This window comes from Dicentrarchus labrax, unplaced genomic scaffold (assembly GCF_905237075.1).
Source record: "Dicentrarchus labrax unplaced genomic scaffold, dlabrax2021, whole genome shotgun sequence".
Classification (NCBI taxonomy): domain Eukaryota; kingdom Metazoa; phylum Chordata; class Actinopteri; family Moronidae; genus Dicentrarchus; species Dicentrarchus labrax.
This window is the reverse complement of record NW_026136711.1, coordinates 7,391,955-7,517,921: the sequence shown is the minus strand read 5'-3', so window position 1 is coordinate 7,517,921 and position 125,967 is coordinate 7,391,955. Positions and strand designations below refer to the sequence as shown.

The 125,967-nt window shown below is 40.4% G+C and overlaps 2 protein-coding genes across 5 annotated transcripts; both read right to left on the bottom strand.

Moving 5' to 3' along the window:
- Positions 1-53,731: 53,731 nt before the first annotated feature.
- On the bottom strand, positions 53,732-89,514 carry phf2 (PHD finger protein 2). 3 transcript variants are annotated; one of them, XM_051414970.1, is made up of 22 exons: positions 89,104-89,511; positions 76,866-76,951; positions 76,467-76,581; positions 75,906-76,066; positions 74,682-74,823; positions 74,348-74,534; positions 74,016-74,178; positions 72,922-73,009; positions 72,450-72,556; positions 68,046-68,137; positions 67,868-67,957; positions 66,076-66,429; positions 65,469-65,585; positions 62,919-63,034; positions 62,523-62,701; positions 61,077-61,144; positions 59,536-59,702; positions 58,358-58,662; positions 57,439-57,534; positions 57,246-57,355; positions 56,850-57,165; positions 53,732-56,161 (listed from the first exon to the last, which is right to left on the bottom strand). In XM_051414970.1, the coding sequence occupies exons 1-22, from the start codon at positions 89,199-89,201 to the stop codon at positions 56,073-56,075; spliced, it is 3,246 nt and encodes a 1,081-aa protein (XP_051270930.1). In that variant the 5' UTR covers positions 89,202-89,511; the 3' UTR covers positions 53,732-56,072. The 3 variants fall into 3 exon arrangements, with proteins under 3 accessions (XP_051270930.1, XP_051270932.1, XP_051270933.1); XM_051414972.1 differs by having other exon boundaries at positions 58,358-58,641; XM_051414973.1 differs by lacking the exon at positions 65,469-65,585 and having other exon boundaries at positions 89,104-89,514.
- Positions 89,515-92,590: 3,076 nt separating this feature from the next.
- LOC127371824 (constitutive coactivator of PPAR-gamma-like protein 1 homolog) lies at positions 92,591-124,057 on the bottom strand. 2 transcript variants are annotated; one of them, XM_051414979.1, is made up of 17 exons: positions 123,091-124,057; positions 121,126-121,372; positions 120,951-121,033; positions 115,983-116,111; positions 113,119-113,209; positions 111,722-111,810; positions 111,377-111,627; positions 109,765-109,858; positions 109,455-109,676; positions 109,131-109,302; positions 106,479-106,728; positions 106,190-106,304; positions 105,307-105,516; positions 96,878-97,076; positions 96,287-96,416; positions 96,092-96,188; positions 92,591-94,165 (listed from the first exon to the last, which is right to left on the bottom strand). In XM_051414979.1, the coding sequence occupies exons 1-17, from the start codon at positions 123,562-123,564 to the stop codon at positions 93,842-93,844; spliced, it is 3,177 nt and encodes a 1,058-aa protein (XP_051270939.1). In that variant the 5' UTR covers positions 123,565-124,057; the 3' UTR covers positions 92,591-93,841. The 2 variants fall into 2 exon arrangements, with proteins under 2 accessions (XP_051270939.1, XP_051270938.1); XM_051414978.1 differs by having other exon boundaries at positions 96,287-96,425; positions 123,091-124,056.
- Between the last annotated feature and the right edge of the window lie 1,910 nt (positions 124,058-125,967).

Sequence of the window (125,967 nt, the reverse complement as noted above, 5' to 3'; positions counted from 1 at the left end):
CAAAATACAAACGTCAAGGCAGTTTGTCATGCCCATTTCCTGAGAGCTGTTTGGACAGATCCTCTCACTGCAGGCATCTTATCACTGCACCGCTGTGTGGAAACAGCTTCATTTCTCATTAAAGCCATCCGTAATTCATTATGGATGTGTTCTGTGTTCGTATTTTGCTTCTTGTTTAGATGTAGCTGATAGTCTCAAGCGTTTCTGTACCGGCTAAATGGTGGAAAGCAGCGGCCGTGCAAAAGCACTCTGTGTCTTAAGTGATGCAGATTATGAAAACAGATGAAACCCAAGAAAGCGGAAACTTGAGTTTGAACAGCAAAGAAACACTGTGAGAAAACATTAGAGCCGTTAGAGCTACTGCACTTTTGACTCCTGATTCTTATCATTCATGGCGACTTGCAGAGCTAAACAGAACATGTTTGGTTCAGAGGTTATTATCTGAAGTTACATTATTATCTTAAGTATTAGCAGTTGAGGTTGGTGTGCTCAGTACAAACAGGTGGATCTGCAGAGGCTCCTTAAAGAAGCTGCTTTAAAGCACCACTTGATCCTCTGAAGGGTGGTTTTCTAGTTATGGAATCAGTCATGGTTCCACAAGGCCCTAACGATTTAATGCAGTTTGAGTTTAGGCCGGGACTTTAATTGAATGTTCAATTAAATAATTATCTATGAGATGCAAGAAAAGTCTGCAACAAGTTCCCAGAGAAGGTGTTACCTTCAAATTGGACCTTGCTTTGTTCCAAAACTCAGAGATATTCCACTTATAATGATATCAAATGGATATCAAAAAGCTCACATTTGGGAAGCTAGAACGATTTGTATATTCAGGTGATTATATCCTAATGAAAAGATACCTATGAATATTTTATTCCATTTCTGACAATAGATCCTATACTATACCCACTGAAGTCACTCCTTGTTTACGATACAGCGTACTATATTTCATGTCTTTATTTCACGATTTTATTTGGGTGTCCAAATTCTGAGCATGAAAATGTATCCGCTACACAGTGACAGTGCCTGCAAAGATTCCATAATGGAACAAAAAAAGTAGTGCCCATTGCATGTACACTACTTTCTCATAACAATCCCACAATGCAATGCTTCACATGCTATATATGATCTCAATGTACTACTCACTGCAGAATAAACTGCACAACAGTTGATCACACCCGAGCATGATCACTAAATACAGAGACAACTCTTTGCACTGAAGTCATTCATTTTCCACCACAACAAAAAAACAACTAACAAAACATGATTTTTAAATTTAAGTTGATTAGTCAATCAAGATTTATGAACCAACACCAATGCACAACATGTTGTCTCTGGACTGCACAGTACTGTTTCTGTGGAAACAGTCTTAACATGTGGCTACACATGACAAAATCATAATTATTGATTCCACATGTTTATCATGCCTTAATTGGTGAATAAAGTTGAAAATGCAAAAGATTTCAAGAATAAGTTAATTTTACATGTTAAATATCAGAATTACAATGAATCAATATTGAAACTGCAGCTGGTTTCAATCCAGTGGTAGCAGACAAATTATATAACTCCTTTTAGTTTTTGACATGTAGCCATTTCTGTATCAGACTATATTTACAATGTATCTTGTGCAGATCGTAGAGACATACCGCACCAAGAAAAAGCAACAGATTACCATTTTTCTTTCTGAATCTATATTGTCACAGTCCAGAATATGTGTGTATCAAAAAATATGAAGAACTGAAATTACTAACCAATTGTTCTGAGGATGTTTTCCCAGAAAACCAAAAAGCAACTCCTACTGATGACTAAAACAAGTATGTTAAGAAAAACTGACTGTAGTCTCATACTTTGACTGATTTGTGCTCAGTTTAGCTTGTATTTTAAGTGATGTAAAGGAAATTATACGATTCCACTCTGGCCATTAGAAAAATCTGAATTGTTATATTTTTTCTGTCTATGTTTTTAACATTATACGACTGTCCAGTGAAATATTATCTATTGTCAGTAATCCACACTGATCCTCTAACAGTGAAATACCGTGAGGATTAATACACTGTTAGAGTACTGTGTGTGAAAGGACAAATGATTCCCCTTACACCTATTACAAACAAGTACATGGAATGTTTTCACCATTTATGATATTATGACAGCTTGACTGCAGCTGCATTGTATTACTGCAATTGAGAGTAATTTGAAATCGATTAAAATATCAAAGACAGAACATAAGGACGAAAGCACAAAATTGGTGTGGCTGCTTCAAAAGCCACAGGCACGGTTTATCAGTGTTTGATCTGTAGTGTTACAATATGTCACAACAACTAGTTTCTGAACTATAAATGGATAAGGAAGAAACATCTTTGAAGAATGTGTATCGCTGCAGTTCCAGGATATATGTTGTCTGGATTTATTTATTTAAACAAGACGTGCACAAAACAATCATACTCCACAATTTCCGGCAATTGCTTTTAATTTTACAGCCTTCTGTTGTATGTCCAATCCTCTCTCATTTAGTTTGATTGCAAGCTGCTGGAATATTCAGTGTGGATTAAAATAGCAGAAGGCCTTCGGTGCTTGTCGACTGGAAGACACAGCCGTAGTAATCTCCCAGATGTGTCTCACATGGCTCTGGAATCACTGGAGAAGTCTACTCGCAGGCCTTATGTGGATTTCAGTAAAAACAATCAGAAACTCCTGGCACAGGAACTGTAAGTAATTCTATGATGGCCTTGGAGACAGTAACAAGAGGTGACAGTTATAATCACCGTTGTATAGCCATGACTAGTGGTAAGATATGTGGAAGAGATTCCTTAACATGGATGTAAAAGATGTGCATGGAAAACATGTTGGACATGACTTGGCCCAAACTGGAGGACCTAACCTCCTTTCCATCCTCCTATCTGTCCAAGCTTTAGGATCTATTCTTCAGTACATCTCTTTTAGTGTCCTTCCAAGAAAAGCAGTAGAATCAGTCATTTCGGCAAATGTACAATGTGTTCAAGTGACAAAGCCCTGTAGCAGCAGTGGGATATTAAGACAATAGTGTGTGTTATAGAGCCACAAAATCAGCAGTGGGTGGAGGTCAGGGTGGTTGGTGGGTCAACAACAACACCGGAGACTTCTGTTCATTGCCCATTTCCTACCGATCAGCATCGACCAAGACTACGATCCTAATCAAGTCTCTATTATTGACTTTATTGACTATTATTAACCATAAAAACATGGGTTGTCCAACCTCAATACCAGTATCGGAAATGCCTCTGATACAGTCCAAAATGCTGGATTGGGTATTGGCAAATACACAAGTCTGTGCACCAATCCAATATTACGTAATCTGTTACCCCTGCAACGGAACCCTGCTAGTTCCCAGCAGTATCCGTTGTTTGCCATTTTCCCCAGGATGCTGAAGTCATGACCCATCCTATTCTGACTCTGATTGGCTTACCCTGATATTATTACCCTAACACTAACCAGTCCCACTCCTCATGCCTACACCTAACCAACTAAACCATCGAAGACAACAAGTACTAGCCAGTCACAGTAGGGCGGGTCATGTGCCCTGTGCTTCCACTGGGCACTGGAAACTACTGTTTTAGAGCCCCGATGAAGAGTTGATCTCTGGTAGTGTAATGTTAGCCAGAGCTAGCTAAATGTCAGCAATTTTGACTGACTGTTACACTAGATAATAAAAGCAGGTTCTGTCTGTATTCACATTTTACAACCTGAGTCAGGCCATATAACAATAATATATATATTATATATATATATATATATATATATAAATTCAATTCAATTCAATTTTATTTGTATAGCGCCAATTCATTACAGAAGTTATATCAGGACACTTTTCAAATAGAGCAGGTCTAGACCGAACTCTTTATAACATTATTTACAGAGACCCAACAGTACCACCATGAGCAAGACCTTGGCTCGTTATTTGTATCAGCTGCTACACAAATTTAGGCATCAGAATTGGTATCAGGAACAAAAAAATGGTATATCTCTGATGATAACACAGGACCCCTAACATTAACAATCCAAGCCACGATCTTTCCCTAACAAAGCTTTTTTTGAGCCCAAACCTAACTTCCCACAGCGTTGTGTGTTGTAGAAAATTGTTTAATTATTTTTGAAAGTGTCATTGATTAAAGCCTAAGATGTGTTATTCTACAGGACCTGGACCAATTATATATATTTTTTTTGTTTGTTTGTTAAATTTGGAGGACATTTTAAGCTGTTTTGTGCCATAAATAATTGCTGTATTTCTTTTGGGTAGTTGTTGTAACAAACAAAAAGCAGGCACTACCAACCTAATTTCTGTATCAGTGTAGGGTCTGTTGTGCTTTACAGCACAAATGGTAATTACTTTATGGCAAAACAGAAAGAGGGTTTTGGTGTAATCAGAGCTAAAGCTTTTCGTTTCTGGGAATGGCAGCTGGTGGAAGCAATCATGATGCTGATTGAAAAATGATTTTCCAACATGTTTATCTGTTTAGTAAAGCTGGAAAAAATGCTTGGCAGCCGAGAAGCAACATTCCTTTTACAGCAGGAAACAACAGATTTGCTCTGTTTTAATAACCTTGGAGTGCCTATGTCCATTTCCTTTTCCATGGTTTTATGTATTTACAATGACTAGATCAATATGGCACTCGTCTAAAGGTCCAGTCACAGCTGAAAATGGTACAATGAAGTTCATCTTGATGTCCTTAACATAGGTGCTGCTCATAAGGGTGGTTGGTGAACTGCTGTAGCTGGCAAGCTAACTGCTAACACTCTAGTCAGTTACTAACGTTCTTGCTCTCTATCTCTTTAAACAGGTATCTGCATATGAATGCAGAATCTGTAAAGGACCAAGATCGGAATCTTCACATTAGAAGCATTCTGGTTTTCTGTTTGTATTTGTGTGGGCTTTGGTTGCGTGCCAGTCAACAGTTTGTGTGGACAGCACAGGAGGCAGAATATATTGGCCAAGATGCACTCTAGGAACCTACGGGCCATTGTCTGACAACAATTTAGCTAGTAATGGCGTTCATTTGAAGGTATCTGTTTAATGGGCTAATAAAGGTTGGAGTCAAACCCATGGCCGCTGCAGGAAGGACTCAGCCTTGGTAGATGAGGTGCCAGCTCTACCAGGTGAGCTATCAAGGAACCCCCTTAAAATGTATTTTGTGAGGATGTTAAAAACAGAAATAAAATTGAATTGTGGAGAAATAAAATTGAATGCTGCAACACATCTAATAAGCTAGCGTCCTCCATTTTGTTCCCATCACATCACAGGTCAGCAGTGCCAAGCTTGCTATAGGTCAATGACACAACACTGCTGTCAAAGTTGAACATGTGAAGGATTTGTTTGGCAGTGCTGTCTCCTAGAAATTCTGGTTATATACAACTAATTTGCAACGGCAAATATGTTTGGAATGAAACATACCACAAAACGAATTTTACATTAACAGAATAGGGAAATGTTGTAAATGAACGTACCTGGCAAAACGCAAAAATGCTGAACGTATAAATAAAATGTTCACTGACAACTGATTTCATTTGTTTTATGCCAAAATAGACAATCTTGCAATATTATTCACTCGTAGTGACTACAGCGTTATTCAAAAGTCAGCAGTGACTCGAGACATACGTATTTTTGAACATTTACCCAAAATCACAAAAGTTTCCCAACCTTAACAAACTTTTTTTTGCAGCAGTCTGGACTCAAACCCTGGACTGTTGTCTCTGAACGTAATCCTGGCAGGTATTTACGGTGGCCAACAAGGGCAAACACGCCGCAAACGGCAAAACGCTTCAAACACAGGAATGATGCAAATCCAAAAACACACAAACACATAAAACTAATGCAACAGAAAAACGCAGCAACAGAAAAATGCTGCAATCACAGAAACGAAGCAGAGGCAAAAACTTACAAACCCACAAAACAAATGCCAAAGAAAAATGCTGCAAATTCGCTCCACAAAACGGAAGTGCTCCAGGCCACTAGGGGGACCCGACCTGAGGGATGGACCAGTCCTGTGGGACCAGACCCAAAAGACATGAAGAAGAAGAAGAACGTTGGCTAAGTTTTGGAGAGGACAGTAAAAAGGTACGTTTTCCTTTATGTCTTTTTTAAACACTTGGCCGTAATCTTTTATAATATTATAATATTATATCATCCATCATATTCTAGAAGAATATTATAATTATTATAATATTATTATAATAGTCTTCTAGAATATTATAAGATTATATTATATTTTTATAATATATAATATTATAATATTTTAAAAGATTACGGCCAAGTGGCGCAAATTTGCAGCGTTTATATCTGGCAGTAGTTATGGGGTTTTGTGTGTTTTTGAAATTTGGAGCATTTTTCTTTGGCATTTGTTTTGTGGGTTTGTAAGTTTTTGCTTCTGCTTCATTTCTGTGATTGCAGCATTTTTCTGTTGGATTTGCATCATTCCCGTGCTTGAAGCATTTTGCCGTTTGTGGCGCATTTGCCCTTCTTGGCCACCGTAGGTATTACATTGTCACCACAACGTAATTATTTAGTAATATACAAACATCATTTCTATGAGACAGGGTTGTGTATGGAGTTACCTCCAAAATTTGCAGTGACTACATTTGAATGAATTGATTTTGCTGCTTAATTTGATACAATGATACAGTACTGTTGAAAAATTCTACATGTAGCATGTTTAGCTTAGAGGATTTGAGGACTATTTTTGTACTTTTGATCATAATTTCTATAGGTTATCATATTATTATAATTATCACATGTTAACAGAAACTTGAAGTTTTACCGTACAATAATTTGGTCTGAATAATCTGGCTGTTGGCCTCGTCTCACTGCTCGTGTTTCTCATCCTGTTGGACTTGCATGCTTGTTTTAACATGTTTCCAGATCTCAGCAATTAAGTGCAATGTTATCATAACTGATAGAAATGATGGACAACACAGCTAAAGTATAACCCACATTGTAATTATAAGGAATTCTGTACTACATCTGGCTCTGTTAGCAGCCAGCACTTATGATGGTTTGGTATTTTGGATTTATTTCATTGCTGCACTAAAGCTTGCATTGGTCTCAGATAATCAATTGCATTTAATGGCTACGTAAATATTTTTAACAGAAACACAAAGACATCAATGGCTAGGTTGGAAGGCTGAGATAGATGTCTGATACTGACTTTCTAGAAGTTTTCCTGCTACAGTGCAGCACGTGTTAATGCTAACTGCTCTTTAATTTGACTCCTGCAGAAGCGTAATGTTTTTCTTGCAGGAATGAATGAATGAAAGTTGAACATTCTGCTGCCAAACCACATTTCAAGAGGTTTAAACTTTCCTCGTGACAGTTAACATGGGGAAAAAAAGTGGTTCTGTTCCAAGGCCACCCAAGCCAAAATGACACATTTTTTGTATTATTCTAGTGTTACTTTGCTACAGTCAAATAAGATGGGTGTTCAATCAATAATGTCCCTCATCCCTCCCTTTCTACCCGCTGCCCTCCCACCTCCACCCGCAAAATTAACCAAATAACACTGCAGCCGCCAAGAATATCTCCCCGAGCCATACACGGACTCATGTCTCTACTGAGGGAAAAAAAAACCTGTCTAACACTATGGTGCTTAAATTGGCAAAAGATTCATGACCTGTTAACACACTGGGGGGCAAAGGCAGATATGCCAGTGCATCCCATTAAAGCCTAGGACAGTATGCATTAAGGAGCTGGCTCTCTTAAACATACCGATCAAAATATTAATGGTACGCTATAAACACTGTGCCTTTATCTGACAGTGATTTACTTTACAAAGACCTTAATCCAAGAGCGCGGAGCGGCTCTGCTCATTAGCAGTGGCCTTTAACTCACACTCCGGGGTGACACACACAGGTGGACGCTGAGCCCGGAGTGACTATTGTGTTTATGTTATCTTTTCATAAGCTCTGTTTGAAATTTGTCAAACTGCATCACTGTTTAACTATGTGCCAGTCACCATTCATGCTGCCAGATGGGTGCCTTTCTGCTAACCTTGCCCAAGGCTGCTCAGCCACACAAGCATGCCTCTCTTTCCCCCTTCAGCCTTTTCTGTTTCTTTCCCGCGTCCCCCAGCACTGCGAGCTCTGTCAAAATCTGACTACCATGACTCTAATTTCCCTTTAACTGAAAGCGTACGCCGGCTATGAATAAAAGTTCACAACCCTGATGGTAGCTGCAGACAAGCGGCAACGTAACACCATTAAAGTTTTGCAGCTCCGGGCAGCAGAATGGTGGAGCATACTATAAACCTAGTTAGGTAGGTGTTAATGTTTATGGAAACAGTGAGGGAAAACTTTGACAGAAAACAACCCGGTAATTAGCTGCAATTTAGATTTAGCGATGGGACCCACCACACACACACACACACACACACACACACACACACACACACACGTGAAACAGAGCAGCTCAGCCTCTGTATGCTCTCCTCACCTCCCCTACTTCTCTAACATCTCAAAGGCTTCACTGGAAATTGAAAGATGATCTGTTTTCTGTGACAAATATAAATAAAAAGATAAATAAAGTTTGGGAAATTTGGATGTATTTTTTCTACCACTCCAGGCTGCCATTGTTTACCATTAATTTCTATACAACATAAAAGTTAAAGTTATTTAATTGTTGTGTGGCAATTAAATCACTGATTATTTTAAAATGACCTGTTATTACAGATTTACATCTTCAGTAGAAGTATTAATAGATGAACTAACTCATTGGTCTATTATAAGAAAAATGTCGAACATGGCCCCTTTTATCCTTTAAGCACATTTTAAGAGTCTGCTATTTGAATCTCTTACCATAGCCTCAACAGTAGAAAAGGTATATAACTGTACAGCATGCATCTAAAACTACTCCATTCATTTCAATGTAAAGTCATGAGTTTTAGTTGCTAAAACATGCTAAACACACGTATGGTCCTTTAAAAAACTTGGTTTTGATAACCTTTGATTTCAGGACTGCATTGTTTGGTTAAACTCTTCAACCTTTCGTCATTGATAAATTACTTCAATATTGGATACCCTGCTCCATGATTTATTAATAAGCTGAAACATTAATATAAAGCTCTATGATTAGGTTCATCATTAGGATCACTCATCAGACTACTTTTGAGGATAAAGTCCCACAACGAAATTAATGTGTTAACAGGTCAAGTATGTTAGGAAATAAGAAAGAAAAATGTAGCTGTCACCTTCAGGAACCTCACTCAGATTTCACAAATAATTGATATTTTGACTTTGCAAATCTGCATTTATGGAAAAAGTTTATTCATATGACTTTCATAAACAAGCAAATGTACATAGGTAATCTCATGATGAAACTTTATATTTCACTGTGTGGAACATATTTGTTATTTCTATAACCATAAATTGAGGCAGTTTAACTGAAATTCCTCTTTGTTGCCCCGTACGGTCGTGCACATTTCGACAACTATGAAGGTTTGAACTGTTTGAACAGATGTAATGCAGAGTGAGTCAAGAATCTGTTTTGAACAATCATCCGAAGATTAAGGATGTTAAAAGCAATTGCGGGGCTTTGTTTTGACAAGCTAAAAATGTTCCTCAAAGCTAATATTTACAGCAGACAAGCATCTTCGCCCCGAGACACTACACTGCTGGATGGGCTCCGTAAGTGCTTTGCATCAATTTAGCCAGCTAATGTCCAAGTTGGATTGTGAGCCGTACTCTTGTCATCAAATGCCATAAATAAGGCGAAATCTAATGTGTTTCTGTGTTGCCTTCTTCTGTGTTATTGTAAGCGCTGTTGGATCTAATGATAGAGAGGCCCAGCTGGCCCTATCAGCCTCAGCTCCCAATCTAAACAGAATGACATAGTGCAGGTGTCCACCGCCTCTCCTGGCACCTCGATGGAAAACATTAGATTGGAGCAGGGCTTCCTTTATAGCTTTTAAATGGAGGCGCAGGTCAAGGGCTCCCATCCAAGGCCCCGATCAATACCACGACCCCCCTCCAGTCAGCCTACTCCGGCCTGGAACAGAGAGAGAGAGGTGTAAACCAGACGCTGACCGATGACCCCCCCTGCCAAACTACCTGCACCTACAAAGGAAGCCTCTGATGGATGGCGGCTGAAGATTGCTCTAGTTGCATGTTTGTATATAAGAGTCATCATTTCCCAGCTGCCTCTCCCCTCCTTAGTGCACAGCAACTCGCCTCTGAGGGTTATAAGGCTGTTTTAAGTTTAAAAATATATAGTTCAAACTAATTCAAAGCACAATTTGTTCAAATTAATTGGACCGCAACCTGCATCCAAAACCATGAACTAACAGACCTAACATTGTTTCATCCATTCACACACAGCGCCTCTGTTGCCTCACTGAGTGACAAGCTAACGTTGCATTAGCGTTTTACAATGTCACTTCCGCACATTACTTCTGCTTGTAGTTATTTCCATTTTGTGTTGGCTAAGAGAACAACAGCCTAGTGGGAAACAGATTTTAGGAATACTCCCCACAAGAGAAATTTTCATTTTGAACAAACCGTCACAGATCAGTTACATTTTTCCCTCATTTGAAAATTTGTTTCAAAGAAAAAGTGACAGCTGCAGGTGGTTTTATGGAGGACCTAAACTGCCAAAATCCAAAATATATAAATCAATGTATATGCCATTAACATGAATTGATTTCTGTTTTAATTTGCTTCTGTATTTATTTACATTTGTATTAGGATCCCATTTAATTTTCAATTTTATTTAGGAATTGATTCAGTTTTAAATCTATTTTTTTATAAATGTATTTATTATTTATTTATGATAATTTTCCCTTTCGATTCTGGATTCTTTGTCTTTTGTTATTGTTTTGATGAGACTCTTGGTGGCAGAACATTACTTACTGTACATTTTAATGATACCTTATGTAAAATATCAGATAGAGGCATATTATGTAGGAAAATAAATAAATTGGGGAATTAATACAAAGCTAAATAAATACAGAAGCTAATTAAAACATAAATATCAATTTATCTCATACTTAAGTATTAATTTTGAGTCTATCTTTTGGATTTTGGTAGTTTTGGTCCTCCATAGATATCAAGGTGATGTCAGAGCTCTTAAAGAAATTATAACCACTGATTTGTATGTAATAATACTCTGTTGCCACTCAATTACTGTAGACAGGGCATTTCAGGTTCACTTTCGTGAGTAACGGCCTGCTAACGGCAGTTGACGTTCACATTTTTGCCAAATGGCATGCAACAGTCTGCAAGTGTGACAGATTGCATCTTATTAAGGAAAATCACTGAAAGGTTTTGGAAAGGAAAACAGGAGACATCAGTGAGAAAATGACATTATTTTTTTCATTAAAAACTTTTCATTAACCCTCTAGTATTTCCACCACAGACACAAAGACAAAGCTGCTCTTGCCACAATGTTGAAAGTTGTTAATGTTCATTCAAGATGGCAAAGAGGCAGTCCCATATAAATCCAGTCAGATCTGGCTCTGCGTCAGCAAGTTTCACTGAATGGATCGTGGCGTAATTCATCAGAAATTCATACCTTTCAATAAGACATTCGTCGCCATCTGTCAAAGTCATAAACTGAGACAGTTTCCACGTCTTCAGGTCGAACACCAGAAGGATTGACATCACAGCTAGTGCGCTCAAATAAAGGAGGGTATTCAACAAAATGTCATTAAGTACAGTGATGGAATGTAACAGAGTACATTTACTCAAGTACTACTGAAGTACTATCTTTTTATGTCAATTTTTACTTTTACTTTTACTCCATTCTAGTGGGTAATATTGCACTTTTTAATCCACCGCATTTATCTGAAAGCTATGGAGGGTAAAAAAGTGTTGACATGGTTCAAATCAGCTCCTCCTTGACCAGCTACAACATTAAATTGCTGCTTACACATTTAGCACTTTTACTTGATAATCATACTACAAGGAGTTTTTAACTGCTTATGTCTCAATGTCATACCAATGCCTCTATATCACCAATAGACAAACAAGACTACCAGTAAAAAGGCTAGTTCTATAGTTATTCTTAATGCCTGCCACTGTCGGATGCTGTAGGATTCCCCTTGAAATCAATGACACGAGGCGTTGGAAACACTACCGCTTTTGTCCACAGAGGCCGCCAGAAAGTGAAAGTTTCTTGTTGCTGCATTAAGTAAAAGATCTGAATACTTTTTCCACCACTGATTAATTATAATTGGGGCACTGCCTTTTTAAACTGAAAATAATTGCACTGTGAAAAGACATATTTCCATGTGCATTAGGAGCCCCAGTTTAGTCAAATTTAATCATGGCGCTGTTCATGCTTCAGTATTTTCTGCAGAATGTCACTTTGTTAATCACAATGGCATTTAGGTAATGGAATAAATATCAGGCTACAGTTTATAAAACAAAATAACACCAGACCACACACAGATATGATGCATACTCTGTGTCTGAAACAATATGTTTTGTCTTCCATACTAATCACCACTGTGATCCCTTTGTAATTGTAATTCTGTGCTTTGCAGTCATCAGGAACGAAATGTAATATTTCACAGTGATGTTATGATAGCCTAATTCCTCTGGTCTGCCCTCGGCCTGTGAAACGCGGCATAAACTGACATACAAGTGCAAACAGCAGAGAAAACCGCAGGTGTTAAAACACTATCCCAACGCTGGGTAATTTTGACATGTTTTTGTTTCATTAACACTGTATTAATCCAACTGAGCGTCCAGTACACCTGTGCTGTGAACACGGATACGTTCTTCTATACTGCAGCATTCCTCAGTGACAGCTCGACCTGTCACGCCTCTCCTTCTCCGTGTCCCCACCTGTGCTAGTCACAACAATTTACCCCTCCAACCTCTCCATCCCAACACCCACCTCCGCCTGACTCAGCCATGTTGTTTTGACAGACAGTGTGGAAAAAACAGCTGCTGGAAGTGTACGGCAAAGCCTCAACTGTCATGTAAAAGGTCACTCGAGTGTTGGTTGACACAATCAAAATGCGATCCATTAAGAGCTCTGGGATAATAGCAGCAGCAGTTTGTAACTCATCAGCTTTGTTAATGGCCTGTCTTAATGTTCACTGTTAGCTGATGTCATGGCACGCCAGTTGAGCCTGAATACATAAGTTGGAATGTGTTCTGTCGTGACATGCAGCGATTATGGCAAACGCGATCATTTTATTAGCATGGCTCAATGACTCACTTGAATGTGTCTCATAAGGTTTGAAGTGAGAAGTGACAACTTGGATGAATAGACTGGCACCTCTAAGTGTTTCTACAGCGGCGGGAGCTCCCAAACAAATTCCTACTTGCAGTTTTTCTGATAGAAGAAAAATAATATGAAACTGTCAGTATTGGTCTGTGGCAATAGAAGTAACAAGAGTTAGAGCTGAAAACATCTTACTGAAAAAACTTCTGAAAAAGTAAAAAGAAACAAGGAAAGAGTAATTAAAAAAACATAAAGTTGTATCCTGTTCAAACAGACAAACCATGAGGTTGTGTAAGAATATAAAACCGCAAATGTTTTGACTACGTTGTTCATTATTCATTCTTTGACAGAACAAAACAGAAAATGCCTGCATGTCTTAAGCAAAGTTTCCATATTGACATTTCATTTGCTAGCAGCTAACAGCTAACAGGGCCAGAGACTTAGATACCAGTAGCTACCAAGCAGAAACCTCTGTGGTGGGCAAAATGAAGCTGACACGGAAATAAAAAACTGCACTTCCTTTAATGTCCACTTGAGGCTGGCTCCAGAAGTGAGTCAATCTCCATGAGGCCTAAAATTTACAGCAGAAATAAACACGTTTACAGTCTTTTATACAACTCAAATGTTCAAAGTCTTAAAGCTATTTACAATTAAGGGCGTGGATGCTTTGAGTGACAGATGGGTGCCATCACATCTGGCTGTTTTCAGTAACGAAGCTTCATTCAACCCACATCAGCTCCACCCATGCGCCATGTATTTGCCGATTTTTGGATTAGCAGGCAGCCGGTGGAGTCAGGACTGCCTAGATGTCGATGGCCCCACTGTGCTTCACCTACGGCTCTTCAGTAACCAATAGGTGACGCCCCAGAGACTACATCCATCTTTATTTATACAGTCTATAGAAGGCTACATATGAGAAAATAATACTGGATGCTAGCATTCTCTAGTACTATTATGAATTTACTGGAGCTTTTAATGTCACAGCTGACAGTTGTAGTAAAATTGCATAATTAAAAATGTGCAGTAGAGAACACATCCTGATCTCATAGTAAATTTATCCAAAAATATTGTATTAGTATTTGCCTGTGTAGACTCAACCAGGGTGGTTTCACCATGAAACAAATGAAACCATGACAAAAGCTTAAGTGAACCCTAACCTAAACAATCTACAATAACCAGTATTAAAACCCAAACAAAATATATATTTTATATGTTTAAAATTGACAAATTAAGAAGGGTGGTGGACCTAAATTTACTTAGCTACTTATTTCTATTTTATGCTACAATATCCATCTGCTCCACTACATTTATATATACACTAATGTTTATCTTCTTGAACATTACTCAGTTCAAGAAGATACCAAAAAAGGTATAAGGAGGTATAAGAATGAGGACGGGCTATGAAGCTGGTTAAGTTTTAGTTCACTGACACAGTGTGCTATACATGTTGTACATAGAATTTGGATAATTGTTTATAAACATTATATATGTATGGTTACGTGTGTGCATGTATTTGTATGCATGTTTATATATACATATGTATATATGTATGTATGTATATATTTGTGTATGTGTAATATAAATATAGGAGATTTAACTGATGAGTAGTGGAGAAGGGACAGGAATATTAACTGTATACGTCCTTCTTTTTGAGCATGTAAGATTTCATTTGTGTTGTTTATGAGGGCTTATTCATTGAACTTGTGTATAGGTTAATCATTCATTTCATTTTAATGTAAATGTTTGGGTTTTTTTTACCTGTTTTACATGTTGAAAATGTGAACAAACCTTTCAGAGGAAAGATGTACTTTTTGTTGATGTACATTTATTTCCCAACTATGCTTAACAGTTTTGCAATTTTCCATGTAAAACATATACATTTCTAAAAATTAAATCCTGCAGTATGTAAAGTTGTTAAAATTTGCTTTACCTTGACTAGCTACAAAATTGAAATGTGGCTAACCTGTTCATGCATCAATAAAAGGAATCAATAATATAATTACATTTTGAATTCACGGCTTTTACTTATAACACTAACAGTAGGAGGAGTTCTACTGGGTGGTATTACTACTTTTACTTAAGGATCTCAGTTCTGCAGTACATTTCATTCCAAGAAAACAGAAAAGTTATCTTCCAAAGGAGAGCCATCACTTTTCATAGTGGTTAGTGTGGCTCATAAAAAGTTAATGAGAATCAGTTGCACAAAAGCCTCTCAGTCACAGTAATGAAAGTGAATGCAGTCTAATTTGTTGCTTCCACCAGTGAAAAGAAAGATGCACATTTGCTGGAAATAAACTCTCCTCGTCCCTGCCCTCCTCCCTCTTGTGTGTTATTGTGTCAGTATCATAGCAATGAGGCTGTATTTGGCTTTGGGAGGTTGAGTTGTGGCGGCTGAGTGACGTGAACCCTTGCTGGCCCCCTCTCAGAGAGGACATGCTGATTAGGTAATCACCTGTGTACACAAAGCCCGTGCGCTCCTCTCTCTCCATATCCTCTTTGACAGACATGAGCGGACGACACAGTTCTGCTTTCACACCCCTTTTCATCACAGTGAGGATAACAGCTCTGCTGCAGCCTGTGAGATGGTAAAGCATATTTACCGTTTCAACAGAGAGTCACCAGGTGAGGTCTGGCCCGCTCTATTGTACAATCAGGGGGGGAAAAAAGCAAATGATGAAAAGTTAATCTTTTAATGCAAGCCAGCCAGAGGCTTATTACCGGCTCAGCTCTGGGTCCTGAACCTGAAGTGGCTTATGAGGTTTTACTCTGCTATATAAAAAGATATAGTTATAGTTAACTTTATATATAGGTTTACCTTTTCTTTTTCTTCTACCATATCAGGGGACTCAACATTCATTCAGCATCATTATCTGTGTGCTAGTTCATCATTATTCACTTTCTAATGAGAAAAATACACTTTCAGCCAGGGGCGGATCTGGAGGGGTGGGATTTCTATCCAAATGCCTGGCCACCCCAGCTCGGTGTCAAGTACTGTCAAATTCAACCCAATAACAATAATACATTTAAAAATAACATGCTAAAAAACTAAAATGTACACATATAATTTAATGATCTGCTATGGCCATATTTGACACAATGAAAAATGATTGTGTAAAAGACATGAAAAATGTTACTGGAGATTGTTTAGATTAACATTTACTTAAGATATTGTCATGGTCACATTTATTTCAGGATAAAACAGCTCTGGTTGAGTCTACACAGGCAGATACAAATACAATATTGTTGTACATATTTACCATTAAATCAAGAAATGTTCTATATAATAATAATGGCTTTATTTATTATCTATTATTTATTTTAATTATGTAATTATACTACACATTTCAAATTGTTGATTTTGTATTTAGAGCCAACAGAAACCTTTATTTGGAAATCAAAAAATTATTTCTAATGCCACTTTTAGATTTTCTAATCAACCCTTTTCTAATGTGCCACAATAATGTAATGTGTTTAAGTTCATATATCTTTTATATTTTGGGGATTGTTTGCGATTAAATCAGCATATATTTCTGCCACACATTAAAGACTTCATGCCACTTTATGAATATTTCTCTAGATCCACCCCTGCTTTCAACAGAAAGAAGCTTATTTAACACTCTTTGTACACAAATGTTATCTCAGGGCACACGCTGCCTGCGTCGCCATTCATGAAATGCTGTCCTAATTAGCTTAGCACCGCTAACAGATGAGTTGGCCCAGTAAGAAGAGAAGGGCCAGGGTGGACCGGCTGGCCTCGGAGGCCTGATGTGGCTCAGACCTGTCACTGCTCAGCAAATTGATTCAGTGGCACGCTCCGCGCTGAATAAAAGAGCGGTGGGTGGGGGTAGCGAGAGGCTAGCAGTCCATTCATTAATCACTGAGGTAAACAGGCCATCCAGTGACACCTGGTCGGGTTAATGCCTGGGACCCCAGAGTAATTACCACTCCCCTCCCCAGGCCGGCCCCGGCTAGCCACTCACATGAAAGCTTGTGATTATAAAGGAAATGGGAATTAGCAGAAACATTTGAGAAAGGCGGTCTTCAGCTCGCTGGTAGCGGAGAGAGGGCTTGCAACAGAAGAGGGAGGGGGAGGAAAAAAGTTGGTGGAGATGTGGGCTGATTGGAGTTTTCCCCACGGGGCATGAGGGGGAGAAGGAGAGGGGAGGGGGTGCAGGGGTCAGGCCCACACCAAATTAGTAGTGTCTGTTATTTGAAACCAAAATAAAGCAGGAGCAGCAGTAAATGATTTCCCCAATGCTGGAGTGCCTTTCTGGGCTCTCTGTTGAAATTACCGAGAGGCCACGTCGCAATTAGTGGTTTGTTTCTTTTAGACTGAAATATGGCCATAATTCATAGCTTTCAACCCATTTCATTGGGAAGATGTATTGGCTGGCCAAACTGAGGAGGTAATTGTAACACATGATATGGCAATTTGTTACCCAAGCAGCAAGTACACAAGGTATTTGCATGGACATGTATAGTGCTGCATTGGTATTCCAAGGAATAAAAGCCATTTGTTTCCAATAGGATGTAATTGAAAACTGCCTGTTGGAGTTATTACACATCTATTCATTAGAGAGGTATGAGGCATAACACTCCAGTGTGTTGCTCAGCTTGTAATGGTTCCAGTTAGTGTCTTTAATGTCAAAGTGAGCTAGGATGGAACATAGCTTACATTTCCTCTGAAGTGAATGTTCTCCAGAGCTTTGGCGCAGTCAAATCGAAGGCCTTCGCCTCGTCAACGCTTTGTTTTCTTCTAAAAAAAGAGGTATCGGTTACTGCGTGTTTACAAAAGCAAGCATGGAACATTATTTGATAATTCTGGATGTTTTCCTGCACGCTCGGTGTCCTCCAGGCCCTTTTGTTTCCTGGAGATTAACAAGCTAATCTTCTTGCAATGACTCATTACGCTCTGTATGTAATAATTACTGTGTGAAGTAATGATCTAAATACAAGTGTTTCCACTCATAATGACTCTTTCATTTTCCAGAATGTTGACCTGGCTCAGCAGCCAAAGTGGATGCAGAACATTAAACCCCTTTTTCCTCCTTTTTTTTTTCCCCCCGCCGTCACAACATTTACAGTAAAACTTCATACTTCCCCAGTGATTGTACAGAGTTCAGATTTTCACTCAGCGTTGGGCCACAATGGTAGTGAGTGTGTGGCTTTAATGCGGCTTCATATATAGATATTATGTTGTAATAACCCGCAGATTAACAAGTAAAGTATAGTATGGTTTGATATTTCCCGTCCGGTGCAGGCTGCAGCAGGCGCAGAGCTGGATTTCTCTCCAGTCCTCCACCAGCACCAGAGGGGCTATTACACAAGTCCCTTAATGACACTTAATGATTTAATTGTGTGGAAATCATGGAAACAAAGTGATACATGACTTACTCATGTTGACATTTAGCAGACCCAAATCCATGTGTTCTCTCACTGAAGGGAGGTACTACACACGGCCCCCGCCTCCCCCGCTCTGTCTGCCCCCCTCACCTATCTTCTGCCATTACAGGCATTGAAACCAAACTTATTTCTTTTTTCCATGGGTATTAAAGGCCTATGCTGTCTAGAATTCAGCATTCCCGCCTCTTTTTGCTCTGCGCTCCAATCACAAGCCTCGGTCAACTTTCTCATTTCCTGTACTTAGATATGCTACGTGCTAGGCTAATATTATATATATATATATATATATGTTGAAAAGACAACCACATTTTGAAGATGGATGGTTGAGATAAATGTGAACATATATTGTCACGTCTTGAGTTAGCTAATGTTAGCCAGCTAATCTACATAAATCTTTAGCTGGGTAGTTACATCTGATAGCTAATGTTAGCAAAAGCAGAAGCTAATGTCACTATATTTTAACCATCTTTAAAATGTGGTTGTCTTTTAAAGCATGTCTAAATGCAGGAAAGGAGAAAGTAGACTGAGATTCACCACACTGGAAACCTTTGGTCATTTCTCCTCAAACTGAAAGCCAAAGCTGTCTAATTAGAAGACTTTAACCATAATATGATATTTATGCCCACACTGCGTCCTCCTGCACGCTCCACTTCTTCCGGTGGTCAGCGTAAGACGTTAAAGAACTCCAGATTTGTTAGGCAAACCATCCCAAAGTAGAACTGGTTGAAATAGTAAGCAGATTAGCAATTAATCGCATCATTGAAATTCTTAAGGATAAGAGTGCTCTCTCACTGTGGCATGCTAATGTCTTCAGAGAAAGTCTGCTCTGGCAGGGCTCGATCCTGCGCACATCTGCCTGGCTGCTCCCCAGCCATTGATAAATGGAAAACTACACTTAACATCCTCAATAGACGCACATTTTCTTTCCTTCTTCTTCTTTTTGAAATGGGAAAGTTTACAAGTGCTGGGCAATAAATGAGGCCTCAAGTGCACTTAAAGTGACAGCAAGTGTGGATTTAAACGTCTGTACTACTTTGAGCCCGGGTAGCTGCTGAAGAACTACGCCATAGCAAGTGCAGCTTGTGCTCAGACTGAGCCTTAATGGTGGAGCTAAATCCTCGATCTGGACCAGTATCAACAGCCCACTATCAACAAATTACTTTTTAATTCAAACCTCGCTGAAAAGCTGGTATGGTGAATATGTTGTCAGGGTAAAGCTAAGGACAGGCTATTGAAGGTAAGTGTGATCACATACAAGGATAGACGCCAATATTTTTAACCATGGGCCACCAAGCCCATAAATGTACGTGAAAACAACTAAATATATGCAATACGCGATATATTTTTTTTCCTTTTTTTTTATAAAGTTATGTTTTTTGGCCTTTTCATGCCTTTATTAGATAGCGACAGCTGAAGATTAACAGGAAAAGGGGGTAGCGAGAGTGGATGACATGCAGCAAAGGGCCACAGGTCAGATTTGAACCCGGGCCGCTGCAGCAAATCCGTAGATGGGTCACCAGCTCTACTGATTGAGCTAACCAGCCACCCAATGGTATATTTCTTGATATACACATTTTCTCTAAAATAACATGCGGTAAATTTTGATATAGTGCAAACATATGTACATAATAAAACACTGACAGAAACCATTTTACTGCACTATGACTACTTTTACTTTTTATACTTTAGTAAGATTTAGTGGCATCTAGCAGTGTATTTGTAGATTGCGACGTCTTTGTCTCCCCTTCCAAGCTAGAAGGAGGAACTACGGTGGCTGTGAAACGTGCAAAGAAAAGCAAAGGCACTATTTAGATCCAGTGTTTGGTTTGTTCGTTCTGGGCTGTTATGTAGAACAATGGCAGCTCAACATGGTGGACTTTTAAAGGTAACATGTAGGAGGATCTATTGGCAGGAATGGAATATAATATTCATATGTTATGGCATGCTATGTTTTCATTAGTGTATAACCATCTGATTATAGGAAATGTTGTGTTTTTGTCACCTTAGAATGAGCTGTTTTTATCTACAGAGGGAGTGAGTCCACCATGTTGAACCGCCATGTTTCTACAGTAGCCTACAACGGACAAACCAAACACGGGCACTAGGGCCATTTGCGTTTTTCCATGTTTCGTGTCCACTGGTCTCTTTTGCACTTGGAAGGGGAGGGTGAAGTGAGGGAGTGTCAACGTGCAACTTCAGCGCTAGATGCTACTAAATCTCACACACTGCTCCTAACATGGTTTAAGGACACAAGGGTGGCCCACATAAAATAAACTGCAAGAAATTGCTGTTTGTTGACCACAATTGTGTTATTTGAAACAGAATTTAGACCTACATGTAATGAGATCTGATTTTTTAAAAGAAATGTAACCTAATGTAATGTTAAATAAATAAATAATAGAATGTGAGTTTTGTACAGGGTGGGTTTGCTCTGGGGGAATATTTACTCATGACCTTAGTGTTTCGAAAATCCTGGCTACAGCCCTGCTGCGCATGAATGGCTGTTTTGGACAAAATTAATCAAAGATGTACAAAAGCCTTTTCAGACGTTGCTTATTTTTCATTTTGCACACAATCAGAATATAAACCCCTGAAAGCTGTGAAGGAAAAACTCCCAACATTGATTTTCACCATACTGTAGACCTTGCAACACTTTTGCTCCGTGCACTCCCAGGGCTTCTTTAGCAGCGCAGTTGCTTTTGGCTAACTCGACCAGCAAAACAAACTTGGAATTCCCCCTGGTAGACGCAGAGGTAGGAGGGCAAAGGCCTCCGGTTGGTACACACTGTCAGGATGAAAGCATGCAGTGGTCATAGAGCTGCTTATAGACTGCAATCTCACACTATAATGTATAAAATCTCCAGTGTAGCTTGTCGTTTTCTTTCTTTTAAGTAGAAAGCTGAGGCTCAGTTTGCACTGTTTGGACCCACTTTTATAGGTTACTTATGCTCACATGGCTTCACAAGAACTGATGATTCTGCTTTTTTTAAGTGTTTTAACATGCAAAGTCACTTTGGCATCAGAAGGAAGTTTTGTCAGACTTCCATGACTACACAGCAAAAACAGGTAACTTTACTCCCCTGTCCCACGGCCTGCACGCTCCTCGGTGCCTCATCTCAGGCAATCTTTGACTACAATAATTCATAGTTTAATTGAAGGCATTTCAACGTGTCTGCTTGATTTCCTGCGCAGCATGACAGTCCTGCATTAAGACGAAAATGAGATTGTAGAGCAACAGTTTTCTCTTGAGAAAAGTTAAGCACAGAAGCGCAGTGTCTTTGCAGTTAAAATGTTTTGAAATCATCACACTTGGCTCTTCCAGCTCTATTTGAAGATGGATGAAATGGCTTTTAAAGAGTCGGAGTGAAGAAGTGCAGATACCTTGATGAAATATGTCTTGTATACAAAAGAGATTTTATTACTCCATCGTTCAGACAAAGCCATCAGCACAGTGCACTTTTCCACTGGGTGCCTAATGTAAATTCCTGCTCAGTGTTTATAATTTCCACAGCAGGTGATTCACTCAATCAAAGAGGGAGCTCCAGTTTCCACAGACCCTGGACTAAATCTGGAATTACATGCAGCATCAGAAAAATACAAGCTCAACACTGGTGGAGCATATAAAAAAAAATACCTCACAACGGTGATCATTATTTATTTTCACCCCAAAATAAACTTGATTTCATCAGATGAGGTTAAAGCAGTTATCCAGCTGCAAGAGAGCGCACAGCCATTCCTTGTGTGCTGAATTAACAAAGGTTTCTGCATCGATAATCGTCAATCTTCCATGTCAGGAGAGGGTCTTCGGTGCAGGTCAGAGGCTGCCACATGTAATCAGGGAAGATCAGAAAGTCTCCAGGGGAACTTCAGGGACTTACCAATCCCAGATGGGGATCGTACTCGCCCTCGCTGTGGCACGTGGACATCAGGCATTACCTCAGCCGCTCGCAGCAACATGCTAAAGACGGTTTTAGCAAACATGCTGCAACACTCTACATGGCCTTCAGCAGCCCAGATTACACAATCAGGCATTTCCTGCCTGATCTCAGAGTCCTGATGCTATGTAGAGACAATTTAAACTTTTTTTTGAATAACAGGTTTGATACACTACTCAGCATCACACAATCTAAAATTAAAATCTAACAATAACTGTGCATCAGAAGTTATTATATCATTAGTCAGGTGAGTAAATTATATTTTATGATTTTTTTAACATGTCTTTATACCTACACAATGTATCTGTTCTTTTAATCTGCAATCACATACATCCATAAATTAACATCTGTTTTCTTCACTTCACCACATCCAACTCATTTGTAATGCTGCATAATGAAACATTGTATCCTGTTACTGCTCCCACTGCAACAACAAGCCCTTTTCCTCATGGGGGCCATTAAAAATGAATCGAAATGCTGTCTTAGAATAGTTCTCTTATTTTTAGCAGCAATTAAAACTACAGACCGAAGTTATCATCATCTATTTTATTTTATTGATGTGATCTGTAGACGTAAACGGGTCCCGACAAAGAGCTGTTTCAAAATCCTCTCAAAGAAGAAAATAAGTAATAAAATGCATAAACTAATAAAACAGTGAGTGACTACTAATAATATCCTGTCTAACAGAGGTTTTATTATCTAAGTAAGAAATATCAATTTAGACATACTACTGCACATCGCAAGCCTTGCATTTAAAGCTTAAGATTAAGTGATTAAGCAAAATGCAAATTATAAGTATTAAACAAAAGTTCTAGATTAAAAAAATGTTTAATATTCTATTACTTTACATTGGGTAGTTTAATCTATAATAGCGCTGTAACAGTTGATTCATTGACAGAGAAAAACGAAAACTAAACTGATTTAGTTTAAATAATTGTAAATGAATGAGCTTTGAGCTTTAGAGAGTTAGTCAGATAAAAAAGATATCTGAAGATGTCACATGGACATTTTATACTATTTTTAAAATATTTTATTGACTAACGATTAATTGTTTATTTGGAATATAACCAACAGATTACATGACAGTGAAAATATTCTTTAGTTGCCCTAATATATAGCAATGCATCATACTTCTACTACTAAGATCATCATATGTTAATGTATATATAATGTAATCTGCAATGTAAGCTGTCGAGTAAATGTAGAGAAATGAAGTGCAGTAGAAGAAGGCTATAAAGCTGCAAAGATTTGGAAATACTCAAGTAAAGCAGTTACCTCAAAATGATCTGTATGTATTACAAGTATATTCACTTATTTCCACCATTGCTGTCTATAAATGTACAGTCATTTTCAAACAGGAACCATATGATAGTGACTGTGTTTACGTGCACTGGACATTAGTATCTACAGCACTCATTCCTAACCAGGGGTACTTGTACCCCAGGGGGTACATAAAATAATTGATGTGTTATTCAAATAAGAGTGTGTGAAAACTATATTGTAACATATTATAATATCCACTTGTATATGATATGAATAGTTAAATAACATCAAGTTTGAAATGCATTCAAATGAACACATTTAGAGCATTAATGGTCGAGCTGATAGAGGGCTATGAGTTCACTGGATGGGCCGCGAACAGCTGATCTACAAAGCCTAACAAAAAGTGTAAATGTAATCATAAATTGAATCATTTTTACAAAACTTAAAACAGCTCCTGTAAGCTATACCATATTAATGCACACAAACACATACAATATCAATCTTACCATTTGTATATGTGTGTATTTCCCAGCTGGACTGGACCTAAATGTAACTGTGTCCTCAGATTTACTGAAGGACGCTGTTAAAAGACTTGTTTGTGGGCATGTACTCATATTTCTTTTAGCAAAACACTCGATTATATTTTCCATTCACTGTCATTTAATGCCAAATCTTCACATACTGCATGAAAAGTACATCCACACATTTTCTCAGCGATTCATTACATTGTAGCCCTGGCTTGTTATCTAGAAACACATTCAATCAAAATCAATATACCGTAGTTTCCAGGCTGCGTGGCACACAGATTTATGACATGTTTTGGAATATTGTGTCTCGGTAAAATACTGAGCATTTACTCACATTCATCACTGCGTAGCCATTAATTCTTCTCCATTTGCCCTCAGAAATGAAAACAAATGTCTTCATGCCAACTACACTCTGAAACATGAGGGTTCCACGCAAGGTCCTTGTGATGTGGACCTAAACTCACAATCAAAGTCCACATTAAAGAAGTCGGGATGCAGACACACCACTGACAGACGTGGACGTTTCATGCACGCGTTCCTTGAGGATTTGTTGAACTGTAACTAATGTGGTGGTGTTACATGAGCTGTGGGGTTAGTTGGTGTACGTTGTACAAAAGTTATAGAATAAATTCACACAGGCTGAAAGAGCACATGGCATTGTGTGACAAAAATCCTAAATGTACATCCTTTTGATTTGGGATTATTGGAGAAATGTACTGGTTTCTCAGAGATCATGTTTTTCTTCAACTTAATTGTTTAGTCTTTAACACAACAGAAACTAATAAATAAAAAAAGTCTGACAAATATACGGTGTAACAATCCATTACACTGATCAATTATCAAGACAACTGGACTGAATTGTGAAAGAAAAGTAAAAATGAACCTAAACCTTGCACCTGTGTGTGACAGCTCAGCCTCTGACTGATCTCAGATCATCAGGAACTCCATTTCCTCCGGTTATTGTCCTCTGAGTCTGACTCCCTTTCTTCTCTCACTTGTTTCTTTATGAGGTTGATTAATAAAGCCTCAGGATGAGCATGAATTTTCCAAGTATGACATTTATTTTATTTCATACGATTTACATTACATTCTGTCTGAGCGCACCTTAAGAACATCACTCTACTTCCACTTTTGACAGAAGATGAAACAGTTTAGGTATTTGACCCTCGACAAATAGTGTGCTTTTTCCACGCAGTTGTAGTCAGGTAGAAAACATTGATGAGACATGAAAATAGCCAGAAGGAGTCCATGCTATAAAGGCTTGAATTTTGGATGAATACTGCTACATTACGGTAGTTCAGTAACCAAAAGCCAAAGTGGCCTTGCCCTAAAAACGACTTAATTCCCGGCCTGTCAACGTATGAACTTTTCTGAATGAACATTTATGAATATTTCTGTCCATCTGTTACGCAACCAAGCAGCTGAGGAAACAACATTTGTCATTTTAGGTTTCTAAATCATAATGTAACGCCATTAGCATGCTATAAGTTCAGTTTCATTTTCATCCACATCCAAAAATCTCTCAGCTTTCTTTATGGCTTATTTTTTAAGATTCAAACACAGTGAGTTTGAAAAGATCAGTAGTGAGAAGAGAGAAACTCCTGGTGTTTTGGGGGCGCAGTGCCAAACTAAATTAGGGAATGCACCTTTATGATTAATCTGACCTACTTGAAAAGTATGTTGGCAATTAACAAGGTTCAGTTTCAGTTGGCAAAATGTGCTTGCATGATTTTTCTTGCTGTCATCCCACAATCACAAATGAATTACCTTGTTACAGTTTGTTAATATTAAAATGTGACTTGCCTAAACCGCAGCTTTAATCCCAGCACCGCCGCCTTTCTGAAAGACAGGCGTAATAAGGCTGATAATGGAGCTGAAGGCTAAAAGTGACTCAAGTGGAACTGACAGCCAGTAGAAGAGATAATGAGGGATCAACAAATGAAGCAAACGTTGCACTTACAAATTAGATTTTGATCTTATGAAAAACATAAAAGTAATAAAAATGTAAGGAAGCTGTACTGGAGTATGTTACTTTAGTGAGCACATCTGTCTCATCTGTCCAACAGTCTAATCTGTTTGAGCTGATTATTAACATTCAGCAAACACTGGAGCCATGTCCATAGTTAAAGTGTACATCAACATACAGAACTTTCTCCTCTCCTGTATTCAGATATGCAATCCACCAGGCCCGTCTGTGCTGAAAACATCAACATATATAAAAATGGACGACCTGACAGCTCTCCTGGGTGGCTGACTGCAGTACAGGTCCTAAAGCGCGTAACTAGCTAGCTAATCTACAATATTTGTTAGCTAGCTAGTTACATCTTATAGATATTGTTAGCCAAACTTAGCTAACTAGCCAGCTAATTCCCCGGCTAACAATTGATGTAAGTTAGCTAGAGAAAACAATATTGTATATCCAGATAGTGTTTTGCTAACATTATCTAACTTAAGTTGTGGCTTTTATCTTTTAACCATCATCATAACGTGGTTGTCTTTTCAACATAGATTAGCCTAGCACATAGCATATCTCAGTACAGGAAAGAAGAGAGTTGACTGGGGTTCTGACTGAGGCTTGCTCAACTGTTATTGGAGCACAGAGCGAAGAGGGGCGGGACTTAGGAAGGGCCAAGTCAATAGCGTGTTCAATATGTGTGTTTAGAGAAACAATCCACAGAAGGCACTGTGGATGTGAAAGCCAAAGGACCTTCCGAGGCTCTCAACTGCACCTCTTGTATCAGAGTGTGAAGAGCAAACACTGCAATAGCTACAGAAACTCTCGTCACGCTAAATTACCTAACCTGACAATCACACAGCTTTATGTCTGACTCAAAGCATGGACCATGTGATTCTCTAGTTGACTTTTGGGCTGTAAGTTTAAAAAGGCAGAACGACTGATATTGATAAGCCAGCACATGTCAGATGGGCAGCAGCTTGCCTGGAATCGTACGTCCAAGAAGTGAAATCATTGTATGTGAGGGTTTGTTGAGTGGGGCTGGGTGGAGTTTGAGCCGGAGCATTGCACACCGCCAAGGCCTGATGAGACATTTGTTAGATTCAACATGTTTTCAAAGTGATATCATTCTTTAAGTTTCATATTGATCCTCAGTTTGAGTCCGTTTTGAAAATCAGCCCCATCAAGACAGGTTAAACGATGATGTCAGGTTATATGGACGCTCTTTCTTTGATTCAATCGTCACAGACCCGCTGGGTTGATGAAAAGGAGCCTGCTGCGTGCAGCGTACAGATGTTACCTTTAGATTAATGTCACTGACTGCTCATATGCTCCATTTATATTACATTATATTATACTATTTTTTTCTAGCCTGTGCCAGATGTGAATGTACCAGATGGTTTGTTATACAGAACCATCTGGGAAGTCGTTATTGGAAACTGTTTGGAAAAGGGCGGGGACTTTCTTGGCTGGTGATTGGATGAACAGTCTGTCTACCGCCGTCTATGATGGTGGAACAACCAATCAGATCAGGGCTGTCAAATATAATTGAACTCGAACATGAGCTAAAACGTCATTTCCATCAAGAAAACGTTCTTCCCGTAGCTCATACAGTAGCTCACAGTTGTTTCTCAAAGGATGCTGATTGGTCCAAACCACTGTGGTTGAAGCCTGGCCAGATGGAATCTCACCTGAGCTCGTGATCTGGTGATCTCTGAGTCTCTCTGAGCTGCCTCACAAGATTTTTCTTCATTTAAAGAAAGACTAACTTTTTCTGCCATTGTGGCCACAAGTGACAATTGCATCTGCAGTCCTCTTCATTTAGACATGTCATAGCTGCACAGGATTAAAAAATAAAATTAAAGACAGCTAAACATCTGGTTCCTATACATCTGGTTGGTAAAAGGTAAAACCCAAGTTGTCTAACACACTGTAACAATTGAAGTAATCAAGTTATCTACACAGTAAGATCTGCCTAAAGTTCGCTAACATTACTGAACATTAGTTACCATAAGCTACTGGTCAAACCAGAGCATGTAAGGCTGTAGCAGCAAAACTCCTGAGGGTATTGACTTGAACAAGGTTTCTTTTTTTTTGCTTATATATTACTTTTAATTTAAAAATAAAAAATGGATGAATGAAACATTAACGGCATAAAAGTATTTTTCTTTTGCATTACTTTTAAATATATTTTCTCTTACTTCGCAGTAGTTCTAATGCTGTGTAGCTTAAAGGTCCAGTGTGTAACATTTAAAAGGATCTATTGTCAGGAATGGAATATAATATTCATAGGTGTGTTCATTAGTGTATATATGGAATATAAGAATTATTGTAGTTTTGTTACCTTAGAATGAGCCGTTTATATCTGACAGAGGGAGCAGGTCCTCTTCTACTGAGTCCCCTATGTTGGACAAACCAAACACTGGCTCTAGATAGTGCCTTTCCTTTTTTGCAAGTTTCAAGGCGACCGTAGTTTCTGTTACATGGTTGGAAGACAAGCTGCATTCAGTCAGTTGTAATCTGCAACTTCACCGCTAGATGCTACTAGCCTAAATCCTACACACTGGCCCTTTAGGGATGCTAATATTAATAGATAGGAGCCGTGGAGAGCAGTCACATTACATCTACTGTAGCCATATTGATAGCACCATAGATTCAACCACAACTGCAGAGTAGTCTGAGCATTAACCACATCTACAGCTGCAGCTGTGCTTGTAGCCAGAGGCTGTATACTGAAAGGAGGAATGAGCAGTAAATGCATCATGTAAAGTGTCACATCATACCTCCTTTCTGTAGCACGTGCAGTGTGTTTCCCTAAACTGGCAGTGTATTACAACTGGACCGGACCAACAGGGGGAACATAAAAAGATTTGTGAGGAAACACAAAACTTAATTTGAGGGATGCCAGTTAAATTGGAATTCTTTTGATTTTACTGGGTGTTTAAAACTATCCACAAAATATCATCACCACACATAACACCACGTTTGTGTATGAAGAGTAAAAGTAGACTCCCTCACACTCCTCTGAAGCCTTTAAACAGTATCATAGCAGATGCTGTTACCTGATGTGTGTGAGATCAATGAATCTTTTACCCTCTGACCTCAATGACAAACACAATAAAGCATTTCAGTAAGAGATTTGTGATTGAAATGTGATTATATCTCCATTCATCACTGATGTGAAAGGTTTATGCAGGGGGAGGATACGTCTTTTGAACAAGTCCGATTCACTGGACGTGATTCATAAAGACAGACAATGCGCAGTCAGCTCAAGAATGATGGTGCTTGTGTGAAGCAAATGGCCCATGGCGAAGTTCAAACACTGACGCTGGAATTAAACTAGTTGGTAAATGTGTCATAAATCTCAGAAACACCGTACGTGGTGACACTGTATCCACATTTCACACTCAAGAGTTCATGCTGCTAAATAGCTGGTTATCATTCACCCTGTAAAGCAATTAACTCGTTATTGGCTGTGTTTACAGAAGCTCTGGTGTGAAGGAATTCCCCTGGAAATGGTGATTATTGCCCGATCTGGAAATCATTTGAAGAGGAACCAAAACTTCAGCCGGGAGGGTTAAGTTGTGTTATCATGAGATTTTTCTTGCCCAAGTTGGCTATTTGTGATTTTAGCAGCCCTGCGGTTCGCGAAACATTTCATAAGTGGCTTCAGCTCTCCACAGGGAGGGCAGTACAAACAGGACAATTAGAACTGTTCCAGAGAATCAACATTACAAAAAAGAGCAGACTGGAGTCCCCACCATGTGAGCAGTGCCAGAGGTTATTGTGTTCCCAGGCTTAATTACCCAAACCACTGCTAAACTGAGCTGTAAAACATTTTGTCAGAGATTTCAACTTAAAGAGAACCTACTATGCGGTGAAATATAAATCTGATGGTTGCCTTGGTCTTATTACGATAACTCCTGCAAAGCGGCGTGGTGTAATGTGAGAACAACGAAGCCCTGATTTGTCCCTGAACGTGCTCTATGGTCAAATTTTTTTGTAATTTCCTTAAACCATCAAATCGTATAACAAAAGGTGGGAACAGAAGTTTGGTGCTGAGCTTTTAAAAAGGATCGAAACATGCATGGCTGTGAATAACTGCATAAACATTATACCTGCAATGATTTTTTAAAAGAATAATCTGGGAGAGAAAAACGTTTCTTGACAAGGTTGCAGTCAAGTTTATGAATCAAGTCTGTCAAACATGAAGCTGAGTGGGGCTGTCATTGCAGGCCAATTATTAGCATGCAGCGAGCATCTTGTTGCATGTTATTTTCCTGGTGGGTGGTCCGGGCTCGGGTAGATGTGGAAACTGAATTAGCGCCCGGCTCAATTTTGCCTGCGATCTGGAAACATTCTTTACCTTCCAGAAATGAGCCCAATATAGAGCTGTAATAAAACACCTCCAGCCTCTGGCGTGTTGTTTTACCAAATAACATCTAACTGGCCATTACTCCCCATTAAGGCTAATGGTCACACTAATTAGGATAATTCCATAAAAGTCTCTGTGTTTAGACCAAACTGTGGACGAGCATTAACTTAATGACGAGACTGACCACTCTCAGACGCTGCCAGTGTGCACTTTTTTTCGAGCGGGCTATTAGTCCACAGCCTTTTGGATGTTGCAGTGTTAAGAAGTGCTCTCTTAGCGTTATCGCCTGCAGTTAAGCAGGTTATGAGGTCATGTTACACTTCATTTCTCTTCATAGTGTAACGGTAAATTAAACCGGTTTTAAACAGTAACGATGTTCGGGTAAACAGAGGGAATATTTAATGTCAGGATCCTACTGAAGTGATAGACACATGGGAGCTGTTGCTCCACTCAGACAGACCTCTTTAAAGCTGCATTCAGCAATATTTTCTATTTTATCAGTGGGTCTAATTTGTATGTGTGTAAAGTTTCGCTTGTAGTAATAAACCCACAGAGAATTGTCACCCATGTATGCAGGTCCTCTCAGTCTCACTTCTCATCAACTAGGCCGACTGCCACTAGGTCTGTGGCCCTCCGCTTCAAAATATGACACTGTAGGTGTCCCTTAGCGTCATTTGTTGACGTGCAGAGCTCCACCCTTAAGCATCATTTATGGACTGTGACCGCCAGATGTAGTATAAATAGCCACAAAGTCCACATGTGGAGGACAGAGGGCTCAAACAAACACAGGTCTTTTCTCCCAGGAGACCACTGTTTGTGTCCAAAAGTCAAAGTTGACTTCTTTTGAGTAACGTACATAAGTTAATCTATGTAATGTACCTAAGTTACACACCTTACAATCTTTTTCTAAAGCCTAACCAAGTAGTTTTTGTGCCTAAACTTGACCAAAGTGCAACTGTTTCACAACATTAACTACACAAACTTTATTTTGAAAGTCTAACCGGACGTAGAATGTTTGTTATTGCTAACATGACCGTGGAGCCCTGTGCGTCCAGAAATTACACTAAGACACCTACAGCGTCACATTTTGAGGGCCCACAGACTACGCGGCAGTATTGGATGGAGTAAAAACGTGTTGTTTTAGCATCTTTAGGCTCATTTCATTTCAGCTCGGTTTTACAACTTTTATCTTTTGGTTTATTCTCGCTGCTCTAGTAAACACTGTTTCCAGCAACAGCAAAAAGACACTGTGATAAACACACTGTACACTACCTGCAGCACCAAATAGCACAGGCAAAGTTAGCAGCTAGCTGTTGACATATATCCTTTAGCAAATAAAGAGCAGGATATGTTTCTCAGGAGACCAAAATAGAGCTAAAAGGGAGTGAATATTGTAATTACATTAGTCAGGAATGAATGCTAGTGTTTCCACAGGTCTGCTGGATAAATAGGCAACTGCTTGCTAGCATTTTGGCCATGACAACTTAATAAGTCATAATATGTCATAAATCTTCAGACATTGTATTTTCTTTTGTAGCTTTGTCCACTGTCCGACTACTTTCAAGTCAGTTTATTTGTATAGCCCCAAATCACTCATAGCCCTCGAAGGGGCACTGTTACCAGATCTCAGCAATTACTTTGGTAAATATTAGGAATGAGCAACATATATATAGCCCTTATATGTATCTGTACCTGCTAAATTATCTGTATTCACATCCATACTCAGAGTGGGTGGGGCTTAAACAAGAAGTGGGTGGGACTAACCATAATTTGTTCATTTCAGCCTGAAATTGATATGGGTTGATCAGAAGCTGCTGTATTTATTAGAAAACTATTCACAGCACAGCTTCAGAGCAATGTTACTGATCACAATAGTAAGAGATTATTTACAGAACTTTTTTTAAATAAAAGTTGTCACAGATATTGACACATTTTACGCTGATGATACTTGTTAAAGTACATTTTCTACAGAGGATACTCGTTTCAACTGAGTACTCGCTCAATAATGTGTTATCATGATTGAAAAATGATCCAAAACTATGAAAATAAGTTATAAGTTAACAAACCAGAACTAACCTGTAACCCGCTGCTAACATCTTCCTTGGCACCTAAAAGTGAAATTTATCTCATATTTTAGTTTGTGGGAAAGAGCGACTCTGAGAAGCTGTCATCTGTCTCATTACTGACGGTCATCATCAGTCAGGGATACCTCCGCCTGAAATCCTCTCAAACAATGTCGAGTGACACTGAACAAATTCCACAGGACATGTTTTGTCTGACTGAAACAGAAGAAAATAATTGACTGCAGTGGAGAGAAAGAATGCTTTTAAAGCTGCTTGGGTTTTTTTCCCTCTTTCATCTTGTTTCCACGCAAAGTCTTTGAAATCCTTTTAGCAATCAGGACGATTTTCTCTGGATGTACCACACAGCTTCTCTCAAATGTTTAGAGCAGTTTAACGCAGTAATTTTTTGTTTTCATAAGTGAGGCGGCACGGCTGTATAGCGAGCCAGCATACCGTATTAATTGTATTCTTGTGGGTACTGCTGATTGCCAGTCTGCATTGCCGCTGATTAACACCGGCTCTGGAACGGCCGCTGTTGTCCCAGGTGCTCTGTGTTTGGAGAGAGAAAGCTTCCAACATTAAATACTTCACAGAGGAAGTCTCTCCCAGGGCCAAGGCTGCGCAGCCAGACCACATTGAAACACTTTCTGTGTGCTTTTACTTCCTCCGCTTTGTGTTGTTAAATGTTAGGATTTATGTAACGGTGATCACAGCGAGCAGCGAGCTGGGCCGAAGTCACAAAATGAATTTGCAGGCTTACTCAGAGCTAAAATCACCAGGCAAGTCAGAACAATTAGCATTGTTTTCTTTATTGGAGCATCCAGGGGTAGGGGCAAGGCAAAGCCTGCTCCAGACATTTGTTTGGATCGCTGCTGCGTAGCTTTCAACATACAAGATTAACCTGAATTGTTGTCATCTGACTGAATGGAAATTGGCGGATTAGTGCCATGTTGTTTAGACTGGAATTGTCATATACAATAGACACAACAGCTGCTGCAGAGTAACAGATCCAGGAGAATAATGTGGCATTTCCCTCCCCTGCTGCATTATCACATGTTGTTTGGTTTGATCGCTCCTCTTTTGCTCCGCGCGGAGACCCGAAATGAGCGGATGATTTGTATGAATCTTTAACAGTCCTTCAGCTCAACATTTCCACGCCTGCATTCATTTCAAGACTGTTAAACGGCGCTGGCTCAGCTCCAGCAGGCCTAATAAAATAAGTGTTATTATTTCTGACTGGACTTTTGAATGGTGGCCTGAGCCCACAGCACCCAGTCTGTGTGTGTCTGTGTGTGTGTGTGTGTGTGTGTGTGTGTGTTGATCAGGCAGCGTGGCACAGCCCCTCGCCGGTCAAGGAGCTGCTAAACGGAGTTGATTAGCGCAATTGGAGTATTGAAGAACAGAGCAGCTGCTTTGATTCGGCCTGATTGCTGTTTGAAGGAAATGGCCGAGGGAGGCACTGTTCTGTCAGGAACTGTTTGGCAGACTCCAGATGCCCCTCCCCTGCTCACACACACACACACACAAGGACACACACACTACTAGCAGACCTCCCACTCGCATATTTCCTCTGCATATTCCTGGGCCCGCTCATCTCAACCCCTGCCATCTGAATATTAGCTGTGTGTCAAACTAACCATGAAATAATGAGAGTAATGCTCCTGACATTAGTGCTGTGACTCATGCTGGCTCTGAGCACTCTGCAACCAAAATGGCACCCAGAAAGTTGAACACACGCGAGCGAGGCTCTTGGAGCCGAGATGTGCCGCACTGTTAGGACGAAACCAAATTGTTTCCGTTTCAGATGGGAAAGGGGATACAAACATTTGGATGCTTGGCCTGGGAGTCTGGCAGTGACCGTCTGCCTCTCAGCGTGTTAATGACAGGCTGAGGCTTTGTGTTCTCTCCGCGAGAGCGATGAGCCGTCCACGGCGAGCGCTGCAGAACAACCAGCTGCCTGCAGCACAGAGCAGCTGGAACAAATACAGCAGTGGACCTCTCAGGGCTTCATTTTCCATCCAGGGCCTAAGCAGATCTGTGTGCCAGCGAGGTTAGGTGATATCAGTCAGGGACTCGGTATACTGATAATGATCACCTCCCAGGTCTGCAGGGGCTCTGCTCGCTGCTCGGCTTTCTCACCACCGCTAATTCTGAGGTGATGAATGCTATATCCCCGATTAGCCTTTTCAAAAGAAATGATCCGAGGAGAGAATGAGCGGAGGGTGAAATGAATCAGATTCTGCTGAATTCAGGCGCGGCTGCTTCAATTTCCCCACAAACTGTTTTCATAATCTTCTAAAAACACAGCATCAAAGACACTTGAATTCATATCCTGTGATGATTTTGTCACACAAAACTCCTGCTCGAATGTTTTAGCAAATAGCCACAGCCCTTCAAGGACCAGTGGTGTGGCTGTAGAGCTCCAGTACTGTATGTACTTTGTCCTGGCAGTCACTCACTGAGTTGAAACACATTATTTCTCCTCCCATGCCAGGTCCGCAGTAATGAATGTACATACATGCTGCTGTTTCCTCTGCCTTCCCCGCTGCTGCAACATGAATGACTCAAGAGCAGTTCAGGACATTTTTCACAAAACTGTCTTCTCCCCTCAGAACCATTCATTCACATGCCATTTACGTAGAGGGTAACATGTGGTAAGGTGAATGCAGTGTTATTGTGTAATTTCGCTCACTTTTATTTGGAAATTACCTTGCCGCCCATCAGTGAAGAAATTGTCAGGGGAGGAAACAGATTTTATACTGCAGAACTGACACTAATTTGCACTTAATAACAAAATATCCATTATTTCTTTTTCTGTTTTTTAGAAGGTCAAGTAAGAAAAGCCTTCTTGTTCATATAAATTCTTCGTGAAAGGAAAAATACACAAGGAGAAGTTGAAAGGGAGATGAATTCTTGGACTACTAGCGTTAATAGGTCCTTCTACTTATTCACTTCTGCCATGACTCCTCTAAATACGAGGCCCTTTTCCAGCCCATTGCCAATGACAGGCGGTATTGTTGGGTTAAATATGTCTTCCTCTGCACTCATTACATACATGTCAAGCGCACAGGACCTGCCTCCAATTTACATCATTAGGCCTGAAATTATTGCTTCCTTCAGTCATGGCGGGAACACGATCTAGCAGCAAAAATGCAATTATCATGCCCAGAATGATTCCTAGTAAAGAGGGAAAACGTCAGACATGCTGACGTCTTTTAATGTGTTGCTGACAGGATTTTTTTTTAACTTGATAGAAGAAGCTTGTCTGGATATTTTCAATACTTCTGTGCACTGGTGATATGGGCAAAACAAAAACACTGCTCTGTAGGGTGCCCTTCCGATGGACAAAACACAATACAGTCCCGTCCTGGGTGACCTTCCAGTGGAGAAAACATGATAAAGCGCACTCTAAAGTGCCCTTCTAGTGGACAATGTGCCCTCTTAGGTGCCCTTCCAGTGGACAAAACACAATAAAGTGCCCTCCTGGGTGGCCCTGTAGTGGAGAAAACCTGATGGGGCCCTTCCAGAGGAAGAAACGTGATGAAGTTCCCTCTAGGGTGTTTATCCTTACACTGACAAAGCTTTTTACCATTAAAGCTTATGTGGCTAGGTAAAAATAAAAATCCAGTCTAAAAAGGTGTGCTTAAAGACGGACTGATGTGTGTCAACAGGAGTGCAGAGAGGCAAAGGAGGGCCACGCTATTGGGGGCGGACCAGAGGTAAATGGGGGCAGAAGTGGAAAAGGGAGGAGAAGTGGGGGTAGGTGAGTGGGCGGGTGGTTGTGAAGGGGATGTGGTGGGGGGGGCACATCTGAGAGCAATCGCACCGTGTGACAAAATGCAGACATAACAGTCTGCTCCGACACTTGTTTCTAGCACATAAACACTTGCCTTGGTGAGATAGCAGGGAGAGGACTCCGGTGGTGGAGGGCTTGTGTCGATCTGTCATTTATCAACCACTAATTAACTGTTAATTTGCCAACCTTTGGGTTCAAGCATGCAGCCAATTCATCATGCCTAACAAACAGCGTGTCCCGCCGCACCCAAGGGGTGGTCCCGCTGCCTGCTCACACCATCCATCTGACGCCCTAGCTGCACCCCGCACTGACTGCATGAATCATCTGCTCCCTTTGTTCGGCTGCACCGTGATCTTTCCAAAGATGGAGGTGACCCTTGTAACAGGAAGTTGTAAAGACTGATATTCTTGTGTTTGTTGATTACTGCTACTCAACACATTTAGAGTGCTGGCATTTTTCTTCAAAGCATGTAGCATATACGATAACAGAGTATATATACAGGTTAGACTGATGTATCACTTTGCTGATATACAGCGTAAAGCTTATACAGCTTATATTGAATGGACTGTTCACTGTTTATGGCTGCACTGTTAAGCACTGTCTTTTAATCCCACGTGAGCTGTGTACTTTTGGTTGTACGGCACTTGAAGAAAAATATGAATCGAGATCTAAATCAACTATCAGAGGCCTTGTGCATTATTGTTTACATATTCCCCCACAATTCAGTGAGATAAATTTAAGATTTTAGTTAACTCTGCAATCTTAGTAAGTTAAAATTCTGAGTTCAAAGATGTTCGAGGAGCTCTTATCATAAACAAGAAAGTCTGTAGTCCTGCTAGCGGTTGACATGCTAGTAAATGAATAGTACCCTACTATAACTGTTGCTAACAATAGGTGTTACTGTACATGTTAGTATACTGACATTAAACATGTAACATTTAGTGTGTAAACTTCATCATACTTATTATGCTAATCGGTTAGTGTAATGTTATGCACAAGTAACATTAAGCATGTTTGTAATGTACCTGTGTGCCGTTAGCACAGTATACTATTAGCATGGTAGCTTGTTAGCATGTGAACAAGTACCATTTAACAAGTTTGCAATGTATGTATATTATAGTATATGTAGTATGTATGTACGATATGTTAATGTTTTCATGCAGATATTCACTGTGTATGTCCTTCATTTGAACATACTCAGATATTTTATTGCACTTAGCTAGGTTTTAATGCTTGTTGTTTTGTCTTGAGGAAACGTTATATAGCTTTAACTTAACAAACTCAGAACCTGGCATATTTTAGCATGTTAGCATGTTTAGCATGTTAGGTGGCTATCGCATTAATATCCAATCTGAAGCTGATGGGTATTCAGTCGTATTGTTCCTGGCAAATAGGTGTCAAAAACAGCAGATACCGGCAATTGGCAACTTCAGCCTAATAGCATCCATGTTGGCCTTCAAATATCCATGTCAGTGAAAGCCAAATGTACTGTGCACAGCAGCAAAGACAACACACACTTAAAAGTGATCTGTGATGAAAAATGTCTCAGACTTCAGAGCCAAGTCGTTAAGTTATTCCGGTGAAAAGCTGTCAGCAACTGAAATATTCCTAATCCGGTCCATCCTGATCGTTTTCTTGGCAGTCAGACAACCAGGGTGTGTGTAGGGGATATCTGATAGTGGGTGTTCTCCTGAGTGTGTTAGTGTGTGTGCCCTTGCAAGAGAGTAAAACAAACATGTGTGTGTGTGTGTGTGTGTGTGTGTGTACTGACAGCAGTGGCTGTTAGCGGGCAGATGGAAGTGTCTACCACACCGAGGTGACAGCACATGTCAGAGTGGCGGAGGTAATGCCCCCATAAAGCATCGCTGTTGACAGCTATGGCTCGGTCTGCCTGACACCCAACATGAAGCTCTGCGCCTGGCCGGGTCACGTCTGCTAACACACACACACACACACACACACACACACACAGCTCCCAGATCAAACCATTCCACTAACATGAGAGATACTAGCCGGGGACAGCTCAACAGGTCGCCTCTTCACAAGCTCTTCACAAAAGCGCAGCCTTCAGTCTCTGCAGCGTGGTTGGTATTCGCTGCAGCACATGCATCATGCTTGACAGCAGGCCAACGCTAACATCCTCATTTTCTCCACTGACAACAAGAAGAGGGAGATTACTCTCATGCTTGTTGTTGCAAACGGCAAATAATTCCAATAATGAAACCAATTTTCCAAACCAATCCGTTGCTGTGCATGCTCCACTTAGGCACAATTACTCTGAAACAGAATGCGTGGGGCTAATCCATTTAAAATTAATCACACATTCAATGATAAATCTCCAGCTAACGTAAATAGAGCAGCCCAATTAGGGCTATTTGAAATCCTAACTTCTCCGGCTAATCACCTCTCGGAGCAAACACAGAGCGGGTTTGATTTCAGTCGCAGTTGTTATTAGGGGAAGGTATGCCCAGAGATAGCAAAGCTGGGTCCCCCCCAAACTCCCAGCAATTACGCTCACTCAAGCATACAAGTTGACTCCTGGTGCCAAATGAGGTCGTTTTGCAGCAATTTCACTTCCTTGAGCAAATCTCAGAGGCACTTTTGAGAAAGGACAGACTGTTTACTAACAGCCTCTGATTGCATGTGTGAGTCTACGGGAGAGGAGCAGCACACCTGTCAGACAGCGCACACCCACACACACCAGATCTGAAATGATGCCGACTTGAATAAATTCTCTTTATCATGTGAGTGACAGGAAATCCAGCTGTGTGACGCTGAATCAGAAGCAGCTCGTAAAAGGCAGCTCTGTCCGCTCCAGGGTGAGGGCGGTGGGTCTTTTCCGCACCTTATTTGCTCCGGCCTCACATTGCTATTTGATGATTAACGTCCGCATAAGTAATTAATCCTCGTTAGATAGAATATTTGTGAAATAGGTAAATGAGGCCTCTTTTTCCAATTTGGCTAACATATTTGTGTTGGGATTAAAGCACACTGAGGCAGTATTTCAGCCGCCCGCTAAACTGCTGCCTCAGTGTGCTCTCCCTGCAGCTGCGTGTTCCAGAGCCGGGGCCTGCTCAGTCTAATGTGCTCTGATAGTCCCACCAGAGGATTTCCTTACACCAACTCCCGGCCGCCGCTCGCTTGATCAGGCCCAGGCCTCAGTGCGCTCATTCATCCCGCGGCCCCCCGAGCATGTGTGTGTGTCAGCGTGTGTGTGGGTCGGCGTGTGAGAGCTCACCTCGGCGGTAATGACAGCCCACTGAAAGGGGACCTGTGGTGAGGCCGAGCCAGCCAGATCTTTTCAAGATGCCTGCAATCAGGCGCTCAGGACCGTGTCATTGCTCTGCCCTTCGCGCTCGCACACACGCCGGTTCGAGCCCGCTGATGAGACTCCAACTGTGCCACGATGAAAATGTATGTGTGGCCTCGCTGATGGCGATCCAAAGTGTCCTTATTCTGCTCCTGGATGCTTTTTGGCCTCTTTGCAGAACTCCCACTTTGCATTTCTGTTCACTTTCAGCTTAATGGTAACTGAGAGCTGCTGGATATACTGTTCAAAGCTTCAAATACTAACTGTGGTAAACATCAAACCCATTAAATCTGCTTTACATAATCTGACTCAGGGCAACGGTGAGGCGTATCTCTCTGAAGTTTATTTCCTGTAACACATCATTTAGGGCCAAGTGTTCCCAACAGGTCATTAAAATTCGTATAAAAGGACAAAACTGCAAATGTTTGTGCCACAGGCTGGAAAAACAGCGCTCAATCAAAGCACTTTAATTTTAATCATTCGTGTTTCCCCTGCAGTCCGGTGCCCACGCTTTGAAACCGAAGAAACAGAAAATAAACACGCCGCTCCTGGTAAAGAAAACACGGACGAATTTGCCCCGCTTTGTCTTTCTGTCTGGGTTTGTCCCACGTTTTCCCCCGCAGAAACACACCCACACATCAGGTATGGGAGGAAAACAGTGCCTGTATTATTTACACATGTTTCAAAAGATTTACATATGTAAACATTTATGTGAAAAGAAAAAAACCTGCACAAAAACCTGATTTACATTTGTCGAATACATGTTAATATTACATGCAGTATTTTCTCTCTGTAGTCAAGTCTGCCATGTGAGGTGTTGCTGCAGACTGTGGTCCTGTGTGGACACTGTGCAGGCCGGTCTGCAGCCCAGTCACTCTCTGTATTATTACAGCTGTAAGTGTGCCAGCCGGGGGGAAATTTGTCTGCAATTCACCTGAATTAGAAGCGCTAACCCAGCTCTCCTGCGGCACGGCGTAATGGTTTGTTTATTTTTGAGGTTTTGCTTTTAGCAAATCATTCCTTATCTGTCATTTGCTTATTGTCCCGTTGAGCAGCTCCGAAAAGGACTTGTGTAGGAGGAGGCTGCTGCCAAATGGCCGTGGATAGGCCAACCTTTACGCGCTTTGTGCAGGTTCACACATCCATCCAGGTGCCTGCACCAGGGGCAGATCTAGAGGGGTGGCATGGGGTGGCACCTGGCACCCCCAAAACATGCTTGGCCACTCCAGCTACCACCACAGTTTGGTGTCAAATTTTATTTATTTTAAACAATTTAGATTAATTTAAAATAAACATAAACAAAAAATGTCTTGAATTGGAAATATTTATTAATATAATTTGATTTCTAATTCCATTTTTAGATATTTATTTTCAATGCTTTACTAATGCCACAATAATGCAATGTCTTTTTAGTTCAAATATCTTCATTTGGGGGCTTTTACAAGCAAATATTGATATATGTGAGTGTTTGCAATTAAAGCAGTAGGTAACTTTTATAAAAATAACTTTTTGTCATATTTGCTAAATGTTTCACTGTATCTTCACAGTAGTACATGAGACAGATAATCTGTGGTCCCAGGTCATTAAATATCGACACTGGGAATATGACTCAACTATCAACTATCTCCAAGCCACCAGCCCAAAGCGTCTTTATATCTTTCTTGCCTCTGATTGGTTGTTTTCGTTCAGGCCCGGTGGATTCTTGCAAATACCATTAGGAGCACTAGGAGGAGCCAGAAGAACCTGATTTTTTCTCAGATTATCGGTTTCATGTACTACTGTCAGGATACAGTGAAAGTTTCAGCAAATATGACAAAAAGTTATTTTCATAAAAATGACCTGCCGCAGCTTTAAATCAGCATACACTTCTGCCACCCTGTGAATATTTCTCTACATTCACCCCTGGCCTGCATGATTTATTCTCTGCCTCACTCATTCTGGCCTTTTGTTTATCCGCCTTGTTTAAGATTTCCAACAAAGAGAGACTTTGAACGAATGCCACAGTTATTCTAAATGAAAGATTGGAAAATGGTTAAAAAAAGCCTTTGATTATAAAGAGTTTCTCTGCTCACGCTGACTGCAGCTCACATTGTTTTAGCAGCACAACTGGCTCTGTAATCAGTGAGGCGGGCTCTGCAAATCCTCCTCAGCAACCCACATGAATGAGCCCATCAAGATGTAAATTATCACATGATTGTCTATAAATCATGTCATATGGTGCACAAATATGGTAATGCGGTGAACATCTCGAGTCACCCAAATGCTCAATTTTCTTCAGACGTCTCAAACGAGCATGGGATAATGTTATGCTTATCAATTTTCCATTACGCATTTTATTTTTTTGTGTCAGGCAGAATTTGCTTGTTTCTGTAAACAACAAAGCATTCAGGAGGTCGGCGGAGACGAGGGCGAAGGAAAAAACAAGATGTCTAAACTCACCCAAAGGGAAGAAGATAATTAACGGACAAACAAATAGCCATTTGGAGGGAAGTTTAGCAGGAGTGGCACTGGCGGCCAAGTGTTCCTTGATGTGCGGCTAAGTGTGTGTAATGGCCCTGCAGATGTCTTTAGCGTTCCTCCCCATTGAGATGTGGTCGGTGTGGGATGTGGAGTGGAGTTTTTTTGTTGCTGGGGGTTGAGGGTTTACACACAGAGCCGGAGCAGCCTTACCGTTCTAAATCAGCCCGTCACACACCACTGCCTCCCTGTCAGAGGCCTATCTGCTACCACTTACTCAGAAATGCAACAAATTTACTTATAATTACTTAAAATTTTGTCGTGCTTGTAAACACTTGTGCTCTGACAGTTCATTTATTTTGTTTGATTGCTGCCGACTATTTATAGTGGAGGGCCGCCTGCGTGCAGATCCCGTGTGTCATCTAGATTCTGCAATAAGACAAAAGTGGCTGTGATGATTATCCACTAGTTTCTGGGTGTTTATTTACTCACTGAGGTTGAGGAGAATGTGGCTGTAATTGAGGTGCATTCGAGCTTAGGATGGCAATCCTCGGGCTCTGTATGGGAGTGTCTGACAGCAGCAGAGAAGGCTCGTTGTCGTAGAAACCTGTGTTCTCTGCAGAATGATTGCTTCCCATCGTGTTTTGCTGGAGTTTTAATGCGAGCAGGTTTTCTGGGAGCCGGTGCATGAACCTGAAGCAGTGGAACATTTCAGACCTGGAGTAGGTGTTAACCGCACAGCAGTGACCAACAGCATCAAGATTTAACTTCATGGAAAGAGTCTTATAACGCTTTGGGAACCTCGCAGCAACTCCAAACTGTAGAAATATCTTAGTCTTGACAGCTCATTGAGTCCATTTGTTTCCATCTTTCTTTTTTCTAACAAGCTCTTAATACAGAGCCATATATACAGTACTTGTGAGCATTTGTCACAGGCCGATTTAATATTAACAATGGATCTTATGACTGTGTGTAATATGAGTTGTGACTCCAGTTCCCCTCAGCTTTATGGGGCATTTGGTGTTTTTCAGCTCACTGTTTTGCTTTTAATGCCCAAGACTTTACTATTTTGGTTTAGTCTCATCTGGACTTTTTGACTGGGATGGTACAGGAGGCTTATGCAGGGTGTCTCACCTTTCCAGTCAATTCATGCAATTCCAATACTCTTTATGGACCCCATATGCAGAAATATTCAAATACACAAGGCAAAGTTAACTTATTTGTACTGCATTCAAACAACCCAAACTGCATGGGATTAGCATAAAGTGGGCATGTCTGCAAAGGGGGGAGACCTGTGGGTACCTATTTCCATTTGGAGATCTTGAGGTTAGAGGTCAAGGGATCACTTTGAAAATGGCCATGCCAGATTCTCCATCACTGAAATGTAGTCTAACTTTGAAACGTTATTTAGCTGCCTTCCCCTAGCATGACATGGTTGGTACCAGTGGATGCGTTTCATATTATACCAGTGTCTTCACTCTAAAGAGATGTAAGGATAATGGGGTGGCACTTGGGGTGGCCAATCAGATTTCAGGGGTGGCCAGGCCACCCCTTTTGGACACACCCCTGGCCTCATTAACCTCATTTCCAGTTGCAGCCAGCAGCTGTTTTCAATGAGAAAGTTTAGATATTAGAGATTTACATGTCTAAAATTGTGGAGATGTGCTTTTGGATTTCAGGAGTGTGTTGTTTTTATGTTGGATGTCTTGGGCTTTTTTTGGTTTTATTTTGTCTTTTAATATCTTGGGACCATAAAATAAAAATTACGGATTTCTCTGGGTTTGAACTTTGTTGGAAACAATTGGGATAATGTAAGTACACAACTCAACATATTAAACATAGGTCCAGTTTAAAGACATTTTAATGCAAGAGTGTAAGGAGAGGGGGGATTGAATGTTGGACAGTTTGTAAGGCCCAGAGGCAAATTGGGATTTTATGTTAATATTATTATTAATATATCATTATATATTAAATCTTTAATGAAGCTTTACAGAGTAGCTTTTTTATTACGCTTTTAAATGGTTTTATTTGAATAATTTCAGAGGTCTTTTAGAAAAACAAAACAAATACAGAAAGTACAAAAATGTGCATAATTTCATATGGCAGAAATGTATATTCTTGTTTCCTTCCATGATAATCATAACCCCTAATGGGAACCACAGATTCAATCAATTATGAGGTCCAAAATTCATAAAAAGTGAGAATGTGCTAATGGGGTAAGATTATTATATAGTAAAGTCAGTAAAAAGATAGCAACGAGGAATGAATATATTAAAAAGCCTTTACTGTAATGGCTTAATCATCAAAAAAGCCAACATGTTTTGACCACTGTAGGTCTTCATCAGAGCTTAAAGAAACAAACTAACAACAGAGGTGTGGCCTAGACCGTGGTCCATTTCCGTTCCTCCTGGTTTTTCCCTGTTTTCAGGTGCACCTGATAGAGCTTCTGGTGTACAATGTGGATGTTGAGTATTTAGAGCAATCATTCATCTTCTTTTTCCTGAAAAGTTGTTTTCAATATTCATACATTTTTTGATACCCCTCCCCCCGTTCTGTCTTGTCCCAAACGCCAACACCAATTTACTGAAACAGGAGAAACTGCACTGGAATCACATGAGATATTCCCTCCACTGCACAAATAAAGACAACAATAATAACTGACTTGTTAGCTAAAATGTTCTTTGCAGCAGACAAAAAGAGCAACTTATTCTGTCTTTTCCTGCTCTTCTCACCAAGCAATCGGCCACTGGTGACGATAACCGCAGCCTCATCCCTCACATCTCCGCTCCTCCAGCACACGCACAATTAAGCACAAAGGGGTGACAATGTGGCTGCTGTCCATCTCCAGAGAGCCTCCAGCGGCTGCCACGCTCCATTTCAGCTCCACAAACACTCACAGCGATGTTTTGCTGATTAAAGGCCTGATAGCCTGGCTGTGGATGAACAACGGCTGCTCAGCAGTCAAACAGGGTCACTGGTGCTGTGGGAGTCATGATGGCGAGATGAGGCCAAGATTGCTTTAACTAGATAACTCTCAGTTTGATTGGCACAATCAAAAATATTAAAAGACGCTTCACTGATTGCACTTTATTGAGATTTCAAAGACGCATTTTCTCTTAAAAGGCAGGCCTGTCAGGGAGACTCGACACCAGCTAGCTGTAATTTGTCATTAGTGATTTTGGCGTGTACTACAGTTTGGATCATTTCTGCTCAGGGCTCATACAGGACAGCTGCTGAAAAGGAGCCGATAAAGTACACAAAGCACATATCTGAAGAGAGAAAAAGTCTCACACCACAATCTAATCATTTCAAGACAGCTGGTTTCCAAAAAATCATTTGAATATTTTATCATTGACGATTCGGATCATGGGCAGAGGTTGCATGGTAAATGCCTCGTTCACCATGGTGGCCTTTACACTCCACTCTGTCTTGTATTAAAGCCCAGTGTCTGCAAGATAACTGCGCAGCATTCATCTTCATAATGGAGCCTGGCTGGATTTGTCCCCCCGTAAGGAGCCCAACTTAGCCGGTTTAAAGGAAAGCATTACAGCCAGCAGGCATGTGACCGCATAATTTCAGCCAGAGAGGCCTACGCTTCCTCTGTTTGCTGTCATTATGCCCTCAGTAAGCCACATAAAGGCCCAGCCATCCTGTGGAGATCACTGCACTCCTCGCCGCTCCGCCTGATTGGCTATTATCTAAATGAACCAATGTTCTATATCAGGGCTTTTGACTACATAACTACCCTGTTAATATTCGGAGGAAGTGCTGGAGGTCAGGGAGCTCTCAGCCGCTTGACCTCAGGGTCGCAGGAACCTGAGCCGCAGAGTGGCACATGGCAATGAATGAGCCCTAATGATTTAGATGGTATCTGTTACACAGCCCGGAGAAAGCCAATCTCTCCGGGCAATCTGGCCGTGGAGAAAAAGCAGAGGTTCAAAAATAAACCCCACTTGTTTCAGAGAGGGGTAATGCTGCCTCGCCAGCACAGCACGTCATTGGAATTCCCATGCACAATGATGAATAATTACACACAGATGACCACACAGCAGCTTTGGACGCACCGCCGGTGCATTGCATTGTGCGTGCAGTTGTTTAGGGAACTGAGTCCAGGAAATGCAGCGAACGATTTGGATTGTTTGTTTGTTTGCTTTGGTGCTTAAGTGACTTCAGCACCTTGTTAAAGAGGCCTTTGACTGGCGGGGGCCCGTCACAGGAGCCTCTCCAGAGGATTAGGTGAGCATTTGCTTCAATCGGGCTGAAAACAGGCCCTTTGTGCAGCCGTTTAAGACACTTGTTGATGCGTGGCGCGGCTTTGAGTTTCCTTAAAATACTCCGGTAAACATTGGGCTTATGCACAGCAACAAAACCATGACCTTAAAGAGCGCTTTCAAAAGCAATTTCCCTCCCCTACTACTGCATGTAAACAGAGTAATTGTACTTGGGAGACTCCCAGTGCCAGCTGAGTGTAATTTATTTCCACGTCATTCACAATGAAATCAGAGGCACTATGATAACTGATATGACAGCAACACAAGTAACAATTCTCAATAATACTCTTTATTATTACTCCTAATACCACTGTTAAAGCTAATATTATTTCAGCACGACTAATTTTTTTAAGCCGATACTGACATTTGAAAGTTTACTATTTGATTTTAGGAATTATTAAGCTGTTTTTTTTTATATCTGGAACACACAACAAACTATTTTGAATTTGAATTTGGTTAGTAGAGTTCTGAGCCAAATGATATGCACCAAGCAAGATGTTTTACAGTTGAAAAAGTGAGAAAATAATTGAATAAATACATTTGAGATAGAAATATAAGACTTAAATGTATAAAAATTCACCCCATCAGATATTTTTTAAACCAAATCACAACTGAACTACACTGAAGTAGAATAAACATGAAGTAAATGAAATTCTTTTTTAATAGTTAATGACTGGTTTATGTTTTTATATTAATTTATCCCTCTTTTACAGGTACTCAGTTTGTGTGATGGAATTTGCAGGGAAGCTTTACTAAACATTATTTATAAGTGGTTGAACAGTCAAAAAATATGTATTTTAAAAATATGTATGGTAGTTTCTTGTTGGCTGACATACGCAGGTCATGATTTATCTGTGACAAGACCAAAATAGCTCAACCAATGTATTGGTTAGGTTTTAATTAATTACTATTATTACTACCACTATACCTTCTACTCACACTGCAAAAACAAACCTGAAATCGTATGTCACCATAATCCTATTACCATTATCACCATTTTTTCTGCTACAAGTCAAACTACCACTAAGAATAATGTCAGTACTAACAGATCTACTGCTAGCAATCTACTGTATGCTGCTTGAGCTGGTTCTTATAAACAAAATCCACTAAAAATAACTGCTCAGCTATGCTAACAGATGTTTGCATTTGTGTGTTGCTGAGTTAAATATGTTGCATCTGTTGTTTGGCCTCTCTGTTTACAGAGATCTATCACAAAGTGCAGATCATAGCTGTTTATGTCAGGAGGCCTTGGTGCAATGACAGTATAAAACACTTCACTCACTCATTTACCCCCCCCAGTAATACACGCTCTCTCAAAGACTGTGTTCAACTCTGAAATGATCACAATTATTTACCGTGTGCAGCTACATGTGTCCTGAGGTCGAGCCAGCGGTTGGAGTTGGACACTGAAATACAAATAATGTGAAATGAAAAAGATGCAGGAGGTCTGCTAATTAGAAAAGGGGAGGAAATGAAAGAGTAATTTACTTTCAAGGTTCTGTGGAAAGATGTTAATGTGCTGCAGCTATAAAAATACGTTACAAAACACACGGCGAATACAAGAGAATGGACATATTCAGAGAACGCTACAAATGTGTGTCTTTCCAACCAGTTCACTGATTGAATGTAAGGATGCACGATTGGATATCCAATATTCCAATATTTTCCCAATCAGTTTGGCCGATTGCTGATGCAGATACCGATATATACACACTTTTATTAAACCTAGTTGCAGAGAATCTCATTTCTCTCCTGTAACAGTAATAAAAGACTTTTATACAGTACTTTTCAAAAAACATGTTATAAAGTGCCCCACATGGCCGGAACCAAGATTAAAAAACCTTCCAGGAGGCAATAAGGCAAAAAGTCAGAGAAATTAAAATCACAACAAATGAGGTAGAATAAAAAAAATAAAGACCCAATCAGTAAAAACCTGTACCAATAACAAAGCAGATGAATCTATTACAGACTAACCAGGGCATTCATATTACGCCCACTGTGATTGTGATGGCCCACATAAAATGGAATGAACACACATTCACTGGACAGAAGGAGCCAACTGCTTCAGCTAACATCATTGTCCTCTGTTTTTGGAGTATCTGTCTGTCCATCTCCCATGTGTAATACTGATCATTACTGTGGAAGAAATACAACACATTCATCTTTAAGTTAACACAGTTCAACTTCAAAACTTTTAGAGTCAAAGGATATGATTTTAGTTACTGCCTCTCTACGGGAGCGTACCTATGTTCCCCGGGTTCTATGTTCCCCGCTTTGTTTGGGACCGGGGAACCCTAACCCTAACCCTAACCCTAACCTTAGCGGGGAACATAGGGATGACCCCCTCTCTACTAGCTAGCAGTTTAGCTAACATAGACAAACGCTACTTGGGGCTATGTGGCAAGCCGTGTTTTCAATTCATTTTCACGTTAGTGGAATTTAAATGGGCTCGTTACTTTCGTCTTACCCTAAAATAGTTGATAACTACAGAGGGCGCGTCCGAGCGAACCCCGTTGATTTGAATTGAACGTCAGGGAATTGACGGTGACCCAGGTCGGCTCAGTCTGTATACGGTATATATAGGCTATATATATATATATTATTAGCTAACTAACTACTGTAGCAAAGTGTGGGCCTTCCACTAAATCATCCTATCTGCGAACTGAGACAGTGTAGCTTACAGGTAGGAGCGCTACTCGTTGCTGCCCCCTGGTGGTCGGGGGTATTAATAACTAAAGATCCATTTGTCCCACAGCAACGCTAAAATAATATAACTGACAGATGTGTGCATTAATTAGAGAGCTAACAGACACAGACATTTAAACGTGCACAAAAGTTACTTTACCTAGGAATTCATTTTATATGCAGTAACTGGTACATTTCTTTTGAGAGAAGTAATTAGTTACTGTAACTCATTTTTCAGTAACAACACTGCTGGCAAGCTAGCTAGCTTGCTTACTAGTTGGCTCTTTCTTCTTATGCCTTGTTCATGTCTTATCGTTCAGACAATCAGCCGAATGGCCTCGTTGTTAATACAAGTTAGAGATATCAGAAAGTTGATAGTTAGACTTTCTTTCATAAAATAACTAGAGAAGCAAAATGGCTGCAAAGCTAGTATAGTGTCACTGGCTGTTACATGGAGCTAAAATACCAGAAAGAGAGATTCTGGTCAAATTTGAACATGTATGTGATCATGATCATGGATTTGAACATAATATATATATAACATACTTGAATATGTAGCCTAGGTATAGTGAGTTTTAGCACAGTGGTTCCCAACCCGGGGGTCAGGACCCCACTAGGGGACCCCAAAGCTTCAGGGACAGATACAGTTGGCCTACAGATCTCACAGGATAAGGGCGTGGTGAGGTCCGGAACGCCTATTGGCCAATGGCCAAGCATCAGGGAGAATTTTATTTGGTTGAGGAAGGAGACTTTTAAGTATGTATGATTGTTAAAAAAACATAATGCAAACAAATAATTGTATAAAAGGTTTCTAAAATATCAGGAAAACTCATCTCTGACGCAACATTTCCAGGAAATAACCTGCTATTATTTAGTTATTGTGTTCACTGTTTATCAGCTGTTCTCTACTGTTACTGTTATGCATTGAATATAATATGAAATATGAATAAAATATGTCACTGAGTCAGTTTACTCTGTGATAGAGCTCCCTGAAGGAAAAAGGTTGGGAACCAGTGTTTTAGCATTGTGGGGCAGAATCGTCTTTTCTTTACCATTTCATACCATCCTTTACCACCATCATCCTTTACCATGGTCTAAACACAAAACAGAACGTTGGCGTGTTGTTGATATAAATGTGTGTGTGCTCCACTGTGACTGCCGTTGCTACTGCAGCCGTCCCTGCGAGCAGTCAGTGAATAAAACAACCTTTTCCACGAGGCCGTGCCTTGATCACACTCACATTAATAATACTCTCATTTGGGTGGGCTCTTACTTTACTCGTGACAGTCGTTTCCTTGATGGGCGTCAAAAATTAACGATGAAGTGTTGTTTTCCAGTTCCAAAAATTTCAGGCCTGCCAAAGGTTAAGGAAACACGGCACCATAAAACAGAGCCTCTATGTTTGTCTTGAAACCGGGCAGCGTTTACTTGCACTTCTCAAGCTGTCGGACGTTCATTTTTATGCTGAGGCAACACTGTGTTCTGTTTGACAACGGTTTTTAAGTTTTAGCTTCCTCTCACTCCATTACTGTTTAAGCCCTCAGATAGAAAACTTTCAAAAAATTAACCCTTTATACATTTGTTGGAGCTGCAGTACGTCTTGGAAGTAAAACAGGTCAACCTTTGGCAAAAAAGTCTCAAATCTGATCCCAGTATAAGTCACCTGTCTCTGCAAAAGTGCCATTGAAATCCTGCCTGCAAATGCAAATATGCATCGTGATAATAAGCTGTCAAAAAATATTAGAAACCCTTTTAAGAGTAATTTCATTGATACTTTTTGGGAAGTGAACCAAAACACACAGGGAAAAGCGTGTCTATGTGTGTGTGTCGGCAGAAGCCAAACGTCTCTCTACACTTTGGAGTTCCAGCACCAGCAGAGGAGTTCCTGTTGGCTGACAGAGCAGTTAATCCACGCAGAGGGGAAGCAGCTCCAAACAACTAGCAGAGAAACACAAGTCTGCCACTTTTCATCACCGCCTCAAAAACAGGCAACCTTAGACTCTTTGTGAGGAGATCGCTCCGGGGGCCGTACACAGTTGCAGATCTCTGTAGCTTTACCAATCTGTTGGCAGAGGAATCACCTCCCATTATTGCTAATGACAGCCCTGAACTCGGAAGAATGGGATGAATAAAAGGCAGAGCAATTCTTTTAGCAACTTGCATCATTGCCCTGGCCACACAAAGGCAAAGCTTAACCTGACATTCCTGTGTAATTAAGACATCTCTCACATGGCACGTTTCTCTTGACCACTCGGGACCCTCGTACAGGACCGGAGGGTTTTCAAAGCAACCGAGGGCAGCCCATTCACATCTGTGATCACTAAGTGAGTGCAGCATGGCCATGAATGCAGTTAGACTGTAACACTCTGCAGGCATTGTTTTTAATACACTGACATTTAAATTGTGATCCCACTTGCCCTTTCCCGGGGACCAACTGCACCGGTGGAGCTGACAAAGAAACCAGGAAGGAGAGAAAGTTGTTCAGGAAACAAAACTTTGAGATGTAAAGAAGTTATGTACATCATTTTTGTGATATGTTTTCTTTATTTTAAGGCAACTACACTGCAGAAAAATATCTTCATAAAATCTTTTTTTCTTTCACACAAGTGAAAAACCTGCAAGAGTATTTGAGTTGTTTCTGATGGAATACAATTCCAATCATCTTATTTCAGGTGGTTTCTAATAATCCATATAAGTTTTCAGTTTTTTTAGTGCAGCCTAATTTGTAGAGAATTCTATGGAAAAATTAATTGATAAGATATTGAAATATTTATCCTGGCCATTTTGTTCATTTGTTTTGAAAAACAAAGTGGATTACACTCGCATTATTGGAGGTTATCTTGGAAAAACACAATTTGAAATGTCAAACTAGTTTCGGTCACAATCTATATCATGCATGAAAACTGCTAATAAAGTTATTTTATTTTATAAAGTTATATTTGACCCTCTTATGCCACTTTAGGATTTCCGCTGTTAATTCCACTGAAAAAACTAATGCAATCCATCTTTTTGAGTTATGACAACTTCTAATGAAGTGACTATGTACTACACTGAGTTAGGGGAACTAGCTTTTCCTCAACAATCAGAGGTATTTTTAATTCCTTAATATTTGGTAGCATAAACACGTTTTTAAATTGTTTAGGCTACTCATAAAATAAACTAGTTTTTCCACATTATTTACACAACTCATCAGAATACTGTTTGCAATTTAAAAGGTTCGTCTAAATCAATAAATGAGATTAAATTAGATTAGTTTTTAAATTGTGTAATAAATCCATGTAACTCAGTCTGCACTGGTTTTGCCCCACTTTCATCCCAGTGTGAGTCTGCTTTCATGTTGGTGTGTGAAAATGATCCTGAGAGGACAAATTATGTGATTGTTTCATTTGCTGATGTCGGAGCACTTCACGCTCTTGTGTTAACAATTAGCCAACAATAACAACTCACTTTGATGCTAACCAGGGTGGAAACGGGGTCACAACCTTTAACAGCCGCGCGGCTTCGCTGCGCTCCCTCCAGATCTCATTCACACACACACACAACACATCTGATTGAGAAATGAAATAAAACATCAGCGTGGGGAAATGCAGATTCCCATGAAGATCATGCATGCGTTTTATTTTTGAGAAATCAATTGTGTCCAGATGTGTTATTAGGCCGGGATTAAAACAACCATAATGTATGAAGGCCTCACATAACTTCCCTCTTTATGTAATCATTCTTTAATTACACAAAGTAAGAGTTAATTGACTTATTTTTGCAATTTTAAATGTGCTGTAACTAATTTTCTTATAATCTCCTCATTGATGTTCACATCCCTTCTTCGAAACTACTTTCCCTTTCTTTTTTGTAATTGTGCTGATAAAATCTGGATGTAATTGGAATGTTAAAAAAACCAACTCTGGACAAAATCAAAATGTGTATTAAAGCTCACTGAATGGTCAAACATTTGAGGAAAACAGTCTAAATATCAAACTAAACTGTTGCACAATGTCTGAAACCTGCATTTGTGGTCTGCTTGAACATTACTGCATTAAGCTGATTTAAAGACACGCATCAGTTCTTGCATTCATATATTTCTTGACTCCATCTAGTGGTGTAGATTTGCTGTTGCTTAAGAATGTGACCCTTACACTGGCTGCCTGAGCACAGATTTAAGAACACAATCACACCTTGTGAGGCAGTAAGAGTAAACAGGAGGAAGTATTTGATTCCTGAAGGAGCAGATCCTGCATGGATTTCTGGGTACGTTACATTAGGACACCGCAACACCTGCTGAGGACGGCCTAGGACCTCCTCAAGCAAAAAGAGTCCCGACTACTTGAGAGCACTTTTACGTTAATACATTTTTAATGGTGTTGACTTTGGCTTGGTTTTAATTAATGACTTGGCTAAAGCAGCTGCTAAAGCTCCGGGAGGCTACATCCTAAACTGAGTCCAGGAAGCTGAAAGCTCGGGCTGATTTTCTGTAAAAAAAAAAAAAAAATAAAATAAAAAAGAGCCGGATTTGTTTGTGATCAGTGTGATGCTGCATTTGATGCAACTACAAAGCATGACAATGTGGAAGCAGGAAAAAACATGTTTAGTCGTCACCACAAGAAGCCGTCACATTGCAAGTGGGAGAGGAACACATTACAAAGTAGGTTTTCCACAGTAACTGTATTGCAAAAGTAAACAAGGCTGACAATCATATCATTCAACAACAATATGCTTGTTCTCCTCGGGAATTTGCCATTTCTCCATGTCTTAAAAAAGTGAGCCATGACCTCAAACAGAATCGTCTAAATACAGAAAAATATAGATTCAGGTCAAAAAGGATTGTAAATACTTACTAGTACTGTAAATAACAGTAAGGGAAGACAGCTACAACAGGTATCATTCACTGTCCTGGCACAGTGGATGCATTTAATAGGTCGGACATACAAAAATAAACCACAACAAAGCAACACACATATTGTACAAATAAAAACCTGAAAATATGTCCCACTGACAGAGTTTGATCGGAGCGCATGGCGTACTGTATCTGAGAAGTGGATGTGTGGTTTACATCTGTGACTAAAACACTGCTGCTATAGAGTACAGCACATTAAACCGTGTTCAAAATGTCCGGACCAAAATAAAACGGTGTGATGGAGGCGTGGACGCAGTTGCTTATAATTTTAATATTAACAATAATAATAATGTCACATTGGAAATGTTGATATCATGATAATGTCGACACTGAGTGAGGACAGGATGGAGATTAAACAAAAGTTTGCTAACGTAGATTCTAGTGTGTAAAATGTCCGTGATGCCCCCCAAACACACACACACACACGCACGCGCACACACACACACATCTGAAAAAAAAAAAAAGAAAAATAAAAATTGTCTGCTAAGGGTAATTTCACAAGTTGATGAGATATTCAAAAACAAAACAAAAAACTCTTAAGAATTGTACAAGTATAAAAAAGCTACAAACATTAATAAATTACATCACTGACACATAAACACTTCACAAGGTGCTAGTAAAATAATTCCGAAACCCTTCAGGATACTAGAACTCGAACAAGAGGCTGGTCATAGAAACTTTAAGTGTTTTTTTTTTTTTTTACCTTTTATATAATTTTTCCTCAAAGCTTCGTCTCTTGTTCAAACAGAATCACAATACAATTAGCTTTGTGTATGTAAGGCCATATGACAATAAAATGTATTATTTCTTCAGTTGTTTTCCAGGCAACACCTTTGAATCTAACACAAAAAAAAGTTAAAAATGAATCTCTGCTGTTAAAAAAAACCAAAACAACAAAAGTTCAAAAATTAGGACTATACTGTATATCCCATATATATATTTTTATTCCTTTATTCATAATTAGCAAAACCGGTAAAAATGTAGAATTAAGCCTTAAGGGGAAAGGATACAAAAAGTAGTAATTTAAAAGGCTATGTACAAGCTACATTCTATATACTGTGTGAAGCCGTAAAAATGCAGAGATGAGTCTAGGTTGTCGGTGCTGCCTGAGAAAGCAAAAGAAGAGAGAAAGTATCCCCATGTAACTGCAGACCTGACATGGATGAGGCTTATCATTAGGTCCAACGTAGTGTCAGAAATCCTATGTCCAAACACACCAAATCCTGTTCAGCAGGCCTCCGTTCCCATTTAGTCCTATGATGGCCTGCGTTTTAACTGAAACATCCTTACACTGCTGCTGTTCGATACACTTTGTGCTTTACGGTTGTTCCACGAAGTCCCACTTCCTATCTACGACTCGACACGAATAAATAAATACCACTGCTGATAGTGCTCTGCAAACGTTAAGTGTTAACATCAAGAGATAAATGCTCGAGTTGACTTTAATCGAAACCGTGAGCTTCTCCATAACGCGGAGAATCCCGGCCAGGGAGGAAGAAAGGAGGTGATTTTTTTTCTTTTTCCATTTCTGCCCGTCGATCATCAGTGGCAATGATAAGCTGCATCCATATAGTAGGAATTAACGTGTAAAATCCCCAAACCCTGACCCAAGCGCACATGCAACTGAATACATGCAAGGGATACTTTCAAAAATCTTGGAATGACTGCAATGTACTTCTACTTCATGTCTTAGCAACCCCTGATAAACTGACAGCTGTAGTAAAATGAGACATGTTCTCTTAAAAAATATTTATAGTAGGTTCTGTACACTTTAATATCTGAAAGTTATAAAGTATAAGTAGAGGCAAAAACCTATTTGAGTGATGTTCTTCTTAGAAATTGAAAAATGCATGATCTTCTTTTTTTCCCATTGTTGGCTTTAATCAGTGAACAGGGGGTGAGGTTGGGATGGAACCCAGCTCATGAATTCCCAGTCCGACAGCAGTCTGCTGCATGCTACAGGAGGAGCTTTCCATTTCGATGGATCTTTAAAATCTTTCCAAGTCTCTGTTTGGCTGTTGCCATGCCTTTCTTTAGCCGCTTAGCTGTGAAAAGAACAAGAAAAGACAGGAGGTGAGACAGGTCAGAGAGTTAGAGTGTCAGTGCTCCTGCTGCAGTGAAAACTAATGATCTAATCTGATAGTAGAACAGATCTAATAATCTTTACTCCCACATTAAGCCAGATATACTAAAACCTGCCTGCCTTGCTAGCTAGGAGTCTTCTTCTTCCCTGGCTTCATGCTGGAGCAGTGTTCATATGTAACAAAGATCTTGCTGTATCATGAACCTCTGTTATTGCAGAGCTTATTTTCTGCAACAATTCAAAATAGAAAAATCCCATTGACTTTTTGACGTAGGAACCAGGGCGATGCTGAATCCCGAGTGGCCTACAGAAACATGGCATCCCTGCCACTGACATTGTATGACCCACTTATAAAGACATTGTTCCATAGCGCCACTAGTGTTCAATAACTTCACGCAGTCTTTAAGCTATAATGTGATTAGTTATTTTAGTTCGTTATTTTTGGTGTAATTCCTCTCTGTTGCCAGTAGAGGTCTGTAATTTTCACAAAAATAAAAAGGAATTATCACATATCATGTATGTATGAAAATGCATGAATTCATTCAAAATAAGTTGGATGTCCATGTTTAGACCCTGACAGACACATTTCCACACTTCAGGTTCAAAGTCCTTATCAGAGGACCAATAAAGAAGTCTTTGGCACAACTCACCTTTGGCGTCTGCTGACCCCACGCGGTCCCCCTTTGCCATGCTGCTGCTGTTGGTGCTAGTGGAGTTGGTGCTGTTGTTGGGAGAGGACATGGACGGTCGCCTCTGGCTGAGGAAAACCCCTGGCGCCATGGGCTGTGGACCTCCCGGAGACTTCACTGTCCCAGTGTTGAACTCGTGGTCTGTCAGGCTGCCGTCTTGCGAGTCCAGATTGTGCTCTGGCGAGCTACTGTCCTGAGAGATTTTCGGGGGCTCCTCAATTACTATTGCCTTCTTTTTGGTGCTCTTTTTCTTCTTCTTGGTTTTCTGCTGCTCCTCCTGTTGATACAGATTTATCTGTTAAGCGATACCTGCAGGAATAGTTACTATTATAATATAGAAACCTTGTTGGGACATACCTGATGAGAAAGCTTTGCTGCAGCGGCGGCCAGTCCCGTTTCTATGGAGGCCACCCGGGCTCCATCTCTCGCCGGCCGCTCCTGTCGAGGAACTGAGGGTCCTACGCGAGCTGTGATCACATCGGTATAAGGGTTTAGAACACTTCATAAAACTGCAAAGTGCATAACTTTCATTAGTAGTGTAACTATTTACCTGTCGGGCTGTATGGAGTGTCATCACTGCTTTTCCGTTTTTTCGATCTGGATTTGAAAACAGGATTATCCTCTTCGGACTCCAGCGAGGGGTACACTGAAATCAAAAGACCTAACAGATTACGAACATGTCATGCATGTGAGGTTCTCAGTGAAACTTCACCAGCCAATTACTGTCACATATGTAAAGCACAGAATGTGACTTCACTTATTTCCACTTTCCGTGCATCTAAAATGGTGGAAGTTTCCAGTGACAGCATGCAGGACAGCTGTGAGACAGCTGTTGACTGCCCCTTCTCGCCGCCTGCTCACAGCACAGCCATTCCAATCTAGACCTTTAATATCTGATAATTGGATGATCAAGATAAAGAATGGCCTGTTTACAAAAGAGCAAAAGAGTGCCAGCGTGTGAGAAAAGCCTCATGCGGGCCTGAAGATTTCAGAATGTTCGTGCTACGAACAACTAATTAGACACTAATTAGAAGTTCAAAAAGCATGTAAAATAACAATTCGGAACTTGTGTTAATGGCTTATTAACAAGCTGGGAGGGGCCAAACAGCTGTGTTTGGACGGGGTTCACAAAGAAAACGTTTCGGAGGAAAAACTCACAAATTGGAGCAACACGAAAGAGCGCATTTGGAAAGGACGCATGAAAAATAAACATAAACCCTATCATCTACTCCTAATGAAAAGTTCCAGGCCAGATTTAGAAATAAGGACCCATATGTTGATCCATGAGGGCTCAGTATGGTTTTAACAGCACCTGTTAGCAGCAGTGAGAATCAGGCATGGCGGATAATTATTTTCCCATTCGTTTGCTCAAAAAATAACCCCGTAACACTGGCCTGACCTCAGCGAGTCAGTCATCTGGTTTTAAAAATTCAAACAAAACAGGAATGAGTCTGCTTTTTGGCGCTCACCGTAGTCCGAGTCCTTGAAACATGCGTCCATGTGATCCTGGTCGTCATCGTAGTCCAGGCTCTCAATACTGCTGCTTTTCCTGGGTTTCTTCGGGAGCCGTTTGGTGGGCCGCTTGCTGTTGTTGCCGCCTCCACCGCTGCCCTTCTTGCCGCCCTGCGCGCCGTGCGAGTTGCTCTTCGACTGGCTATTGTTTTTGGACTGGCTGTTGCTCCACGGCTGCTGCAAGCTGTCTGAAGACGACAGGTTGGCCATGGACAGCATGCCCTGAATGGCCTCCTGTGTGCTGGGAGATGCAGGTGGCTGACTGTAAGTACGTCAATAAAAAATACACAACAACACAGCCATTACACACGCTGGCAGAGGTGAAGAGTGACTGAGAGAAATAGAAATTGAAAAAGGCTTTGAAGTCGACGTTGACGTCAGCAGTTGTGCTATTAAGCATCATTACCATTTGACACCCGTAAAATATTTAAAAATGTACCGGATCTGGAGGAGGAAAGCAAAACTGTCCAATTGAAATACTCTCCACAAACTTGTGATTACTCAAAGAAGCACCTATTAAACTATTAGCTGCAACAACGAGCAAAGTGACTATCAAACACTGCCATAATGAACCGCGGCCACTTCATTCCCCACGCTCACAGACTCCCCTCTTCAAAGCACCAAAACAATTTGAGAAATTAACATATTTCAGCCCATGTTTTCATTCTTTCTTCCTTTCTTTCAGTGCTCATTTGTAGCTTTCAATGTGGTGGAAATAGACCATCAAGAGCTGAACAAAACAGCAAACGGCAACAGGCAAAGGGAAGAGCCTGGAGCCACGCAGTGTTTGATAGATTAAGGCGGAATGAAACAAACATTGGCTTAACACAAACTGCTGACAGAGTCTGCGTAAATTGTTGCTCCAGTCGCTAGTTGATTTTTCAGCTCAAAGCAAAGTTATAAAATTCAGCTTTTTCATCCAATTATATCATCGTCGCGCAGGCCATTTGTTTGTCAGTGGGTTGCCCCATTAAGGAGCGTAAGTCCTAAAATTCATTTACTGAAAGGGGGAAAAAAGGTCCAGTGGGAGCCACGTACTGTAACCAAAGTGTGTTTAGATGTAAAAGTTCCATTGGCGCTGAAGGAAATGGAGTGAAGAAGCAGAAAGTAATGACGTCGGGGGGAAGCAGACTACCTGTTGGTGCTGTAGTCAATCCCACCCACTTGCTTGCTCGCCTGCAGCAAGTCAAGAATCCCTGCAGCGCTGCCGCCCTTCTTCTTGACCTTAGAGTTGCGACTTTTGACCTCAGGCTTGGCCTCTGTGTCTATGTGTAGAGTCTCTTCGTCTGAGGAGTCGACATTCTGATCGAGGAGAAAGTGAAGAGAAGGGAAAAGAGATGAGACGTAGCGACAGAAGGACATAGTGTTGCTCCAAAATTGAGACATTTGCTGTTGATTTTCTTGTTCATGTGTATGTATATTATTATATATATAATTATATAATATATAATTAGAAATCCCACTGCTTTCACACCCTGCGTAGCATTCATTTGCCAGGCACCCATGCTTGTCAGGTGACATATGGAAATTGTAGAAAAAGCATAAGTAACGCTAAAGTCCAAGTTTAGAAAGAAAGAAGAATTAAGTGCAGGACCAGCACCCGGGAGGCCAGGGTTCAACTCCCCTGTGAGACAATTTTCTCTTAGTTGACTTATGATTGTTGTTTCTTTTTAAATTATTTTCTTTTTTTTAGTCACACAAAAAACTTGGCAAAGTTTAGGCAAAAAAACACTTAAATATGATATAGGTTAAAATACACACTTTCATTAACACTGTAAGTTAGAAAGGCTTTCTGGCAGAAAACGTCTCCCTCTCATGGGCACCTGGCCAGTCCTAGTGCTTGAATCTCAAGCAGTGTGATCCCTAATAAAGCCACTAGGGGGCCTTGAGGAAAAATGAGCTGTGGACCCCTACAGACCCCTCTTTGTGGTTATATTTAGTATAACACTAATTTATTTAGATATATGCACCATGTACATTTTGACACATGCAGACAAAACAAGTAGTAACAGAGACCCTCCGCAGGGCCTTGGTTGTTTCATTTGATATTCCCAAACTATTTTGCATTTAATAAAATGACCGCAAACATGAGACACACAAATCTGGGGCTTCTGCAACCCCAGAGGATCCGGAACCCCGGAAGGGCAGTTCCCCACTTTACCCATTAAGTGATCCGGCCTTGGATCTGACTATAAGACTATGATATGGTTCCCATTGACCTCTCATCAGTAAACACAATAGCTTCTGCTAGAAGTCAGTTTATTCCTCTTCCTCCACCAATGCCACAGCTATTTCCTTCATCAGCATGTGGTGGTCTACAGCTTAGGGAGCTTCTTCTTCTGACTTACCCAGAACGCTGAGTTGTTTTTTTTTTTTTATTTATTTTTTTTAGCATTTTTAGCTTTAAAGGAGAAGTGCAGCATGTTCTTGTGCATAAAATCCCTCAGAACATAATTGGTCTTTAAATCATTTCAGATGAAAATAATCTAAAAGGATTAGAGCTTGTGGGGGAATATAGCTGGCAACCACCAGTCACTGAACAGTCTCTTCATGCACATAAAGTAATATAGTACCAGAAGTATAATCAGATTACAGTTGCTCCAATATTGGCAACTTAGCATTACAACATTTGATTATCGTGAAGGTAAGTCAAAGGCGACGTCATTTGATACGTACCTTGGTCACCAAGGGTTGGAACTTTGGTTTCTTGGCTGGCTGAATGGGTTCTCTGATATCTGACAAAACTGGAACATATGAATTAATTCATCTCATCATTGAGTTAAAACACAAGTTGTTCAAAATCATTTTTCATAGAATAGTAACTAGTAGGGCTGAGTGTCCATATGTGTTATCAGTGCTAACACAACACCTGGTCTTCGGTAGGCTAGTCATAACAAAACAAACAATATGGTGAATTTAAACACATTCTAACCTAGCCTGGTAATTAGACTGAAGTGCCATTTCATTCTATTCTCTGATGGGTTTACTTTACTTTGATTTGTGCTAAACCAACCATTGTCTTCTGGCTGAGGTAGCTAATGCTGGGAGCAATTTTTCATCATGATCAATGAATTATGTTGGGTTAGGGGTAGGGTTGTTATTTCTGTAAGCCAACAATCTGCATGGCTGCATCAATCTTATCCATGCTTGTTGCCATTTTGTGGGCATATTCCTATTTTCCTTGGTTGTAGCTAGCAATGTGGGAAGAGGACATTGCATTTCTTATCCTGCCAACAAAGCTTCAATTGGTCAATTGTTTTTCCAACCAGGGACATTGATCGTCAATGAGCACAACAGCAGACCCATCTGTTGTCAGAAATGGAATATAATATTCATAGGTATGTTTTCATTAATGTATAATCAGCTGAAAATAAGAATCGTTTTTGTTATCTTAGAATGAGCTGTTTTTATCTACAGAGAGAGCGGGAGGCTGCTATGTTGAACCGCCATGATTCTACAGTAGCCCAGAACAGACAAACCAAACCCTGACTGTAGATAGGGCGTTAGGGTTTGTTTGTTTCATGATCACTGTAGGTTCTCCTAAGGTTGCCAAAAGTATCAATACTGTGATACTTTTTCAATTTGATGGGTTTTATATGATATTATGAATAGTATCAAAGGTACAGAAGTAGAAAAGATGAAAGAAAAAAAACAGAGCTACAATCAGAATTTCAACCCAAGGTTGCACAGATGACAAAATGGGGAAGAAAATCAACTGTGACTTTGTTTACTTTTTACCGTGGCATCGAAAGGGAAATAGTTTTCTATGCTAATACACGGGTCCTTTAAATCACTGAACAAATGGGGGATGTGAGGATTCATGGGTCTAAAACAAGTCTACTTTTAACCCTTTTTTATGTACCCAAATATTCCTCATGCATCAGTACTAAATAAAATAAGCTTACCTAAATAAAATACACATTAAAGTTAAATAAGGTCCCTGATTTAGCGAATAATAATAATCAGACCAAGCATTTAACGGCAATTTTCAACACTTTCCGATACTTAATGCTAAGGACACATTTAAGTTGACACTCAATAAATGTTGAGGTTTGATACCCAGCCCTAGTTGATAGTTTAAATAAACGGAAACACTACACAAAATAAGTCCCAACCACTCACAGGACTGATCTCTCTTGACGGTGTTCTTTTTCCGCCTGATGGGGAATTCGTCAATCTTCAGCTCGCCCTCATCTGAGACGTACTCATACTCGTCTCTCACTGGCTTGGTTTTGTCCTCTTTTAGGTTTTGTAATGATCCAAAAACACTTGAGTTGGTCTGAGGTTTCAGCGTCTTGGAGCTGAAAAAGGAAACCACAGGACAATAAGGGGGTGATGTGAGGCTCAGTCAGGCACTCGCAGTGAGAAGTCCTTGAATTAGCTCTAATGGATATGGTGCTGATAGCCACATAGCTCTACAATCATCGTAATACACCACATGAGAAGGTTAACATGCTCTCCTCTCCAAAGAGTTTTCATGAAACGTTTATACGGCAATCACGGCCATTCCATACGTACCCAAGCATCTTCTTGTGAGACATAGTAAAGCTGAATTTGTCTTTATTGCCTGACAGCAGTGTTCTGTCAAATTTGCACTCTTCCTCCATTTTCAGCAGGGAATCTGGTTTACTGTTCTGTAAAGATAAAAAGGAGATAAGCAAATGAAATCACTACACTCACTGACCTGGCTGATATTGGCTGATATTATCACAGATATGTTCGTATCTATTTAAAGCTACAGTAGGTTATTTTTATAAAAACAACTTTTTGTCATATTGCTGAAACTTCCACTATATCCTAACAGTAGAACATTAGACAGAACAATCAGGTTCCTCTGGCTCCTCCTAGTGCTTCTAATGGCATTTGTAAGAATCCATCGGGCCTGAAGGAAAACAACCAATCAGAGCTCAGGAAGATAAAAAGAAACTTTAGGTTCGTAGCTCAAAGATAGTTGATTGCTGTGTTTCATTCCCAGCATCGATATTTGACGACCTAGGAATGAGACCTAACAATCAAGTTCTGGGCTCTGATTGGTTATTCATGCCCGGTACTACTGTCAGGATATAGTGAAAGTTTCAAAAAAATATGACAAAAAGTTAATTTCATAAAAGTTACCTATTGCAGCTTTAAAGCTGCATTTCTTAATTTCTTAAATAAATTAATCGATTATGGAAATAGTAATTTTCTTTCAATTAACTAATTAATTAATTGACTAATCATAGCAGCTCGATGTGTGTCACAACAATTTAATAAGCAAATTAAAAGAACCCCTATCAAGTGCTCAAAAACATAAAGTCTCAAATAGCAATATTCAGCAACAACCTCAAAAATGCAAAAATTTCTCGCACTCTAATAAGATTTCACAATGTGGCATCAACCTCTGACCTTTCATTTGTGCAGTTTTATTTGAATATGCCCTAACCTTGTATCAACTTTCTTTTAGATCTGTTCATCAGGTTGTGTAGAAATCACTTTATACTTTATACAATTACTTTTTTCTTTTGCTCTAAATGAATAAAATTCTGTCTCCTTTTTCTCAGATTTTAATATCTTTATTGTCTTTTGCCAATTCTGTAAATATAATCAAATTTAAGTGAACCAATAGTAGCTTCAGAACCTGCCTCTATCACATAACAATAAATAATCAGCCTGATAAAATTCCTTCTTATTTGAGCATGTTGACTCCTAGACTGTACTTTAAATAACAATCTGTGTCTCGTGTCTTCATCACTATGGATCCCTTCCACCTATTCTATTGTATCAGCCATTATTAAACACAAACACCCTTCAAGGAATATGGAAAAATATGTCATCGAACGGCTACTGCAATTAACCAAAATCCAAGCACACACATTTTCAAGTGTAACATATCAAGTTAACACGCTATGGTTATTTTGTTTGGATTTTAACGCATGTTATTTGTCTCCAAAATTAATTACAGAAACAAAAAAAAACGTCTTATCAGCACATTTTAACACACACAACACAATTACTCTCCTCTGCAATCCCAGAAGCGAGTAATTTGATTAAAATAAAGAAGATTACTGTTAAAAAGACTGAAATCATCATGATATTAATCTCTGCAGATCTTATTCACTTGTTATGACATTTTCTGACCCAATTTAAACTAAACCAAATCTACTAAGAGGAATGCTAAACGGCTGCCATAAAAATCACCACTGAGCAGACTATGTAATTAACTGAAATCCAAGAATATACATTTTCAAATATTCACTTCTCAACAATTTTGACTTCTAAATTAAAGACATGTGACCACGCGCTGTAACCTGAAACTGACATTTTGCGTTGTCTAATGCATTTTTCTTTAAATTGACATTAACACACAGTATGTGCTTAATTGCCCTGCACACTACACAGAGGAGCCGCGAACTTCCACATGAATCAGCAGTGATCACAAGTGAAGATGTGGTCTCTGGTGACCTTGGTAAACATCTAACAGGCTCTCTCCACTCCATCTGCAAATGTTTGGCCTGATGCGAAGGAGCAGTTGGATGGAGATCCTTGGAGGGACTGCAAAACATTCCACAGCCGTTTGGCATTGAATTTTCCATGAAACTGAAGCCCTTCAATGTCTTCCATTCAACAAAATTACACTTTTGCTCTGAAAAAGCTTTCCCCCGTTGTTCGGCAATAATGATACAACAAACTTTTTTTTACAAGAGATGAGGGCATATGTAAATACTTAGATGGAGCACGGTGGATATGGACGTGGCGTAATTCCATTAGGTAAACTCTGGGTGGGTGGATGTTTCTGGAGCAGCTCTGATGAGCTGCAGGCCTCAAATGTGCGACTTAGGCCACATCATTATTTTTGCTGATTGCTTTGAAGTGAAGTGTGCAAATCACTTTTGGATGATCCTGCTTTTTTTGTTCTGTTCAGCTGCTCAGCTTGTAACCTTCACAACTGCTCGAGTCTTCTTTTCTAAAGGACGCCAAGCCTTCGGTTTATTTGAACTTTTGAGGGATTGGGACGTTATTTGCTTTGGCCTGTTACAAAGAGGCATTAGTTTAAATCATGACAAAACTTGTCAGCTGAAATATTCTCACCTTATACTTCCATTTTGCTTCAGTCTTGTTTTTATTCTGCTCTCTGATTTCAAACTTCTCCAAGTTGTTCTGCTTTGATATTTCCTTCTCTGACATACTCAGGACATTCTTAACAGCCTGTAATATCGACACATTTGAACAAAGATAGTTATTGACAGAAACATTAATCACATTGAACAGTAACTGTGGGTTGCTTTTGCCATCCTGCATGTATGGTAATGGTAAATGGACCTGTACTTGTATAGCGCCTTTCTAGTCTTCCGACCACTCAAAGCGCTTTTACATTACATGAGACATTCACCCTTTCACACACATTCACTCAGTGATGGCAAAACCCATCGAACAGAAACTAACATTCATACACATTCACACACCGATGCAATTTGGGGTTCAGTATCTTGCTCAAGGATACTTCGACATGTGGCACCAGGAGCCGGGGATCGAACCCACAACTTTCCGATTAAGGAACGACCCGCTCTGCCTCTGAGCCACAGCCACCCGCAATGTATGGTTTAAACTGACAAGCAGGGATGCAAAATGGCTCAAATAAAGTGAAAACTAATGAGATAATCATTCCACAAAATAATAACAATTACCATCCGCTCACCTTCGTCTTTTTTGGCTGATCCATTTTACTCAAGATGTCTTTTGCATGGGACTCAAGAGCTGCGAAACTGGAGGGTTTAGGAGGTGGCGACGACTCTTTCACCTTCTTCGCTTTCTTCTTTCCTCCTTCCTTGACCTTCGGCACCTTCGGAGGCTTGGGGGCCTTGGGCATCTTTGGGGGTTTGGGAGGCTTGGGAGGTTTGGGGGGTTTGGAAGCCTTCTTTCTGGCCTTCTCTCTGCTGGGCGAGGGGACGTGGGCCGGGGAAACGGGCTCTTCAGGCTCAGAGTGGGTGGATGGTGGTTCCTCCACAGGTACCTTAATGCTGGGCTCACTCTTAATGGCTTTTGTTGCATTCTAGGAATAAAAGCAGGAAATTGTAAAGTGAGCTATAGTTTTTTAAGTGACAATTACACAATTAAAGCCCCACTGAACTAGGGCTTAAGTGATTAGTTAATTGATAAATTTGTAGATTCAATGATAATTTGGATAAATAAATAAGACATGATTTATGTATTTAGTAAAAAAGTAGCAAACTTTTGCTGATTTGATTGCCATTTATCATTTTTAATTTTATTTTGTAGGTTCGAGGCAAAGAAAAAAATCAAAGGGATTAATCAATCTAAAAAGTTTTTAGTTGGACTCCTACACAAGATTCTATCTATATTACAAAGTCTGACACCTTAGTTTCCGTTATTTTCACGATTTAAAGGACCAGTGTGTAGGATTTAGTGAGCTCTAGTGGTGAAGTTGCAGATTGCAATGTGAAGAACTGATTTAGAAATTTTGAAAGGCACTATCTAGAGCCAGTGTTTGGTTTGTCCACTCTGGGCTACTATAAAAACAGACTACGTAGAAGACGACCCGCTTCCTCTGTAGAGAAAACCAGCTCATTCTAAGGTAACAAAAACACAACGATTCTTATTTCCAGGTTATTAGTTAGTGTGTTATTACACTAATGAAAACATACCGATGAATATTTTATTTCTGTCATATTCTGTAAATAGAGTCCCACAAAGTTTTACACACTGGACCTTAAGGTAAGAAACTCAAACATTTGCTGATTTGATGATTGTTTGAAGGCATCGCTCACACCAATCTGGTACCTTGTGATTGCCACTTGTCTTTATTGTTTTGAAGGATCAATGCATTGTGAAAAATCTGTGTTGACGATGCCAGTGTCTATTTTTTTGTGAATTTCCTTGTGTCCTCAAACTGCCTTCAAAGCTAATACAAATACAAAAGAATATTTTTTGTATGTAGTTACTAATAATTTCTTTCCACTCAGCATGAGAAGGCAACGGTGCCATAACTTAAACACGATATAATCTTGCCTATTAATGGGACATTTTCTGACTAACATAACGTTAGCTTGAACCTGGATCCTACTCTGATTTATTTCACACCTTGCTAATGTTAAAATGCTAACACTAGTTACTATTGTAACAATTGTAGAAGTCGACCGGAGGTTGGCACTACAGGAGAGTTCATGCATTGTCCAAATAACTGACTTTGGTGCTACAAGAGTGGTAGTCAGTGGTCTCATCAGAATCATAAGGGATAATCATCTTGGGATTGTGAATAGATAATAAAGTAAGTAGATTTTATTGCAGTCTAAACAGAAGTGATTGAGATATATACAGAAACTCTCAGATCGCATTCCCAAACATCACCATATTGATGTGAAAATCAATACCCGCCATCTCTTACTGCCACATGGGACAGTGTAAAACTACCTGGAACTTTGAGAGAATGGTTGATTGTATCATGTTTATGCCAAAATAAATTAAAATACCTCTGACAGTCTGATCTCTTTGGCAAGATCCTTAATGAGCTGAGATGGTTTCATGTTCTCAGGAAGCTCATCTTCATGTTCCAAGAGGGCCTGTTATGAGGAAAACGTACAAGTCTGTCATTGCTTTTCACAACATCTTAGATGGACAACTGACATATGTATACTGATGTGTCCATACCTGCTTTTTAGTCCAAGCTCTGAAGGCTCCATTGATGATTTTGGCACCATGTATCAGGTATGGGGCTGGTTGCTTATTTGCTTTATGTAAACCTGCAGAAAGAGAAATGCAGAATATTATCATTCAATGAAGCAAAATTGGAGAAGTCAAGGCCATTAGCTTAAAAAAATCTCTGAACACATCGGCAATTGTCTGACAATCATTACCTTCTGGGGGCAACGGGCGATGCTTGATATGTGACACATTTCAGCTAATCTCTACCAATTTTTTTATTAAAAAGGTAGTGATTCTCTCTAGACAATAGCAGATGGGTTCTGAGATTGTATTTCAGCCAATACGTTCCGCCTCTTTTGCTCTCTACATGAACTGTTTACCTGCATGCCACCAAAGCCTGATCAAACGTGATTGGTCAATACTACTCAGACCATAAACGGAAACTGGAACACTTCCTATGCCAAAACCTTTCCTACAGATTCTGCATTCATATGCAGGTATCAGTTTATAGAGATTAGACTACAGCGAGCCTGTTCAGTGCAGCAGAGGTTTACAGGATGTAACTGAATAAGCCTCTCACAAACACAAGAACAGATGAGCTGACACTTCAGTCTGTAATGTTCTGAAGAGACACCACGTGAAGTTATTCCACTCATCAGTGAACAGGAGAGGCACTCTGTCAACAGGGTGACGTGTGTTTAGATAAACTGTCCTGTTAACCAAAATTTACCAGAGCTCAGCCCTAAACCAGCCCAGTGCTGTGTTAAAGTCACTGACAGTCCTGGTCTGTTAAGTGAGGCCAACGCGTGAAGTGTATTAAACCTGCATTCTAAGTAATGGCCAACAGGGGGAGTGCCATTGGCTGCAAAAAAACAAAAAACAAAAACAAGACCATGCAGTCTTATGGAGAACTGAGCTGACTTCTGACTTGATTTATGAGCTCAGTAAACAGTTTCCTAATGAGGTTATGATCTCAGTCTCTAGTCTCAGTCTTCTTCTATACAGTTTTATAGATTTATAGGGCGGGGCTAGCTTGTGATTGACAGGTCATTCTCAGTGAGTCCGTCCAGCTCAACACACCAAACTCAGATCAAACTGTCAAACTAGGCAGTGCTGATCAGATATGGATCCAGATTCTGTTACTGTGTTGACTATTTCTCAACTAAAATGGCGACGACCATAGCGCCCAAACGGTACTCCACAAACCAATGGGTGACGTCACAGTAGGTTAAAGTTCTCAAGGTATACAGTCAACATCTCTCTGCTCACTCACTCTGAATCACAGCTCAATCTCTCAATGTCAAATGTAACTACTGTGTGTGCAGCATGTGGCTGGATTCATGGTGATTTTAACAAAAAGCAAAAGAAATTTGTCAGCTGTTCACAGTACAATGAAATAAAGCCCATTTAAAGGACTACACAGTATATACTATACTGCTACTATACCATACAGCAGAGGCATGGAGTCTCATGACTTGGACTCAAGTCACAAATGTGATGACTTTGGACTAGGACTTGGACTTCAGCCGATGCCATAACCGATAATTACCTACTTCCGTGGGCAGATACCGATAAAAGAAAACTTATAATTTCACATTTTTGTATTTTAAAAAGAAGTTGATAACTTGTAGTTTATGCACACCTGAGGGTAAAACAGGCTAACAAAATCTCCCACTATTGTTACAACAGTTCTGACTCTTCAATTCTTCTATTTTTTCTCATAAAGTTCATTCAAAAACTTCACAAACATATCGTACTTTGGCTTTCATATGTTTTGCATAAGAATGCTAAATAAATTATTATTAATGTCAACTGATAATTTAATATAATTATCTGATAATTTGTAATAATATACATACCCCTTATCGCCCAATCATTTATCTGGCCCGATAATTATCGTGCATCACTACTTTAGACCTGACAGAGTAAAAAAACGTGGAACTTTACGTGGACTTTAATGACTTCACTCGGACTTGAGCCCTTTGATTTAGAAAATACTCCCCGTGCTACTGGTGAATAGTGTTATATGCTAGGGAGCGCCTTGGTAGCCAAATGGTTACAGTTCCCATGTGCACTTGCATGATCTTTATTTGACATCATTATAAGCTTTGAGATGCTCTTTTGTCACATATCTTCCTTGAGCATTTATTTGACAAGTCAGCAAAAACATTAGAAAACATGAGTTTTTTGTTTAAAAGTTAGGTTGGCAAACTATAATAGATATATAACAATATAATAATAAAATAATATATATATACGTATGTATTAAGGAGATTAGAATGTTTTAAATTAAAATGTCCCTGATGCATAGAGTTAAACAGTCTGTTGATATATAGAATAAACCAAAATTAGAAACTTGTTTCTCCTAAAGAATAGCTACAGTGTAGGACCTTACACGAAGAAGAATTCAACAAAAGACTGTGCACGGTTGCGTTCAGGAACGTTACCAGTAGCGGTAGAGACTGGAAGGTCTAATGCCACTGCAGAGGAGGACAGGCTGTGCTTGTTGTGTGTTCTAGGTGAAACTGAGAGCGAGGTGTACGGGTTGTTTTGCAGTACTGTCTATGAGGACAAAAGGGCTGTACTTCTTAGTAAAATGTCCTCCATTTATGATCATTTCTTTTGTCTTGATGATTATGGAGAACTAGTTTAAGAGCGAGCCGTATAATAATCTATAATCTGTCATTTTGTAATGAGCTGAAATGTTTGATCACTGCAGTTGTATTTTTGGCCCTTATATAAAAAAAAGAAAATCAAATCAATCAAATTAAAATATATCAGCCAATATTTACTTCTTAAACATAAATACATAACAAAGATAGTTTTTTTAAGAATTGTGATCAAGATATGTACTGAGCAGGTCCTTACAGTTGAAAAATAAACAGTCAGCGCTCTCTGTTGGACAAACTATGTAATGGTGTTTCTACATTACCTCAAATGTATGTATAAATGTAAATCTTCCTCTACTAAAATTGTTTATTTGTAGCCAGCATATTCGCTGATACAGATATAGTATCTGCGATAAGCTCGGCCGAGCTCTATTGCAAACTATATATGATCCTTTAAAACACTGGTTCCCAACCTTTTTCCTTCAGAGAGCCCTTTCTATCACAGAGTAAACCGACTCAGTGACATATTTTATGGATATTTCATATTATATTTAATGCATAACAATAACAGTAGAGAACAGCTGATAAACTGTAAACAATGAACACAATAACTGCAGGAGGTTTGTATAAAATGAGTGATTCGGAAGAATTTCAAGCAGATTATTTCCTGTGAATATTACATCAGAGATGACAACTTTAGGGAACTCTGTCTGTATTATTATTAATATTAATTCCGTGTTTTATTCTCATTGTTCCATTAGCTCTTAGTTTGAACTTTTCTAATGCAGCATGAGGCTGTTCATGCGTGAAGACTCTGTGAATACATCTCGTGTTCAGGTCTCTTTTTTTTGGGCGGCCTGGCTACTGGAACGTTCCCCGTTGTTTACAATTTTTTTTCATTTTGTTCAAATGTTGAACAAAATGTTGAGATAAAGGCCTGCAGTAGTTTTCTTTTTAAAGATTTCTTTACACCCCTTTGCTTTGGGGACCCCTCGGTTGGCAAACCAAAAACAGTCCTTTACTCTCAGTGACGCTGTTGCAGATTATACCTCTCGGTGACACGCTTAACTTTAATTTTAGGTCAAACTTTTGGCAAAGACTCACCAGTCTACATTAAACTACAACGGCTACAGCCCTGATTTATGACAAATTATGCAAATTCAGCTTTAATGTGGATTTCCTCTTTAATCTTAGTATAATGGCTGAAAAGCAGCGTCTGAATATCTAAGTATCAACTGAAGTGGATTTACAACCAAAACAGGAAATTATTAATAACATCAACGCAAAATACCAGCAGCAGTGAAGTGAGTCTTTTTCCTGCACTGAAAGAGCTGACCTTGAAGTTAAAAAGAATAATGGCGTATTAATGGCAAGGCCTTGTGGGTTAGAAGTAGTGCGCGCCACACACAATACGCACACATGCACAGAAAATGGTGGAAACATAAACAATTGGCCCAAGCCAGCTGAGGGGAGTTTAAACACAGGCTTGTAATGGAGCAAGTGATTCTAGCTGGGCCAAACCTTTTGAAGCTAATCATCTGTGAACTCGGCGATTCACCGATTTAATGACTGAAATAATATTAGAGCATCCAGCTCCTCATCTGTGCAGCAGACACGCAGCCATACGCCGATTGTGCAGCTCGGAAAAAAGGCCTTTCTGACACTGTTTGTGTTTTCTCCGCTTTCATGCGTTCTTCTGGAGAAATGGCGAGTTAAATGAGGATGTAAGTTTACATTAAAATACCACATATTAGAGCAAAAATGAAACCTACAAATACATCAGACTGATTTAAGAGTTTACCTTTGAATCGCTCGAGAAGATGTCGTCCCACATACCAGCACGCCGTCTCAAAGTTGGGGAAGGGGGTGAGAGTTTTGACCTTTAGCCGCTTCTCGATTTCATACGCTCTGAGGGGAATAAACCAAGATGTTTCAGCTAAACATCGTGGTGCATTACCAATGGGTTTATTGCAACAAACTATGCAATTCACAAGGTATTTCCAAATGTGGGGAATTCATAAACAGATTGGTGGACTTTGGAGCTGAAAACAAGTCCTAAATGAGGATCCAGTGGAAAGTGCTGTGTGGGATCAGCCAAGTCACACTAAATCCCCCCAAATTAGGACATGACTGTCTGCAGGAAGCACGGCGGGTCACAATTAAACAAAAAAAGGCCAATTAGCAAAAACAACGAGGACAAGGCAGCTTAAAGGCTGTGTGTGTGTGTGTGTGTGTGTGTGTGTGTGTGTGTGTGATAAGTCAGGTGTCCCAACCTCATCTGCATCTCCACGCTCAGGTTGTGGACAAAGTGTCCAGAGAACGCCAGGCAGTCGACCGGAGTCAGTATTGCATTGATCCAACCTGAGGTAAACAGAACCCAGTGGTTGTAAATAATAAATACATTCATTCATTCAATATTTCTAATGAAAGATCACAGAAAAATCCTCATTATTACTTGTTGCAATTTACTATTTAGTGGTATTTACACCTATTGTTACTACCATTATCTAAGATTGCTGAAACTTCTTCAGATTTGTTTTTTCTTTGATTTATTGATTAAGTGTTGTGCACCACATGGGACAAACACCTGACAACAACCAGGACCAGTATGAACATGTAATGATCATGAGCTACAGTAGCAGACGGCGATTTGAAGCAGTTAAACGATATCATTCTGTCTTTCCCTGGCTGTACTGGACTTTTTAAAATAGGATCATTAACCAGGGTTCCCACTCTTTTTAGGTTTCTTTAGGTTCATGAGAAAGTGTTTGAGGTACAGAATTAAAGAAATAAATACATAGACTATCGGAGGCAAAGGTCTGAGTGAGGGGCTAAGATACAATTAAAATCCAAGATTCTTTTAAGGCTCATTTTAATCAATTTCCAGATGTTTCTGTGACTTGAAAACTACATTTCCAGGTTCTCCAGGATGCCTGGGAACCCCCGATCAACATAATGTAGCACTTTCATTTGCCTGGTATTTAATTTGACCAAATCCAGAAAAATGTACATTACAGCATATTATATAAAATGACTTGTCATATGATTAAGATGTTTTTATCCATATGTCCCTCTACCCCTAATCAGAGTAAATCAGCTAATTCTTTCAGAACTAAACACTATATAAAATGTCATTTTATACACATTTGGTGTCTTCAGAATCTCCACTAGAATTAACATGAGGGTTTTGTAGGTCTGTTATCACAGCTACATGTTGCAGAGGTTTCATTTTTCAACATTTGCAACACTGCTGCCCCTGTAGCAACGCTGTAATGGCAAGATTTTCTCTCCCAAACCAAACAGCATCATTTATATGACTGTGTGTTCTTCTAAATCATGTTCAGCTATATTCCTGTGCAGCTCTGACCTGATGGGATGAACAGAGTCTGCCCTTGCTTCAGAGTACATTTGTAACACTTGTCCACCTGGTCGGCAAAGAACATTTCGCTGTGGTTGGACGATGATCTCCAGCGCTCGTACAGAGACAGGTTTGCAGAGGTGGGCTTGATGAGGAAGAAGATCTTTTCTCCCTGCGAACACAAAGATGGAGTTTGTTGTATTCCTCTTGAAGCCCACTTATAGAATCAATTCAGAATAAAAGAAAACCTGTGGGAGATTTCTCATCATATCAGAGGCTGAGGATGATGACACTGACTGGCTGATATCTATTTTTGTTACAAGGCCAATTCTGTGACAGACCTTTAAGACGTGGTACCAGACGGAGGCGCCACCGCACTCAATGTGGAAGTCTGTGTAGCTGTCTTTGACACAGATGAGACAGTATTTGGTGACTTTTGGCTTCCCAAGCAGCGCGTCATCAGGCCAGTAGTTCTCTACCCAAGACAACCGCCGCACAATCTGTGGACTCTCCACTATACTGTTCATCCTGGCCCAGAAAAACAGAAACAGAAATTAGTAGCAGCAGTTTTCCACACTGGCACCTTCGAAAGCCAGATCTCACTTTAGAAACCCAGTGTGTGTGTGTGTGTGTGTGTGTGTGTGTGTGTGTGTGTGTGAGACACAGCGCGTGTACCTTGTGTCAGAGAACTCCAGGTTGATGACGTTTAACACTTTCTTCCTGTTTGTGCTGTAGTAATAATCGACAAACTCTTTGAGCTTCATCTTGCTGTCGGTCTGTTTGGTGACGTCGACGACGTCCACGCCGACGTCGGGACCTGAGACAATAACAGAGGACACAGGAGACGAGGTAAAACAAGCTGGAGAAAAACTAACCGCCTACAAACTAAACATTTTCTTTAAACAGGAAACTGGTTTACAAAATATGTCTGTAGCAGTGTACTGTTGATATGTAAGAAGTGATCTCATCACTGAGCACCAGTGCACAGGGAAAATGAAGAACACATGCGCCCCCTATTGGAAAGTAGAGTGCATTTTTTATTTTATGATTCTTTTAAGGGGGAAATAAACTTGTTAAAATATTAGTTACAGTATAAATAAATGGGATAACCGTCACTTTAATGGAGACTCTCAGGATATGTTATGTCTTTATTTAATGTTCCCTTTTCTATTGCTCATGCTCTTATTTTGAAGTACTGCCCAAAACAGCTTTGGCCTTACTTTATAAATGAAGACATTCTTGGATATTATAGTAGTACAGAAGCATTAGGAGTTGTGTATTTATATAGCAGTAATAATTTCACTAGTGTAGCAGTAGAGTAAAGTAGTAGTAATATTAGTGGTGATCAGTACAGTAATGGTTGTGGTAACCGCAGCAACAGTAGTTGCAGTAGTAATGCAATAGATATAGTTACAGCAGTAATAGTAACAGCACTAGCAGTAGTCACAGTAGTAGTAGGGTTAGTGGTTGTACAAGTAATTACAGCTTTAACAGTAGTACTCAATACTAGTAACAGTATTCGTAGTATTTGTGGTAACTATAGTATTAGTTAAAGCAGTACTACAGTAGCTCACTAGTAATACTAGTACAGTGGTAGCAATAGCAGAAATATTACAGATTACTGCAGTAATAGAAGCATCAGCAGCAGTAGTAGTGGTAAGAGTAGTGATAGTAATAGCAGTAGTAGTATTAGTCACAGCAGTAGTATGGGTATCAGCAGCAGTGGAGATGTCAGAGCCTTACAGCAATAGTTGCTATAGTAGGAGCTGTAGTACAAATAATGAGTGCAGCAGTGCAGTAGCAGTTCTAGTTGCAGTGGCAGTAAGAACAGTGCTAGTGTAGTAGTGATAATAGAAGTAACAGCATCAGTAGTGCCGTTACAGTGACTGAGCTCCTCACCGACGTAGTTCTCCACATCACTGATGTAGAAGGTGGGGGCCGGCATGGACAGGCCTAGGCCGTCTTTCTTCTGAGCCAGGATTGGCTCGTTGAAGCCGTTCTCCTCCAGGTAATCCATGGTCAGCTGACTGCCGCTGAGCTTCACCACCACATCGTCAGCACTGGAGCACACACACAGCCAGAGGGAGGGAAGGAGCCATGTGTGAAACGTGTTGAAGCGATTCAATGGAAGCAACTGAATAAGATCTGATAGCAAATCTATCTGTACACAGCACATACTGAAGAGTTATAAGACAGTGCCCCCTAGTGGGATCATTCATAAAGTGAGGATATCAATATTGACCAGAAGAGTCCTTAATGACATTTCTAGAGGCCTGATCAATATGAGGAATTATTTAATTTCATTAGAATTGAATTCATTAAATGGGATCCCAATTAGAGTGTTAAGTCTGACTATTTCAATTATATAGAAGGTTTAATTGTCACCACTTAATCTCACATTATTACGTATTGGTGGTGTTGACAGTTGAACAGTTCACTAATGAGAACAAATGTCTTTACCTTGGAAACGTCCTGCTGCGAAGCTCCTTTATGAAAACCTGACTTCCGTTCTGAACAGCTTTGATGTCTGTGCTTTGCCCCGTGTCATGTTTGCTCCAGTTCTTTTTCTTTTTCACTGAAGAAACAAAATATAAAAAAACACTTTTTTTGAACAAGAATTTTGAAAATGACTTGAGCAAACAATTGAGTTCCACATTCACACATGCAATCTTTTTTTCCGTAAGAAACTGTTTCCAACAAGGGCTGATCTGTTTTGAGACTTTTATACCACGTGACAGAAAGTTGTCAAGAAGTGAAAGCTAAGAAGAAGTGAAATTATCACAGCACAGAGGCAGTTGTTTCACTTTTTCTTTTTTGTCAGCAGCAGTCAACACAACTCTCCCTGGGGGGGATACTTACATGTGGATTTGCCGTGGGTCTTCTCGCAGTTTGGACAATGATATATGTCAATATCTGGAGCGTCATCTTCATCCACCCCAACACAGCTGAAACAACACAAGAAACATATTAATGTTTAGGAATGTGACCTTTTACCAAAGCATGTCGGTTCGTTAGAGTTTTGAATGTGTTTCCATGCAACGGTTCATTTGCCTGAAAGAGACTTTGAAACTTGGTCTAGTTTCATATTGAATCACTGTGACACCATGCATGCTTTTATTTTGGTCAAAGTTACACATTTTCACTGCATTGACAGCGGGGCTGCAAATAATGATTATTTCATAATAAATTCATCTGACAGTTATTTTCTCAATTCATCATTTGGTAAATGAAATAATAAAAAAGTCCCATTCTTCCTGATACTGACAGTATTTATTAGCACTAATCCTTTATTGGTTCTACAATTCAACCACAAATACAACATGTCTTCAACAAACATCATTGCCTTTCTTCTTCTCCTGTCAAGTTTTACTACAGTTGAGATTTTACTGCAGTTAAAGTTGCAGTAGGTAACTTTTATAAAAAATAACTTTTTGTCATATTTTCTGAAACTTTCACTATTTCCTGACAGTAGTACTCAGCAATTGCTATCTTTCTCTGCTCTGATTGGTTGTTTTCGTTCAGGCCCGGTGGATTCTTGCAAATACCATTAGGAGCTCTAGGAGGAGCCAGAGGAACCTGATTGTTTCACAGATTATCTGTCTCATGTACTACTGTCAGGATATAGTGAAAGTTTCAGCAATAATGACAAAAAGATATTGTCATAAAAGTGACCTACTGCAGCTTTAACGATAATGATGATGACGATACTGAATATAGAATGTGGTTTATTGCACTGATATTTGAATTTTTTTATTGAACTTTTTAAAGTGTAATTATTTTACGAATTATGCATTTTTTTTAAATGAACATTATTTTTTAATTCTCATGTACCCCCTGCATTACTCAACAGAGGGGTATCGGTACCACATTTTAAAAACACAACACAGAAAAGCAGCAAATCCTCACATTTGAGAGGCTGCAACCAGAGAATGTTCATCGACAATACCTTTTTCACAGCAGCCATTTTGACATGAAAAAGTAGGGATATTTCCGGATATTAATTTAGGTTCTGTTCCATTTAGTATAGCAGAGCCTTTCCAGTGAGCCAACATGCACAATAGCAGCACCCTGACTGTTTGACCTAAATGGAACAGAGCCTTAATTAGTATCACTAGTAACACCTGTGTTCAGGTGTACACTACTTCATGTCAAAATGGCTGTTGTGAAAATTTGTCTAAAATGACCAAAAAGTAAAGGACAGTATCTATACACATTTATGTTTGCACTGTGGTGACATGAACAGAAACCAGTAGCTGTTAGGAAGAAAAACAACACATTTAATTTGTAGTAAAATGAAACATGAGCCATGTAAAACATTGGAACAGGCCTTTAAAAAGGATTCACAGTCCAAAGCGGAAGGGCATCAGGCCCTAATATACAGGACAAAGGGACAGGACAGAGGAGGACAGCACAATCCGTACATCAGACAGTCTCTATAAATATACCTCTACACACTGTATATGCATATGCGCTCGTATTTTAGCACTGTGGTTTACAGCATGGCAGCTGTGAAAGGAAGTGTTGGTTAAATTAGCACGAGGCAGTTTGTCTCAGTTTAATGTAATCATCCTTTCCACATTTGACAGCTTACCCTTCTGTAGTGACATAAGAAACATCATGGTTTTTTTTTTAAAGGTACTACTATGTATTTCTCATAAAACATTTTCTGGCTCGAATGCAATCATCAATGTCTCTTGTGTATAATGACAACTAAATGAGAGATATAAACAAAGGTTAGAGGTCCTTAGAGTGAAGACAAAGTATTCATTCATGGCCACAGTGTAATAAACGTGCAGTGCTTTAGGTGGTTAATCTGTAATGACACACAAAGGCTTCAGCAGCGGTGCAAAAGATGACAGCGACATTGTGAATGCACAACTCTTCCCGCTGTCTCAAACAGCAGTCGTCACGGTCTGTTGCAAAAGCAAATTCCTCCCATTTGGAGCCGCTGCTCCCAAACTCAAATGAACTGGGAGTTTCCCAGAATGTTTCCTTTTTTTCCCCCTGTGAACTCCACAGCTTTACTACACCGCCTACTCGCTTTCACTGCTGGCAAATGCAAGAGTGGGTGGGTGTGTGGACAAAGTGGAAATGCCTGCTCATGACATCCACAACTTTGTGGGTTGGAGGGAAAACTCCAAAAATTCACACTGAACACGAGATGTGCAGACAAACTGATATTTAGACACTTTCACTGACAGCTTTGTGTCGAACCAAAGAATTTATTAAGAATCTAGTGAGATGACAGTGTGGTCACTTTCCACATGAGAGGTGTTAAATTGAGAAGACTTGTGATCTGGTACCCTTCAATTAAATCTCAAAGTACATGTACTTGGTTGAGACATGTTTTTACCAACTTAAAAGAAGATTCGAGGCCGGTTATGTCTTTCAGTAACATTGATGATTATATAATCTATAAAAATCTCACCTTGCCTGCAGTAAAACTGTGGCACAGCTCCAGACTAATTCTGCTGACAGGTTTCTGTCTGAGACTAAATGCACATCACAGAATCAGGTTACCTCGACTTTAACTTCTCTACATTGTTGCTGTGTTGGTTTCAGAATTGATGTTATGAGGAGAGGGTTATAGGATGTATTTTTAAACCTGGACCAGGTCTAAGCCACATCAGTTGTTTCATCACTTTATGAGCTGCAGTGCAGCGTCGTCCTTGAACACTTCTGGAACTGCCTTCGACCTTTTACCTTCCTCTTTGGGGGGAAAAGACTACAGAGACTGATGAAATGGTAAGTTTCTGTACTTCTACTTTATGTGGCAATACATAAAAATGTATGTTACGTCACTAATGTTTTTAGAGATCTACATGTCTGTGGTTTGTCATACACTCCGAAGAACTTGTAACTTGTCTTGTAATTGTGTAAATACAGTCTCTAAATACACAGTTCGTTCGAATCAATTGAAATGTGCAAATTACACTCTAGAACTGTTGTTTTGCGGTGCCTCTGCTGGCACTGAGAGATCACACTAACGTTGCGGCAGTAGCCATCAAGCAAACAGCGTGACCTTAATTCACTATGTTTCTAACTACGGTGTCAAACCTGAAATTCCTCCTCAAATTACTTCTCAGCTGGTTTGGTGCCATTGTTCCATTGAAAAAAGTCTTCTCTAGTTTACTTCTTTTTGCGTTAGTAAAATGTTCAACAGTCAGATGGAGAGTGTATTTTATGGATGCTTCTCGCTGGAGTACAAAGCATGGTCTGTTGAATATATTGCAATTTTATTAACAGACTATTCAAATTTTAATTATTCGATTTTACGCTGAACCAATCGAACAACCAAACGTTGAAAGAGGCGCTGGCATCTGGTGTGACGCCTGTGTGTCCTGTCCTGCCAGCTATCCCATTAAACCCATTTTTCGGTTCCATTATCGGCTCAATGGACCAGTGTGTAGGATTTAGTGGCATGGAGCGTACGGTGACCAGACGTCCAGGCTTGTCTAAGACTGTCCTGGTTTCATACTGGTTGTCCCGAGTCCCTACAAATATCTACTGACATATCTGCTGCTCAGGAATTACTCAGGCTGATGTGACCTATCAGTAAATGTATCTATTATGTATATCTTTACCTGTGAGTATATACATATTTAAAGTACAGTTAACTCTACTCACAGTTTTGTTTGGGCTTTTTGTTTATCTTTTTGCCTTTTTACTGTATTTTGTACATAACTTGTTTTTATCTAAAACTACTTTTCTGAATACTTTGAATAAGTTAGAAGAAAATGTGCTTTTGGAATTTCTGGACGTTTTAAGCAGTTCCTCCCTGTTTTATGTCCTGATCCAGCAACACATTCCATTTACAGATCAAGACAGTAAGATGCAGATGAAAGCTAAGTGAAAGCTAGTATGTGAGATTATTTTGTTACACATACTGTACCCAAAGTCAAGAATGAACTTTTGAACTGCAAATATATTTAAAGTGAAAATAAGATAATAAAAGAAAGACAAGTATTGAGTTGTGCTTCCCTCAGTAATTTAGTAGTGGCAGGATGAAAAAGATTCTGAAACAGCATTTAATCAGGAAACAATATAGCGTGATACTGTCACCAAGGACACTACTACTGCTATTACGATTAATAATCAACTACTAATGCAACAGTCACATATCCAGCCTTATTATTCCTTATTATTCCTCTTTGTCTGTCTATCACTGCTGCTTTTCTACGATCAACTATTCAATGAATTACAGATGCAAAGTCAAATAAAAATAAAGGATAATATTACACACGACCATCACATTTGATTCAGTCCTGGGTTTTTGCCTTCTGGTCAGACTTAGCAAAGAGTCCATAGGATATCAACTATTAACAGGGAAACCATAGGGAGAGAATTATACCATCAATTAACACCCGAGAAGTAAAACCAAAGTGTTCTGGATTTGGGAGGCTACAATCTCATATGTGTGCAGCAGTGTAGTCACGGTAATAACACTGACACAAACACAAACAATGACTGTGTCCCTCATGCAGACAAGTATGCAATGTGTTTACACTTATACCAGCATGTGAAATACATTGAAATGGATGCTCACAGCTGCTAAATATTAAAACCTAATGTGGGTTCCACTCATGTGGGTTCACTGTTAGCACGGTTGAGCCAAGTTGCTAGCTGCTAGCTCGGGGACCGCTGTCAGTCACTTAAAGGCTCGTGTATACTCGCCGTTCCCGACCTGTCGCGCGACAACGTGAAGTCAAAATGACGTAGATCTCGCTGGCGCGCCAGGATTTTGGCCCGGTTCAGCTGAGCGCGACAAACCGGAAACAGGAAGATGGATGATCTGAACACAGAGGAAGGTGCCAGAATTCGTGGCGATTTCTTGCCATGAATGTTGGAAAAGAGGAGGCCACATGCTGGAAATTTTGGAAGAACCTCCGCGACCGATTTGGAAAAAAAAAAAGTTCTTCTTCTAGTGCGTAGAAATAGCAAAGTCGGTAGCCTTTCCTCAGTAGCAACACCTCTGTTCAGGAGAAGACTGCAACTAGTGTCGCGACCACCACGCGCATGTATAAATAGTTACAGCGCTCCTGTGACGTCACATTGTCACGCGACAGGTCGGCAACGGCGAGTATACCGAGCGCTTAACCCTCCCGTTGTACCTTACAGTCCCTGGAGACTCTCACAGTGCCACTTTGGAAGGTTGAGTGTGTATTGGCAAGAATCTAGCGATATGATACGTATCACGATACAGGGCTTACAATTCAATATTACGATAAATTGTGATACTGCAAATAATATATGGAGATTTTTTTTAAATCTAATTTTAGGAAAATTTTCACAGTATAAAGAAAACACCACCATGTGCATAACATGTGAGTTTAAAAAGTTTACTTTTTTATGCAACCAGAACAGTGGAATCTGCATCTGTGTTTATTACAGTCGCTGTAACATCCAACATCACAGCCCTCAGTTACATTTACAGCACTGCTATCTAGCAACTGGACGTCTAACCACAGAAACCAACACAGTGTTTTTGAGAATCAATACAGTATTAGAAAATATCACAATATATTTTCTTATACCCCTGTTGTTTGTATGGTTGAGCGAGTACTCGACTATCAGCTCAGGGAAATGATTTGTATATGATGATTAATATATGTACAATTCTCAGCTGTGATGTCCAATTTGGCTAAGAGAGCATGTTACATCACCCCCAACATTTCTACTAAAGCGTGTTACCTGTAGCTACAGACTGACTGTGATAAGGATGAGTTAGTTAAAGACTGTGGTTCCTATGGGAATCTGTTTCCAGTGTTTCCACTTTGATTCTGAAAGAAATTCCTTTTAATGTATATTTTCAAAATTGTGAGTACAACCAATAAAATTCCATTTACCAGCACTGTATTGATGTGGCAAGAGAAATCTCAGAGTCAGATATCTCAAACCCCTGGCAAATAAAACTTAAACTACCGCACGGCTGTTACCATTAACACTACTTCTCTAAAACAGTGGCTGAAAAACAGCCAGAACCAAAACACTGTAATGTTAGTGTGGTGAAAGCCTAGAGCTAATCCACTGACAGACAGGCTTGGTAGACTTCAAGTCAAGTCAAGACAAATTCGTAAGTACCTTTGACAAAGAGGAATAACAGATAGGAAAGGTTCATAGAATAGCTGATTTATTTTGGCAGCATGTCATCATGTGTCATATCGATAGAAAATTAGTTCTATTACACATAGTTGTGCAAACAGTTTATATATTTTTCGGCTCAGTGTCAATATGTGTGTGTGTGTGTGTGTGTGTATGTAGGTAAAAATGTATTGGCATCTCAAGCATGTATCTAGCTATCAATCGCCAGGTCCTACATAGAGGTGAGTCACGGGCTGCAGTGAAGTAGAAAAATGACTTGTAATGGCTAGTAGAGGGAGAAAGGGTAGCTCTTACACTGAATACGTGTGTATTACGAACTGCTGCCGAGCAGAATGAAGCTTTGTGCAGAAGGAAGGAGGGGCCCGTGAAGATGCACCATGATAATCTTTGATAATCAAATTATAACTGAGACAAAATCAACATTAAAAGGGCTTTTTAAAAATATTTTTAGAAATTGACGCACTGTGTCACATCATCTTTAACAATGTCTCCATTGACCGTCAGAAGTGAAAGATCCTATTTTCTCTCCTGGCCTGAAGGCACTTTGGACATGAATCTGCTTCTATACGGGACATTGTCAGTTCTTTATCATTTCTATTTTGCTTGTTATTGACTGGTGCCTAATATTATAGAACTGATGGTGATGACATTGGGGCTCAAGCTTATTATTATTATTTAAAATTATTACAAAATTGCATTGATTTTTTTTTTATTTGTATCTTCTTGCAGTAGGGAACTTTTGGATGCATAAATACAATAAAAATCTTCTTTTGAGCAGAGAGCTGTTATTCACGTGTTGACATTAGAGTTCGGTTTACCGTATGTCAATCTGGAAGAAACTGTTTATTTGATATAATCCTGAAGATGTTTTTAATTATTTTAGGAGGTCTCAAACGGGGCCAAACAGTGACGTTACCTGACCAGAGACAGAGCTGTGTTCACATCATGTGGACTTATTGGTTCATTGTACAGTCATGTAAGTAACTGGAGAGAAGGTGCTTTCAGTTGTTTTGTAGCTCTGATGTCAGTTAGCGGTTAACGCTGGTTGCTGGTTTCACTCCTACCTTTGTAAACTCACTGATCAGCTCTTCTGTTCTATCAGAGCCGCAATGAAATCTTTACGTCCTGCCATTGCACACTCAGCACTTCTCGAGCTTCCTTTCTCCAGTGAATCACCAGAAGGCTTTTATTGTGAAGCAGCTGCAGGAAGTGTTGACTTAGGGTTATTTTACGCTTGGTAGCTCAACACTTTTTGACGACTGTTTCTCAACAGAAGATACTATGTCTGTCTACTGTGTGCATTACCCTGCAGTTATAGCTTAGTAACAGTAATGTTTTATTTTTGATATTTTATATTAGCATTGTGTAATGCGAAAGAGGATATTCATCCACATCTGCAGTTCTACAGTTCTAGCCTCTTTAGCCTCTTGTAGCTCACTATTTTTATTTTATGGCCCATTTACTGTTTGGCATCAACCTTGTTTCGAGCAACATGCAGATATTTTCTGCAAGCAAGCTCTGGTAAACCCACCGTACACTACCTGCCGGCCCCAAGTGTGGTCAGAATGTGCTTCAATAAGGATCAATAAGCGATAGCAGATTGCTGTGGGGCAGGTAAGATATTTAAGTAAGTAAAATAAAGCTAAAACTCAGAGGTAAGACCTGCTTTAACTCCTCAGACTGATTATCTACTTGACAAAAAACTACAGCCATTTAAAGACAGAAAGATATATTCAGTGGCTTTGGTGGTCTGTGTGAAGTCAGCTGTGTGACAGTGGAGATGAAGTGATCAAACACAGAACGGTAAGTATTCGCTATGCACTAGATAATCATGTTGGGTAATCATCAAGTAATGCTTGCAATTAATTTGTCAGATTCTAAAACACTACCAGATAATTATAGTTATAGTAGTAATACCAAGTTGCAGTATGTACTGGCATCAGTGAAGGCGCACTGTAATAAACACTGTGCAGTAGCGCTGTAGTTTATCTACGTTGTTCAGAGCACTAACTTTATGGATTTTTTGGTATTACAGCTTCTAACTTTGAGAGCGCACACACGGTGTGGTGCTGTGTGAGCTTCAGTGCTGACACACATCTGCGTGATGTGACTTTGTGGTGCCAACAAACAGGCAGCACTCAAAACCATGATGATTTTTAAATGGCATAAACATATAACAATGACATTAACAAAGAGAGTGTAATATCAAGAAATGACTCATTATTTCACATGAACTACAACACATATTGAGGCCTGATGAGAAGAAATGTTTTTGCACTGTTGAATTTGCAATTGTTGTTTCCATTGTTGGGAGACAAGATCTTTCTTAGTGTATTCAGTACAGGGTTATGTTTGGGGTGAGGAAGACTTGGATATAGCATCAGAGGCGGGGCTCCGTTTATAAGTTGCTTAGTGAGGCATGAAGCCAAAAAAAACACTTCCTGATGTAAAGAAATGACTCAGATGAATGCATACTGCACATACCCTGTGCTGGTTAGAACGGTTTACACATCCAATAACAACATTATCACTGGAGTCACGTTTCTATTCAGTGCTGAACAGATACTGAATTTTTGAGGCCAATTCCAATATTGATATTTGAGTTCATTGTATTTGTTAATTTATGTAAATACCAATGTAAACACATTTTTTGGTTAACGATACCATTTGTTTAGTAATTAAAGAATTGTGACTGAGATATGTATGGAGCGGGACACTTTAGGTAGTAGAAGATACCATTTGGAACAATGTTACAGTGACATTTTATAAACATACAAACATATCCTTGGCATCTCCGCCTATTTACGTGCCCATATCGATATATCTGTTTATCAGCTGATATTGACCAATAATGTGTGTTGATCAATTTATGGGCCCAATATTCCCCCTCCTGTAGCTGTACTTTGGTGTCCACCAGCTCTTGGGAGAAACTTTAGCTGCAAGATGTCTGACGTTCCTCACCGGCTGGCTAAGTCGCTAACTGCATGTAGTGGGTTTATCAGGGCTCGTCTGCTGTTCTGGTAAAAAGGGTTGACGAGATCAGTTAGAAGGACCAGCCATTAAATCAAAATAATAAGCCAAAAGAGGCTAAAAAGCTCCGTGGAGCCGGGCAGTAACCCTCTGTGGGTTTGTCAACACCAGTGACCCCTTTCACATTACACACACTCATTTCTTACAGTGTTAATATAAGAAATACTGACTAATGCAGCTCTCCGACAATTCCAAAGCTGACTTATGAGCATGTTGGCCTGCTCATTCAGCGTGGGATGAAAGAGAAATGTACAGTAAAAACAAGACATTGTGGTTTTGGGAGCAGTTAGCGTTTGAACTATTTCCTGATTAACAACAGCTGGGCACAATAACTGCAAGCAGCATCTCAAAAGGCCTCTCCTGAACACTGACTCAAACATGGATGAAAGCAAGATGACTCTTGGATGTGAATAAGACGGCCTACAAGTTGTAGGAAAGTGATGTTTCTCAGTTTGGATGGAGCCTCAGACTAGCACTAGACACAAAGAGACACTGAGGCCAGTCTTCTTATCGGACTGTATGACAGCAAACATTTACCAAAATATTTATTTTCACCTCATTACCTACATGCTCACTACTACTACCTGTTCTCTTACTAGTTTTATTGCATCTTGTTACAACTTCATATTCCTGCATGCTAGTAAAACATAAAAGTAGCTGGTAGATTTCAGACACAAAATAATGACTTACTATTGAGTGGATGGTGAAAGTGAACATTTACCTGTCAGTGGCTGCTAGATACTCACATTTAAAAAAAAAAAAAACAAATATAATATCCCACCCTGCCTGCGAGGGATGAATACACTCAATCTCCAGCTCATCACAACGGAGTCTTTAGATATCTGAGGATAGCCGAGCCTTCATGCTTTATTCAATTATTGGTTCACTGCCTTTCAGTTTGTTCATGTTGCCATCATACCATGACACTGTGCATCATAATTATGCTGATGACACACAAGACAAATAATACCATAACATCCTCTGCAGTGACTACATCTCAGAACGGAGTAGCACAGATCCAGCTCCTCTAAGAACAACAATGTAATGTAGGTTCATAAAGTACGATAGCTTGTTTCTCTCTGAACTTACACAGCTATTACAGTGCTGTTTTTATCTGCTCTATACACACTTCCATACTGTCATACTGCCTGTAATTAGTTCAAACTATGGTTTTAATATTAGTAATTTGATTTAAAGGTCATGTGTGCAACATTTAGGAGGATCTATTGGCAGAATATTATTATTATTATAATTATATTCATAAATGTGTTTTCATTATTGTATAATCACCTGAATATATAATAACATATATACAGCTGCCTTCCATGCAGTGTGTCATATTGAACCACAATGTTTCTACAGAAGCCCTTAATTGAGGTCCAGCTCCAGACTGTGAGTGATTGGACTGCATTATTAGCAGGGATATACACAATACTACAATTCAATATACTGCAATGTATTGTGATACTGTGATAGTATTGTGATATGTATGATGTATTGTACAAAGAACACACCACCATATGCAACGCCACATCATAGCCCTCAGTTTACTGCTGCTGTTTAAAGGCCGAAATCCATACGGTGTTTTTGAGAATCGATGCGATATCACTAAACGATATGTCACCATATTTAACGATATTTTCTTACACCCCTAATGGGGAATGCAGTGTAATACAGTTTTCATTAAGAAAATACAGTGTCTCCCTTATTAACAGGGCACATGAACCGTTAAAGGATTTCTTCTTGTATACATATACATATAACATAATAAGCAGATGTAAGCTGTGTAAATATGAAAGCATAAGCAGGTGTACATTTAATGCTTTTGTGAAATAAAGTATGCATCTCTTTCATTACACCGGTTGTCTGGCTTATGCGTGACTGGAGGTCATGGCTTATCCCCATCATTTAATTCACCAGCACATAATGTGATACATGTACAGCCCGGGCAGCCAGGGGGAGCTTGAAAGGGTTAACGTTCAGGCGCGTAAATACTGTGTTCATCGCTCTCTGAAGGGCTTGTTCGTCAAACGAAACACGATTAACAAACCATCCCTTCCCAAAAAGACACCCCGAGTGAAGCCGAACAGCGTGAAACACGCCAAAACAAAGGCAGAGTGCGGGGACAGTTAGTGCAGACACAACCGGGACAGCGGGAGGGAAATAAAGCACGATGATAACAGGGATTTGGCACAGATCATTACAGCTCATATACGGCGGGGAAAGTGATGAGCGGCGGCGGACGACACGTCTCCGTTTAATCGCAGTGAAACAAAACAGCCGTTATCTGTATCTCCGAGTGGAGACAGAGCAGCTCGGTGGACGTTACAGCGGCTCTTCTGTTAGCCCGCTAAAGCCCTCCACTACGGGCTATTGTCAGCCATAGCTGCCGCCTGGCATGAAGGCTGCGCCGAGCGGGGCTCAGCTCCCAGACTCGGGTCGTGATTTTCCACCGTGCTCTGTGCGAACAGTCGGTAAAAGCCAACCGAACGGTCGCATGTGACAACATTTACAGATAAAATATAGAAGAAATGTGGCCCTGAGAGCGGGTATGAAGAGAGGTAGAGGGGGAGAAATGAGCAGCGAGTCCGCCGAGGCTTCCCCCGCTGCCCGCTCGTTACGGCGGGGACGGTTACTTTGTGGCTATGCGGGGATGTTAAAAACCCATTAAGTGCAGTTAATAGACGAAGCCCCGCACCGAAATCACTCAATAAAGCACTGTAACTTTTTATACGGGGAATCTGTTTAGTGTTATTCGCGAAAAAATGTCACAACCCCGGTCGGCTATATTTAACTCCGCCTTCTTCTTCTTCTCCAAGCGGCCTCTCTTCAGATGTAGACGGGCGACCGAGAGCCACAAAGCTGTCAAACGCACCGAGACCTCGCCATTTTTGTTTGTTTTCCACAAATGCAAACCGCCACAAAAACACACACACACACACAAGGGCGAACAATCGTGCCTTACCTGCCGTGGAACCAGTCCTTGCAAGCATCGCACTCGATCATAAACTGGGTCACGTCGTAAGGTAATCTGCAGATGCAATATACTGGTACAGTCGCCATGTTCAATTCACAACTACGTCGGGATAGACTGGGGGGGCTGCAGGAGGAACAACGTCCTGCAAACAATATGATCCAATATGATCTTCCCCAGAAAAAAAGCCAGGGGCAGACCCGCCGGACACATGAACCTAAGCGCACATCTCCATCGCACCGCGGCCGTGTGCTGCGAACGGCGGAGGCTCGGCGTAGCAGGCTTTCCTCAAATGCATTATTATTATTATTACTATGTGCATGCCCCCTGGTGACTGTACGGCACCGAGGCGGTCATGTTAGGGAGCCAGAGGAAAATGTAGCCTCGATGTGGTTGCGAAATAAATAAATAAATAAACAAATGCGAAAGTTACGTCAGGGAGCTGGTTTTAAATCAGCGGAGCTCAAATGAGATGAATGAAAGCCCCGATCAATCAACAATACAGCCATCGGAAATGTATTTGTCTTTTTTTTTATCACAGCACATGAATGCAGCACACAGGCCAAATACCAGCCTTTTACTGTGAGACAACGATCACATTACAGCCTATTCTTTAGCTATTATTACATCATTATTTAATAGACCTATAATAATAATAATAATAATAACAACCCAAATAAATAACGGCATTTAAAAACTGCAAAATAATAAATAAAACGTATGATTATGTATATTACAATATATCAGAGTATATTATCAACTATAATATGTGTGTGTGTGTATATATATATATATATATATATATATATATAATGTAATTATGTTTTGTAAGTAAGTACATTATGTAATTACATACGTCATTTTTTTGTCAAATCTCATAATTTACAGTAAATATAATGTTTTAATTTTTTTATATTTGGACATTGACCCTACAATTACACATATATAATATATGGATATTATAAATAACAGCATTTAAAAAGTGCCAAATAATAAATAAAAGGTATGATTATGTATATTATAATATATAGTATATTATATTATCAAGCATCATTTATACGTGTGTATATACCATACACACACACACACATATATATGTATATATAACTAAATTAAATGAAATTAGTAGGGACCAAGTGTTAATTATCTGCTGGAATCAGTGTGAAGAAGGAACTGAAACTAGATTGAACGATAATTATTGGGACAGATCAATTATTGGCTGATAATAATAATTTGGAATTCTTATGCAACTGATAGACTTCCTGTTGTATGAAAGCCAAAGTGTGTTTGTGAAGCTCTTTGATGAACTTTATAGAAACAATGAATGAATGTTTGAAGCGTGAGATCTGTTGTTTGTTGCTGTGTTAACAACAGTAGATCAGAGCTGTGGAATATTCAATCATCCATCGTTGCTCACTATGTCTCAGCCTTTCTGGTCATCAGGTGTGTAAAAACTGAAGCTTATGAACTTCTTGTTAAAATACAAAAATGGGAGTGATCTTATCGGTCTGAGAAGCAGGTAATTATCGTATCGGCTGAAAGAATCCACACCGTGCTTCCATCACTGAAACAACATCTACACTGTGACCTGGGGAGGTAGAACCTACAGAAAATATTATGGTTTTATATTAGGGACTTAATAAATACAGTTGTGGTGTTATTTTAAGCGCTCCTCTTACAGACTCAACAAGCTGTTACAGAGATTGGCTGGTGGTTGGTGGGGTTCTGCTGGGGGAGTTTGGCACTGGCCTGTATGGAGCATTACTGTATCCGTTAGTGGAAAATGATGCCTTCACGGTAGTATTCACACATTTCCATCATAAGAACTAGAGTCCAATAGATTCATTTGCATAATTACATTCATTTGCAGAGGCACAACAATATTGAAGAAATGATTTTTCAACTGATTAATTGATTAATCAAAGCAATCTGACTGTTCTACAAACTCCTTTGCTACAGAACTGTGGCGGTATTAAAGCTTTGTATCAAACTGTGAAACTCTAATATGTGTGTCATAATGGTGCTGCAGGTCAAAGTTCACCCACATCAGATCTTTAGCATCTTTTATTAACATAGGCAGTGATATTATGGTGAGGTAAACTATGACAGGAGTCTTCTACTAGGGTCCTGATAGAAAACAGCATTTTGATTATGAAGAGATCAATCGCCATCAACAAATAACCACATTTAGTTTTTTACCTTTACCTAAAATGGCATTAACTTCTCAGAAATTATTTTCCCCATAATAAATGTGACTTCATTCACTTTGGTTTAATATAACAGACCACCATTTGGATGAATAAAGTGTTGAATACAGATTTATATCAAGCACAAAAGTTCATTCTTCTCCTTGGAAGCAGTAGTTTGACGAAACAATCCCAAATCATAGGTCCACTTGTTGTCTCCCCTGGAGCTTTAAACTGTATCACACAGTGCTCTTCAGTGGAGTTTGCCTGGTTGTCATGACGATAGCTGTTAGCATGCAATTTCACTAGCTGTTACTTCATCCGTAGCACTTTCTTCCAACAGATCAAACTCCCTCTGCTGATGAAGACTGTGATGTGGCTGGAAGCTCTGAGGAAAGATAGTTACTGAAATACGGAACCATGATAATTGTAGGTTTAACTAAACCATCTCTTAAATCCAAGGATCAGCTTAAGATATACAGACGGGTATGGAAGCCCATTTCTGCCAATGTGACAAAAACGATTCAGTCATTATGAGAAACCTTCTCAATACTTTGACTTAGTGTCTTTAAATAACGAGTCATTATTATACATTACATGTGAGCGTTCCGACCCTACTTACTGGTCTTTCTTACAGATCTAAATGCAGGTCACTTCAGTCGCTGTTCAGCTCCTGCCATCCTTGCCCCAACAATATGAGCCTTCTTTCACACTCAGATCTTCTCCTCTCTTCACCATCTTGATACAAAATCTGAATCAGCTGGGCCTTCATACACACAACAGAGCATGATTGGATGTTAAAGGTCCAGTGTGTAACATTTAGGAGGATCTATTGGCAGAAATGGAATATAATTTTCATAGGTATGTTTTCACTAGTATATAATCACCTGAATATAGGAATAAATGTTTGTTTGACAAACCAAACACTGGCTGTGTGTTTCTCATGAGCTTTGCAGCCACTGTAGTTTCTCCTACACACTTTAGCAATCTGCAACTTCACCACTAGATACCTCTACATCCTAACACTACAATGCTTCACTGTACCATGCCGTGCTTCCATAATGTTTCTCCACTCATTCAGGTTTTAATTTGTCACTCGTATGTTCTTTCCAGGCAAAACCTTACAAGCCATAATTTCCCAATCTTGCCTGTTTTAGAGCAGATTTTCTCACTCTATTGCTTTTAAAAATGAATGCCCTCATATAAATATGCAGAAATTCAGTCAGTGAGCAGAAAGAAGGTGAAATATTAATGCCTACATGCTGTTGCAGGATAAATAAACAAACAACAACTTGTACTAAAAGAATATAGTTTTATTAAGCATTGTAGCTAAGTTGCCTTCAAATACACCACGCCACAATCCATCAACACTCAATCAATCCCAACAGCAGTTCATTCTGTTACAACCCATGAGTTAGGAAGAAACTCTGATCAACTTACATAGAAGGTAACCTATTTAGCTCTTGCGGGGGGGACTGGGGGGAGTACACTGTTTCTCTGATCACTAATGAAAGATGAAAAGGAGAATTAAAATGTTAAATGATGATTCTGGTGCAGAAGTAGGGCGACTGTAAAAACGACACTAAAGAAAATCTCAAAGTTGATTAGCGGATGATGGCTAAAGTCTTAATTGGAAGGTCGAGCAAGTTGCTTTCAGCTACAAAAAGGGGTGATTCTAAGCTTTTTATGGGATTTTTTTTCAGATATTTGACTAAATGCAGAAAACAGCAACAGAGAACTATATAGTGTGAATTCACTATTTCAAAAGTGGCGAGATAACTTCTGTTTTTTTTTAATTAAATGCAACAGAGATCAGTATCACAAACAAATCAAGGTCAGAACAAATCTGTCACTAACAGTTAACATCTTTATGGGCTATCGCTGATATCAGCCATTTCTTTAAATTTGCAAATGGGCACAGTACTTTGTAAAAGATGGAGGAAAAAGGACAACATGCAGAATAACTACACACCTCTTAAACTGCGAACCATGCAGAAGGTTTTTGTTGAAGCGGTAATACTACAGCTCTATGTTTGTTTCCAGAAACCCGGGCTGGGTGGATCGGTTTGACGAGATCTTCTGCGTCGGATTCTCAGAGCCTTTTCTTCAAATGTTACTTACAGCTAAATGACTGAACTAAACGGACACAGTTACTTAAACATGAACCCAACGCAAAGTGGTGGCGTGTTGCTTCCTCATTATGCGCTTGGTTTCTGTTAAGCAGTTATCGTGACAACACAAAATTTGATAGCCGTACTATGGCGAACACATGGCACCGAGTACTGGAAGATATCAACCTATAGGAACTAAAATGTTTCAATCTTCTAATGAAAAGTATCTCATAAATGTGTAGAAATCGTGGTGACGAGGGAGTGAACGACTCCTTAAATTAGCAGTGTGTCGTACGTCTCGCGGTTTACTGAGAGGGATCCGAATTTTATCTCTCCTCTTTGACAGGAAAAATCGACTGTAGGCGTTCCAAATTTCTAGATATCCTAACACGGCTCCATCTTTCATCCTTCACCCTCTCTAGAAAAATAGGCTTACTCTTCTGTTTTTAAGACGGCGGCCTCCAGACCTTCATCTCTATGGCGGCCGCCATCTACGTTTAGTGCATTTAAGTGAGGATTAGAATTGCACGTCTTGGAGTCGCTGCTAAAGGCACTTTCGGGTTGGATGAGAGCCCCGTGTTCCTCTCCGTCTCCGTCTCCATTCAGCTGGTCCAGCTCTTTGTCCTCCACGCCGTTCTCCGCGGTTGAGCTGTCACATGGCGCGGGGGAGGCTTTCCTTTCCTCTGGCTTGGGCGTCTTTCTCTCCTTCGCTGCATCGTGTCCAGGTGTATGAGCAGGCTTATGAGCGGGCTTACCCTGGTACAAAAAGGACAGACAAAAGGGATTTTAAGCTGATGGCAGAGACAGTTAAGACTGTGACAGGTAGACTGTGACAGCGGCTGCGAGGGTTCTGTTAATCACGTGCAACGTACAGATGTGGGCTGGTAAACAAAAAGACTGCAGGGCAATTTAGAAGCTCATCAGCAGTAAAATAAAGGGGTTTTAAACAGAACAAAGACCTGCTGAGGGTCTGTTTAGTTCCCACTCATCACGTGCTGAAAGCAACAATGGTTGTGTAATCTGTTGTTGCACTGTAATTAAACTGTGAGAAGAGCAACAGCTGTATTTTGATCTTTGTGTAGAACACGCAGTCTCTGGTGAAGCATAATGACAACCGATATGATTAACCCACATTCCTTAAAAAGGCATACGAGATACAAGGTTTATATATTTATATTTATATTCCACCCCTCGTGGCCTGGCTCATAAGAAGTGTTCCAACATTGTAGGCTTTACGTTATTTGTTGCAGCCAGAACAGTGGGATTTGCATCTGTATTTATAACAGCCACGTGTTTTTTGTTTATATTTGGACATTAAATTACAAAGGTTATAATAGTAGGATTGTTAAGGCTATTTAGACAAATAAAAAATATATAAATATGAAATTTGACTGGTCCATGTTTCCCAGGAGATGGATCCATTCTGTCCTGGGCACTTTGACAAACCAACACAGCAGCATCTATGGACCACAAACACTATGACCTTGTTATTATTAACGCTAAGGTGCGAGATGATGAATGAAGAACTTGAGATGTCTCATTCAGGTCCTATAGGGCCCGACCGACACACTGGTCTGGCGATATGGACACACAGACACACACACAGACACACAGACACACACACACACACTATCAGATATGTGTCGATATGAAGACTGTTTTTGTTACATAATGCAGAAAAATGCCTGTAGTAATGTATTGGTGTCTACACTGCTGTGGCGAGCAGCAGTAGCAGCTCTCAGCAATGTCAACAATATTTATGTTCAATTATTTAACTCGTTAAAGTATATTCAGCTTAAATCTTCTTTATTAAAATTATCTGTTCCAGAAAGCAGCCTTCCGAGCAGAAAAGGTCCATTTTCATTCCGGCTCAAACATTCATTATATCGGCTGCCGTATTCAGTATTTGTGAATTTTTCCCCCTAAAATAAAAATATATGGGGCTTTATGGCTTTCCTGTTATTGGTTGTACATACATGTTTGTTATGGAGTCAGTTAGACATGGACTGTTACAGAAAGAGCCACAATGCTTGAGTGATGTTTGCTTCCTGGTGCTACGTTCAAAGGCGGTGAGATGAAGAACCATTGTGAGGGTGTTCTCATGGTCAATCACTTCTTACATTATCTCATCAGTTTTATTGTTTATTACACAGACCATCACTCCTGCCTATTTTATATGTTGGAAGTATGGAAGTGTCACTAGGGGCAACCCTGCAAGATGAAGGTTGTGACTTATTTAAAAATGACGTGCGATTGCTCAGACAGGCTTAGGGTCTGTGGGAAAACCTCAATCTGTCTGGTTGACATTACATTTTAAACCATGGGTTCATCTTTCTGCTGAGTAAAAAAACAACTACTAAAAATGAAAACCAATGCTAGCAGTAACAAGCTGCCACTGTGATACACTTTAATAGTGACACTGAAACTAAGGTCAACCAACAACCTCTCTGACCTTAATTTCACACCGACATTTTTAGTCCTGTGCTCCGACTTTCACAGGATAGGATAATGGCCTTTACTCATGTGTCCACATTCAAGAGGCGGGATGCATCCAGTAGGAATTGAATTTCATATATATAACCTTCAGCATTCAAGTGTAGGGAACATTCACACTGTGTAATTAACTGTAGCTGTATGTTCTGATCATTATAAGTGCATTGTGTAGATTCATCACTGACTTACCAGGTACGCTCCCTGACTCTTGAAGGCTCGAGGCTGGTACCTGCCTCCTCGACCAAACGTCCTGATGACGGGTGTGGAAATCACACCTCTGGGTCGACTAAAGGAGGCAGAAACAAGTCCACGTGGATACAAATAAATCATAATGAAAGAATAGATGAAAATACATAAGACAGCTCATCTTACCTCTATACTTACCCTCTATTTGCTCCACCAACAGACACCACCTGGACAGGGAAGCCTCCTCTTCCTCTGCTGCGTCGAGCTCCGGCCCACTGACCCACCACAGTGCCGGCAATCTCCAGCTTCCCACCCTGCGATGACATTCCTTGAAGTCCTCGAGGGAGAGGGAAAACAAAGGATATTAATCAGTGCATCAGTGGTGCTACACCATTCTGCTGTGAGTGTTGAACTGGCTTAGTTCACACCAACACAGGGAACACAAACAGAATCTGTCACAATGAAGATTTTTTTTTTAGGTAGGTTAAATAATTGTTTGTAGCCCATGTATCTTGGTATTTACTGGTGCTGTTGATTGATTCAGGTCTACATCTCGACGTTTTAGTGCAGAGTATTTAAATTTTACATATTGTGCTACAAATATGCATAGCAATCTCCCTCTACTGGCTGAAACCCGGCTATTGCAGTTGAATTTTGCTATTGGCTGTTCTTTCATCCCCAACCAACCAAGCCTGACGCTTTTTGAAATTTGCTGGGAGGAAGGGAGCTAGCAGCATTTAAGGTTTAGTTACACACAAAACGAAATGGCCCGTTAGTGGCTGCACTCACCAGGCATCCCTCTACTTCTCCCCTGAGGAGGCATCATAGGGGGTGGGGGGTAGAAAGAGCCCGTGGGGGGGTAGAAAGGCATCCCGTGAGGAGGTGGAAGAGGCGGCGGGGGGAACGGAGGAGGATGAGGTGGCCGAGTGAAGTTGAGACCTTCCAGGATGCTCTGACGCATCTTCTCCACCTTGGTGACCAGCTCAGTCTGAAGAGAGAGACCGTGATCAGCTGCAAACTGATGATTCTGTTCACTACAGCACAAAGATTTTCTCCTCCGCCTTACGGCTTCTAGGGCAAGAACCTTTACTCTTTCTGTGATAATGAGTGTACAGCAGTGCTTCTCAAACTTTCATTATTAATATACCCCCTTTGAAATATATTTTCAGCCAAGCAGCCCCTGACCAGCGCAAAACATTATTGGTCAATAAAAACAAATCCTGTATTAAGAGGTACAACACAGCACAACCCTGTCACTGGAAAAACACTCGTTTAGAATCCATCGCTAAATTCATGGCAGGCCAATTTTTTGTCATCACGCAATACTACGGCATTGAATTTGCTTTGATGAGTTGTACTTACAATTTAATGGGAAACATAGGGTTCTGCAGGATCTTTAGTCAGTTATTCAGCAGAGATCAGATTCTTGCAGTTTTAGGGCAGCTGACAGTTTACAGCAGCTAATCACTGCACTGAACAATGGGAATACTCAATATGAAATGTGGTTTCTCAAACTGATATTTACATTTTTACTGCTTATTATACGATAATTATTTTAGGAATTATTCATGACTTATATTAATGTTCAGAAAAGTCTCACATACCCCCTGCAGCACTCTAAATTACCCCTACAGGTAGGAATACCCCCATTTAAGAAACACTGTTCTCCAGTACTGGACTACCACATGGTACAAGTATTTGTTCACTACTTTTAAGTCAAAACTGCTCCACCAAATGAAATTGTAGGCCAACCTCTTGGAAAAACTCTCTATATCAGCCTACCATAATAATATTAAGGCTGGCTAACAACACTGTCTCTGACCCCAATCATGTCCTGAACAGTAAATTGTTACCACGCAACAGGAGATACAGAGCGCCATGATTTAATAAGGTTTGACTGAAGCACTCGACTGTACAGGAGCTTAATCCCAGATCAGATATATGTTAAAGGCCTTGAATATTTAGGGACTGAGCACTGACCAGTGCACGGCCCAATGGTAATGCAAGGAATTCTTATTAGTTTTTGCTCAGTTTATTATTATTATACAGGAACGTTGGCAGTGTTTTTGACCCCCTGAACATATACGAAAAGTCAATTTTATTTGGCAGACTGGTCAGGCCTGGCGAAAAAGTTTATATTCCATGCGTTGCTTTAGGGTAGGCCACTAGATGGCGCTACTACCAAAAAAATGTGTTTAGGCTAATAACTCCCGCATAGTTTGTCGCACATTCAAAACACTTATATCCACGCATTCGGTGAATGGAGCTGAGTCTCCCTATATAGGCCACGCCCACTTCCGCCTAGATTTTTTTTCCGCTACAGAACGAAATGTCCAAAAACTACATTTTCGTGTTCCATCCATGCACTTTTGTCCGATTTGCACGAAACTTTGCACGTAGCATCTGTTTTATATTAAGTATTTTGATATTTCAAAAAATAAGCATGTTATAAAATTAGCACTTCCTGTTGATTATTCATCAAAAAAGGATGTGGGGTATTTCTCCGTATTGGTATGTCTGATTGATACCAACCTTGGGTCAATAGTTCCTTATATCTTCTTTAGGCATCGTGCACAATTTCAGGCCATCGCCACAAGGTGGCACTCTTTAAAATGAAGAAGTTTATATCTTCGCATCGGCAACTGTGATTAAAACGAAAGTTGGTACGATGATTGCCCATGGCTCCCTGAAGCTCCCTAAAAAAGGTGTCAACAATCCGCCACCGGGTGGCGCTCTGGTGGAAGATAATTAGCTGTGCGGAGAACGTAATAGTTATGAATATGAAATTAACAGGACACGTGTAGACTGGTGCCTGTAGCTCACTTAACAAAAATCATGTGTGTTGTATTTGTAGCGCCCCCTACAGGATAAAAAAAAAAGCAGCCTTGGCGCCACGTTTCACCGATATGTATGAAACTTGGTAGGCATGTGTAACGTGCCGAGACGTACAAAAAAGCCTCTTGGACCCATGCCCCAAAACCCACAGGCAGTCGGCTATTTTCATTTAAATTTTCACTCTTGGCGGCCATTTTGTGGTCATTTACACTCTTGGGCTTGTATTTGAAGGAACTCCTCCTAGGGAATTTATCAGATCTGCTTCAAAATTGGTCAGTACAGTCAAAAAATGTTGCTGAATGAAAGCAGTGCTGTTTGTGACTGTACGTTGAAGGGTTTGTCTGTGGCGTGCCGTCAAAGTTGGCCATTTTGAATCGAATTCAAACTGTGATGCTATTTTTGGCATTTCAGGGCTTCTATTTTAATTAACTCCTCCTACAGGTTTTATTGGCTCGACTGCAAATTTGGTCAGTAAAGTTAAAAAATGTTGCTGAATGAACGCCGTGCTAATTGCAACTGTATGTTAAAGGGAGTGTCTGTGGCGTGCCGTCAAAGTTGGCCATTTTGAATCGAATGTCAAATTGTGATGTAATTTTTGGCATTTCAGGGTTCTATTTCAATTAACTTCTACAACTACAGGTTTTATCGGATCTGCTTCAGATTTGGTCAGTACAGTCAAAACATGGTGCTGACTGAACGCCGAGGTATTTGTGGCTGTATGTTGAAGGGCGTGTCCGTGGCGTGCTGTCAAAGGCGGCCACTGTGATGCCATTTCTGGCATTTCAGGGTTCTATTTTAAATAACTCCTCCTACAGGTTTTAATCGGCTCGACGTCTAATTTGGTCAGTACAGTTAAAAAATGTTGCTGAATGAACGCCATGCTTTATGTGACTACGTTGAAGGGTGTGTCCGGGGCCTGCCGTCAAAGTCGGCCACTGTGATGCCATTTTCGGCATTTCAGGACTTCTATTTTAACTAACTCCTACAGATTTTATCATATTGACTTCATATTCGATCACTGCAATCTAGAAATGTTGGTGATCATAAGTTAATCAAAAATTTACTGTGCGTCAAACGGCGTGTCTGTGGCGTGATGCTGAATTTACAAGTTTCGCAGTGAAGAATCTCACTATGAAAGTGCAAGTCTTTTGCACGGTGTCTGAAACGTGTGACAATGTAGAGTGGTCTCCCTCAGCTTCCAGTGATGAAGGCTTGGGCATGGGGTGACGTAGCGTGGCGCCCGAGTTGCGCGGAGTGCGAGGTCCCGCCCAACGCTGCTTGCAGCTTTAATTATTTTTCTGCCCCTTCGACTGCATTTTTGCCCCCCTGAACATATACGAAAACTCAATTTTATTAGGCAAAGTGGTCAGGCCTGGTGAAAAATTGGATATTCTTTGCGTTGCTTTTGGGTTGGCCACTAGGTGGCGCTACTATCATAAAACGTGCGTTTAGGCTAATAACTTCTGCATAGTTTGTCGCACATTCAAAAACCTTATAACCACGCGTTGGGTGAATAGAGCTGAATCTTCCCATATAGAACACGCCCACTTCCGCCTAGAATATTTTTTCATTAGAGTGCGAAATGTCCTTAAACTACTTTTTCGTGTTCCTCCTACACGCTTTGTATGATAGCATCTGGGGACCACCCTGGCAAAAAAGTAATTTTAAGAATTTAGAATTTTCAAAAAATAAGTTTATAAAATTAGCACTTCTTGTAAATTTTTCGTCAAAAAGAAGTGGACCATTTCTCCACATTGGTATGTCTGATTGACACCAAGCTTGGGTCCATAGTTCCCCATGTCTTCCTTAGGCATCGTGCACAATTTCAGGCCATCGCCACAAGGTGGCGCTCTTTAAAATGAAGAAGCTTATATCTCAGCATTGGCACGTGTGATTAAAATGAAACTTGGTTGGATGCTTGCCCATGGCTCCCTGAGGCCCACTAATAAATGTGTCAACAATCTGCCACTAGGTGGCGCTCTGGTTGCAGGGTAAATCACTCTGCGGAGACCATAATAGTTATGAATATGAAATTCACAGGGCACGTGTAGAGTGGTGCCTGTAGCTCATATACCAAAAATCATGTTTGTCGTGTTTGTAGCGCCCCCTACAGGATTTTTAAAAAGCAGCCCGATATGTATGACACTCAGTTGGCACGTGCCGAGACCTACAGAAAAGCCTCTTGGACCCATGCTCCAAACCCCACAGGAAGTCAGCCATTTTGATTTTCATTCACTTTTCGCGTTAAAACAAACTTGTTAAAATTGACTTACTTTAAAATTGGTACTGATTAAAAGTTGTCCTATTTGTGCATGTACGTTGAAGGGCGTGTCCGTGGCGTGCCGTCAAAGTTGGCCATTTTGAATTCCGTGGTCATTTTCGGTGAATTTTTCGCCTTGTATTTGAACGAACTCCTCCTAGGGAATTTATCGGATCTACTTCAAAATTGGTCAAAAAATGGTGCTGATTAAAAGATGTGCTATTTGAGACCATAGACCGCGGAACCGGGGGGGCCAGGGGGGCCACAGCCCGGGTAACTTTTGTACTCTGACAAACTATTTTATATGAATAAAAGCCCAAGTTGTATCTGTGTTTTTACGAGCCAAACAATACTAGTCACCACACACCTTCACTCACTCTCACCAACTGCTGCCGATAAAAAAACTCCCACTGACTGCTGCATTTTGATTTGAAATTAGTGTGCATTGTTTATCAACTACGTCATGTGTGAGCGTCCATCTCCACCACGGACTCCGACGACGTGTGTGTGTGTGTGTGTGTGTGTGTGTGTGTGTGTGTGTGTGTGTGTCGCGCGTGTGCAGCTCTGCACATCAGTCTGATATGAGTGTTGACTTGTGATGATAATGACTATGATGTTGATTTAGATTCAAGGCAGCAAGATGAGTTTTGGTTATGGTTGTGGACTGGACTGGATGTACTTTGTTGTATGCTATAGTTTCATCTGTGGGTTTATGTGTAAATAGGCTTTGCCTGTTGTGTGTGAATGTTAGAATGGGATCAGAGGGGTTTATCTGAGCAAGCATGTGTGCGTGTTCATCATACGTGTACTGTAGATGTGACTGTGTGGTGTCGGAATAAAAAAAAGTGCTCCGCAACGTTATTTAATACATCAGTAATATTGTCTGTTTCAATGCATATGCCCCCCACCCCCTCCGCGTGACTTGAAATTATGGCCCCCCCTTGTTCAGATGCGTTCCGGGGTCCATGTTTGAGACTGTACGTTTAAGGGCGTGTCTGTGGCGTGCCGTCAAAGTTGGCCATTTTGAATTCTGTGGTCATACAAACTAGATGAAAAGTTTTTTGTGACTGTACTCAATACAGCCAGTGAAATCCAGCCGATTCGCCATAAAACAGTACTCATAACTTCAGTGTGCAATGTCCAATCTCCAATAAACTTCATATATTCTCTAACAGTCTCGCCCTGAACACGTCCTCATAACTTCAGCGTACGTGTTCAGTCCAATCTCAATGAAACTTCACATGTTTGATAAGAGTCCCGCCCTGAAAGGACTACATGACAATATTCAGACATAGTGATAGCGGCACCTACTGGCAACAGGAAGTAAGCGCTGCGTGGTGATTTTGAGCTCATTTACGTGAGATTTTCATGTTGTGGTCCGCACGTGTTACGACGGCACGTGGCGCGGCCGCAGCACGCCCCGAGTTGCGTGGAGTGCGAGGTCCCGCCCAACACTGCTTGCAGCTTTAATTGTGATTGAAATCTGTGATTTTCAGACTTGATCTGTATTATTTCTACAATCAACATTAACCCAGAGAGTATGTCAATGAGCAGATATGAACTTCTCGTTGCCTGAAGAGACTGTGCCAGTGTTCTTGCTTCTTGTTTTGACAAAAATGTTGGTGTCCACACCAATAACCAGTTATAATTGTTTAAAAAAAAAAAATGAGGATCAACCTGAAGTTTGACTTCAGAAGAGTATTTTATTTGCCCTTTTTTTAGTGCAGGAATTAATCTGAGACAGAATAGCTGCACAATTGGCCGTGGTAACATTAGTCCTGAATACCACTCACACTTTTAGTTTTATTGTGAGTAGAACAATTATTGTTATTCCATTTAATATTGATTCCCAAAAACATATGACTGACAGTCATCTGTCTAATTAGTGGTGACTCAGGTGACAGTGCAGGACTATCACAGGTGAAACGTTTTTCACAATAAAACTTCCACAAAATTCAAAGAAAAGAGAGAAAGAAAAGTCAGTCATTAAGAGAAAGGAGATTTGTGTGCAGTGTGAATTTCAAGCAGAACTGGATACAAAACAAAATGTGTGAACTGTTTAGTTCAGGAGGAGGTACAGCATTCCACAATGACAGTTTTATTTCTCATTAACAATTAAAGGAAATTGACTTTGTGCCAGTGTTTGGTTTGTTTTTGGGTTGAATTTGGTGAGGCTGCTCTGTAGTGTTTCTGTTCTGGTTGTTGGAGGCACTGCACAGCAAGTCTTTGTAACAGAATCAAAAGGTTCCTTAGAAAGGGCCAATTTAAGGCTATGAGATTCCTCAAATACCTTTACAGTATGTGCTACCTACAACATGAGGCGATTTTCTTTTTATGTCTAAATGTCCTGCTGTCTGGACTGGAAACATCTGAACCATTGGAGAGTTATTTGATGTTTTGAGAAACTTTAAATACAGAGCATCACATGTATTTCTACTTACAGACATGGAAGAAAATGTCATTCTAAATCAAGTTTGCTATAAGGAACATTAGCTCCCTGCAGTGTTTGTACTGTGGGAGAGGCTCTGAAGGACAAGGAAATGTAGAGTTGTTTGATCAAATCATTATGGTATCAAACATCATTTACTTTGTGATGCTTCTACTTGTTGACATTTCAAAGATAAGTTCTGTTGTAAAGATGACGCATGAGCTCTGTGACAACAGGTGATCAACAAAGATCCAACTGCACAGCAGAAAGAGTCTTGGAATGAGGGTCAAACCCATGTTTAAAGGTGCCGTGTGGAGCTTTCTTATAAACAAACTCAGTTGCGTTTACATTCAGTGTTGCTCTATACACTGTGTGGCCTTACAAAGGTGTGTTGAATGAATTTCCTTCTTCATACAACATTTGCAAAGCTGATTTTTTAAAATATTAATTTGGATTATTTATATCATCAACAACGGTCTTCCTCTAACCTTTTGCTGGCACATTTTTATTGGCACGCTGCCGCCACCAACTATCCATCAGACAAAGAATTTAAACAACCTGCAGGAATGTATGTCGCTCTCTCTTTCCCCTTGTTTCCTGTCTGTGATCAACTACTGATTAAAGGCAAAAATGCCAAAAAAGGACAATCCAGGAAGTATTTATAGCATGTAGAAATGTATAGCACAGTGTGTAAACTGTTCAGGACAGGGATGCAGCCAGCTGTAGCAACCCGAAAGTTAAGAGAGAAAACAGGAAATGGACCAAATGAAAAAAAAAAAAGGCAAAGCAAAGGAGACAGAATTGACCCATCCTAAATCCCGCCCCTTTTTGCTCTGTAGTCCAGTAACAATTGAGCAAGCGTCAGTCAGAACCTCTGTAAACTTTCTCCTTTACTAAACTAATTATATACTTGCTAGGCACAGATAGGCTGAAGATGGTTAAAAGACAAAAGTGACATACAGTCACATCTTAAGTTAGCTAGCTAATGTTAGCAAAATGCTAGCTAATTAGACAACAGCAATCATTGGCTAGCTAGTTACATCTGAAAGCTAATGTTAGCAAAATGGTAGTTAACTAGCTTTAGTAATTTAAAATCAATTGTTAGTGGGCTAGTAAGATAAATGAAAAGGTCCAGTGTGTAACATTCAGGAGGATCTGTTGTCAGAAATAGAATATAATATTCATGGGTATGTTTTCATTAGTGTATAATCACCTGAATATGAGAATTGTTGTGTTTTGGGGGTTTTTTTTACCTTAGAATGAGCCGTTTTTATCTACAGGTTGCCTTCCATGAAGTCCGCCATGTTGAAACCTCCATGTTTCTACAGTAGCTCAGAATGGACAAATAGCAGTCTTTAACGTTTTCCGCAAATTTCGCAGCCACGGTAGATTCTTCTACACACTGCACAGCTTGCTCTCATTCCCAGGTCGTCAAATAAAGACACCACAGGTGTTCAGTTTGTTACAATCTAAAACTTCACCACTAGATGCCACTAAATCCTACACACTGGTTCTTTAAGATGTGACCATACATGTGATATATTACTTTTCTCTTTTAACCATCTTCAAAATGTAGGTGGTGTGGGTCTTCCTGGCTTTTTGTGCCACCTTTGAGCGTCTGACCATTCAGAACTTGTAAAGTCGGAACATGTTTTGCTGACGTGTGGGTGGGTGGGTGGGTGTGGATGAAGCTACCTGACCATCACAGAGGTCAATGAGCTGGGCCTTCTCCCTGTTGGCCCTGATAAGTTTACTCTGCAGCAGCTTCCCGTCAAAGTACATCCAGGGACAGCAGTGCTCCCAGGGTATAGGCTGTCCGCACGCGTCGTTGGCAAACAGAGCCATGTCCACTCCGCTCATGAACAGAGCGGCCAGCTGGACTCCTCGAGGGTCCAGGTTGTCGATCTGTAGACCAGAAACATTCAGACTTATAAAATGTCCACATGGAAAGAAAAAATGATATTATTATATATAATATTCCTTTAATAGCCCCACTGAGCATTCAGATTAATGAAGTGAAAAGCAAAGCACGGAGCAAGCGTAAGCAGCCCATTCACCCCCGCCTGCCAAAATACAGCGGTACACAACCTAATCCAGCCAACACAAAAAGCCAGCAGACGCAACCTAGATGTTCTGGCACAGCGGAGAGCAGACAGAGCTACACACAGACAGACCACAAGGACCAAAGCACACAGCTCGTGTGGATGGTTTACGTTAACAAAAGGCCGAATGAGAACAGAGCTCCAGCGGTTTTACAGCTTGGTTGATAAACCATCCACACATGACACGAGAACCCCTTTGCGTCACTCAGAGCTCTACAAAGATACATCTTTCAGTGCAAAGCTACAGCTTCAGGAACAACATGCTCGCACAAAACTGTGTTTTGTCGAGCAGGTTGCTTTGTCTGCAGAATATGAGGAGTGTCTGGAAATGTGAAATCTAACAGCAGTCAGCCAATTCTCTAATCAGAGTAGTTACCAAGTAAGTGATAGGACAGTATGGCAGATTACGGCCAGGACATTCATGTCTTGTGTGCGTTTCTCCGACACTCCTCATATAACAAACACTACAAAATCACCTTCAGTTCCTGCAGCTGGTCAGGCTCATAAAGTTTAGGAGAAAGTGCTTGGGCTAGGAAAGCGTCAAGTTCGTTACGACGCAAAATTCTTAATCCTGGCCAATGTAACATAAACCTGAAGCAAAACACAGAAAGTTAACAGTGTTACAAACACCTGATCAACTCTGTCTTAATAAATCCTCACTCCCTCACTCTCAATTGACTTTACTTCTCACAAACACAGTGACATCTACAGACTTCATCTGTGTATAAGCCTACAGTCTGTCCTGGATAGCGGCGGTCCACTCACCGCAGCACGCAGCAGAGCACCAAGAGGGGCGTGGGGACATTGGCAGGGTTCAGCATGGCCGGAGTGTCGGAGCGCATGCAGGCCAGGAACGCTCTCATCCTGCGGTTCTTGTCCTCCACAGCCTTCCCCAACCACAGCTTCTTCAGGTTGGGACAGGTCCACTCCCTGAAGGGCAGAGCCTCCACCAGCTCTGGAGTGTGGGGGGACTTGCCTTTGTAGGCGGCCCACTCTTTGACCATTACATGTGTATCTGGGGAACAACATTTGAAAGAGATCAGGGTTTGTATTGATCAAGCATCACAGGATCTCTCCTAGAAACTGCCTTCAAAGTTAACCAAGGACTTTTACCTCAGATAGGAGGGGGACTTGAGTTGGTTATGAGACGTCCTACATTTACTTTCAGCAAGGGAAAGAATTACCCATAGAGAGTGACATGCTGCTGTTTTGCTGCACTCAGCTGCATTAATGGAAGAACATGATCAGGGTTCCACCCTTTTTAACAAATAATTTTCCAGGACCTTCCCAGGAATATTTTTTGACAAGACAGGACAGCACTTGCTTACAAACGGTCATATAAGCTGCAGTTTTGGGCTAATTGACTACAGTTTACTACAGTTTTCCTCTAATCGTAACATTAATGTGGCCACAGTCCAAGTCACAACTAACAGTTTGAATCAAGTAGAATTTATTTTATTTTACAGAAAAGTAATCGTATTAATTCTCTATAAAGTTAGCGAGCGCTGCACGTACAACGAACATCACTGTGCATGCATTTATCAACCACAGCAACAATGTACATGTGATCATTAATAGGTGATGTCATGTATGCATGGAGATATGAGAATTCCGCTTGCGAAAAATAAACTCCAAATGAATCACTGCAAGTGAATTAATTGAGAAATGAATCAGCAAATTAATAAATAAAAAAAATATCCTTAGTTATTTCCAAATGAATAAATATCTGAATCTCATAATATTTACCAGTAATCCATTTCCATTCAGCTACAATAAAGTATTCCCTGATGCTACTTTTGTGGCTTAAAACAATAGATGTATTATGCAACTTTAAATGGTGATCTGACTAAGCTGCCATATCTTGGTGGGACATATCTTAGTCAGCCCTATCCAGTCACATTGTTCTATAATTCCCACGGGCACGGCTCTATGATGTTGTGTCTGCTACGCTGTTTTGTTCTGTCCTCCGCACAGCCTCATACCCCACCAGGAGGGTTTCAGATGCGGTGCGTTTTACCTGCCCTATTTTATTGACTTGTTCTATTGGCTTTTTCTATATAGTTATTCTTGATGCTCCCCTCTGGGTTGGATTACCCTCAAACTCAATGAAACAAGGCAGAACAAGGTACAAACACTACCACTTTAGTCCACAGGGGCGGCCAGAATCAACAAAGAATGAAAGTTCCTTATTGCTGCCTTAAGTAGTTATGTAGCTAAATTGTTTTGTTTGTTTCATTGTCTGTTTTTACGATCAGGAGTCTGCTTGATCTCCTCAATGCAGCTTGACACAGTTTCTGTCTAAAAAATAAGACTAGGTGCATATTTTAAGCGGACCACAGCAAGAGCTGGTGGAATAACAAGCACGGTCTACAACGGTTGCAATCAGCGCCGATCAACGCAGATGTGCCCGGTGATCAAACCGTAATTAGTGCTGCATCTTACATGTATTGTCCAACACCGCTCCCCTTACAGGTGGGGGAAATGATTTGCACTCAGTGACGTGACAATGCAAATATATTTCTGCCATCCATAATATTACTGAATGAATGAACAAACAACCACATGATTTGTATAAATGCAAGTTCTTTTTATACAGCTTCCCACTGAATGGTGGAGAAATGAATGACAACATCTGAAGAGCTGGACCAGTGATCAGAGTCGAGTTTCCCGACAGCAGAAGTTTTTGATGTGACAGAATCAGTGTTGGAAATCTGGTGTGTGTGTGTGTGTGTGTGTGTGTGTGTGTGTGTGTGTGTGTGTGTGTGTGTGTGTGTGTGTGTGTGTGTGTGTGTGCCAGAGTAGACAGTGAGAGGACAGGCAGAGAAAAACTCTCTCTCAGCAAGAATGTGTCTGAACTGAAGAAAAAGTCAGATGTTTAGCAGAACATACTTAGACATATTTAGACTGCTAGAAAATTCTTTGTGTTCATTTTCCTTTCCTTTTATGGATTATATTGATGGCAAATTGACAAGAAGACTGACAACAAATAACAACCTTTAGCTTGTGGTTCCAGAGTAACGTGTGTGTACATTATATTACATTGTATGTTATAATTTTTAACCTTTTGTTACCACTACAAATACACTAGGTAACTGTTATATATGATAATGTCTGACACTGGCTGCTGTTAGTTATTTAGTTTGATAAATGGTAAATAACTGACAATGGCTGTTTAGGCCAATTATCAGCTTATTTTAATCAGTTTCTAACAGCAGTACTTTGAAAGTCTGGTAGTGTGACCAAGGCTTAACAGGTCACCTCTGATGACTAATTTCCTACACTGATAGAACACTAAAATGCATCACTGAGAATCTTTGGCCAGTTGGAACTAACTTCTTCCTCTGAGACACTTGATAAAAACCACAGCAGGGGAAATCACACCGTGACATAAAGGAGCTTTCTAAGCACAGGACTCACATTCAGGGAGGCAGTTCTTCCTCATGGCAAGTCTCTCAGCCTTCTTCCTGGCCTCAGCCAGACTGAAGAGCACTCCGTAAACATATTGACGGATCGGCCGAAACAGCTGCACTGCTGAAGGCAGGTCTTTGTTTGCTTCATCTTCAATGGTGACTGATAGCTTAATCTCTCCCTGCAATTCAGAATTTAACAAACACTTTATATATGCTTCAGACACACACGTACAGTGCCTAGAATGGGTGCCTAGAATTACTTCTTGTAATGTAACACTGGCTGTAATTACAAAATAAAAGCCATCAGTCTATCTGAGTCCGTCCCTCTGACCTTAGTGAGAGCGTGGTAGATGTAAGGGTACATAAGGCCCTTCTTGTGCCTGTGCTCGGCCACCCGCAGGACCTCGGGGGCCACGGCGGGGAGAGGTGGGATGGTGATGTCCATGTGGTTCCTGGTGGGCATGGAGAGCAGAGAGGGGATCTGGGCATTCAGGCTGTGGAGACCTCCAGCCTGCGACCCCGGGCTCACAGTGAAGGTCACACAGAGGTCAGCCTGCAGACGGACGGGACACGGCGGCTTCGCTTTAGCTACCTGGCGAGATGTCTGATGAAGTCTAATGTGTTTCTGATGTTTGACTTACTTTTATTTGGTCCTCCAGGTCTCCCTCCGGTGTGTTTGCAGAATGTGGAGTATGTCCGTTTTTCTCCCATCCTCCCTTATGGTCACTAACATGACTGAAAAAAACCAGCATATATATGATTTAAAGCTTAGTGACGGAGTAAAGAAACCTGCAGTGCTTGTTTCTTCATTAGCATTGACACATAAGGCACAGGCACATCACATCCTGGGAGCTACTTAATGTCAGATGTACTGTGATCAGAAGCATTAGTACAATAGTACAAGGTGCTCTCTACTTCTGTTGTTGAGACTTGATTCAACCAAACGAAGGACTTATGTCGGAGTTACAATAAACAAACAAAAGAAACTGTCCGACGTGTGTTTAGAGAGACAGACTAAAATCAAGCCTCTTTGGGAAAATAGAAACCACATACTGAGAAATAAATAATATCACTGTTGCCAGTAGAGACTAGATACAGCACTGCAGTACAATCATTGTGTGCTACAAAACAATTTTACCAAACATAAGCTCAAGACACTTAGAAGTTGCCATTAACTCCACTCCACAAGTGTACTAGTGCTTTAATGTTTCAAGAGTGTCAAAGTTTTTGGGGACAATGTCTGGACACAATACTGACAGGAAATAAGAGGACTAAAATTATTTTCTGGAAAACAAGTGACAAGTGATATCTCCTAATTATGGATGCACCGATACTGATGTTTAAAATAACATTTTGGTTGATAGCCGGTGTCTTTCTCTTTGTTATTTGATCGCCCTTTTGTGCCAGGGAAACAAAGCTTTCTGCAAAGATAATCATCTCTGCCTTGTTGCAGCTCAGTCCATTTCTCTTCTAATCCAAGATGTGAGAAACAGAGCTGAACATCTGCTCACTGTCCGTGCTGCTGCATAAAACGTACGGTATTTGCGTGCAATTTGTGCTCCAAATATTTAACCATTGCAAAATTGATGCAACATAACATCTTTTTCTTGTATTTGCTGAAACTTTCACTATATCCTGACAGTAGTACATTAGACAGATAACCTGTGAAAAAAAGGACATAGCTTCTGTGATGTCACCCATAGGTTTCTGAAGAGCCGTTGTGAAGCCCAATGTGGTCGGCTCTGGCCGACGCCATTTTGGCAGTCCTGACTCTGCCGGCTCCCGGCTAATATAGAAATGGGTAAAGACATGGAGTGTGGGTGGAGCTGAGGCTGAATAAAGCCTGGTTACTTAATAAAGCGGCCGCACCCTTAATTATTCATAACTTTAAGTCTTAGTATAATTTAAGTGGGTGAGCTATAAACAAATTCACCACTCGTATAGTTTTCATGAACAGGGAATTTGTACCAGGCTGTAAAAATGTGTGTGTCTGCTGGAAAGTTGAGCATTTTAAAATGGGGCCTGATGAAGATTGACTCAGTTCTGGAGCCAGCCTCAAGTAGCTTTTAGTGGAAGTGCAGTTTTTGGCACTTCCATGTCGGCTGCATGTACCAGCCACTGAGGTTGCTTGATGGGGATATGAGATTGTGTTTATCTTGCGCAGCCTTCTGCAGGTAAGGACGTTGATAACAACAAATAGGGAGAAACTGCCGTAATAAAGCAGACAGAGAGTGAGTGTCGTGTTGAACTCACTTGGCAGTTGTGCCCGAGCTCTCTTCATTCTCCGAGGAGGAGGATGTTGAGGAGGCGTTGAAGAAAGCGGCCTCTGTGTGGTTGGGGCTGCCGGCCTGGCCCGGGTTGATGGGAGAGGACCTCTCATACAGCGGTGTGTGCTTCCCTTCATGAGGAATGTTGCTGAAGCTGTTCTGCTCCACGGGGCCTCTCTCCACGGAGTCCAGGGCCAGGCTGCGCTCCACTAGAGGCTCCGGGCACGAGTGCTGAACCTGAAGACGTTGAGGAAAAAACCAAACGCGTCATTCTCATGTAGCTGAAGTAGCAGTATTTCACTGTGGAGTACAGTGGATTTCACAGGCTCACCTCAGGATTTACAGGCAGCGGCACCTGTGGAATGTTGAGCATTTTTGGAGATGGCACTGCAGCAGGCACTCCCATGTGTTTTGGTCTGACTGTGAGACAGAAACAAAAGATTTCAGCATAAAGACTCAGGGGAGACTGTACCTGCTGCACAGAGCGGGAGTCATCAATGAGGACAGCAAAGTTATGGTGGTATTTTTTTTTTACTGGGAATCTGGGATCTTTGAAACATGGAGGTTAGTTTATAAAGGAAAAAAAAATTTGAATACTTGCTTATACATTTTAGACTCAATATAGTTCAAGATTTGCTTGACTGATACTGGAATTCTGTGGCTGATTGGAATAAACAAATAGCATAAAAATCTTGAAATGGATCCCTTTGTTTTACAAGATAATGTACATGAGCGAAACATTTTACAGTGTAAAAACCAACCTGTCAGTAGAGTTGCAACAGTATGAGATTTTCATTGTACAATAACCATCTCAGAAAACATGGTTTACATCATATACTGCTGCACAGTGACTGTGATGTTTTTTGGTTGAACAAATGCTTTATAATAACAAAATAGTAGGTCCTATACATTTTTCATAAAACTAATAAGGTACAATTCACTATGGTAGATAAGCAAATGTACACAGTATGGTAATTGTCCATTTTCATACCACAGTATACCACGGTATAGGTATAGCATTGCAACCCTACTTGTCAGTGCTCTCGGGGGGACAGACTGTAATACTGAGTTTTTTTAAATGACCTCAAACCTAGTTCGAGATTTCTTGTTACTAATCAGTCGACAAAAGGCAAACAGAGGACTCTGCATTTACGTAGCCCTGCAGCATCATTGCTGAATTATATTTCCCTCTATCCCATCTTCTCATTTTGGATCTGTAAACTTTTCCCCACCACAGCCAACCCTAACAAAGTGCCCTTTGGATTTAGAATTTTCTAAATAGTTTGACAGGCCAAAGTGTGTGATTGTGAGCGAAATGTCCATCATAGAAGGAAAAGCACAGGTGTTAACGTTAACAAGTCCGAATTCAGCCATAATTTAATGAAAAACACCTGTGTTTGACCAGTCAAAATGTCCCCTGTTAGAAAGCTATGGAATATATGCTGTAGAGTTTTGTATGGGCATGGCCAGTAGTCTGACAGCCCTCTAAAAAACACTGTCCACTTTCTAAAGAGTGGAGCACCTGATGCACATTTAGGAAGATGGGACAAGAAGGGATCTGATAGTTCTCAATCTGTCTTTGTTTAACATTTATCTAACACACGTAGCAGCCAGGTCAGACAATGAAGAGCAAACGTGAGACCCTGCAGCTACTCTGCGGACGAACACCTCCAATAGTATTCAAGCCCAGACTGCGAGACCGTACAGTGTGATTAGACAGAAACCCACCTAAGTGTGGAGGGAAGTGGGGGGGTTTGCTGGCCACTGAGTAATACTCCACCGCCTTCTTGAAGCGGATGACTTTGTCATCAGTGCACGACTGAAAGAAGAACATTAAATGAGATTATTAATACACAGAAGAAAAACATGCCAGTTAACAACCTTTGGACAGAACTGCTGTTTTCTGTTCTGTCCTTGCAGCTCCTCTTCAGTTAAAGAGTGAAGGTGGAGCCATTGCTTTACATTCTAGACAAAGACTTCAATTATTTTTGCTGCTTCCCAAAGCCCAACAAAATGAGCTGTTATATGCCAGTACACAACCTTTCCCTGCTCGCTTTATGTGTGATGGTAATTTACTTTTCAGCCACCATTCCTTCGGTTCCTGTGCACAATAACACAATAACTGTAAATACGGGATGTGTTTTTGCAGCTATTTTTAGGTACAATGGAGAATCTAATCTATTGATATTTTAGGTGGGTAAAATACAAGCCGCAAACTAACGGGAAGTGGTGATCAAGCCATGTTATCGGTTTTCCCCCATCAGAGCGGCACATCTATGACTCATTGTTGCGATGCATGTTTCTAAGGGTGCTCTGATATTTGTTCTAAATAGTTTTGGTGGTTTTTACAAAGGCCAGTAAGATGACACATTTATTCTATTCTACAGAAAAGTTATATCACAGTTTCCCACACAGACTTTACTTGGTTTTTATTTATTTAAAAACATTTTAATTAAACCTTGTATTATTTGATCTTTTTTCTTTTTCTTATGTGTAAAATGATCCTGCAGTGCTGTGTTTATAACTATATTCTGAGTTCTACTTTTAACAGCTCATTCAGATGAGATGAGGTTTACTCTCCTTGTTAAATCCAATATTTGAGTTAGTCCAGCTCAGTGGTTTGTACAAAATGTTTGTTGTCAAAGGTTGTTTCTGAATGTGAATTTAAAAAGCTCGAAAATTAAGGTCATAACTCTCTCCTAATTCACTTATAAAGGGAATTCTTTAATCCCATTCTCTAGAAAGGTCTGTGAATAAACAAAGGTCAGGTTGCTTTCTAACCACGTTATAGCAGCTAAATCTTAAATGTGCAACCTGTTGATCTTGCTCATTGGCGCATGCTCTGCTGCGACAACACAGTCTGTACACTCCACGTCGAGATACCGGTGCGCGTCTGTCAAGTCACGTCTTTGTTTGTCCTCTCGTCTACGTCTTCTGTGAGTCCATTCACCATCAAATCACTAGCACTTCAAAATAATAGGTCTTCCCACTCCCAACCTACCAATTCAATTCAATTTTATTTGTATAGCGCCAATTCATAACAGAAGTTATCTCAGGACACTTTTCAAATAGAGCAGGTCTAGACCAACTGTTTATAACATTAGCCAGCCCTCATTAATACTGCCACTGCTCGTAGACCATAGTACACAATCCCAGCCACCCTCTCAACTCATGCTTCACCCTTCTCCCATCTGGCCGTAGATACAGACAGCTGCTCTACAAAAGGTTTTGTACCCTGCGCTATAAGAGCGTTAAACTCACAGACAAGTTAACGATGTCACTCCTGTGTTACATGTGTAGATATGTGTATATTGTCTGTATATGTGTACTATGTGTAGTTTGTGTGTAGAACTCATGCTGAAGGTGCTCTTTGTACAGACTGTGAACCTCCACTGAGGACAATAAAGAATGAATCTGAATCTTATCTATTAACTACATTTTAGCAATACAGCTCCTCTACAGCCCCTCTGATGCTCCAAATGGAATCTTATTTTCAGGATCTAGACTCCAGTGGAGTCGGTCACAGATGTTTTATTGCTGCACCATTATCCATACAATACATTCATTAAAGGGGACCGATTATGATCATTTCCAGCTCTGTATTCTTAGTCTGAGGCTCCATTGGAGTAGCTTTGCACAATTCGCTCTTCAAAAACATCTTTATGTATCTTTTACTGGCCCTTCATTTTTTTCTGATTGGTCAACTTCGCGGAAGCCTGCCGAGGGGCAGCACTGAGCGCTGGTTAACACCGCTGTCCTCTCCCGGTGCGCTTTCAACATAATGACAGCGTAAGTAACTTGGAGAACAGCGGTACGGGGCATTGAATTTGATGAATTTACAGTTCATCAGACTACAAATAAACGCTGCAGGAACAGGACCAGGTCTCACTGATTACTGTACAAAAGCACTCAACTTTTACAACTGATTTTGGTAAAACAGGATCATATTTTAATGGAGGATTTTTTTCTGGTCTCCCCTCTGTGTTCCAGCTGCTCTGCTTTAACTTTCAGTGATTTATGGAGTTTTAGGATGGCAATATAGCCATAGCTACTTGTAGGTAGCTGTTAGCTACTTTAGCCGCTCACTAGCTGTGGCTAGTATTACAGAAGGTTTGGGCTGCTGGGAGCGTGCCTTGAGCTAACTTTCCTTTTCAACTTGAAAAGGTTTTAGTCCTGACTCCTGAGCAGATGACCATGTAAAGAAATCTCTGCTAGGCCCACATTTTGCTCACAGGGATTACTTTTACATACGTTTACACTACGGCCTGGTTTAATATAAACATCCAACAATGTAACCGTATGTGACATAAACTAAGGACAGGCAAACAGGTCCCCTTTAAATTCTTTATCATTTATGGAAATGTTTCGCAACAGAACTTAAAAATAGACAAAATATACAATAGCTTTCATACAAAAACACTGTTTTTGGCACTTTTAGAAGAAATGGGTCACCTGAAAATACCTGAAAACCTCTGCTACACAATCACTGTTACAGATTCATTCAAAAAGAATCTGCATTGTATCCATCGCTTCTCCAGCAGACAACAATGGATGTGCAGTTTTTACAGCAAGTGCAGCTCAACTTTTCATACCTGTGAATGCTTGAAGATGTCCTTAGCGATGGCCTCCAGGTCGGTGATGTCTAGGATGTTGCGGACGTAGTCGGCCACAGCCTTGATTACAACATCACAGGGTGGGAGCACAAGCTGGTGGGCACGCACCTGAGGAACGATAACGCAACAGAGTTCACAACAGGTCAACTACTTTTTGGGGAACTAGGTTTGAGGGAACAATAGACCTTTTTTTACAGCAGCCATTTTGACATGAAATATAAGGGTACACACAGCGGTCACCAATGATACTAATCAAGGTTCCATTGCAAAGGCTCTGTTACACTACACAGAACAGAACCTTAATTAGAGTCATTACACACCTGTGTTTACCCTACTGTTTAATGGCTGCTATGAAAAACATCTATTTCAAATGAAGCTCTCCAGTGGTCAGTGTGTACAGCACCATCCTGTTGCTGTTTAAAATGCTGCATTTTGCTTAGAGTTTGGTAAATCACACAAACTGATACATCATAAATAATACACAGGGCTGCCTCAATCCGCAGCCTCTGAATAGGCAATTTGGCGGGGTCAAAATACTACAATACCCATGAACAATCGGTCTTCATTGCCACAGAGAGGAGGTGAGTCAGAAGCAATTGCAGTTGAGAACGAAAGTCGTTGCAGTGGTTACAGAATTATTCAAAAATTGAGTTTAAGCTGCAGATTCCTAAGCACAATGATCTTTAGTCACAGTGAACATCTCCCCTAAAATGTTTACATACCTTTTACTTTTTTATCAAAGTAGACATTTCTTAATGCAGCTGTTAATCTTTTGTACTGATGATTCCACTGGGAGAATTTCCATCCAAGAGCAGTAATGGCGCTGTGAGCTGTGAGTCACACATCATTGTTTATGTAAACATAAATAATGCACCCAAAATACCCTCTCCCACTTCACAACTCCGTTTTGGTGCAGTGTAAAACCAGATAAATGAATTCAACTCAAAAATAGTTTGAACTGACTAAATTAATTTTGTTTAGTTTAAATCATTTTTTGAGTTAAAATAACTTTGCATTGCATTACACTGAGTTTTTTGTTTCCAAGAGAACTTCACAGAGCTACTTTAAAGTTAGAGTGAAAGTACAGTTAGTGTGTCTTTATCTTCAGTAATGTGACATATATCTAAGACAGGATTTAAATCCTAATTGTTAAGATCTGATTGGATCACTGAAAAGTGGGCATGGTTTAGTGAATACAGCATGATGCAGCTCTGTAGTGGTCTGCTAAAGAATATAACAGGGATTTTGCAGTACAATACAGTATGCAGTATGATTGTTGATAAATGTTGAAGATGTGTTTGAGATACTGGAACTATGTCTTTGAGTGTTCTGGCCATATTTCTGCCAGTGAGCCACAATTTCAAATGAACTGCATTTCTTTTTCTCTATAGCTCTCCAATTCCTTTCCAGTTATTACTGAGTATCCTGACCAGTGTGTATCCAAAGCTACACTTAGCAGGTGTGGTTGACTTATGGACAGAGAATAAACAGCCATAAATGTATTGCCTCAGGCCTTACCCACTGAGAGATTAATAAGTAAACTATTGCTCAAGTGACAGCAGCTGCAGGACGAGACCATTTGTACAGAGCAGAGCACAACTTTATGATTTCATCAAATATGAATGTATAGTGCAGTTTTGCAGCATACATGTGATACAAATTATTTTTTCTTTGCTGGGATTTTTAAGTATCAGGTTGGAATCAACAAATCGAGATTTTCATGTAACAACAATATGCATTTGTTTATCTTTATCCAATTTTGTTGCACATTTTTCTTTTTTAAAGGTCCAGTGTGTAACATTTAGGAGGATCTATTGTGAGAAATGGAATATAATATTCATAGATGTGTTTTCATTAGAGTATAATCAACTGAATATAAGAATCATTGTGTTTTTGTTAGCTTAGAATGAACTGTTTTTATCTAGGGAGGGAGCAGCTCCTCTTCTACGGAGTCCACCATGTTGAACCGTCATGTTCAACACTGGCTCTGGACAGAGCCTTTCACGTTTTTTTGTGGTCACTGTAGTCTCTAGAGTACTCTAGACTAGACTCTACTTGCTCTAGTACTAGAGCAAGTTAATGACTGTATAGCTAGAACATGATATTAATACTGTACCTTTAAGGGAAACCAGTGGAAACCAGTTAAGACATGCGAGTAGTGTGTCCCGTGAGTGTCATTCGTCAGTGGAATGTAATGTGACAGTATGGTGGTGCACATGTGAACCAGAAGGCTTTCTGTTTAATCACAGCTAGTCATTTAAAAAAACAACAGCTGAACCATTTACACATGGTGTCCTAAAACTGTCTGCCACTGCTGCCATGCAACTGTTTGACTCAACCATTCACCAATCTATGAATATCCAGTTTCTGCAAGCTGTACTTCACTGGCCATGAATGGAAATTTGGCCACATCACTATGCCTTGCTTGGTGCTCTCCTTACTTAAAACTTTGGCAACACAGCAGCACTAAAATTCAGTCTCCTTTTCCAGGAAGATGCATGAACATTTCCAGATCGATTTGTCGTCCAACTACAACTTTTGTCAGATGATTTTTAGCCATCAATTATCACCAACAAGCGGTGATGTTTGCAATTCTGCTTTAAAACCGCACTAAAGCTACCGATAGGTTTATGAGCAAGGACATTCCTTTCACTGAAATATGCATGAGCAAGCATGTCGACTTCTAGACTGAGTGTTCAATGAAAGAGTAGGAATCAGCAAAGAAAACCTAAAACGTACATTAAAGTGAATTTAAAGATTAAAGTTATTACTTGTCCATGCCTAGACAACCTTAACCTTACCGTTTTTTCCTGTTTATTCTTGGAACCTTGGAGCTATCAAGCAAACCAGCCTACGTTTCCACCAGTTTTGAATGGAATTGTTGTAATCAGATGCATCATCAACAGACGGCGCTGCACTACGCACAATAACCTGTAGAATATGACACGCACACTTTGGTTCCTTTGGTTGTATTTTTTGGTGCCAGAACCAACTTCTCCAATTTATTTTTGGTCAAAACGGTTCAAAACTAGGTGCTTGAATGAAGCTGGTTCCCTGTTGGTGGAAAGAGCTGTGGCTCAGGAGTAGGGGTGGGCGATATGTATCGTTTGCGATAATATTGTCATTGTTGTTTTGAAGATGTGCAAATTTCCATTATCCAGTATTTAAATTACTTCGCCAAAAATATTGAAAAGCACGCAGAAACTCCTCACATCCACTGGGTGCGGCAACACTCTCTACAGCATGGCAGGATTCAGTCACACGACTAGTGGGCTGACGTGATCACATGACGTGATAACGTGACCTCTCGCTAGCATCCTCCTTGCAACAGTTTAGCAGCACGTTGTGATGGTAGAGAGAAAATGCAAGCACCTCCAGTCCCTGAAGCTACCGGTACTTCAGATGATTTAGTGCCGATACAAATCCTATGAGCTTCAGCGTTCGGAGCGCTAAGCGCCTTCAGTGGTAAAAAGATGTCAGCGGAAACATTTTTTTAGCGCAGCGCTCAGAGTGCTTCAAGGTTTAAATCTGTTCAACTTTTAACACCGCTGGGGGCGCTCGGAAAATGCTAGAAACGCATTTGGTGGACACAAGCCCTAACTCGTTATCGCCAAAATCCCCAAAAATATTGAGATATTATTTTTTGCCCATATCGCCCACCCCTACTCAGGAGGTAGGGTTGGTTGTCACCTAATCAGAAGGTTGGAAGTGTCTTTGGGCAAGATACCGAACCCCAAACTGCTCCAAATGCTGTGCAATCGGTGTATGAAGGTCTGTGAATTAATTCTTTTCTGTTTCTGATAGGGCTGCACAATTTATCCAATATTAATCGCAATCTCAATTTTGGCTTCCCTCAGTTAAGTGAACGTTATCGTCTACGATATCGTCATTTAAAATACGTGCTCAGATCACAGAAAACTCATATCTAATCAAGCGCTTCCTAAACAGACAGCCACCACGGGTGATTCAGACATTCTGATTTCACTTTTGGGGAGCTGTCCTGTCGTTGCACACACACCCTGCAGCTGCAGCCTGGATACTTTTATTCCCAGAAAAAAAACCAGCATTAAGTTACTGCTAACAAATAGAGAACATTTCCTATTGATGCAGCTTCACATTAAAAGCATTTAACTGCCAAAACAAGAGTTGACTTTTATTTTGAAGAAAGCTAGTCACAGGAAGTGCAAAGTGTCAGTTAGCTTGGCTGCTATTGTTGTTGTGTATTACTCTGTCAGGGAGTAATGACATAAGAAGGAGCAGCCACAGTGAGCTGCTAGAGGAAGAGCTGCAGGCGACACAGTGCACACCGCCAACCTCGCTGCCAGGTTACCAAACATACTCACTGTCGCTGTTCACAGACTCATGCTGTGTGCAGCCTAAAATATGATCACAGTCGCTCAAAAAAGTATGGAAAAAGGCCAATTACTGTCTGATTAGTTTATCAAAACGACAATACTTCCTCCAGTATTCTGGGACCTGTAGTATTAACAAGGTGTCAATACACAATAACGGCGCAAGTGCATAAAAACCTTAAGCCATAATGATGCAGCCCTAGTTTCTGATGAGCAGTTGGCAACTTGCATGGCAGCCTCTGCCATCAGTGTGTGAATTGGTGAATGTGACATGTAGTGTAAAAGTGTCTGAGTGGTCGGAAGTGAAATAGACAAAAGACGATGACTGAAACTAAATGAAAATTTGCTGTCAAAGTGAATCACGAGTAAACAGATCTTTGAGTGTTCTTTAAAGATGCTTTTGTACTTACTGATAATGATGGTTATCTGAGAAATTCATTCATTCAGGCCCACTGCAGGAGCAATGCAGTCACCTGAATATTCAAGAGCAGTGTGTGCTGAACCACAGTTCCACTCAGACTGTCCTTCACTAACAATATCCACACTGGGTTAGCAGTTCATGGGATTATACAGAAATGATCAATACAGTTTTTACCTTCAAAGATGCTAATGGATGCTCTGGACCAAGTAAGCTCCAGTGAAAGGCAGCCAAGTCTTCATCAGGCAGTATGTGATTTCCTTTAAAAACACACAACAGCAGCATACTTGTGTTAGTCAGCCTCACCTAAACTATCAGTCCCACTGCCATTGTCCCGCAGTATGACACCAACCTAAAAGTGATGCAAAAATGACAAAACGATTTGGGTTGAGATCAAGCTGCCGTGCCACTTCGTGCATCAGGTACTGGCTGGTGGTGAGGCTTTTGCCGTTGCGGCTCAGTTTGAGGGCATGCGCGCTGAAGTAGTACGGGATGTTGCACAGGGCGTAGTCCGAGTCGTAGGCCACCAGGCCATGAAAGCCGTTTTCCCTGCACAAGGCTATCACTTCCAGGTGGTGGTCCTCGATGCTCTGGACAACCTGAGGAGTGGCCAAGACAAGGATCAGGCTTTAGATGCTAAAGCCTCAAAATAAACCTCTTACACAGACATGGCGTATTAGGCACTTGAGAAAAGGATACAGACACAGGATTACATAGCAGGTGCAGGTTTGTTTGAGCTGCTCTTCGTGAATAAGCCCTACACAGCTGATTGGATATCCAAACAGAGAGAAATAACTGGTTACATATTTTAAATGTTATTAATGAGTACATTTCGAAACAGCCTGATCTCAAAACAGCTCTTTTATATGAATACAGACCATATACAGAATACATCACTGCATTGTCACAATGATAATATCTTCTCATTTAAATGACAGATCCTGACTCGCACTTTTACCTGGTTTGCACCGATCCGACTCTCCAGATACCTCAACTCAGGGTATCAAATCCCAGCGATTCCTGATCCAATTCCAAACTGAAAATCTATGCATCACACAGCATGGAACCATTTATTTATTTCTTTTTATAAAAAGGTAACAAGTTTCCTGCATGCCTTGACTTCATGAATGCTACAAGACACCAGAAAAACACAGTTTAAGAGATATTGACAAATAAACTGCATTAAATGTGAACTGGGCTGTACCTGTTTGTACCCATACCCATGAGATGCAGCTTTACTGTTCAGGCACACTTACTCAGCTAAAATGTGCATGAACTTCTGCACTTTGTACTTTTCCTGAATTAGTAATATTTAGGGATTTAAGTACTTACGTCTCAATTAATCATTCTGGTCTATAAGTGTACAAAAATAGTGAAAGATGGCTTGTTTTGTCCAACCAACCCAAATATTCTCAATTTACTATCATAGAAACCCAGCAAACAGCAGTGAATTTGGGGCAAATTTGTTAAACAAATGACTTAAAGATCCCCTCCAAACATGTATTAAGACATATAGAAAAATAGTCTGCTGAGACAGTCTGCAATAAAAGTACAATTTCCAGATTAAAATCAATCTCCTCCTTCTACCTCATTAAAACTTCCAGAATCTCTGAATATGCAAATGTTGTTGATTTCTAAAGTTTCCCTGCTGGACACAAGATGTCTCCTCCTTCACTGTAAAGTCCATTCTCAGTGGATGTGCACTGGTGGCTTCAAGTTTCTACATCACACTGTACAAGTTGATACTGGACCAGGACTGACTCCCTAACTATTTGTGATGTCACAAATCATGCTGGTAGGCCCCGCCCCTTAAAATCTGATGTTCAATGAGCTCAGAGAAACTTTCCACTTTCAGCAGATGAATGTGAAAACATCCTTCTAGAGTCAAACTCTGCACAGACAGCATTCAAACAGCACACTGTAGGAACAAGGAGAAACACTGATTTCTGACTGGAAGGGACTTTAATGATTCATAGTTTAATTTAATTTAATGTCTAAGACTGGGACAGTTCAGTGAGTGCTCTGCTTGGACTTTTATTAATGATCAAACCCCATTACAATGTGGATCACATGCACTCACAGTCTGAGGTAATACCACTGAAACAGAATGAGTTAGGTATTATAAAGCAGGCTCTGCTAACACTGCTAGAGGCACACTGATTAAGTTGGCCGGCTGTGGGAGCAGCTTTTATCATGGGTTGAAGTTGGCAGTGATGCTGACATGGTGGGCAGCTAGCAGGCTAACCACAGAGCCTGCTAATGTCTGGTCCACAGTGGCTCTGCTCAACAGGCACTGCCAGGCCGAGCTTTCACTCACCCCGACGCGAAACCTGAGGAGCGCCAGTCGGATGCAGTGGGCCATGCACACGGGAGGCAGGAACCAGACTTTGGGCGGCGGGGTGCCCTTGTTCTGGACGTGGCTGATGATCTGCTGGGCGGTCTGCCTCTCGTTCACCTGCCGCTTGACCCACTCGTGAAGACGGCCTTTCTCCAGGGCGCCATTGAAGCACACCAGGAGCTCAATGTTGCCGTTGAAGCAGGCCTTGGAGAGGGCGGCCAGGTAGCCCAGCATGTGGTTCCACTGGCCCCCGCTGACCCAGTCGGTGTAGAAGCCTCCGTAGAGCCGGTGGAGGCAGTTCTCGGCGTCCACCAGCAGTCTCAACGGAGTCTGAGGGGGTCTCAGCCGGCCACCACCAACCATACTCCCCCGGGCCAGCTTCTGGAGCTCCACCGGCACCACAGCGCTGGGGCAGTGCTTTTCAATGTACTCTTGGAAACCTTGAACACCCATGTTGAGCGTCGGTTAGAGGAGGCGGAAACTTAAAAGTGACTGGAAAAAAGCGAAATATCGGAGAAAAAAAACCGAAGGGGGTTTCAGAGCGCCTCTCCCCCTGACAGTGACCGGCAGCCGGCTGCTAGCTGTGGGTATTGCAGGAGTTGGAATAATCTCGAAAGAAACGAAATAAGGCTGCTACTCAGGCACCGTCAGTTTTTGGTGAGTTGTTTTTTTTGGTTCATGGCTGCTAGCTGCCATGTGTCGGTTCACGGAACCATGTCTGAGGTTGTGAGTCTGTCCGGACTAAGAGGGAGACAGAGGCGAACACATGACGGCCTGGTGACGACAACACGCACCGGCACGTACGAGGAAACCGAGAGGGTTTTGCTGCTGCGTACTTCCGCATTTGCACTAATCACAAACCCTTCATTAAAAACATTGTTTTGTGGGTTTAGATACTTTTTCCCTCCAATTTTCATTTAAAGCTGCAGTAGGGAAGTTTTATAAAAAATAACCTGTTTCATACTTCAAACTTTCGCTATTTCCTGTCAGTAAAAACATCAGGATCCTCTTTTCACATATCCATATTTATCTATTTATTTATGTGCCAACAATCAGTCCGAAGTCTAGCTATCTACAGTAGGCTATGTTAAAATAAATAAATAAAGAATAATTATGACTTATTGAAGAGGTGATAAATAGACTTATGTTGTTATTAAGTATTACCATACCTCAGTCAGATATGGCCATCTACGTAGATCATGAAGTAAGTGCAGCAGACAATATTGTTATTATTGTTTATCATTGCCTTACCTCTGTTTGTTGCAGTAGAAAGTAGAAAAAACGAAACAGTGATTAAGATATGAATGTAATTGTTAAAAAGGTGTTAATAATGTTATTATTAACTGTAACAGAACTGTCAGATATACCCACCTACTTAGTGAAACAGAGAGAGACGAGCAGGAGAGTTTTGCTAGTATTATTCACCTTATGAATTAAAGGACTATTAAAGGAGGTGGGATGATGGAAACACCTGTTATCTGCATCACTGATTTAAGTGTAACATACAACATCAACAGGGCTGTGGTTTCCGAAGGCTGGACAAGTGTGAATCTTTGGGTTTGAGGCTTTTGTTTCCTGATTTGTGGTGGGGTCACAGTTTATCTCCAGAGTTTTATTACCAACCAGCCAATCAGCAACACAGTGGCCTTCCCATCTGTTGTATCGAAAGAGCTGAAAGCGAATTTAATCTCAACCACACACCTAAAACTAACTGATAGTTATTGAATAGTTCACTGTATCAAACAGCATTACAGTGTGGTTTAACAGATTTTCAGGGTTGGCATATGAGGGCCTTCTCAACAGACTACCGCGACTTCACTCTTTATAAATGGAGTAATGTGTCTACTGCTACCTCAGAATGTGTCATTAAATGTAAGATTTTGCTGTCAACAAGTTGAGAGAAGCAGACATTTAATAGCCTACTGTTCTATAATGTGACTGATGTAAAAATATACACATTTACATTTCATTAAATGACCAATCAGTCATGAAGTAAATGTCCAGAGTAGATCTGGATTGCTCCAGCCTCATAAACAGAGAAAATGTGTGGATGAAGTCATATCCCCACACTACTACTAGAGGGCAGCATACAGTTAGGAACTGCCTGTCTGTGCAGCAGTCATTCAGTAATTCTGGTAGTAACACAGAGCAACCAGCTTCAACTGAAGAAGCAGACTGAAGCCCTGATGACAAGTGCCCAACTATTGTACACCATTTGCTATTAAACAACTGAACACCTTTTCTGATTCCCAGACTCAGATTGTTCCCCATCACTGCTCTTTGTAATGCACAATCACATCAGAATGAGGACTGACTTCATTCTCTTTGTACGTTGTTGTGTATCATAAAATAATAATGTATGTAATGATATAAAGCTTCAATAATAATTCCTATTTTACAGCTCTACTATCTCTGCTTATGAGGCTTTAACCTGGTGGAGGGCGCTGGGGCAAAATGAGCTGCTGGGTCCACATTGACCCCTCATGCCCTCCTTCTCTGTGCATTGTGTTTAGTATTGCTGAAATGTGCACCTCGTAGGCACAACATGGCCTGAAGATCAGGCAGTATGACGCGAGACCCACCTATTGAAACTGTGAATTTGTCGTCCACTAATCATAGGGTTTGCAGTTCGATTTCCTGCTCCTTCTGTCCACATGTCCTTGTGTCCTTGCACGGGCAAAACCCAGAACCTCAAATTGCCCCCAGCTGGCACCGTGCATGATAGGAAAAAGCCAAGAAAAAAAAATCAAATGTATGTGAATATTTTTAGATTTGTGTGTAAATCATAAATCCACCCACCAACATACATGTACCATTGTATTGTACTGTAATTGTATCTATTGTTTCTCATTCTAC

Coding starts and splice junctions, on each gene's coding strand:
- LOC127371824 (XM_051414978.1), bottom strand. CDS start 123,564: ATGGGTGTTCAAGGTTTCCAAGAGTACATTGAAAAGCACTGCCCCAGC. Junction 109,303..109,454: donor TCTACCACGCTCTCACTAAG/GTCAGAGGGACG, acceptor TCTGAATTGCAG/GGAGAGATTAAGCTATCAGT. Junction 106,305..106,478: donor GTGCTCTGCTGCGTGCTGCG/GTGAGTGGACCG, acceptor GTTTTGCTTCAG/GTTTATGTTACATTGGCCAG.
- phf2 (XM_051414970.1), bottom strand. CDS start 89,201: ATGGCGACTGTACCAGTATATTGCATCTGCAGATTACCTTACGACGTG. Junction 76,582..76,865: donor GACCCACGGCAAATCCACAT/GTAAGTATCCCC, acceptor TTGTTTCTTCAG/TGAAAAAGAAAAAGAACTGG. Junction 59,703..61,076: donor TCCAACCCTTGGTGACCAAG/GTACGTATCAAA, acceptor CTCCTCGATCAG/AATGTCGACTCCTCAGACGA.